Source organism: Dermacentor silvarum, chromosome 6 (assembly GCF_013339745.2).
Source record: "Dermacentor silvarum isolate Dsil-2018 chromosome 6, BIME_Dsil_1.4, whole genome shotgun sequence".
Lineage (NCBI taxonomy): Eukaryota > Metazoa > Arthropoda > Arachnida > Ixodida > Ixodidae > Dermacentor > Dermacentor silvarum.
The window spans coordinates 172315714-172458017 of record NC_051159.1 but is presented as its reverse complement, the minus strand read 5'-3'; the positions used below and the strand labels follow the sequence as shown (position 1 = coordinate 172458017).

The window sequence follows — 142304 nt, the reverse complement described above, 5'->3', positions numbered from 1 at the left end:
GAAGCCGTAGGTGCTGAGCAAAGGGGCGGCACAACGCAATGAAATCCTCCGGTGGTGGGCTGCCATTTGAGACGCTTCAGCTGAGAGTCGTACGCTAATAAAGGCTCGCGCAGGCACGCGAATAAGTTTCAAATAGCACACCGCTGATCGTTTTTTTTTACTTGCCTCAGAACACTGAAAGATCGCTCTCCTGAAGCAGCTGACGCAGGCACAGAAAACACGAGTTGCAGGTACCGGACAACCTGGTCCATCATCTTACGCATATTTGCAGACTTCCCTTGCAGAATTTGTAAAATGCGGTCACTTGCGGCCGGACCCTCGTCACACAGGGGCGTTGGTAGAAGCACGAGTTGCGCTGAAAGCCTGCTGATGTCAAAATCTGCAGCGTGTGCTCCTAAAAGCAGGTCGTTTGCCGCGAAGTTTCGACCTTCAGCAGCGTTAGTCAAAATGCGCTCGAGGCTAATCAGCAGCTCCATGCCAGGCTTTCAAATCGCCGTCGGATCTCGCTGGTAATACGATCGATAGCGGCAGGTAGTTTGGAAATATACAGTGTCATGTGAATGCCTGGCTTGTGTATTATTTTGTAGGGAAGTGCGGTGGCATGAGGGAAATGTTTCTTATCCATTGATGTGTTGTCGCCTCTCCATGTGTAAGTCGATATTCCGCCAATTTTTTGCGCATCTGTTTGCGTGGTTGTGATTTAATGAGAAGTTTGGTTACTGGTATGTTGAGTGGCGTGCCTTAATTTGTGGCTTCTTAACTTGTCATCGTGCCACCGTTGCACGTCCAGTTGATCATCGGCCTTCTGGAAAGCATTGGACCGCACAACCACCAGTTTGAAAATTTAACTGTAGATCATGCCAAATTTTGATTTCAGCGTAAACGGTCAGAAATTGGGGGGGCCCTGCCCCCTCTGGAAATTTCTTGGGCGCCCCCCCCCCCCCCCCCCCCCCCAGCCCCCCGGTTCCGGAGTCCCTGCGCAAGTTGAAAGAAACCCTCCACCCTTCTGACGCACCCCAATTGAATCCTTAATTCTCGATCCCCTACTCCGCAGTGAGAGCGCGCGCGCCGACCGAATTTTTTTTATGGTCTCCAGTGCTTCCGAGAGAGAGAGAGAGAGAGAAGAAGCGAAGAGAGGAAAGGCAGAGAGGTCAACCAGACGAGCGTCCGATTTGCTGCCCTGCAATGGGGGTAAGGGAAAGGAGGAATAGAAAGAGGAAAAGAGTGCTTCCGAATCCTCCATATTAGCCTATAGAGCATAGTGTGGAAATGAGAGTTCTAAAACGTGTGCGTTACTTTATATCGGAGTATCTGATGCAAAGCGCTCTGGTGATGGTGGGAGCCGGGCTTAAAAAATAAACTTAATTCAGAGGATGAAGTGAGAATGCAAACAAAACATTTTATATAAACAAGAGCTCGCATAATCCATTGCTCAAAACACGAGATTACCTAACTTACAGAGAAACTGCAAATGTAAATGGTAAATAAACATATGAGCCATATAACCAACAAAAAACGCCGGCAGTATAATCGCTCAGTGAAGTTTGCGGATTCCCAGCAGCGACTTGTTCATGCAGGGAAGCCGCATCCGGTACATTATAAATTCGCTGCAGATTGCAGAAATATTCTCTGATTGTAACTGATGGCTGAACTCAGTGGTTCCATTAGGCACGCTCACGCGAACTTCTAATTAAATACACTTGCCGATGCAGGGCGCGAATTAATACGCTTCATGAACGGGTGAATGCAGACTAGCCAGCGTGGGTGCATGCTGAGTAATCGCGCTTCCTTTTCTGCATGCTGCTGCAACACTTCACTTTAGGCAGCTGCACCTTCTTATTATAGGACGGATAGTTAGGAAACATAATTGGTACTGCACCGTGCTTGAGCATGTGCCTCTTCGCCGTATCTTGACGAAAGTCGGTTTGAAGAAAATGGAGGCTGCACACAGCCGAGTTAAATCAAGTTCGGCTCTCAGTTCTTTCTTGCAATAGCTCTAGCCATCGTGCCCGTAGATCTGTGTCGGTGCGTACGTCGTCGAAGGACACTCCCGGTTCTTTCTTTCGCTGGCTAGAGGAACAAGACGGCACCACACGAGTAACGCATACATACTGGTGCATACAGTCCTGTAAAACAGCAGAACGTCGCCGTTGCAGCAAACAGACGAACATTCAACTGCCACTGCGAGCGATATCCGGGTTAAACTTGGCGTCTGCAGGACCGCGGGCTCAGTAAGAGTCGTAGTTACGATTTATTTCACCATTATTTTTGATTGCGCATGAAGGCTACTTCTTTTATTATCATTACGAAAACATCCAACAACTTCTGTGGTTCTTCTTTGCAGACGAAAGAAAAAACGTGAAAATTGGATTGGCAAACAGCTGCTGCGCGCGTGGCGGAGAGCATCGTCTGCAAGAGGGCAAGAGGATAATGGTCATTATCACTTATTGGCATCCCTTTGACAAATAGTCGCCTAGCTTGCTTGATTTAATCAGGTCAGCCTTTATACTATAAATGTTTTTCATTCTAGTATTTTCGTATAAATCTTATTTTTTTCCCCTTAAAACTTCTCTATCTAGCTTTTACCACTACCTATGCCTGTAACGGCATAGGTATTGGTAAAACATACCGGAGCAAATATTCTACCGAATGGTAGAATATTTGGTATGTTTGCTCCGGTATGTTTTTGTCCTTAGGCAACCAGCTCGAGCCTCAAATATCAAGGCACTGCCCCTAGTGTTATCGTGCATATTTTTCCTTATAATTTATTTCTTAATAAGGCAGAACCTCACACAACAGTAGAAATAAGTTAGAGACGTGGAAAAAAGGAGGGAAGAGATTCATAGAACAGGAGTCATTGGAAGCGTAGGTAGTGACTAGAGGAACGTTCTTGAATACGGGCGTAACGCTCCGCTCCAACGCAGCAACCACTGCGCTGGTTGTTTACGATATGCGAATCACCGCGTATGAAGACTCACGACGCCACCTACAAGAATAACGATGTGGCGTAGTAGCCGAGAGCTCGAGCCAGCGTCTTCATGCTTTGTTTCCCACGCGCTGTCATCCTTTTACACAAGTTGCGCATCTGCTCCCATTTCTCTAACCACGCGACGCCATCCTAGGCCCGCGCGCTGGCGTTGGCCGCTGACGTCCCGCTCCCCCACTTCGCAGCCGCGGCTCGAGGCTTCGCCCCGCTCCGCGAGAACGCCCACTCAGATAAACGGATCCGGTGGGCTTGAGCCTCCTGTGCTTAATATACGACAATAAAACTGCGAAGTTACAATGAAAAACTTGTAGCGTACGAACGGTACTGTGCTCGTGCTGGATATTGTCAACGTGTAACTGTGATCACAATGAGGGCTACAGTTAACAAAAAGTTGCCTATGCGTAGTTCTTAGTTTAGCTGTTAGTTGTTGTTATTTATATATGAACAATTCAGCAAGAGATCTCTTTCATTAAGCAGGTTGGTCGCGGAACCGATGACAGCCAATGAGGCAACCGTTGACTCCCCAAGGGGAAACTTAAGTTAATCAGGCGCGAAGGCGCTCGAGCGGACCTCGGCGTGTTTGGCAAAAGGGACGTCCCCTCGTTCATTCGACGCCACCGACGGGACGAGTAAGGCACGGCAGGCGCCAGGAGGTCCAAGGTGTTCATGAGAAAAAAATAACTACGGCAACCTCGCGACACCACATTCCTACGGAATACAACTAAGCTTGTGAGCGAGCTAGCTTTACTTCTACATGGCTGATACCTTTGGTACTCGCGAAAAATACTTTTGAAGAATGCTGGTGGCCATATTTTTTTTTTGCGACAGGGCCATCCCCCTGTCAGCGAGGGGGCGATGCAGAAATCTGAGGGGGGGGGGGGGGGGGGGGGGGTCAGGACATCCGGACATCCCCCCTGGATCCGCGCCTGGCTCCGGTATGTTTTTGTCCTTAGGCAACCAGCTCGAGCCTCAAATATCAAGGCACTAGTGTTACCGTGCATATTTTTCCTTATAATTTATTTCTTAATAAGGCAGAACCTCACACAACAGTAGAAATAAGTTAGAGACGTGGAAAAAAGGAGGGGAGAGATTCATAGAACAGGAGTCATTGGAAGCGTAGGTTACTATACGATAGTATAGTGATAGAAGCTTTAAATACGAAAGTTATGATCGAGATCGCATAGGCAAAAGGCTAGACGGCGATAGATGTAGAAAAACATGACTAAATCAAGCAGGCTAGGTGACTATTTGTCTCCACCATGTTTCAAAGGAGATGTCAATAAATATCATCATCAGAAAAACGCGACTCAATGTGGCATCACGCTGCAGACCGCAGCGCCAAACGTCTAGTCCAACACAATCCGATCCAAACCATTCTACGAAATCCAAATCCAAAACACAGAACTGTGCCACTGTGGTTTAGTTTTGCTGGCACGTTACCGGGCGTCCTACCGCTAGTTTTATTGAAATGACTTTATTGTGCCGGAAAATTTTGTGACAGGATTCCTAAACCTGGTTCAGTATGTTTGTTGTTTGATCGGTTGATTGGCAAGCCGTTTCTGCTTGTGTGCGTTTTGATCGTCGCTCTTCATCCTTTCACTCCGGAAAGACTCGCCCGTAAGTTGTCACGCATGATAAATTTTATATGTCGCGATGCTAAGTTATGTCTTTTTTCGCATGTGAACTATGCCTCTGTTCTGTCTTTCAGGAACTCCGCGTGTAATTCTGATGAGGAGGAACTGGGCGAGTTCGGTTGATTGTAGCTAGTAGGAGAGAAGCAACATCTTTAAACGACTTGCACCCGACCTTATTCGACGTTTTAAGTCGCAAAATGCGTAATGTTCTACGACATGGGCGCTTTATGTTCCTTAAGTGCGGGAACGTGTTATTTTTATTATTATTTTTTTTTAGCAATACTTGCTTTCTCTGCTCATGAGGCATACCTTCAGATGTGGAACGCCTGCTTGGTATATGTATTATTGTTTAGCCGGCGTGATTGCCAAGCCAAACGTTACCTGCTGTTTTGTTTCTTTATGCACAGTGAAGCACACAGAGATCAGCAGTGCCAGAGATCAGATCATTACTCACTGCTCAAAACGCTATGATTAGCGAACACCTTGAATGCGTACAAGTGCGGCGCATTGAAATCGACGTGCAGACATCGACGAACTCTTCAAGTCCCATGCATTTTGATCCGAAAACAAGAAGCTTTCAAAGCCATGTCATGAACTCCAGTATTGTAACTCGCTGGCAACGATGTCAGTCCGCCGTAAACAAAAAAAAAAAAAAAAGATAAGATTGGTGGAGACAACACATACCTTCATAGTCACGGCGTACACATTTGTCTACGCAACTTGTTCTTACCCATTCTGTACAGTGGTAGCAAGGAAAAAAAAAAAAAACACGGACAGCTTCTGGTGAATTGAACCCCTGCATACTCAGTGGGGGTTCATTTCACTTCAATGTGCTGCGTATTTCTACAGACGACCACTTTGCTGAAGGCATTACCATATATGATGGGATGTTTGACGTGTTGCGTTCCGTCAGAATTGACGCAAGAATAATCTTTCTTTTCTCGTAATACTTCCATAATTAACCTGTACATGTGCTTCGCGTCGGTATGCAATTACTTTTGTGATAAAACACTGCATGACTGACTGCACAATAGATATTTTATTACTGTGTATTTATGAGGACTCGCTATAACATGCACAAAGAATTACCCGGCCACCTTCATTTTGTTGCAATGGAGTCTCCAGTGCCTCGGAATAAAATTATGAAATGGGACAGATGCACCAACAGCCCATATCATAATTCTTGACTGAAGGGGATACGTAGAAAGAGAATATATTTGTTAGAGATTGCTGCATCTTGCTGCTTCTGCAGGTTCTACAAGGGCTGCCTGCAGCCATGACGCAGCGGCGGCTTCCGAGCACGACCGCGACTGCCCGCGATGTAAAAAGTGTTCCAGCCACGGTTGCAGACAAGCAGCTGATGGGGGAAGAACACTGCAGCCTGCAAGTGGCCTTCGAGGAACTGCAGTGTCACCTAAGACAGTCGCGGGACGAGATCGCCCGCCTTGAACGTGTCAAGGCAAAGCTTCGCGCTGAAGTCGAGGCAAAAAACATTAGCCTGGGCTACCTCCAGCAGCAGCTAGACAAACGTGACCAAGAGGCAGAAGACTTGAAATCAAAGGTTGGTGCAGGGCTTACTAGACTGGGACTTTGAGGTGACTGAGTCGGTACTAGCTGACGTTCGAGCTCATCATCAAGTGAGTTCTGTGGAAATCTGCAAGTTAGAGAAAGTATTGTGAATGGGAATAATTGTCTTCCGCCTCACGGCTACGTGAAGCTCCAAAGGAAACCCATGCAGGTTTCTTACCTTGTGGAAAGCGCAAGGTCAAAACTTTGTTGTCCTTGTCGATATCCGCAGAACTGTTTTGCCACGTTCACTGCCTCTGCGCTTTGGGTTGTTCTTTAATTCGGCCTTTCTCAGTGATCAGCTAGCCTCCTGGTTAGGTCAGATGATAGAGTGACTACGCCAGAAATTTGTTGGTCCTGGGCTTAATCCCAAGGCCAAAGTTAATTTTTCTTAAAATGCGAAGCTCATAGGCTTTGTTTGTAACTTTGTGCTTCTGTCGGAAGGATGACAGTTATCCACTTTCATCAAGTCACTCCACAAAGAAAGAACATATTACACTGAGCCCTGACACAACTGATTGATACTTGTTAAAGAAAAGAAAGAAACAGATACACCTCAAGCTTAACTGCTGAGCATGTTTGACAGGTGTAGCACTTGTGTAGGTTCTTCACTATAAAATACTTGTCAGTTATAAGAATCATTCAATATGTCTCCATGATCATCTTATGTATATGTATTTGCTTTGCTCAGAGCTGAACCAATTTGAAGGACTGGCAATTTAAAAGTTTCAAGAACCTATGCCAGTATTTTTTTCCCTCTTGCTGTGCTAAGTGCCTATCTACAGAGCAGCAGGAAATATAAGAACAAGAAGCAGGGAGTTTTGAGGCAAGCAACCTTTATCCAAGAGTGTAGTAAATAGCAAGCCAGTAGCGCTGAAGGGCACGTCCCTTCACGTATTCATAGGTCAAAAAGTGCAGTTTTCTTTCATTTCATTGTCTGGATACTTGTCACTGCACTTCCCGTGTTGCTTGCAGCATAACAGGGACATAAGCACAGAAAAGGACACTGCTTGTTCTGTATCCTTATTCTGTGCGCTTACATCCCTCTTGTGCTACAAGCAAAATAACTGCCAGTTAACTCGCCCAACTGTCCACCTTGACATTTTCGCATACTTTCTAACTATGCCACTGTGTGTTGCTCTTGCATCACATGCCAAGCACCATAACATAATCAGGTTTAATGTAATTCAGCAATAAGAAATCAAACTGCTAGCCATGCTTGTGTAGAAGGTCAAGTGGAAATAAATTTCATGCTCTTGTCTGAGTGAAAGCTCCGCAAAATGGGAAGCATTCCTAATGTGTCGTACCATAGCCTTCTGTATTTTTACAATTCCTGCCAAGTCACTCTGCAATACATGGGAGCCATTGGTCCACTGCAGTGGCATGACATTCTCCAGACATTTTATACCTATTTTATACCTGCACAGCATGTACAACTTTTGCCACATGATTGTGCTGCTGCTCCTTTACTTGCACATGACATCTGGTGAGGGAAAGTTGACATGGCTCTAACTGTGTTGCATAGACTGTGACCAACTACTGAGGAAGTGGCACCCTCTAAGTGACCCTTGATTTAATGTCACTGGACAAACATTAAAAAAGTTTGGGAGGCTATGCTTGTACATACGCTGTTGTAATGCTAATGAAATAAAAACAACCCCGCTTGCAGGGAAAAATGAAATTGTGCTTGATATTTTGGGAGCATAAACATAAAACAATTTGTACTCCAGATCACACAAGAAGTTTAAGGTGTCATTAAAGTAGTGCAGCTGTAGGAGTTGAAAATCTGGCAACCCAGCGTAATTTGTTGAATATAAACTGCTTCCGTTTAAAAATTATGCAGCCAAGTTGGTTTGCATTGTTCAATCTGGGAAGTCCAACATGCACCAACCTCTAAATTCAGTGATACCTCCTGCTCGTCGAAGCTTTTTTATACTTTCCTGTGTGTCCAAGATGTCCACAAATCTGGCCAAATGTAAATGTGCAGTCTTCAAGCTGTGTAGTGAGTGGCATTGCTTGTAGAAGAATTACAGTTATTGTTTGGCAGTGTGTTGTAAAGCTGTCGATTAAACTGACCCATTTGCTGTGGCCTGGTAAGGAAAGAGTTTATGGAAGCCAACTGTATTATGTGGCAAGTGGCCATGTTCTGATCGAGTTATCATAGCTACAGGCGAGAACTGATGCTCACCAAACAGTCTTACAAACAGCATGCAGCGATTTCTTCTGGATTTTCAGATTAGTAAGCAAATTGAAGCATTTTCAGTGGAAATGTCGCTGACAAAGCTTTAGACATAGCAATAAATGGCTCACGCATATAACATCACACATGCCATATTAGGGCATCATTCACAGCTTGTACAGCACAACTGGAGATAAGCAGATTGGACCGACATACAGCTTCTAGTTGCATATTACTGGTGATCTCTACTGAATCATTTGGCTTCTATGAAAAATACTATTACTGACTTTTGGTAGCATGCAGATAAATTGTGGTTATTACTTTCACTATAAAATATTCCTTATTGAAATGTTCCTAAATGCTTTGATCTTGGATCATCTCAGTTGAACGTTTTCAATGGTGCTTTTATGTGATGCAAGTCATGCAACACACAGTGTAGTGCCACACTGTCGCAGCATGTGCTCATAAGCATCATGTCCCACTCTGTCCCTACACCCAGCAATGATGCAGCATGAACATAGCTCTAAATACAAGTGTTTTCTCCTGCAAGTGTTATTAACAGCCAAACTTTGTTATGAGAAAGTTGCATCTGGCATGAAAATACCTTCATTATATTCTGTAGTCGTTACACATTGATATTGGCAGAAACATTTTTTTAAGTGCGAAGCACTTTAGGGGTTCGGGCTGTCGGCGTCTGTCGCGTGATCACGCTCACGAACAAGTGCTCAAAACAGGGTCAAAACAAGTGCAGAATTGATCAAACCCAGTTCAAAATAAACTAACAGGAATCAGAATAATTTAAAAGGCAGGAATAATGAAGCATTAAGTGCATTAATTAACAGAAAATTGTTAAAATCGCTCCTAACTACCATCAGCAAAGGCTTTGGCTCCATGTGCGTGGTGGTTTGGCTCCATGTGTATGGCGGTTTCCCACCAGTTGTGCCTTAGCACAGGTGTCAAAACGGATGATTGATTGTTAAACACAAGATAAACACAAGAGAAACACCGGCGAATCAATGCTCCGCACTTACACAGCGTTCATGTTGAGCGGAACTGCATTAGCGCCGAGTTTACCATTGCATTAGCGCCGAGTTTTATTTTCTCATTATATCCAGTAGTTTGTTATACCGGTGTTCACTATATTGAAGTTCGACTGTTCACTTTTATTTGTCCAGTCAGCTTGTCATCGTTCTTTTGTTGAGCCAGTAAGTGTGTATATTGAAACATAGTCACTAACGTGATCAGCCTAGAACACAGTGCCTGACACCTCTGCTCTTTGATGCAGCTCGAGGAGGAGAGCCAACGGAACGCTGACCTTGCACAGCAGCTTGCAGACGCCCAGAAATCTGGAGGCTTTAGCCCATATCCTCTGCCACAGTCCACAAAGAAGCAGCCGTTTCGCTACCCTGTGGATGTGGGCCTACAGGATTTGGACCAAGAAGACCCTGCTGTGTGGTGAGCTTTGCTGCCCTACACCTGTGATCTTATACATAGGCCATTTAGTTTCCACACTCGTTTGGGAACCGTTAGTGCCAAGCAGTAATGTCGTTAGAAATAACTGTGCATTATAAGCAAAATTAAATGTGTTTGTTTCATTACTTGACATTGTCCGCTACCCGCCGTGGTTGCTCAGTGGCTATGGTGTTGGGCTGCTGAGCACGAGGTCGCGGGATCGAATCCCGGCCACGGCGGCTGCATTTCGATGGGGGCGAAATGCGAAAACACCCATGTACTTAGATTTAGGTGCACGTTAAAGAACCCCAGGTGGTCCAAATTTCCGGAGTCCCCCACTACGGCGTGCCTCATAATCAGAACTGGTTTTGGCACTTAAAACTCCATAATTTAATTTTTTAATTTGACATTGTCCGCTCTGTGTGTGTGCATTTGTGTGTGTATATATATATTTTTTTTTTTTTTTTTTTATAAAACATGCTTAAATGTGTACTATTACACACTGTTAAAATGTAAAACAATCTGTTAAATCTGAACACAGAATATGCTAAAATTCCATTGATGGAACTTGTACAGCTCGTTTTCGTCCAAATAATGGTGTACTATTGGGATTCTGGCCAAGAACACTAATCTGCCACGTATTTCGTAATCTTTCAGTGCTGCTGTTCTGATATGAAATTTAATGTGATTAATGTGATTAGCTTTCTGCTGTCTCTCAAATTGTATTACGTGCACGACGGCATGCTTTGGTTAGAGGGAGGCCGCTCCACAGCCCCAGTGTAATATGATCTGCCACCTGTGCAGTGCGAGCGGTCCTGCTCTCACGCACAGTGGGGCCATCCTTTACATTCACAGTTTAATGTAAACTGGGCAATTTGATTGTATCTGAACTCTCAACTCTCTTTAGCTGAGTATATGTCAGGAGATGCATGACATGCCATGCCTGCATATCATGACATGAATGAAATGAATGTGATGACATGAATAGCGTGTCATAACATTAATGACATGTTATGCATGTGTGGCATGAATTGGGAATGCAGTTTGACATGCAGAACTTGCATGCATGAAATGCAGTATGTACATGCATGTGTAATTTGACATGCGCACAATGAGAATGTGCAATTTGACATGCAGCAGAAAGCTTTTAGAGTTGAAGTTTCTGCAACAATTTGGAATTCCACGTGACTGCGCTCGGCCAATGGCAATGGGGCGGTATGTGGAGTGCTTCAATGCTGATTGCATTAACGTCAACAGTCATCATGAGATGGTTTCTGCCATAATTTTCTGTTTAGCTTTTATTTGTCCGTGATGGCACATCCTTCGTGATAACTACACAACCACATTGCGCATGAGTAATGCTGTTACCAAGTGTCTGATGGGGCTACTGTGGAATCCTGGGCCAGTATAATGTAAGAATTCCTTTTTACAGATTCTATTTCTTACTTATCATCCACCGCGCACAACTGGATAATCCTTTTGATAATGTAGGCAGAGCGCCACTCGGACCTACTGACAAGGTGTGAATAGGAAAATTAATTAATGGAATCATTATATTACTGTGGTTTGGATGCTCCACAGTCTAGAGGCTTTGAATATCAGCTTTCTTCTCTGTCTAGGAATTTGTACCAATCAATGTGCAATGGTGCTCCCAACACACAGCACACATTTCCTGCAGTCTCCACGAATCTGAAAGTCATGTAGCACTTAGCTCCCCTTCTGTCATGTTAAGGGGTGTATGAAGCATAAAATAGTCTATTACTTAAGGCGTACGCTACCGTATTTTCCAGTCTATAAGTCGCACCTTTGTATAAGACGCACCCCCCTCAAAACGGCAATTTTACCGTTAAAAAAAAAATGTATATAAGTCGCAGCGGTGTATAAGACGCAGCTATTCGTTCGGTAAGCAATAAAAAAAAATGCAGTGACGTTTCACTCCGTGAACGCGGGTCACGCGCAAGCATGTGAGTGCCGTACAGGGTGTTTCAGCGAACACTTTCAAAATCTATTTGAGGTTGCCTGTGGCATATAGCCCAATTCTAGTTAATGAGCTGGTCTACTTGAAGAGGCAGACATTACTTGCACAAAAAAATAAAATGCAAAATCGACTAATTAAAAAAACTTCATTAATTAAGTTTCTAACTAATTAGCTGATGGCCTATATTGCAATTTACAAATTGTAGCCGTGGAGTTCGCAAGGCGGATCCACTTGGAATTAATTTTTGGGATGACACCAGTTTCGAGATATTAATTCCCGAACTTTGCGGAGAAATGCGTTGGCATTCTAGTTAATTTTGTGCTTGAACGCATAAAGCGACGTTTTGTTAAAAAACTAACTGGAATGCCAATGCATTTCTCCGCCAAATTCGGGAATTATTATCTCGAAACTGGTGTCATCCCGAGAATTCGTTCCAATTGGATCCGCCTTGTGAACTCCACGGCTACATTTTGTAAATTGCAATATGGGCCATCGGGTAATTATATAAAAACTTAAGTGGTGAATTTTTGTTAATTATTGTATTATGCATTTCAATTTCTGGTGCAAGTAATGTCCGCCTTTTATTGCGATAGCAATTATATGGACACTCCAAAGCAGATTTCTGCCGTCGGCGTCGCCGTTGCCGTCGCCGTGAGGTTCCGTATGACGTCAATGGAGATGAAATCGTCGCCGCGCGCCGCCGAACGCTGTATGTGTGAGTGAAAGGGCGCGAGGGACGCGCGCTTTCACGGGGAGTGAACCCACGGCGGAGAACAAACGCGCGTTCTGCGCCGTGCGTTAAGGGCTGCAGAAGTAGGCGTCTCTTTCCTCCTTTACAATCACCATATATGTAGAGCAAACGCGCCTTCTTCGGACGCACGAAAAGCCTTGGGGGGGGGGGGGAGGGGGAGGGAAGAGAAGCGACGTTTAGCTGCAGCACCAAGTGCCTATATATATCAGAAGCTCCGGCAACAGTCACCAACGCCGCACGCATTTTGTGCGAACGCGGGCAAAACGCCGACGGCGTCGACAACAGTTGTGCGTGTTGCCGGTGCTGCTGCATGTCCAAGTTTATACAGCTGATAAAGCTACTATCATTACTCCGTATAGCTCTCTACAAATTTGCTATCGCAATTGATGCTTCGCCTTTCAGGTGAAACTGCGACAACTTTTTGAGTAGACCAGCTCATGAACTAGAATTGTGCTATGTGCCACAGGCAACCTTTAAGAATTTTTGGAAGTGATCGCTGGAACACCCTGTATATTTGCACTCCAGGCGCATTTCTGCCGTCGTGGCTGCCGCAATGTTCCGTATAAAGTCCAAGGGCGATAACATTGTCCCCGTGCGTCGTACGCTGTATGTGCGAGTGAAAGCGTGCGACGGTGAGCCGAATCGCACACAAGGGAGGAAAGCGGGAAGGCAGCGCAGAAGGTGGGGGGGCTTGTACTTAGGTAGCAACTGCGTAGTTTGCACAGCAGCGCGGGCCGTATCTTGACAGCGATCTGCAGATGTGACGACTTCGGTGTCATCGACTCGCGGTCAGCCTGCCACCGCCTGCGTTGCTGCTCCGTCCTCGCACGGCGCTCGGGAACTCAATCACGAGAAGAACCCGGCACCTTGATAGTGCGCACAGAACCCGTAGCAGTTAAGTCAACCAGCACACTTCGCGTGGCCTTAACATCGAATCCGATTTTGATGGCAGTTTTTTCTGAAATGAAAGGGACATAAGTCAGACCAACGAAAAGTTGAAAAAAAAAAACCTGAAAATATGGTACTTTGAGAGGTCTGGCATCTGGCATTAGGTGCGAAGCTCAACACCATGCATCTGGGCTGATGCTGTGCTATGACATCACAGGCGCATTGTGGACTCATAAGTGACTAGCAGGAACTTATGAGTCCTAAGCTGCAGGAACAACAGGAACACCTAAGCTGTGTAAAACCATATGTGCTTCAGTATTGTCGAAATATGTAATATCACATTGGTGTTGGGGCAAAATATTATGGTAGTTATGATGGTTATGGCATTTAAAAAAGGCGTAGCACATTTCCAATAATTAATTGTGCGTAAACTGACATTTTTATGCCTTGCTCACCCACTCATTTGAGGTAGATTAAGCAGATCTTTTGCTAGGTTTCTTCTTGTTTTTAAATTGTTGGACAGTCCTTTTAAATTTTTGCCATTGAACACACTCAAAAGGGCCACATAGGCCTCACACCACAGCTCCATGGGCTGTGTGCTTCAGGAGCCACTTCAAAGGGCTGCACATAGCCGCTCGAGCAACTGACGTATCATTCACTGTAACAGGCTGATTGTGAATGTGTGGTTTCATTTGCAGGACATTGGACGGCATGTCACAGTTGTTGATGGTCCGAATGCAGCAGGAGATGAAAAGCTTGGAAGAGCTGGGTGGAGAAGTCATCGAAGATCTACCGTCAGGCGATGTGTCGAGGACACCCCTGCTCGGCCACGACCAACCGCGTAAAGAAGCAGCAAAGGGTGGAGATGAAGACACGAGACAGCATGACAGCAGTCTGCAAGCTGCAATGCGGCTTATTGCCACGCTGACTGCACAGCTTAACACTGCCAGGGAGAAGGTGCTGGGCCAGAGGGCAGCACTGCTCTCTACTCTGGCAAGGCTTAGAGGTAAGCCACAGGACAGTGCGACAGCTGTTATAACCACAGCCAGAAAGCAGTGACCATGTTTCGGAGCCAATGAGCAAGAACGTCCGGGAGTAAGAATTCTTCCCCAGCAAAACTAGCGAATGTCACGAATGTGTAGGGCCAGGCACATGTGGTCATTAAAATAGATGTGACTTTGCCTTTTGAAACAGGCAGTCTCACACGTGGAATCCTGGCGGTTAATGCAACATTGAATGAAGAAAAAAAGTGACATGAAACAACCACAACAAGCAAAACAACAGAAAAGATAACGAAGAGGAAATAACATTGTCAGCGAGTGGCCAGGGGCTGTTTTTGTAGGGATAGAAAAATGAATACAGCTCCAGTTTCCATGCAAGATTGCAGCTGTGCTGCTGTTTTCATCTTCTGCTACAGTGGCATATTACAAGCCTAAAGACATTTTTCTAAACCTGCTAGGTATTTGCTGAAAGGCATATTTGTGGCTATAAAGGTGAACATAAAGACAGAATATGAACAACTATACTCAGGTGGCAACTTTTAACTAGTTTATTCAAGGTGAAATCTCGCAATTATGTGCACAAAAGGAAGTTAACCTTGCATGTTTTTCATGATTATTACTTGTCGCTCAGCCTTTTAGCAATAAATATGTCTTCGATTCAAACCACTCCATGATATTAACACATCACAGCAAAAGCACCATCCTGGTGTCCCTTATGGCAGTGTGCATATGAATGACAGTGCTTGGGCTGGTAGACATCCATAGTTTCTGTGGCTATGGGAGTGGTTTCAGAGTTAATGATGACATCTTATCGTTGAGGTAGGTGATTTGGCGCAAAACAGTGTAGAAGCCAACGTAAAGGAGTGACGCATCTTCGCAGAGACCCACACAAGTGGGGAGCCAGGACGAGAGAGCTGGGTGCTAAGTAAGCATGTTAGCCGTAATAGTCATAGCTGTCATAGGGGCTCTTCCTGGAAGCATGGTATGATGCATACCCTGTTAGTGTGCACAATGCCATCGGAGGCATAGAATGCATTTGAATTCAAGGCTAGGAGCAGGTTCTGATTAAACGGTAAATCGAAGTCTTGCAGTACACTGTTTTACAAGCATTTGTGCACACCATTTTGTCTAAGTCCTTGGCCATGGTTGTTCTGCAGATACTTATGTCACATTATTATTGTTAATAAAATTGAGGGACTGACGGAATCCCGTCTGATAGGGCAAAATCATCGTCAGTAAAACAACACGGTGCCGACCGAGGTAAAGTATGTTAGTGAAGCAGTATTATAGTACAGTGTTAGTAAATTAAAGCATCTGAATATACCTTACCATAATCGGTGCCGCGTGTCTTATTGACTATAATTGTTAACGTTTACTTGTTACATCATAAAAAGCCAGTGTCACACTATATTCATCGCCTTATTATATTAATTCAAATTCAGTAGCCTGCAGACTGTTCTTTCCGTTTGTGTGCCAGATAACCAGCCCAAGAGGCAAGGTGAACTTACCAGCCGGCCGGCGTTTAGCGGATCAAGACCTTCGGATGAAAGTTTTCGTGTCTACTTCACGCAACAGCTTTCTGCAAGCAGCCCCAATACTGAAGTGTCCCAAGGCACACTGCCAGAAGAGGAGCTCGAGAGGGTTTGTCCTATCTGCGAGGTCCTCTTCCCGCGGCGATTCTCGCAGGACGACTTTGAAGGTCACGTCCTGGAGCACCTTTCAGGGCATCCACTAGTGCTTGATCCAGCACAGTAGACCTCGAAAGGAGAGATTTTCTTGTTATCAGTGCATAGAAATTGTTGGCCATGTATGTTGTCTGCTGTGTGTGTGGCGGTTGAGCACGCAGCTAAGCTCATGTCACACAGGTTCAGCCAGTCAGAAAACATGTTTAATTTAACTGTCTGGCACTCAACACTGTGCATATAGCCTGCATGGTTTGATTTAACGAGGAACACGAAATATATAAGCGTTACAACAATACCTTGATTTGTGCAGATTGGTTGATCGTGACAGCGTTCATATATATAATAGCACTAAGGACGAAGACGAAAAAAAACACATACGGCAGGACTGGCACCGATTTTAGCACCAGTCCTGCCGTATGGGTTCTTTTCATCCTCATTCTTAGTGCTGTTAGGTGACCGCTACAAGTGTTGATTGGAGACATTGCATCATGTGGTGCATATAAACTCAATATGCACCGTCAGTATCAAAAGTTTATCGAACACATTATCTGAGAAAACGTAGCGCTGCTGAGCTTGAGTTGACGGGTGCGGCCCCGACCACAGTGGCCGCATTTCGATAGGAGCAAAATGCAAAAACGCTAGTTCTTAGATTTAGGTGCACGTTAAGAACCCCTCAGGTGGTCAAAATTAATCCGGAGTCCCCTGCTACGGCGTGCCTCATAAACAGATTATGGTTTTGGTACGTAAAACCCCAGAATTTCATTAATTTGAATGTAAGAAAACATTCAATTTCAGAGCAGTTTACGACCGTTGCCAGTAAAACTATACAGCACTATGTTGTTCACACACTAGTGCAGGTTCAAAATCCGAATACCTGTGTACCAAGCCTTGTGCCCAGGCTGCAAAAATATTTGCAATTTTCTCAGATTGCACAGGCCACAAACTTTTGATACTGACTTTACATTAAATGAACCATATAAAGTGGAAGCGTCATCCCAGATTTCCATCTAGTGTTCCCATTCAAAGAACAGACAAAGCAGAACTGCTGTCATTGGGCAACAGCTCAACTGAGCTTAATGAATTTTACATTTTACAGCATTTAAACGAAAAATACAAATCTAGTGACTACATGAAGAGATGTCATTATTTAATCCTCCTGTTACGTTTTTAAAAATTGCAAAACCTGTAAATCGTGTATAATTCCTTGGCTGAACAATGATAAATATCAACTGTTAAGAAACTACAGTTGTCAGAGCATTTATATTTTAAAGCACATTAAGCAACATATGCAGTCCGGTGTTTTACTTCAGTATCTTCTGCCCACAGTTCATGTGCTGAGCTTCTCAGATGGAACTCTGTTCGTTTCACAGTTTCAAAGCGCTTATTGCAGACATGAGCCGCAAGCACACTATTAGACTCCAAGAAAAGAAAGAAGCTGAGTGGATGCATCATCACAGTCAGCTCGGTAGCAGAGCAAAGGTTACATCCTGCATGTTGCAGCCAACACAAGTAGTGTATGCGCGTGCAGTTGCATTTACATTTAACGGCTACATATTGCCTGTGAGAATCGTGCATTGGTACAGAGAAGACTGTAAACGCTGAGCTGAGGCAGTCTGTTTCTGAAAACTATGACTGCTTGACGTGGCCATTGCCTTTCGTCTCGCTTCGCTTGCTGTTTGAAAAAGAAAGTGACAATTTTTTATTATTGGCAGTGTTTAATAAATTTACTCAAGGGCGTTAATCAAAATTATGCTCCGCCTACTGCAGCGGCTACATTTCAAGAACGCCGAAATGCAAAAACACTTGTCTGCAACACTTTGGATGCGCGTTAAGGAACCAGAGTTGGCCAAAATTAATTGGGAGCCCCTCACTACAACAGCTCTCGTAGCCTCTTGTGTTGCTTTGGATGGTTAACCTCATCAATCATTCAATCAATCAATTGAAATTATGCTTCCTATGACTTTTTCTTTCATAGTAAGTTTTATCAGAATCAGTTTTGTGGTTGCCCAGTGAAAGCATTTTTGTGTTCCCCTTGTGCTGTTACATACAAATTGGTAAACTTTTTTACTAACAAGTCAATGTTGGTACCATGAAAAGTATGTGAGGTTTATCTGGCTAATTCCCTCAGTTCCACCCATTTTTGGAGATACGAAATTTTTGCGAATTTAACGCTAATGATTTGTTTGATCCTTTCAGCATGCAAACTTCTGAGAAGGGCTCTTTTACAGCACTTGAGTGCGAAAATTAAATTTGAGCTTAAGGTGAAGCCTTCTTTCAAAGGACGCGGATATAGAAAAAACACATGCTTGCAGGTCCCAATAGCAGCTTGTACAGTACAAGCTGTATACTTAGCGAGTTGCTTCACATGTCTTCTGGACGTTCTTTTGTATTTAGGACATTTACTAGCCATGACAGAGTGGCATTAGCCACAGTGTGAATTTGACAGGGTAAAGGGCTGTGCAATGGTTGCTGGATAGCAATTGCAAGTGAGTGCAGTTGTTAATTTGTTAGTACAGGCACAGGCGAACGAAATTCAATAATGTAAATGGCATGCATTTGGAATTTGAGTATCGTATGATGGTGTGATGTGAATAATTTTCGCTAATCTTTAAATTACATGTCCTACTTATATCTATAGTTTGTTACATCCTGTAGCATTTACTCTTCACTGGTGCCCAATATATAAGTACTTCCTGCATAATCATGTTTTGTTTCTTGCTGACTGTGCACATTGACCAAATAGGCTATTATTTAAATTGGTCCATCTTTGCCCTGTTCACATGGTGTAGGCAGATGCAGAGAGCTGCTCTCTGCAATGTTGTTCATGATGGAAATACCATGTGTGTCTAGTACTTTTCTGGCAAACCCAGAACTCTGCCCGGTGCTCATTGAATGCTTCGGGAGAGAGTCAGCTTTATTGCACGGGGCAAATCTGCATTAACGTGTTGGTGCTTTCAATGTCATTGCAGTGTTTTCACAACAAAGATGTTCCGCTGTCGAGCATGTTTGATGGCTTATTGCAGTGGCCACATATCATTGGGCACAAGATGTAAGGAAAAACAAATCCCTGTATACTAAGCTTTCAGTGTTGATTTACGAGCCCCCGGTTGGTGAGGAATATTGTGGAGCCTACCACTCTGGTGCCCCTCACAGCTCTCTTTGCAGCTTTGGGACATAACTACACAAGGTTATAGCAGGACAATTTAATGGCATTCTGCCAACACATACATTGAACATGGTAAATTAACTTGGCTTTGGGATGTAAAACTTCATCAGTTAAAAAATTTATTTTAGTTTTGTGGTAATGCACACCTGATAATGTAAAGAAATGAAGCCATTTCCAGCTGTTTTTTTTTTTTTACCTCTGTTTACCACTGAATCTCCATACCGTCATTGAGTTAAGTGTGTTGTCAACAAACGCGTGTACTAGCAAATTTGCTTTGCAGTAAGTGTTGCTGAATTTTTCTTCTAACAATCAACAAATGACACTAAGTGTCACTTGCTTGAGGTGACACTAAAGGTGCCTGTCTGGAAGGAGTATTACTCCATTGCCTCGGTAAAGCTGCCAAAGAGTTGAAAGAAAAAGTGAAAATGAAACTCATGATTGCTAAAATGTGATGTCAGGTGCTCTGACAAAGAAGAAAAAGCAACATTGTGCACATGCTGACACTTAGTTATTGACTGGGTCAGGAACTAAGTGCATCAGGGACTCTAAATTCATTACTGAATAGAGAGAATGTAAAATTACTGTGCGTACAACCAGAATTGCATCATTAGACCAACTTGTGCTGTTGACTGGCTGTAAAGTTTCTGGAAATTTGTTGCTACATTTACCAGCAGTTTTCCAACAAAAAATGCTTAAAAAATGTGCTAGTTACTACCAGCATGGTGGTTTGACGATCATGAGAATGAGGTATGCACAATGGAGTTAACGGGCAATATAGTTCCTTCTGGCGTTGCACGTCAACCTTCTTGAGGCTAATTTGCCATTACAAATTTAACTTTATCTCTGAATGGTAGCAGTAGGCTGTTTTCATTTTCCGATGTTTTCAATTCTGATGTTGCCGTATTCGGCACTGTAAATATTCTTGGATAAGTTGAACTAGCTCTCGCATTAAAGCAGATGAAATAACACATTACTATGTTATCAGCCAAGCCATATATAGTCAATGTGGTACCCAACATTCACATGATTGTTGAACGCTTGCATTGTGAGGGTGTCCTTCAGTTATGTCTATACAAAACTACAAGGAAGGTTAAGGAGTGCGTATAGCATGTTATGCAAAGTTCTAACATGTCTGGAAGCTCTGGCACAAGCATGTGCAAGCATTAAATATTAAATTGCTAGCCCAGAACAATATGCCTGGGCAATGCCAAATGGTGATGGTTCCTTTTTTTTTTTTCTTTCTTTTTTTTTTTCCTCTTGTGGTTCTGGAGTGACTGAAGAGTGCAGGCACTCTTGCATCTTCCAAAGCCATTGTAAATTGCTGTACTTTCAGCCTGCAAGCTGCCTTCACAATCATCATTCACAATCACTTTTTTGCTTTCACAGTGGATATTTTAATTTTTCATCCTTCAGCCCCAAACTGTACTTGTAGTGGCAGCTTCTCTGACCCACTTCTCCAGGCAACACTTGACCTGCTTACAGAAGACGAGTAGTGCTTGTCAGATTTTAGTGAATGCACTTCAGAAACCGTGCATTATTTTGTCGTTTATTCTTTTCATTATCATGCATTCTAACGATTAAATTTATTAGTTGGTAAAGGGAAGGTGCCTTATTCTCTGAGCAAGATTCCTTGCATAACATTGTGGATAGTATTGAATGGCAAACAGTGTATGCAATGTGGCTTTCGGATCTTGCAAAATTTAGGGAATTTTCACAGGCCCAAGTGTTAAAAGCTAACCTACATTACTCACCTTTCCTATGGGGCATTGTATTGCACCACCCATCTGAAAACAGCGCCTCAAATGAAAAGGGGAGGGGATTTGCCTGCAGACTGTTTTATGAATTTTCATTAGGTGCATTTCTTGTATGCATGTCTACCGGGTGCGCAAGGTATTTGAGGACATGGCATTGAATCACCGTAGACATTAACATTCTCATTCTGTCTAGATACTTTATATTGTCTGCACCAACCCTTCTGTGACCTATCTAGCACATTTATTCCAGGGTATCAGCTTTCAGTCTGACACTGGAGATAAAGCAGTACATTGCCCTAGTCACCTTGCATGCCAACTTGGAGATTGTCACCTTCTTGAATGTCTTGAAATGGTTTGTTTTCTGGGTGAGACAGTTTGTGGCCAATTATCATATGATACAAAGACAATTAAGCGCTGCCAGTGGTCATTCTAATTTCTCCAGCATGTGGAGGTCATGACGAGTGAGAACTTTGAAAAGTCTATTATGGCCACCGACGATCAGCTTCAGGTGACAGAATGAGAAACAAGCTTCCTGTGCATGATTTTATTAGGCACCACTTCTAAGTTATGGATTTGCACGAGCCCACAGTGCCTGCACCACCCAAGAACGTCTGGTTGTGAACTTCAGCGACCATGTCACCCTCAATATGGCGTCCTAGTTCCGAATATCTAAACCTGTACGCCGCTATGTATGGCAGGCGTCACTGAGAGAAAGACTAACAAAACAGCCACGCAATGATAAGTACTTGCTAAAGACTGTTAGTGTGGAGGCACTGCCTTAACATCAACGTGCACTATCTGATCCGAATGTATAGATATTATCGAAGCTGAATTCATTCAGTAACTGTGGCTGAAGATGGTTTTATTTAAGTCTTAATAGAAAAGCAGCAAAAGAAATGCTGAAAAATATTTGGAACGAGTATACCCAATCTCATATGAAATTTATCGATGCCATTCCTGAAGTCGTCATTGTACTCAAATACCTTGCACACTCGGTATATTGTAACACTAAATATTTGCAGCAGTGTACAGTATCTTTTTGTGACCACATGAATAAAGGGTCTGTCTGCTGTGTTGAGACCAACATAAAGACTTGAGAGATAACTGCAAGTTTTGTGTTTGGATATATTGATGTAACATGCCTGAAAGCTGAACATTACAAAAATGCTAACTCACCACTTATCTCGGCATATCTGCCTAATTTTCATTCAAACACCAACAGTTTACATTATAGAACTGCTTGTGCATTTTGCTCATTAACATCTTCGAATTGTGAGTCGGCAAAATACTGTCTGAACAGGTTCTTTTTCAGATGTTTCTCATTTAAACTTCAATCTCTTTTTTGTTTTCTTGGAATGGTAGCAACTGCTGTCATAAGGGAACAGAAGTGATTGCTGTTAATATCTGCAATAAAGCATGTATAAACAAGCTTCTCAGTGCCCAATTTTGAGTCGGTTAGGTATTTCACATGTGTACAATTGACCTTTAAAGGGGGGGGAGGGCATGGTTTTTAAAGCAATCTACCCCTATTTTTGAAACAAATTTGATAATATTTGACATGTGTTTTCTGTAGGTTCATTATTTCGTTAGTTAAATGGAACTGTCTTTTCTGTTTAGTGCAATGGATGAATAAGCGCTGCACAAAACATGACACATGGATCAATACTCGAAAGCATAAAACACAATGATGGAAGCACTTTTATGATTGTCATTACAGTGAAATCTTGATATAACGAACTTCAGGGGACCGTGGTTCGTTATTAACGAAATGGTTCGTTATTCTTTAAAAGCATTAAGTGAAAGCCCCAAAATTAACCATTCCGCCAATAACCCATCCGTTCATAAGTTCTCACCTAATGAGCTATCCGAGAAGATGTCGCTCTTGGCTCTCGGCCCGCACTGTTGCTATTGCGCGTGTGTTATGCTCCTGGTCTGGTAACTCTGTGTCCCTCCGAAACGGCGTGAATGCGGTCGCTATTGACCCTTTTCGCAGAGCAGTTTGGTTTAGAGAAACGAGATGGCGCTCACGGCGGCGCGCCATACCTCTCCTCAGCGACCGCGCACGAATACGAAACCACTAGCGCTTCTACCTTGCTTCTGTGCGATCAGCTGTTGGAAATGCAACTGAGTTCTCGCTAACACACTGTGCTCCAATCGTGCTAGATTGAATCATGTGGATTGAAGACGTGTGCTGTAGTTGGCTGCAAAGAGAGTGACTGGCATGTTAAGGAAAAGAATGAATCTGTGTGGCGAAGTTTGCGAACTGCTGCTGAAACTGTCCGAATGTGTTACCGGCACTTCGTGATGTACGGCGTTCCTCGAAGATACAGAAATTTTCTCATCCGCCAGCCTTGTATCGCTAACCTTCACACAAAGGGTTTCATTCCCAGAACGTCGGCAAGAGTGAGTACCACTCGTTAAACAATGACAAAGGGAGTAGCGCCGCTTCCTGTCATAGTAAGTTTCGCGCACGTTATCTATACACATCTGTCCCAAATGGCAGGAAAACGTACGCCCACTCTATCGCCGACGTATTAAGAATAAGTGAATGGGCGCACACTTGAATATATGCGCACTGTATACACACAATAAATGATGGACTACAGCTATGGCGCACAAATGGTCGAAGCTGAATGTTTCGTGACGGTCCACAAGAGTAAGCGAGTTACTAGCTGTAATATATATTTGCTACAGGGTATTACAATGTACAAAACAGCTACATTTCAAGCCTTGTGCGCAGCAAGAACGAATTTATCGGAACTGAGCTCACGCACGAGCGATTAGGTAGAAAATAATCAGATAGTGGTCGCACCGAGGAACTTCACTGAGTCAGAAATTGACAAGCCACTGCTTCAAAACATTTGCCGAATAAAGAACAAAGAGAAAAACACACTAATCCTGACTGAATCCATGAGCGGAATGTTTGGATAGCTTGGAATACATATTTAGCCCCGCTTTTAGAACAAGCACCATATACGCTGCTTGCGCCATTTGGACATAGCTTAATCAGCTCCGAAAACGTTTCTGCGTGTTCTCTGAAGCTGTGATCAAAGCTTCGTGCCCTCCACCTAGTCACCGTCTACGATATCTCAGAAAACAGAGGTTTTCTAAGCCGCGCCGGTGTCATACACTTCCATTGTAAACAAGGAGGCAACGGAGGCAGTTGAGGCAAGCAATGGATTCGTCACCACGTGATCAAACATGGCAGCGCCCACGGGATCGCCGCGAAAAGGGTCAATATTTGACAGTGTTTTTCCCCGTCAAATTTGGCAGGCAGTCTGGCAACAGACTTCTGCCACACCAGTCAGAACTTTACCGTTGCTATTTGCCATAGATTCCGGCCCCACGCACCACCGAAGCACCGTGTAATAAGAGTACCGCGCTCAAACCAGACGCTTACGCCGAGAAAACTACCGACAAAAAGGAAGCTATGTCGCCTGCAAAGCGCAATATTTCTTGTTGTTTGTTTGTTTTTCACATTACTTGCCGTGGACACCGCAACTGTCTCGCTCGAGGCGGACACCTGATCTATTTTAAAGTGCAAGCGCGCGTAATAGACACCTCCCGGAAAGTACAAAGTGTATCCGTGTGGCAACTCCGCGGGTACGGAGGTTACATTTCTCCGCGTGCGTTGAGAGTACGGCCGCAGAGAACGCAAAAGAGGCGCGCGGAAAGAAGAGCGAAAGCAGTCATCGCGCGTAACACCAAGCTTGTTTTAGTTATACGGCCGATAAAATTACTACCATTACTTCGTATAGCAGTCTACTAATTTGCTATCGCAATCGATGCTTCGCCGTTCGGGCGAAACTGCATCCCCCCCCCCCCCCCCGAACCCATGCACCGCGGCGTCCGCTTTCTGCGCCTTGTCTGCTAGCCGCTTGTTGCAGCTGCCGTGACTGGATAAACGGAAATCTAAGAATCCGCAGAATTTGTAATATTAGTTAGCAGTACTGAGGCGTTACCATGACACGGAACCTTAATGACGATCGTTATTCTGAAATTCGTAGTACTGAAATATCTGAAATATTTTTACATTGAAATTATACGAAGTCAGTGGGGGATTTCTGAACAGTTCGTTAATCGGAAAAGTTCGTTAATGTGGGGCTCGTAGTAACAAGATTTTACTGTATTTCTTTTATAACAGACTAAACTCTAGTGTTTTGAACATGGCCACGCAGTGGTCACACAAAAGAAAAATTTTTAAAAAATCTGCTCCCTATGTTGTGTGCTCCAAAATGTAGTTTCGTGCTTAAAAAATTATTATTCTATATGTGATAGGTACTGCTGTATCAAAGTAAAAGGCTTGCTGGGTGTGGAAAATTAGTATTTCGAGAAAATGAAAACAAATAACCCCCAAAAAATTAAATTATGTGGTCTTACGTGCCAAAACCACGATTTGATTATGAGGCACGCCGTAGTGGGAGACTCCGGAAATTTGGGCCACCGGGGTTCTTCAACGTGCACCTAAGTCTAAGTACACGGGTGTTTTCGCATTTCGCCCCCATCGAAATGCGGCTGCCGTGGCCGGGATTCGATCCCGCGACCTCGTGCTCAGCAGCCCAACACCATAGCCACTGAGCAACCACGGCGGGTAATAAATAACCCACCATACAGTAGTAAAATTAATATATTATAGTTTAAATATCGACATACGAGATAAGAAACTTGGCAGATCAAGAGAATAGATGCAGAATCCAAAAATGCAATTTTACAAATCTCATTTTGGTAACTCTTAGGCCTAAAGACCCATGTACCCCCTTAACACCAGCAAGGCATGGCTTATTAAGGTTTGAAAAGTATCGCTCAATGATACTACAGTAAAAGCTCGATGATACGATCACGGCTAATACGAATTTCCGGATGATACGAATTTTTCTGTGGTCCCGGCCGAGCCCCATTACTTTGCAACGTGCTAGAGAACGGTTGTTACGAATCGATTTTCAGCCTGCGTCGGTTGATACGAATAAACGCCGCCCCACCGACGGCCGCGAAAGAGAACAGCGCGCAGTCACGCGCTTTCTCTTTCTTCTCTTTTGGTGCGGCGCCGAACAGCGCGGACTCCGCGACTGGGCGCGAAGAGTTTGAAGCGGTGGCGCTTCAAGAAATAAATACTTTTTACGTACACGTGCCTGAGTGAGTTCACCTCTGACTCTTTAATTTAGCTACAGTCGAATCTCGTTAATTCGAACACGCTTATTTCGAACGTACCGCGCACCGACAATGCTCTTAGCAGTGCGCCAAATAACGCGGCGGCGCCTCCGACCGGCATTGCTCCAACACCGCCATAGAGCAAAAGCTCAGGAGAGACCCCTCAATGCCGCGCGCGAAGGAACGGGGAAAAAAAAAAGAAACCGCGGCGGAAATTTCCCCCTCTCTCAAATTGCAAGGTCGCCGTTTCTGCATCGCGCCGGAACAAGCGTGTACGTGCCGACTAGAGTGTTCTAGACAACCGTATTCGAGCACACACTAGTGCCGACGTATCAGCCACGCGGATAAAATGGCAGTGAACCCTTCTCCTCTATTTTCTAGTCACATGTTGACCTTGCACGCTGCGGCAGCAGCGCAGAGGGAAGCAGCGGCGGAGGCACAGTCGGGCCAACGAAACTGCCACGCCCGCAAACGCTCGCTTCCCGATAACGGCAGAAAACGAAACTTCAGGGGGTGGCTAAAATAAGCTGGCGCCAGCACGCCGGCGGGCGCGCACGGAGTCGAAGGTGAGAGAGCTACGAGGGAGTTGAGAGGGAGGGAGGGCGAGGGGACCCACAGAAGCGGCGGAGTTGACGCGGCCAAATCCGCTTCCCTGGCGCGCCCTCCTCCCTCACCTTCGACGGTCTCCGCGCGCACCCAAGTGCCGGGCGCCGCCCGCTCGCACCCTGAAGCTTCGTTTTCTGTCGTTATCGGGAAGCGACCGTTAAGCCGGCGTGGGCAGTTTCGTGGCCCGCGCTTGCTATGCGCTTGCGCGCCGCGATATTTCACGACTCGCACCGTTCGTGCATCGTGCTATGGTGCACGAATACTTCAAAAATACGTCCTTTTAATTCGAACAAATTTCGGGCCCCTTCGAGTTCGAATTATCGAGATTCGACAGTAGTTTTAATTGTGTTCCGATGATACGAATTTCGGCTAATACGAATATTTTTCGTGACCCCGTGAGATTCGTATCATCGAGCTTTTACTGTATTCTAATTGTAACACAAACAGCCATGGTGTTGCTAAAACCAATGTTAACTAATGCTTGCAAAACTACCTGTAGGGTGTTTATTGCTTAACTTTCCCTTACACCTATAGCTTAAATAGGCCATGATACAAAATTTTCAAGCTTGAATTATGCATTGCTTTTGTTCATGCCAACTTGTGGCCGACCCTCTATTTTTAGGCTACATATAAGTAAACTTTGATAGAAACCTGCACTATATTTGTGCAAACATCAGGATGTGCACACCACATAGTTGCTGATAGGTGCAGCAGTATGGGCGGTGTAATAGCTAAGTAATCTCTCGTATGCAATACATTCAGCCACCACACTTTTGAAAGTTCTCTGTATCACAGTTTTATTGCGATCTGCAGATTCGGCAGTACAACTGTCACTTTTTTTTTATGTCATTTACACATCCCAGTCATCGCTAACTGGCTAAGCCCCCTTATAGTAATGATAATAAAAGCTCACGGTCATGCAGTTTTGTGTATACAAATCTCGAGAGAAGAATGGAGTAAGTACAATTTTTACATATTTCTCACAACGAGAAATGGTAATTGCGAGAACGAAAGTGGGAGTGCGTCTTGACGCAGCTTGAGGCATTAAAACAACACTGCCCCTCACAAGGCATGTCACAGAGCAACGAAGCTCCATTAAGGACATCCAAATAAACAAGTCATTCAAAAAAAAAAGAAAGACAGGACAGGACATGTCAAGACAGCACTGCATATTGTACAAAGAGAACCCAAGAGCAGATTTTGTGCGTATAACAGACTTCAATCAAAATGCTTTCCTACTACCACAGCACTTGATGCCTACTAAGCAAATTTATAGACAGAAAAGCCTCAGCATTCCTGGCAAGTGCACACCTGCAGCCCTACAAACACTCGCCAAGTTTGATGCACGGCTGGCAAAAGATAGAGAGAAAAAAAAAAAAAGGAAGCAAGTGTAAATCGAGCACTGTAGGTTGCACACATTACTCACAAACACCGTGTAGCCGCTCTTTCTTCTACAGCCGCGACAACAGACAAACGTTCTCGGCAGCAGCAGCACACCCTCTCGATAGGCACAGCACAAAGCTATCCCACAGCAGCTTTAAAAGCAAAAGCAGTGGGCTTCTTTATTCTGTCCACTGCCCAAACACTTCCAAGCAGTCCCTGAATGGAGACAGACGGAGAACAGCTCCGCCAAGGTAAGCCATTAGGAGACAACACAGGATTGCTTCTCGGGCACATTGCCATCGGCCCTGTCGATCTGTTGTATCATGGTGCTGAAGATCTCAAACACACTCTGCAAAAGAAATTCCCAATAATACTGATGCTTTACAAGAGCTTGAAACATTTGCAATCATGACTACTCTGGTTGTACAGACGACATCTGTTGAATCATATGCGCATTGATCGCATTGCAGAGTCAAACTTTGATGTAATGAAGTCGCATCCAACATGGTAATACAATCGTTATATGTGACAGTCGTTTTAAGCATAAACACTTAAACTATAATATAACGAACTTCAATTAACAAGATTATTGATGTAACACGATACTTTACTTTTTATAACCTTTTGTCCATAGAAGAGAATGTATTTTGAACCTCAATATAACAAAATTTCACTGCCACCATAAAGGAATATCGAGGAAATAAATGGAAACTGCCACAGACACAAATGGTCAAATTGACAGATGTGTTCAGAGAGCGGCCGCCGAAGCAGAGCAGCGTCTTAGCCAGTAGCGGTGAATTCAGCTAGCCACGACTTCCAGTATATAGCAGCGCGCGGCGCTTTTAGAGGACATACTGGCGAGTGCAGTGTTGGAATAGCATATCGTGCATTCATATTGACGCATTCTATGCTGCGTATAGCTCTATATTCCGAGCGTACGTTGCGTCAGTGCCCGATTTGGTGCGTTTTGTTGTGGCCAATTATCCAACAGGCCAACAGTGGCAAACATGAGCAGCGGTAAGGTATGTACATTCGGTAAAGGTTTTACATGCCAAAACCACGATGTGATAATGAGGCACGCCGTAGTGGAAGACTCTGGATTAATTTTGACCACCAGGGGTTCTTTAGCACGCACCTAAATCTAAGTAAATGAGTGAGTGCTCTTGCCCCCACAGTAATGTGGCTGCCGTAGCCACGATCAAGCCCGTGACCTTGAGCAGTACAATGCCATACTGGGCTACCGCCACGCTCTACCAACTGAGCTACAGCAGCAGCTGTTTACCTATCCACTTTCGTGAGCATTTGTGTGTGTACTAAACCTAGGTATCACCATTGCATTTAGAACCATGGTGCTGCCTATGATGATGCTTTTTATCACATATACTGTATACACTCGTGTAAGGGCCGCACTTTTTTTTTCGCGATTTTGATGGGGTGCGGCCCTTCCACGGAAGTTTGAAAGTTTTGAAAGTTTATTTAACATAAGTAAACCATACAATTAGAACGTACACACTTTTGGGACCCAACAAATTTGTTAAAGTGTGAAATTTTTGTTCAATTTTCGATCCACGTATGGAAAAAAGCTATTTAATCGTGCCATATATACCTAACGATGCTCTTAACAAGGCCAGGAATGCTTTCCTAGTCTTGTTTGTTGCGGCCAGCTCTTCCTTTTGGTCGCACCACCGACGCATGCACTTGTCGATGTGGAAATTCCAGCTGGCTGCACGTTTTCCATTCTGTTCGGCGTGTGCGACAAGTTGAAATTTGAACGCAGCATCGTACGCAGTTAAGCGTTCTTTCTTTTCCATCGCAAGCGGTTGTGCTCTAGGCATTTGTCAAAATGAACAGCGGCACAAATGAACAGCGGCACAAATGATCAATGGCGCCGGCGAGAAAAGCGACAAGATCTCCCAGATAGTGCCGCGCGCCCGAAGCTCACAGATAGTGCCCCGTGATGAAGCCGCAGGACAGCCATTGCCATCTGGTGGCTACCGCGAAATGCGCCGTACGCGAGACGCAACGACGCTGCCGTTTGTTGGCGAGATTTTTTTTTTTTTTCAAAATTTGGACTGCCAAGTTGGGAGGAGCGGCCCTTACACAATCGCGGCCCTTAGTCGAGTGTATACGGTAGTAAATGAGTCAAAGGTGCATGCACTCACCTGATTCTGCTTTGCTGAGGCCTCTAAAAATGCTGCTTTCATGTATTCAGCAGCTTGCCTCCCCTCTTCATAGCTGACAACCCTGTCACACGTTTACACACACACAAAAGAAAAAGGGGGAGGGGGAAAGCACATTAGGTGGTGATAATGTGGCCTACTAAATGAAGCTTCACAGAAAGCTTGGAACAAGACTATTATAGCTGGCAGTTTTAAATTACAATATACGGGCCGTGCATTGCATGCGAGTGTTGGTCAGTAACCAGCACCCACAGCAAGTAAACAATATACAATGAATATACAGCGCAATCCACTGTAAAAGGGAACACACTAATATGTGGCTTTCACTTTGCTGATGGTCTAGCAGCCAGTACTAGCTAAGGCTATGGCAATTCACTGCTCAGATGTGTAGAAAGGAGCCAGTGCTACCAACATGAAGTCAGCTTCTGCAAACCCGAGAGATTGTACACTTGCCAGAGGGAAATATATCTGCACATGTTTACAGTCATGTGATCCCTGTAACAGTGGAATGCACTACACAGCAACACTCTCCAAAGCAGGCAATAGTGGTTCTAAGGCACCATGTACCAGGCATAACAATGGCAATCACATTAAATCCACAGCACATGACAAACGCTGACTGTGAAGCTGTACAAGTTGCACCCGAGTCCTTAGACAGATTTTCTTCCAATCAAGAATTTGTAGGGGATAGGTTAGTATGCCTTCCAAACTAGCCACATCGTAGCGCAGCGCCTTTTGGAGAGCAATAATCATCAGCTATAGGAGGCCAACTTGCTCACATATCCATGCAGGCTGTGCAATAACAAGGTTTCTAACAGGAGTATTCTCTAGAAGTCAGCGAGAAAAGCATTTTATTTAACCAATGAGCATATACGGCACACTTCTGTAAATTCAATACTACTACAAGCACAATAAGTGCGGAGCTTTTAGTTCAATTATTAATAATGGCCATTGCATCACTTATGGATAACATGCATTTCCTGCCACTTTTGTAAACTGTGTGTGTTTTAAAGATAAGCAACAATATGCATATGCTTGGGCACTACTATACCATATTTTCCAGTGTATAAGTGGTGCCTGTTTTCCAAAATTTCTGCCTGTGCGTCTTATACTACAGTGCAATTGATATATGCATAAAACCATGCACGCTGGCACAACCAATATGAGGGTTCTTTTGTCACGAGTACAAGAAACCGTGCGCAGCAGGTTTCTGAAAAAAAATAGAATCTTGTATTAGCAGTGGAGTTACACTGCTAATAAGTGGAGTTACACCACTGTTACAGATATTAGATCATAGGGCTCGCCATGTAGACAGCACAGCAGCAGCAGTAGGACAGCAGCAGTGAAGGCTGCCAACGTGGCCTCAGTTTCACAATGAGTACACATGCATGCATCATTTCATATGCTCACAGAGTTGATATAGGTGTATCTTATATACTATTGCGACTTATGTACAACTTTCTTCTTCAAAAAATCTCGTGAAAAGTGGGGACTGCGACATACAATCTGAAAAATTTGCGGTTGGGTAGCGTCAGCTGGCATGGTCGAGTGCAACATGCGGGATCGGAGTTCCAGGGTGCCAGCGATGTGCGTACCCAGCGCCTCCACCAAATGTAAAGAGGTTTATTGGGCGAGTCCAACAAACAGGCGGTAGCTCGGAACAGTACGCCGGGAGAACAAGATGGTGGTGTTCGAATGCCGATCTCGTGCCTTCTCGTGATGATGATCGCTCAGCCCGGGATGTCATTCTCTTCATTTGTTCATTATAACGGTAGTAACTAAATTGAAATTTCTGCACTTACTGTGCCTTAAAGGGCCCCTCACCAGGTCTGGCCATTTTGAGCTGACAAGTGCAGTGCATACGATGTGTACTAACGATCATGTCTGCTAAGTATTACATCGCTACACACCTTGGAAAGAGCTGAAATTTCAAACCAATCGCCGTTCGCCTCTCTCCTTGCAGGCGCTGCACTCCCAGCCGGAGAGCCGACGTATTTGCACAAGTGCGCCTACGTACAGCTGCAACGGAAAAAGATTAGCACTAGTGGCCGATGACCAGAGCGGGCAAACTGAGGTACGTCTCTTGTTCCCGTGCACACTGGTATCTAAAGTGCCACATGATTCAGGTTTCAAAGAGGGGTGCCTGGCACTCGTTTTCGGCGTACTAGGGAACAATGTCGCGTGCCGCAATTTATCTGATCGGGTGATTGGTCACTTGTGCTAATCTTTTTTCCACTTCAACTCTACATCTATGTGCTGTGACACGTAACTTCGAGAATTATTCAAGGCAACAGCAGTTGTTTGTTTGATCTGTTGCTTTAATAAAGGAATTAAAGTTTAGAGAAATAATAAGACCTACAAACCGAATGTCAGCGTGTCTGTTTTACTTTGTACCGTAGCAAGAAAGATGTACTCCCATTTCATCTGCTTGTTCCCATGTCGTGCAGTCACATGTGCTGAGAGTAACACTATGTCATTTTCTACAGTGTTCCAGTGCGCGATCATGCTCTGTGATCCGCTAGCTAGCATCTGCCTAAGTGTTCCTGTAGCACTGACTTCTACTGCTAGTCACGTGTTCTCGTGCACTGCACGAAACGACATGCAACAGCTCGCGCGCGCAACAGTGAGCGGAAGTCCGCTGCACAGCAAGAAAGCGAGAGAGAGAGAGAAAAAAAGAAGCGAAAGCTTGCACTAGGCCTGCGCAAAGCTCAAGACACAGCGAAGCTGGCCGAAATGCCGACACCGCGTTGCAATGCCGACAACGCGTTCCAGCAGACCCGCTCCGTGAATGCGTCTCCCTCTCTCTCGCTCTCATTTTCTTTATCTCTCTCCCGAGCATAGCGCGCAAAACCTCTTCTTCACCTCGCAGAGCATTGGCACGAGTGCGTGCGAATGCGCCAGCTGTGGACGAAGACGACAGCGCTCGGACGCAATCATATGGTTAGCATAAATGCATGTTCTGCAAGCGTGGCTGTATAGCCTAGTGGTTACGACGCTCGCCTTGGGACCATAGGTACGCGGGTTCGAATTCCACCCCGGCAAGAAAGTTTATTTCTCTTTTATTCTTTTTTTTTCATTGCTGATGATGATAGTTTCTTGATACAAACCACAAATTATGACTGGCTTAAACAGCTTCACTGAAGAACGCAGGACCCGTGACGTATGCGTCACGTGATCCTCTAGCTCTGGTATCGGAGAGCTTGGGGAAGGAATTTTGCTTGCGGAGGCTAGACGGGGCAAGTGGAGAGTGTGTCCTTGTTGGCGATGACGCTCGCCTCCTGAAATCATAGGTTTGGGGCACTGAACTATATCTTGGCTATTAAAGAACCAATTTTAAAAAGTCTTGCAGTAGAACGCTCCCGAGAGGGCACGTAACCACTTCGTGTTTAACCAAAATTTGCTATGTGGCCTGGTGAGGGGCCCCTCAAGAGTGTTTTTAGACTTGTAGTGTGCTGTTGGTAGTTTTCGCTTGTACGCAATGCTTCTTGTGCTGACTTATATAGCACTGCAGTATAGGATCGTGACTGTAAAAAAAAAGTTATCAAGGAATTTGCTTGCATGCAGGTTAGACCTACGATTAGTGCCCTCTCTATGGCTCTAAAGCACCGTACAAGAGACTGTGAGGAGCCATGAATGAACTCAATGGAAAACAGACAAAGGAAATAATGTATGGACACAAAGGCTAAAAAGAATGGCAGAGCACCAGGGAAAGAAAAAAAATTAACAGTCGCATTCATTAGGTGGAATGTTTAACACAGTAATGTGTCAGCTGTAAGCGTGTACAATATAATGTTTCCAAATTTCATAGGCATTGCTGCTTACATTGTTAAATCACATGGACAGAGGTGCAACGGGTGAAAGAACCATCTAAGTTCTACGCTTAAGTAACAAAGGCACGTAATGTTACATGCTGTGCTCTATGTTACACATAGAGCACAGCTTCTGCAATATAGTGGGGCAGCAAAGAAACATTATTTTGACGCTTTGGAACCTTTACGCATCATGTCTCTTGTGGCCTATGCAGCTTGCACAATGCAAAGTTTTTGGTGGTGATGGAAGATCCCTGCGTTATACAAACTTCAAACTACTTTTATTGGTTTTGGTAACCACAGGTGGACAATAATCATCGAGCTTTTATCACTTTTTTCCCTCAATCTGGGCAAGTTTAGCACCAAATAAAATAGATTAATTGTGAGGGGTCCATTATTGTCAACTTAGGGATACCACTTACTGACGCTAAATAATGTTTCTTAATAAGCTGTTAACACACTTCTCTTCTAAGAAAAACTGCCTTATATGATGCCTCCCATAATACGATGGCCTGGGTACAGTAAAATTTGCAAATATAATGTTTACCAGGGAACATACTAATGCAAGATTTAAAAAAAGAAGAAATTTATTACTACAAGTGTTGGTAGTCAGACTACCACTACTGTTCGTGCAATCTCGCAGGCAAATTGTTGCTTAAACAAAACGAAGTTTCTTGGCTCACCTTTCAACCCTCAGGTCTACCTTGTTGCCAACAAGAACAATGGGGACACTGAAATTGCACAGATTTTAAATTACCATCACAAAGTACAATTTAAAACAGACCCGAAGTTTTAACAAAGATTAACAACACAGGAACGAGAGACCACTTGGGTAAAACATGGACTGACTGCCACACTCAAATAACTATGTCAGCCTTAATTCTGCAGCACTCGGACCACTCAAACTCCAATACATAACATTCTCTGTCTAGCCGAAGGGATCTAGTTGAAGGGAGCATGCACATAGAGCACAGCTTCTGCAATATAGTGGGGCAGCAAAGAAACATTATTTTTTTACTTTGTTTTTGCATGCTGGAAATTGCCGCCTTAGCATCTAACTGTTTACCAATAGTGCCAACCTGCCGACAACTCTAGCCAACAGTACATTTCTTGAATGCTGAATACTGCACAAGTCGTACTCCATATTGGTCTCAAGCCCAGTGTGGCAACTCAATAAGCTTGAGCAACATATGTTAATGGGCAGGTTCAACAACTCCTCTCACACAAGACGATACATTAACAGCATGGTACATAGCACAGAGCTCCAATTAGCAGCATAGAAGCACAACATAATGCTGTGAATGGCAGGAAGATTTAATATACAACACGAGTCGAACACTTAGGCCCTCAAAGGTGGAAGACGCTTCAGGAAGCTAAGCATAAGCAGCTTTGCCCAAGAAACGCAGGTTGAGACACCCTTCCAAGTGCTAAAAAGTCTCCACACCCTCATTAAAGGCCAACTGAAACAAAATTTATCACTGCATAAAAGCCAAGTTTCGTATAGTGATATAGAGAAGCCTTCATTCAAAAATTTTACGTTTTAATTACCAGAGGAAAAGTCACACAAAGCTAGCAAGAATAGATGTTTTTGACACTGAAAATGAATAAAATCGCTGCCATTACTGCTTGCCAGAAATAATGCAAAACTCTGAGCATTGAGAACCAGCACGGCTTCTCGGCACGACCTCGGACATTTACAGCACTCTGCCGAATCTCTGAGGCCATATTTTGGGATTTGCATCGTACCGGCTAACCACCAGCTACACGTGTTGTCTACTTAGGTGCTATTAAAAGACTGCTAATAATAATAATACCAGCCCTGTAGCTTTGCCACGATTGACTGAATGGCATACACTACTCAAATGAAGCCACCTATGGCTTCATTTGTAATTTGTACAGACAACACTCATCGTATGTGAACCATTGGTACACATTTAATTTTTTTTACATCACGTGTGTTACACCACTGCAGCCGGAGATCTTGAATCGGTCTGTCTCCTGTGGCCATGCTTAAAAAAAAAGTCAGTCGTGTTCCAAACCTCTGCTTCTACGTCCTGTATTCCTGCTCTAAACCAACCAATGACACCTTCTCCCTCTGATTCAGTGTTGGCCGAAGATATTTAGCCAGAAACTTCGTACTCAAAACCGAAATTCGGCAAAAAATAAAAAAATTTCTGGTACATTGCCTTTAGGCAACATTCGTCCATAAAGGGTTAACCTGGCATATTGGAGCATTATTTCAACTAAGCATGAGGCAGTTTGTATAAACGTCGTGGCAACTGCCTGTTTACATCTCTAAGTGAGTCTCCCCTCACTGTTATCAATCTTGTGACAAATACAGCTCAGAAGGAAGAACGAGTTCTAGAAGAAGTAGGACACCTGCACACATCACCAGCATGCCGGCTAATGGTGACTGCCAAAACAATAGAGTTAAACAGGAGAGAGCGCATTCAGACATTTCCCCATGAGCCAATGTGTGCAATCCCCTACTTCACCTTCTGACAACAGAATTACAGTGTTTGCACCTTCCCCAGTTCATTATCTTTGTGAAAGCCTTGCTAACCAGAATGCAATTTCAATAGTGTTGTTCGTTCACAAGCTTTACGTCAAAAAAGAAAAAAAAAAACAGTGCAGCCTGCACTGCTTCCTAACAAAATTAGGACATGCAAGCATGCAACTAGAAAAAGGATTGTCATGCTGTACCCACGAACTTCAATTAGAAAGCAAACAGCGAAGCTGCAGGTAGAATTCGTGCTTATCAATCAGCAAGTATTACAACTAAGACTTTACGGGGCCATATCGCCTGAGCATGCTATCAGCTGGAGACTAGAAGTGACACAAGTGTGAAACTAATTTATCCTAAAATAACAGTAACTTGTAACAGAGAATCGGTTCTGAAGCTTCCCTGGAAACAAAGCCACAACTTTCAACCAGCTTTGAAACAATTTCACAAATCTTTTATGAACGAAAAATGTTTGCAAGACTCGTGCAAGGCAATTCACCATGCATACAGTATGTTACTATTCGCGGACTACAATGTAACTTGTCCTCAGAGAAGGAAGGGGAAAGAAGAGGCAGTTGTCCAAGGCATGTGCTACTTGCACGTAACCCAAGGACATCATAATTTATGCACATACATTAACTGGTTAACGAGCTTTATGATCCCAAAGCAACATCAGTGCCATAGTGGAACGTTGCAGAGTAATTTCAACCACATGAGGTTATTTAATATGCACTCAAGGCACAGCACACATTTTTTGCATTCAGCTCCTATCAAAATGATGCCACCATGACTGGCAATCGAACTGAAAATTTATCTACAATTTTAACACAAATCTATGACAAGCAATCAAACAGCCTGCTGAATCACCTAGGAGCTGTAATATACCCGCACAAAGCCCCACATGCTGCCATCAATTTAGGACACGGTTTAGGACACCATATCATAGCAAGACAAGTGGCACTTATATAGCAGAATGTGAAATTATATCCATCTTGTATTTGATTTCGTCATCAAATAAATATATGTATCTGTTGCAAACTACATAATTCTAATTGAGATAAGCTAACTTTTATTTTCATTAGATAAAAAGGAGCTATATTTTGAGCCAATCCTTTCCAATCATGTCATCTCATCTACACACCAATTTGCCATGAAGCAGTTGACAACTTGAGCATGTGCTTCCACTGATTAGGTTGGTTTTCCAATCATTTCATCTCATCTATGCACCAATCTGCCATGAAGCAGTTTTGACAACTTGAGCATGTGCTTCGACTGATTAGGTTAGTTAAGCTACTGCTTTACTGTTTCTTAGTAAAAGTGCTGTGTAGAAAGGATCCTCTAAACCCACAAGGCACACAAAAAGAAAGGCTTACTCTGTGAATTAACATATAAATAATGTACATAACCACACTATACTTTCCTTAAAGTTTAACAGAAGGAATGCCTGTCCTTTACCCTTTTGAACTGTAATGGCTCCGTTTGCAGGTATGGCTGTCTACTACCTGCTTAGATTTGTCCCACTACATTGCCCCTCTGGATCAGTAATGACTAACAACATTTCAAGATTGTGCACTTACTGGACTTTTCCGGTCATGTCCAGGAGCTTCTCGTATAGTGCCCTGACCACCTCAAAACTACACGAGAGAAAAAGGGTGAATGTCAAAACACAGAAGAAAAGAAAGACTGCCAAGTTTACTCTATAACAGCAATCATTCATTTCTACCTTTTTGCAGAATTGATCGAGTAGACCAACACGTAGCCATGGATGTCCATGGAGTAAGACTGAGGAAATATGGAGTACTCATCCTGTGAATTAAAGAAATCAGACATAAGAAATTGCAACCAGCATTCTTTAAAAACTAAATTGAGTTAATTTGCTGTGTACTGGAGAGAAATGCTCGGGAAAAACAGCAAACATCACAGGTTATACAGTCCAAGTGCAAGGCAACGAAAAAAGATGCCACCAACCAACAAGCCCATCTTACCACTCTTGCCACCAATGTTTGTTTGCACTAGTGAACCCAACATGAAAGCAGTCAATAAATTCTATGTTTTGTCACTGAGAGTCCAAAGACTGTAATCTACACAATCTAGGAGTTGTCTTGACCGAGTTGGGCATGACTTTTTTTTCTTTTTTTTTTTTTTTTTGAACTGCTGGAAATAGTAATGCTAATTGATAAAAAATTCGGAGATCAAGCATTTCCAGGAGCTCTCACTAGAGTAGCAGTTTAGCAATTTTCCACAATTTACTTCAGGAAACCCCTCGCAGGGCTCAAAAGAAAACCCGACTAGTAGGAGCATTTGTACATAGGCATAAGTATAATCCACATTAGACCGCGGCACGTGTGACAATATTAAGACATCGTTTAGTGGACGATATTCCGGCAGCGTACCTGTCCCGCAGTGTCTACGAGCTTGAGGTTGTACTCTTGGCCCTTGAGTTTGACGGTCTTGTGAAATGCTGCAGACAACAATAAATTTACCGTGAGGAGGAGTCCCTTCACGATCTCCAATGCGCCTACAGCAAGGGGCACCTACTGTTTTCAATCGTGGGGTCGTACGAGTCCACGAACTGGTTCTCCACGAACTGTATCGTCAGCGACGACTTTCCTGCACGAGTCAAGGACGCACGTGATCATGCAACGCTCGCCTCTCTGACGCACCCCTCCCACACTATTACCGCGATTCAATCTGGCGTCTGCTAGCAAGCGACACACGTCCCCGCGTACGCAGCCGTTTACGTGACCAGCTTGTCCTATAAGTTTGGATTGTAAAGTTGGCTTCCTTGTCATATTAGGTTTACTAGTCACAAATTATGTTCCTTAGCACTTTCCTGACGGCGCACATTCACCCGTGTACCACGTCCACGGTGTAGAAATTTCTTACACCGTGACCACGTCCGAAGAGGCCAGCTCCAAACTCTCTAGAGCGACGCTAATTATAATCGAGAAAACAACACGAAACTAAACAGTTCACGTTTAAAAGATAGAAAGTGACTACACGCGCAAAGCGAGAAGGCCACGATAGACGAAGCAAGCGGTATCAGTGCGCGAGGAACGGCAGATACTGTGCTGTTTACCACTGCAGCGAGAGGAGCGGAGCGTCCTACAATATACAGCGGGAAAACGCCAATTCACCCGCGAAGACAACTAGGCAATAAAACCACCGAATGTACGAGCACGGCGCGCGACGGTGACACACCAAGTAAATGTTTAAAAAACTACCATCTGTGCCAAGCGTGAAGGAGACGGCGCGACGGCCTCGGGGATTGCGATAAGGCGGAGTGGCTTAGGCTTAAAAAAAGATCACTCACCGACGGATCGGAAGCCCATAATGGCAATTTTCCGAGATTTGGGAGCCATATCGGCAGGCAGCGTCAGCCGTGGACCCACATTGACCGCAACCTCCTTGCGACGAGCAGCCCGTAGATGGTGCGGAGAAATGAATGATTAGGCGACGCAAAATGTAAACACCACGCTTGCGACGGCACAAGTTGAAGTCTTCCCAGGCAACATTTTCGCCGACTGGAATTAGTCAACCGATGCGCGGCTTACCTCGGAGCCTGACCGCAGAGAGAAAACGCGCAGCGCCGACACGAACAAGTGAACTGACGGAAACTGTGGTCCGCGAAAGTTTCAATGATTAGGGCAGCACGACAGAGATATCCCCCACAATCGCAGCTCGTTTGAGCGCTAGTTTTGGTCTTGTTGCCAGACGAATCGGTAGTGACGGACAGAAAACTTGCGCCATGGTTAGATTGCGGGGATCACGGCGACGCTTGTTTCATTAGAATCATTAGTTTCAGTCACGGTTTCAGTTTCCATGTTAGCATCTATATATATATATATATATATATATATATATATATATATATAAGAAGAAGAAGAAGAAGAAATAGTAACATATGCTAGTAGCATTACCCGTGACCTAGTACATTAATCGAGATTATAATGAGTGTAACAACCCTGCCAATTTTTCAAATTTATTATGCGTTTTGCTTTCGTCTACAGTTTTTCTTCTACTTTCTATGCGTTGTTATGGCACTGTGTACGTTCACCTGGTCCATAGTAAATAATTACACGTCAAAAAAATTATAAACAGAAAAACCGTACGCCAGTCGCGGACGCCAAGCGCACGCATGTGGAACGCGATAGCATTCAAAGATCCCTGACCGCTTCTCACGCTTCCCGGCCACGCCATAGAGAAAGAAATTCCGTTCTCTATGGCCACGCTATGGCGAACGCTATGTGCGAAGGTGAGCTTTCTGGTAGAAACGCGGCATCTTGCGTGGGCCGATCCCGGAGGAAATGCACAGCCGCGCCAAGACATTCACATTTGAGCGAAATGCCATCTTGAGGAAATTGTTCTTTCTGCATTTCGGTCTTGCATACGAGTTTTCCGTAGGCTATGCAGGTCAATCAGTAAATCAATATCGAATTGCACGTGATCACATGGAACAACCAGAGGTCGGATTCTGTGACAATTTAGATCAAAATATTTCTGCAAATTTTCATGGAAGACATCCCCGAAAGAATGGCATCCTAGTTTACAGTCAAATTAATAAAACTGTGTTCAATAGTTTCAGGCACGTTACAAAAGCAAAAGTTAATTAAGGAAACGAAATTATTGTTTTTCCAAAGCCATGTTGTAACCAGAAAGTTTCAGTGTGTACTTAGTAAAAAAAAAAAAAAAAGAGTCATTCTACTCTGTGAAGGTTGGGCACCTGCGAAGCTGTTTAGAGCACGACACATAATTTTAAACAAAGATACGAACATATTTATTGTCCTGATCGGTGGTCATCGTGACGATAAGTACGCACGCACATTCGCGTATCACCTTTGTTATTAAATCTGTCCTTCATGTAAGACGGGCATACCCCCTTAAGCATTGGCTCATACTGTTAACGCGGCCTCCCCAATACGATGACAGAAGTGAAATTCTATGCTGGAACACGGCCGGACTCGACTCCGCGCGGAGGAGAGGAGAGTCGAGTCCGGCCGTGGCTGGAATGATGAGCGGCAACGGAGTCAGCGGTGGAAGACGACGACGAACGCGTGAGCAGTGGCACGAGCGCGCGGTTGCGCCGAGGGGCACCAACCCTTTCCCCTTATTGGTCGACTTATCCAGCGCCTCCTCTATGAGGAGGCCTGGAGGCGCTGCCTTATCAGGCGCACACTACGTCACGCACTACGTCATACATTCACAGACGCACACAACAGGTGGCGGCTAAACCAGCCGCCTCTAAAGGTAAAATAGACTTTAAGCGGGTAGAAATAACCAAACAGAGGTTATCTGATTGGTGGATAAAATCAAGGCAGGGGTGAAATTTCACCCACCACAAAGTACAAATTATGTTAATAGTCATGGCTAGGTGGCGTATGCCACCGCCCGATTTAAGGGGTTCAGCCTCATCCATCCATCCATCCATCCATCCATCCATCCATCCATCCATCCATCCATCCATCCATCCATCCATCCATCCATCTAAAGCCCCTTGATGTTAGAAAGTAGCGACACTCTCCCCCCCCCCCCCCCGCGCGCGCTTTGCTTTCCTCCTCAATTCTCCTCGGATTTCTCCCCCTCACCGGGGGATTGGCGCTGAGCCGTGCTCCCCTCAAGGGCTGCAGAAGATAGCGCCAACCTTTCCCTTTCCCTCAAGAACCACTTATCATCATCATCCCCCTCACCGGGCCGGCGCGGCGCTGAACCCTCCAGTAGCTCGCTGCAGCCGCATTAGAATCAATGCGCGCGCTTGTTCATTCGGCCCTTTGAAGCGCTGTATGGGAATTTATCCCTTGTGAAACTGTCATGACGAAAGTACGTTTCCGATAGAACGTCGTGCCATTTTTTTAGGACGCTTCGATAAATACAAGCGGAAGCGCTCCGAAAAAATGAGTACCAAGCAGTGGCTGAGCTGTTTACCTCTACGTCGCCACTTGGGTTGTCCGTAACGCGGAGGTGTATTGGGTGCATACAATATAAGCAGCGCAGAGTATAAACGAGAATTCGGTTCACAATCTTCGCTCTTAAAAGGCTCAGAGAAGGTAACCAAGAAGAAATGTGATAGTTTACTTAAAGTGAATTCGCCAAAATGAGTGGGCCAAAAGCCTTTGTACCAATGCCACTGTGCGAAATACGTGCTGTGTTTGCGAAACAGCCAACATAGAACTTTACGCACGCGCCTGTATTCCGTCACTATGAAACGACGAGAAATTACATTCCATCACCTCGGGAGTAACCTAAGTCTCTCTCTCAAAAAAAAAAAAAAAAAGGGGGGGGGGGGCTGATTGCTTACACGGAAACTGCTAAGACTGGCACTTGATAATTAACTTACAGACTTCAAGATGTCAAGTTTATCAGAACTGAGGGAGATTATCAGAAGCGCGTGGCTTGTACTTAATGAGCATGCGCGAATAATACATAATACCACTTATCTACCTATATATTGCGGTTCACGCATTCGCAACATAAAGTACATAAAGAAAAAAATGCTCGCAGTATTGAAACTTTGCAAAGATACAATAAGCACGCAATAAAAGTAAAATAGTTCCTTGACTTCACAAGTATCAGGCGCAAGGATCACACGCACCAGTGGCGCACCGACGGGGGGGGATTCGGGGGTTGTAACCCCCCCCCCCCCCCCCTGAGGACGACTGAACCCCCCCTTTTGTTTAACCCCTTTTCTTTCCTTACGCATTTGAGTACTGCAACTAAGATGTAAGACGTGCAATCGTCTGCACATTCGCAAAAAAGCGCATTTTTTGACAATTTCCCGTGAATAAATCGAAATTAGTTCTGTTTAGATGGTACTGGCAAACTGTCAACCCCCCCCCCCCTGGCTGAGATCCTGGGTGCGCTACTGACACGCACACACACACGCGCGCACACACATACACGCACGCACATACACAAACACGCGCACACACACACAAACACAACTACAAAATATGAGTTACAGGCATTAACTCACAAATTACATACATTTGAAAACTAACGCACGCGCGAAAACACCAAAGGCTTTGTCACGGCTCGAAGAGTCAACGAAAATTTCAGCCGACTCACGTTTAAAAAAAAAAAAAAAGTATATGCACAGTTATCGGTGCTCTGTATTAAACTGAACGAAGAGTCTGGCTATGCGAAGGGCATTAAAATCTCCATGCAACTTCATCCACAAATATGAGGAAAGCTGCAACATTCAACTCGCAAAGAACGGCGTGCTTAGAAGTATTCGTGACTTCCTTTAGCGCAACTCAGTTTGAGTATGAAGGGAAAAAAAGGGACAGGTGACAGGTGACAGGTAGCGCTCACCCTGTCACCTGTCCCTTTTTTTCCCTTCATACTCAAACTGAGTTGCGCTAAAGGAAGTCACGAATACGATGCACCAACTTGCCCAATCCGCAGTACTTCTGTGCTTAGAAGGGGCGAAATCCCTTCTCCCGATGTTATGGAGCCACTGCTTCCGACGCACGACATTCCGTTCACCTCGGGGGATATAAAATAAGGCTTGTCCTTTCTCTTTCCTGCTGCTGCATTGAAACGCGCAGCAGCAAGGCATTTTCACGGAGAACGAATCTCAGATTCCTACGAAAGGATGGAAAAACTTGGGAAACACACGTTCGGAGCGGCAGGGCGACCACCACTTGGACTGACTGCTCATGGCGAGCGGGAGAAACTAAAGGCGCGCGAAACCAAGTTTCGCGCCGTTTTCGTTTCGCGCCGCCGCTTTCTCGCTGCGACGCCATCTTGAGTCACAGCGAGCGGTTGCGAGTGTTTGTGCCGGTGCTTATAGTTCGAGACACAGTGCGCGCGGATGCTTCGCTGACGCTTCTACTTGCTGGACAGTGTTCAGCTGCATGAATGACAAGCTTGTCAAGTGCATCGAGTCGACATGACGGGCTGTTGTGTTCCCAAGTGCACCGGATCGACGCGTAAAGGGCTTCGTTGTTTATACGCTTCCCCCGGGACCCAGAGCGAAGGAAGAGATGGGAAGCCCAAGTAAAGCGGTATCACTGGAAGGCAACGAATAGCTCCTACATTTGCGAGGTAAGTGTCAAGAAAGTTTAGACTATCGCATCGTGTTTTTCATAAATAAGAAAGTATTCTCTGATCCTCGCTCACGTACCTACGTTCGCTCGCGAACTAAGCACTGCACCGACGCTGAGTAGCCTATGGTTTGCGAGCACGCGTCGCATAGGCTTTTGCCGTTTTGATCAGCGAAGTCTATGCGATCCCTTATTTTAAGAACTGACGAAAATGCTTCGCCGCGAAATAGCCTTACATTAGCTACAAATCGTCATGTAAACCACCTATTTTACTTTTTCACGGGAAGCACACATCGTGTGTCTCTTGTTTCTTTTTTTTTTTTTTTTCCCTCAGTTTCTTTTTTCGCTACTGGTTATTTGGGACTAAAGAACGCAGTGCTTCTTCTGGGGAGAGCGGCTGTTGTGTACGTGGCAAGCGAAGCATTGTGATTTTCTCTATTCTCAGCAGATATCTTGCGGATCTCAGGTTGTTACGTTATATAGCTGATTTTTTAGACGAATATATTTGTAGCGTGGTGCTCGTAAGCCGATGGTCATTCGTGCTCATTCCCGATCGTAGTGGGTACTGTGACGGTCTTTAAATGCCTGTGCACGGTATGCCCAGGTGTAGTAGAGTTAAGGGGCATCATGGGACCAAAATGTTTCGGCGCTTTCTGGCATGGTGTCTGTTGTAGCCTGTGCATTTCTTCGAAACGTGTGAAGCGAGGTAATACAGCATTACGTCTGCGAAAATTTAATTTTAAGCACTGTAATGGGTTCTCTGTATTTACAAGGCAACTTTTCATATCAATAATCACTTTTGTTGTTTTACTTGTACTTAGAAACACTTTGAAGAGGACCAGTACGAGGGAAACCGACAGGATGGGCGTCGTCTGTTAAAGTCAACAGCGCTACATCATCATTTCGAAGTGAAAAACATTGCTAATCTGTATTTGACTGTCTTAGTTTCATTTACGGTTTTTGTACGCGATATGCATGAAGTGTTGTTTATTTTTTCAATGTAGTTATCAGTGTTCTAATGGTTATTTATAAAATGTTCTGTACTCGCCATCGATGTGTTTGGCTGATGCGACGTATTCGATAGTAGCTGATGTATTCTTGCTGGATATCTTGATTAATATTACCCGCGGTTGCGTTTTCTTGCTTGCATTCTTGTTTTCGATTTATATTGTGTGTAATAAGGTTGATGTACTCACTTGAACCCTCCCCCATGTAATGAATAAAAAAAAAAAAAAAAAAAAAACTCTCACTATCCCGAATTGTGTGTCGAGCCTACCTTGCGAATTTTTTTTTTTATCTCGTCTTTCAACATAACCTTCAGGCGCCACACAGTACATATAATTTTTCATGTACATATCTCTTTCATGATTGATTGTACTAGACATTATAAGTAAATGTATTTTGTGCATCGTTTGGTTTCTTGTGTGTACAACGCAAGATTGACACAGACAAGTTACGTTACATGTTTCTCTACAGCACTAACTAAACATTATTTTCACATCGCAGTTATTTTTACACCAGCTTAATCCTGTCAGCACACAGTTTTGTGGGCAAAAAAAGAAAGCAAAATTGCGCGTAGATATCGTCAAATAATTGCAACGAACGCGAAGAGCACGCGCAACGCAAGGGAAACTAACCGCCGTGCGCGAGTGGCTGGCTACGGTAAAGGAGGCGTGACATGTAAACCAAAATACAACAGCGAAAAAGAAAAACTTCCACACACAGGGGGTCGCAAACCTTATATACCAAGCATCGAAGTGCAAAAAAAAAAAAAAAAATAGTGCGTATTTGAAACATACACACGGCATGTTAAATGTAAATTGAATTAGGCAACTTGGGGCATGTTCCCGGCGCCATACATTTACGCCTTGGACCTTCGACGAGTTAACGGCTATTGGTTATAAAGATGTGCCGATGCGATACCGATAAAAAAATCCTCATCAAGGCAAAGCACTTGGAAGTGCGCCGCGAGTAACACTATTTATGGACGCAAGCGTAGCCGAGTCCCAGCGCGTGTGACTCAATATGGCGGCGCCAGCGGGGTTGTCTCCACACTGGACGGCGGCGCTGGGCATCGAGGCACCCTAAGGCACCCAAGAAACTGTGCCTATAGAATTACCCAAGGCGTCACTACGCGTACCTAGAGTTCTCTACGGGAGCATATGACTCCCTGTGGTAGCCATATATAGTAACTCTAGGCCAATGGGGTGTCTAGGCGTACCTAAAACCCCTTGATAATCTGAAAGTAGCGACACTCTCCTCCCCGCCGAGCTTTCCTCCCATGGAGGAAGGAAAGTATTTTTTACCTCCATGTTTCCTCCTAGTTTCTCCTAGAGAAACACTTGCACATCATAACTGGAATTCTCCGCTCTTTCTGCGCATGCGCAATCCTCCGGGTGTGCGCGCTGCGCACTTTAATCTATTGCGCCTGGGCTCCCGCGGACGGGCCGCAGAATTCGATGGAGGCGCATGATTTTGGGCCAGTTTCGCGCCCCGGTGGCGTAGAAATTTTTGAAAAATGCTGATAACAGCATGGAGAATGCTGAAGGCAATGTTTATGAGGAGGTTGGTTTCATCTTGAAGCCGTATGAATGACACACACTGATGTAAAAGGAGCTTTAAAGCAAGTTATTTTTTCTGCCACATGATACGCTGCTTTACTTTGTGCATCTGATCTAGTATTGCTTGCGGCAAATCGCTCTGTGTTTGGCAGCTTTTATTGCATGTGCGCGCATGTGCACCACAGGTGTTATATTCAGCGTGCCTTCTTATAATGAATTACTGGCAAGTGCATCGTTCGTCCATGTGTTTGTTTCAATGTCAAAGTAGCTTTTGCGCTGTGGTTTCTGCATTGAATAGGACGGTTGCGCAATCTCTGTGCGATGAAGCGGTGCCGGCAACCACTCATCGCCCACAATAATAGAAGCTGAGGAAAGGTATTTACAGATTGTTCTTTAGGCGTCGGTGTCAATGAAGCTTTAAAAATACTCGGTCTACCTATGGGAGAAGGCATTGTATATTTTTAGGCAGAAGAAACGCCTCTGGATAAGGTATTTTGATAGTTCACACCGACGTACCGCTAAATTATGTAGTAGGATAGTCAAAAATTGTTATTTTGATTAGGGGGGGGGGGGGGGGGGCGGCTATTGCCGACGTATTGTAGATTGCGGGCAAGCATGCGGTGGCGACAGGCTCTACATAAAAGATCTTAGTGTCGCTGGCTAAAATGGTTAAGCGACCGAGATCATTATTGCTGAAATTATTAGAGGCGGGACAAGGAGCAAGCAGCAGCAATCAGTTACTACTGTCAGTTCGAGGTTCATGCCGCTGTCGAGGGGGCTTCCTGTGCTTCACGACAGGTCGGTGGGAGAAAATTGTTGGAACTGCGTTGGGCTTCAGCCTTCTTTTTCCCAAGTTCTTGTAGTATGCGCGGCTCAAATTGCTCTTCAGTGAAATGTAGCTAGAACATTCATCGAAGAGTTAATCGCTCAGGCAGGATGAATAAAACGTCCTTTATACAAGTACGAGTGGCTAATACGCTGCAGTGCTAAACATTATTGCCTACAAATATTCCCTGCATTGCTACATCATAACCATAATCATTATTTATTGCTCAACCTTCGTAATCAAAGTGCATTGATACAATGACATCAGCTCGTGTTACATGTATGGAAAAGGTTTACCCACAGAATAAAACCGAAGAAAGGTGATTGTAACACATTTGCTATTAAAGCGAAGATTCCCGGCCTCTGCCTAGAATTCAAGAGCAAGGGTGTGCGATCGCCTCATGCACATTTCCTGTATCCTTGAGAAAACCAAATAATAATCGTCACCCACTCAGGCATGCATGGCAGCCCAATTCAAAGCAAATTCAAGAGCTGAAAAAGATTACCAGGTGTCCTTAGCTATCGCCTAAGAGATGCGAATGCAAGTCTTGTAAAATCTACTGTAATTCACCTGAATCCACACTAATCCTCCTTAATACACTTTAATCTACCTTAATCCATCTTAATCTTCCTTCAGGCATGTTAATCCACCCTAATCCTCCTTATTACATCTTGATCCACCCTAAACCATCCTAATCCTCCTTATTTAACCTTAATCCACCTTAATCAACCTTAAACACCTTTATCGAATCATTAATCAGTCATGAATTTACTTTGCTAATCATTAATATATTATACACGAATGGACATGATTTGGCTCGCTTCTGGCCTTCATTAGGTTACGTTACTTTCTGTACCTCAAACGCCCACCTTGAAACATATCCAACTAAGGGTCTCGCCTTGAAATGTGGACTAGCTGGCGCTCATCACCTGCAATACCACGGGAATACTTCCTACTAATTTTTTTCAGGCCCTGCATTCATTGTATTTAAGTGACTGAAACACACATAGACGCTGTAAATAGCTCCTCTACAAGCTGCTATTCCGATTTTCAGTAAAACAGGCAACGGATCCTGACAATCACGAAAAGTGCGATCGACAGGCTGTATCTTCGGGTATATTTGTTCTGTGGAAAGCAGAATCTAAAATGCTGCATTTCCGATTGAATAACAGTTGACGACGTGCGAGGTGATGGAGTCCCAGCAGAATATTCAGCATTCTGAGGAGAACCCCATTTTTATGCAACGTACAAATTGCCGCAACAAAAACGCTAATTAGAAGGCCAGAAGAATTGAGAAAATGCAGCATTAGGGGATACTTTGACATAAACAATAAGAAAGGCGCCTTACCACGCAAACAATACTGTTCCTTGTCGGAACAAAGTTCCTTCGGACAATGTTGTGCAGCCACTGCTTCTTGCGCTAGCCATCATGCTTTCCTTGTGGTATCGCAAAACTGCATAACCATCATCACGCTTCTTGCTGCAGTTATATGCGCAGCAGCACGGCATAGCGCTAGCAGACAGTGCACTAAAGAGCGTGCAATGTTAGCGTGCGACGTTCTCTATACGCCGAGCCAACCAAGCTCAGGCGCAAAATGGCGCGAACGAAAAAGCAAAACACAAGCAGAATGCACGCTCCGCTCGTTTCCAAGGGCAACGGCAAAGAGACCAATCATCGTGCAGGAAAACAGGCGCAAGACCGTCTGCCGCGGAGGGGACTCGCGAGGGGCGAGGAGGTCGCGCGCCAGCGGCAGAGTACAAAGAGTGGCGGTACCTTAGAATTATCAAGGTGCTTTAAGCGTACCCTCTGGGTAGCGTCACATCGTGGCAACTCACTGAACAAAGGAGGACCAACGATTCCCATTGTGGAGCGAGCGGTTGCACTGGCATTGAAAAAATGGGTAAACCGAGCTCCGACGCGAGCGGCGATATGCGTTTGATTTTGTTGTTGGCTCTTTCAATCACTTTTTAGGGGAGAGTTCTTCCGCGCGGACGCCATAAAATCCCGCATTCTAGCCATAGACAGCTTCGCTGTAAAAAGCAGCAAGGACATTGGTACGACCACATCTGTTACAGGCATAGGTTGCGGTCGAGGTAGAGAAGTTTTGAGGAATAAATTTCACCGAAGATTACGATACTCCCTAATGCGAAATTTGAGTGGAGCTTTATACATGTTTTCATTTTGCGATATATGGGCTGGTGCGGACAATCTGTCTCGTGTGGCACGCTGCAAAGGAAGCGAAGTGTGGCACGACTGCCTCGCTAATCGGTAGATCGCAAGAGGCAGCGCGTGGACGCGATTCACAGCAGCCGCAGCAGACAGACCTACCAAACGACCCGGGCAACTCTGGCGCCATCTCGTAGCCATCGTCGCCCCAGAGACCATCTTGCGCAGCACTACGCTTTTATTCTCACACTTTCACCATACTCTTCTCCACCGCTTTCTGCTACACCCTCCACTCCGCTTTCCTCCTTGCGTTCTCTTCGCTATTGCAGTCTTTCATCCCCCTACGCGTTCGCTCCATCCTTCGCTGTGCTCGTTCACTCGGTTACACTGACGCTCGCCACAGGAATGGGCACCTAGGAGCTGCGCTCTAAAACGTTTCTGTAGAAGAGGGAACTGGCATTTTGCACACTCTTGCAAGTACTACATCATGTCCTGGTAATCCGATGTACAGGTTACTTTTAAGTTTTACGGAATTTTTAGAAGTCGCCTGTGGCAGGTAGCATAATTCTTATCATTGACCTGGGTTATTCGATGAGGCGGGCATTACCTGCTTTATATTGAGTATAGAACCTTTCGTGAAGCAGTTTGCTCTAGAGGTATCAGATGGCGCTAGCGGCAGCGCGCCGCATGGTGCCTTAGCGAAAACGCACGAATGCGAAACCATTACCGCTTCTGCGCCCCTGCTACTGCATGATCAGCTGTCAGAAATCCAACTGGTTGTTCACTAACGCGTTGAGCTCCATTCATGCTGCAAAATGTGGAGGAGATGTGCAATAGTTGGCTGCAAAAATCCATAAATCCGCAAAAATCCGTAACTGGCATATTAAGGAATGAAATGAATCTGTGTGACGAACTCCACTGACCGCTGTTACGTAAGGACTGCCTGTGTGCTGGGCCTTCTTGATGCACGGCTTTCCTCAAGCATAAAAAAATTCGCTCATCCACCAGCGGTGTATCACTAACCTCCACAGAAAGGACTTCCACCCTGAAATGCTGCCAAGAGTGAGTACCCTTCATTACACAATGACAAAGGGACTAGCGCTCCTTCCTGGCATAGTAAGTTTCTCGCATGTCGTCTACACATATCCATCCCAACTGACACGCAGATTTAGGGCCACTCTATCGCTAATGTTTCAAGAATAAGTGATTGGGTGCACATTTGAATCAATACACCAAAGCAAGGGTGACGGCGACTACACTGCAACAACACACAAATGTTCAAAGCTGAACATTTCCTGACAGTCCACAGAGTAAGCGAGTGACTAGCAATAATACATCTTTGCTACAAGCTATAACAATTTACAGAACATCTATGTTCCAAGCCTCGTGCGCAGCAAGATCAAGTCTATTGCGACTGAGCACACCCACGAGCGATTAAGCAGAAAATAAACAATACTGTAGTGACTGCACCGAGGAACTTTACCGAGTCAGAAACATGACAAGCCGCTGCTTCTAAGTGTTTGCCAGATAAAGAACGAACAGCAAAACACACTGACCCTGATTTAATTTTTAAGTGGAAAGTTTGGACAGCTTGGAATACATTTCTAGCCCCACTTTTAGAACAAGCACCATATATGCTGCTTGCGCCGTTTGGATAAGCCATAATGAGCCCCAAAAGCGCTTACATGTCCTCTGAAGCGGTGGCCAAAGCTTCGTGAGGTCCGCCCAATCACCGCCTATATCTGCCGAAACAGAAGTTTGCTGAACCGCACCGGCGCATCATATTGTAAACATGAAGGCCACGGAGGCAGCTGAGGCAAGCAATGGTCACGTGACCTTGGGATCGAACATGGCGGCGCCCACGGGATCGCCGTGAAAAGGGTCTATTGGTTGGGAACCAAAGTATCCGTATTATTGAGGTGCAACTAACATTTAGAAAGACTTATGACACTGAAATAACTACAAAAAAAAGCTTTTGCGCTTGCTCATTACCTGATCATCTAGTGTGCATGCTTTCAAAGGAGGCCATGACATTGGTTGTACTGGTGAAAGTAGCAATGACACCCCACAAAACGATTCATCTATGCCAAACCACAACAGCACTCTTCTACAATGTTAGAACCCAGTCACAGGTGAAGCATGCTACCACACTAACTATATATGGGCAAAACAAACCACAGCAAAGCAGCACTCCCGGCCCTGATTAGTAAGCAGTTGGCATTGAGCTCCGTTCTGCGACATTACGACATGCACCTGAAAATCGGTGACATCTGTGGCATAGTTTGTTTGAATAGCTCGGATGATTGCGGAACACGTGACACAATCTGTCGCAAGTTTTGTCACTTCAATGTCACACTACCCGAGTGTTAATACATTTGCCCTGCCTATTAAAAAGCAAACGTTAATTTGGAAAGCCATGTGTCATCAGTGCCATGTGACTGGCTTATTCGTGACTGTTTAGCACCCATGCAACATATTTGGAGCTACCTACGTCACAGCAACCAACCTGCTTGTGTGAATGAGTGAACCGAACAGCCAGCCTTATCATGCAAACACACCACAGCATCAAATCTGGGGGTCTTCGTGGCTACCTTGTAAAAGACAGTGTCATTGGTTGTGGTTTATGTACAGTAAAATGCAAGCACACAATCTTTCTTTTTGACGCCGTTAGGTGGAGGGAAACAGAAAACAGAGTCGCAAAATGTTGCCACAGACCATAAGCCATTAAATATACATATTGCACTTTATGATGAACCACGCTTGCAAAAATGTTCATTTTTGGCCATCACGTCATAACAGACACAAGTGAAATCATCATTCTTATATTAGCAAACAAATGTACAGTATCTACAGGCAGCTATGGGGAACCTTCTAAGGCACTTGATCCTCCCATTGAATCATCCACTTGTCGATGCTCCTGTATACAGAGATAATAAAAATCATGTTACAAATTCCAGCAGAAAAATACTAATTGACTAGAGCTATTGTACAGCAGCTGGCATAATTTACCTCCGAGGTCCTTGCATATTTTGAGCTTGACTGGTGATCATCATCTAGCCCATCTTGCATTTTGCGTTTGTACCTAAAAACAAATGTTTTGCAAAAGATTGTCACAGAATCTGCCTTATCGTCCAATGAACTTAGAACAACCACAGTCATACACTTACACTTGGCTGTCTGGGTTGTTCTCCTGGTTCCTGCATTTCTCAAGCTTCTGTTCACAGGCGCGTACCTTCTCTTTTGGAGGCACCTCGATGGCTCTTACCATAAGCCACAGCTCTGCAACAGGCACAATGGCACAAAATTAAATAATGAGCAGCCATTTGCGGGCATCAAGTGAGGACCAAACAGCAGAAGAGGAGAAAACTGTTTGGGTGGCTCAACAAAATCAGTGTGGCAAGAGACGCCTAAAGGCTCATTCACTCGGGTCGCGTGACCCTTTGCGATGGGCCAGTCGCCATCTGCTCCCAATTGCATCGCCACGTAAAATAAGTATCAGTGCAAACAGATGTGCTGTTCCTGCACATCTGACTGGTTCAGCAATTTTGAGACCGCAAAATCTAGCAGCGAGCAACTAGCTCAAAATGGTCGCGCGACTGCTGTCAGTCGCCGGTGTGAATGCAAAATGCTTACTTGAGTCAGCTTATTACATGAGACACCAATGCCACACACAATTTAACAAGCGCTACACTGTGCTTCTTTTTAAAGTGCGGCTGATTGCAGAAACAGTGTAACCAAGGCTGGGTTGGTCATGGAGATGGTGTAATCAAAGGTGGTGGCTTGGTGCACTGATCCTGATACCAGTGCATGACACGTCCTCGCAAGGTTCTTAATGCGATTTGTAATGTGGGCTCATGCTGGAAGCAGTGCAATGTCACAGTACCTACATGCCTCATAACATTAACCAACAGAGTTCCACAAAAAGTGTCCAAAGCAGCATATCTGAGCAGGTATACAGGGCTATCGTTTGACTTTGACAATCATCTTCCAATGGTTTCTACAGAATTGCATATTTGGCAAATCAGATCTGCGGAGGAAAGCTGATGAAAGGAAAAGTTGTTTTCCACCCAACAGCAGCACCAAGCTACAAAGAAAACTTATATGGGTTTCCAAGAAAGAAATCTTACCAGTTGAAGAAAAATACGTCATGATTCAAGGAATGAACTCGGGACCAACCCTTTCCAGGGTGGTCGCATTACTATTTGAGCTAACCAGGAGGCCAGCAGATCGCCAGAGCAAGGCCAAATTAATTAACAACTCGAATCACAAGGAAACGAATATGGCAAATCCGCTTCTAACCTTTGGAAGTTATAATCAGCCTTCGTAGCTTTGTGCTACAGTCAGGCAGATTACAATTTTCTCTTTCACGAATTTCTAATTGCAAAAGATGTTTTTAATCACCCTGTGGCATACATGGTGACTTGCATGGCAAACTGTAATGCTCAGATAAGTCTATTAAATGATTTCAACTTCTAACTTCTTAATGATTTACTTAAAAGTTGTACCATTTGTCTAAATTGAAAAGCAAACAATAAAGGTTGGTTAGAATGTCTTCTACACATAATTACATGGAAGGTCGATGTGCAATCACTCTGTAGTGATTGCACAATCCCTTAACTGTCAATGACGAGTTAACTCATCATGACAAAGGTTGCACTACCTTGTAATTTTGACACATAAATAAATATTCCACAATGTCCTTTGCTATTTTTTAAACAAGAGCAGTAAACAGAACTGCTATGGGCATTCTTGGTCTCATATTTTTTTTAGAGATAATATGGTAAAGCCAATGCAGATAAAAATAAATCCGCACTTTCCATAATTAAAAAAAATTATTCATGGCAGTTAAGGTGTTAAACCGTTGCAGTCCCGAGTTTACGTTTTGAAGCCTGAATTTGGTCTCTACTACACATCCAGGCAAAAATAACCTCGAAAGAAATTGCATCTCAGTCATTCTAGGCTTGTTTGTGGTTGAGTTTGTGCTGATAGTACGTGTTGCAATTGAAAAAATAAAGCCTTTGAATAATGAAGCCAAATCATCTTAGCAAAAATGCTGTGAGTAGCCCCAGCTTTGAGATATCCAAAACCAGAATGTGATATAATATAAATTAGCATTCCAGTTACTAGAGCTTCTCAAAAGCTCCTATAGTGCACGTCACGACAAAACTAACTGGAACGCCAATGTATGTATTCGCTAGCACAATTTGGAAATAGATCTCTCAAAACTGGCGCTGGTCCCATGACCTGCGCTCAGTGGATGCAACTTAAAAGCTGTCCTGTGTAATTGTTTTTTTCTTTCTTTCTTTTTTCTTTGCACTTCAGTTAGGGGAGCTAAATATAGGCATGCAGGTTTGTTTCATGAAGTAACTGCAACAATGACTAATAAAATGTGTTGTCCATAGTCCATATTTCATAGTCTTCAGGTTAATCACTGTTAAATTTGCACCTTTAGGCACACTTTCACTAATTGTCTTTGTCCCAGGGCACGTCCAAGTAGAAGCTCGGGCCCGAAGTCTTCGGAGAGAGACTTCCTCCACCCGAGAAATACTGTGGGTGTTACGATTCCCCCAGGGCAACCACGCTTGGACCATGTGCAAACGCATGGTGATCGGCGTGCCCAATGATCTCGCTCGTCAACATGAATAGACGCGTCACTCGCGAGGGTCAGAGACGAAACCTGTTGTCCAGCTCTCAACCTTGCTCCCCCGCTGAGGACGTTCACCCGGCTCCGGTCGCCTACCATTTCTGCTAACCTTTGCATTGCCCTAGCCTGCAGTAGGGGAGAAGAGAGGGAGAAAGCGCCCGCAGAGGACGTTCACCCGGCTCCGTTCGCCTACCATTTCTGCTAACCTTTGGATTGCCCTAGCCTGCAGTAGGGGAGAAGAGAGGGAGAAAGTGCCCGGATGGTGGAGGTTATAAGAAGGCCAACCAGCAGCCACATGGAGAACACTTGCTTTGCCCTAGCGTGTAGGTGCTTAAATGCTGAACGTTTCTTGTATGCTTTCTTTGGAGCACACTGCTCACCCGTAACCATGTATTAAACTGTTACTTGTTTTTACGTTGCCTCGTCTTCCCTGCCGGACCCTCTCCGATAGTCAACCTGGTTCTACCTCCAAGCAGATGCTGTTGAAGGTACCCCCGAACCTCGGCCCGTAACATGGGGAAGGGAGCAGACACGTGGTGGATGAGGGCACGTGTGTCACGCTGTAGGACGGATTTCGGGCAATGAAAACAGAGCGTGGGTCAGAGTGTAGGGAAAGAGGAGTTACAGGTATCGAGAAAGAGTTAGCAATGAGGTCGACAAAGTCACTGTTGTGGTCATGACCATGTGCCTGCACCCAGTGGACAGCAATGTTCACATGTGTAGAATTGTGAATGTTGTGTATCTGTTCACAAATACGCATTTTCATTACTTGTTTGAGATGCTTATAGGGACACTAAAGGCAAATACTAAGTCAGGCTAAAGTGATGGATTAGTGCTCGAGTATCTCTAAGGCATCAATACTATCGCAAACAGAGCCTTAGTAAATGAGAAACTGAGATAAATGCAGGAAACGATTAGAGACCCCCCGGGACATTCAAGTACTTGCCCGATGACGAAGGCACTCCTCATTTAAATTCTGTCACCTGTATTCAACCACTCATCATAAAAACATAATTGTATTGTATTATAAGACAAAAGAAAATACTAGGTACTTCACTAGTTCTATTTCATTTTTAGAAAAAACTCATTGACATTACACTGTTGAAAACGACGAGGGTGGTCAAAAGGTTTTGTTTTCGCTCGACACTGTGCCACCCAGGCTTTCGCATTTCAGTAGTTCCGTTACCGCGTAGTGCTGCGCTGGTTTTGCTGGCTCGTGAACCTCACACAAACTGCAAGTAGCAGAGAATTCCACTTCCATGTGACGTCGCAGGATGTCCGAACGGTCTATGCTGCTTGACCAAAAGCAGCTGCAGCACTCACTGACGGCAGCAAAGGGCAGTGATGGTGTATGCAATGCCACCACTCCCCGGCTGGTGTGGCGGGAGATTTGAATTGCCATAAAGGTATTTGGACCCTTCGGATGCAATTTTCTCATAAACTAAGCATTTTCTTTGCACGAAACAAGCGTTGCGAGGTTTCTGGAATGGTATTTAAACAGTCCACATCGACTCAGTATTTGCCTTTGGTGTCCCTTTAACTGCACCGAGGCTGTCAGCTTTATTGATGTTAGGCAAGTTGACAAGGCTTTCAATCACATTGTGTATAGCCTGCAGCTCAAATAATAAGGGGTCTGAAAAGTCTATTTGTCCTCCTCTTGAGTTGGCTGCCGTGTCTGTGTATACCACACAGTGTCCCGTAGGTACCGTCATTTCAGTTGCTGCTATCGATTGAACCCACCGACGGAGCTTTGTCGCCTTGTTATTGGTTAGTGATGTATACTTCCAGGGCGGAAGGTTGTCCAAGTTCGTAGTCGTGATACAATCTCCATAAAAATAGGAATGGAGCGCTGTGACTGTTTGTATGTGGCGTCTTTTAAGCTTTCTTGCTTGCTGTCGCTGCTCAACAAGCTCAGAAATGGTGTTAGGCTGTGCGTGCTCTAGCAGCGTTGTCATGAGCCGATAAAGAAAAAAAGGAAGAAAAAGCAGAAGATAAGAAGAGGACAAGAAATCAGGTGGAGTTGGTGGAAGAAATAAAAAAAAAAAAGGAAGTGAGAAATAGGAGTGTCCGAATAAAAAAAATGCTATATATGAAAGAAGAAGTAGTGTAAAAGTGCATGCAGAGCTACGTGGCCAATGGGCAAAACAGACACGTAGCCGAAGAGAGCAGTCCAGCTACTCTCTGGGACGACGACGGGCAGAAGGAGCTGGAGGCCGGACAGGACGGGTGGATTGCGACGATGGTGGCAGCCCAGTGGAAGCTGTTCTTCAGCTGCCACGGCCACAACCCGCGAGCCGAGCGGGCGCTCCACTAGAGACCGCGCAGCTACAGGCTGATGGCACCGTTTCCCGGACTCCCTGCGGCTACGATCCGCAGGCTAAGCGGAGTCTACCGGGCGATCCAGGCGCCTCGATCACCCCACTGCCCTGACCCCCTGACCCGGACAATCGTGGGCTGAACGTCAGACACAGCGACATCAAGTCCACGACGCATCGACGGGCCCAACGACATGTCGTCGGAAACAGCGACGACTAGGCTACGTGACCACGTCGATGGACTTGCTGTAAATATTTGAACTTTATAACACGTCGTGTGTAAGGACTTTGGAGAACATTTTCAATTAACTGGCTCTGTGTATAGTTTGCCGTGTGTTAGGTTTTTTTCTTTGGGTTTGTAAAACGTGCATTATTGATACAGTCAAACCTCGTTAATTCGGATCTCAAGGGAGTAAAAAAAATGTCCGAATTATCCGAATGCCGAATTATCGAATGGACAACAAAATATGCATATGAACAAGGCTTTTATTCCATACCTTCACTTCGTAAAGAAGTCCGTGATGGTTGTTTGTTTTTTCGTCGAAAGCTGGGCGGCAAGGTCGACTTTTCGCACATGCGCCAACCCGTCCAGTGCAAGCGTGCCGCGACGTGCGCCGAGGCGCGCGCCGCGTCTCTTTCGGCTCACGTCGCGGCGTGCCAAGACGCGCGCGCCGTGAAAGCAGCCGCGAAACGGGTTTTTCTAGCCGCAGAAGGGATCGCTCCAGGACCGATTTCTTGCGGTTTGCCGCGTGCCGCGCATGAAGGAGACCAATGAGAGCAGTCCGCTTCCCTGACGTGCGCGCGGGAAACTGGTGTCATGCGGACCCGCCCGACCGCTCGTTTCTAGTCCGACGTTATCGGCGCGCAGGTCAGCATCGTTCGCGGCCAGCCACGCTGCGCCAGCCGAAACGCCATCTCTTCCGACGCGCGCGCGTCGGCTGTTATCTTCGGAGCATGCGCAATATGATCACAAGCCCGCGCGCCGCTTTGAAGGGCTGTCTGCGACCATCGGCGAAGTGGAGTGGGCGCCTTTATTTCTTCGCGCTAAATGCATTGTGGGTTGGCGCATTCTGCGCGACCAACGCGCGAATGGGTCAGGAGCCGTGCCCATCGGGCCGCGTCGGAAGCCGCCGGTTACGTTGAGAGGTTCGTTTCCGCCAACGTGACGTAGCGTGCACGCTCGCGTTACGTCGGACTATAAACGGCCCTGAACAAACGCTACAGCGCGGCCGGCGTGGCCCAGACACCGCCAGATATTCAACGCGCCCTAAACGATTCGCTCCCTACGCACGTAGGAGCTGCGCTTGGCAAGGTCACTGCGCCCGGTCCCGGAGATAAGAGAGCCACGCTCAGCGGAGACCAGTGCCTCAAAAGTCCCTAAGCGATTATGTCCCTAGGCACCTAAGAGCTCCACGATTGCCATGACAACGCGGTTAGTTCGAGAAGGGGGGCAACGTTGAGGGGGGGAAGAGTCTAGTCTGTCACGTGATTGCCGCAGCGGCGCGCCGCCGGTTGGTGTGGCCGCCCTGCCGCAGCTGCGTTTTGGCCGCCGGCGGCGCGCCGCGCGCGTTTTGCGGCTAGTGTGTACGTGCCAGTACTGATTTCTGCGCTCCAAAACTCCAAAAACTCACTTCAGCGCCGGTATTGGCCTGTCTCCAGTCCGAATTAAGCGGTGCACGCGTAATTTCGTGCCGATTTAACGAGAGTTCGCTGCCATAGACATATGTACATTTTTGAAGGGAGGGAATTAGCAGGCCGAATTATCCGAATTTCCGAATTAACGGGGGCCGAATTAACGAGCTTTCACTGTATATGTATTTTTCTTATGCTCACGCCCCATAAAGGTTTTCCTAACTCAAACGTTCCTTGTGTCGTGTTTACCACCATGAGACCTTGACAAGCGTTGGTATAGGTGTTAGACGAGGGTGGGTGGGCCGTAATTGCTCTCATGGCACTTGCGTTGATAACCTCAAGTTTGTCATACTGTTGAGCAGTAAGTCATAGGAACTGCGCTTGACATATAATACGAGGCTGCAGGGCGAAGTGCACGAGGCAACGGGCCACATCAGTGCGATCCCCACTTTTGCAACTGCAACATGTATGTGCTCTAAAGTCGATAACTTAAAGCGTTAGCAAAACATCGTTAATCAGCTACATAAACATTGCAAATTATCACGGTCTGTTGCTTCAAGTATGTAATCCACCTGAACAGGTGGGACAATGCTATCCATGACAGGCAATACAGTCGACGTCCGATTTCCCGGACCCTCAAGGGACCGTGAAAACTGTCCGGAAAATCGGGCAGTCCGGAAAAACGAATGCACGTGAAAACGCACCTTTTTGGTAGGTATTTTTCGCTGACGGAGAGGGTCACGGCCGGAGTATAAGATTCCCATTGCTATTCAGCCAATGCATCGTTTAGTTGGCTCTGAAAAGAGCCGTTTATATATATAAAAAAAAAATACGACGTGGCCGGCGCTATCTCATAGGTCAGCACTTGGGCGCAAAGAAGTCGCTTATTTTCTTTTGCACGGTCCGCTTGCCCGCGATCATGTCTGCCTTAATTTCAGTCAACGTCATGTTGCCGCTGTACACCGATGACAGTGTCATCAGTGCTCGCGTCAACTCCGAGCTCGGCGAATCCGCTCGACGAAAAGCGCAGCACGAAACAGCTAGAAACTCGGTGGATGCTGAAGGTCGGGAAACGTGATCACTGAAGATAGCGCGCAGCAGCAAACGATCAACCGCAGACACGACCGCAGAGCTGACAAAACAACACGTGAACGAACACAGTGAGGTTTGGCTTGGCTAGAGTGACCTAGAATATGGGAGAGTGTCCAAAGCGCCGCGCGAATGCATGGGAGGAGCGAGGACCTTTTTGTGTGAACTCCCGCGCCACGGCGCTGCTGTACCGGACCCGTGGGCTTTCTCCGCTGCGGAAGCCGCGCCAAGGCGGCGGGCGTCTGCTACGAGCCTGATATTTTGGTTGCTATTAGCCAACATCGCGATAATTTTGGATATATTGAGTACCACGTCACCGCAAGGTAATACCGCAGTGACTGACCACACAGCGAACGCGTTTGCCGGCTGAGAATACGGGTATTTTGTCTATTTCCTTCTAGTTCGCATGGTCCGCGCTTACGCGGCTGTTTGAGTAACGCATTCCGCGCGCTTACTTCATTTAGTTATGTGTGGAATGAGCAACGTGAACGTGCTGCAGAAGAAAATAAGCTGGAGATCGCTATGACAACCAGGAGAACGTGGAAGATATGGCTAGATCATGCTAACGCTTTTACACCCTATCATTTCCTTTCTTTTATTTCATGCATTCGACTTGCTTTACAAGACTGCCTACCACGCTCTGCTGTTTCTGTATTAAGGCGAAATCCTTAACTGGCTCTTGGGAAGCGGAATGTGTCCATCGGCGGAGCCGCGGTACCAAAAATAAATACAAACCGCGTCACTCTCGCGTCTCGTTCACTTGGTTCCAAAGTATAGCGTGGAAAGGCACAAATGTGCGACTGAGATGGGTCATGACATTAGTAACTCGACATACTTGCATTCACTTCGCGATTAACGACAGCGATATCACGTGTGGTGCAAACCCGCATTTTTCGGCCAGAAATCCCTCTAATGCTGTGGGTGTGACGATCAGAACGTGTTGAATGCCAATGTCGATCTCAGCGTGTCGAACTTGCTCATATATCATCAAGAACTGAGAGCACAGGTAAAGGGTAATAATAGTAATGGGGTTTTACATCCAAAAATCACAATATGGCCATGAGAAACGCCGTATTGGAGGGCTCCGGTAATTTCGAACGCATGGCGTTCTTTAACGTGTACCTATATCTATGTACACGGATGTTTTATGCATTTCGCCTCCATCGAAATGTAAGCCGCCGTGGCCGGGAATCGAACCCGCGTCCTCGAGTTTAGCAGTCCAACCTACCAAAGCCACTAAGCTACCACGGCATGTAGGTAAGCGGTTCGCGAGAAATATACGGCGGCAAAAAACAAGGCAAACCAAAATAAATGAGACGCTAACAGTGCAACATTGTGTACGTACGTCTCATTTCATAATTACGAGCAAACGTCAGAAAACGAACGTGATGGATTACGTATGTGCAACTCGTCTTTCGCCTTCTTGTATTGCAAGAGCGCAAACACTAAGCGAATTATAACATGAAAGTAACTTTAGGAATATTTATTGAGTATGCTAGCTGGGTCGTACACAGAAAATATATACTTACTGATAAATAATTACCTACTTGTAGTTACGTAATGAAAGAGGCAACTAATCACCAGAACATAAACTTCTCCTGTTTTACTGATTGAAGGTAACTATTTTAGGTATATGTAGAATCAACAACGATATTTGTAGTGCATCAAAGATTGTAATTTTCAAGACGATTTTCCACTCAATATAATGCAAGCACAAGCATCACCACACGCCATGAATACTTGTTAGTTTATGTAAAAAATCACACGCTAAGCAATACCTATTATATCATGAGAAGTTATATGTTGGTAATTTCAGAGAGGATTCACGGATTAATAAAACAAGGCTATTGCTGCAATAACTTTTGCATAAAAAAATTAGTAAAAAGCTAGGCTAGTAGCAGCTATCTGTTCATTTCAATGAAGAAAAATGTATATTTGTTCACCTTTTTTATGTTTGTTTACCTATTGGCTGGAATGGCTTTTCTTTCGAATATCTGAATTTGAAACTAGCTTCGCTCACGGTGAACCTTAAGGTACATCGTGCGCGAAGTGTGTATTGAAGAGATAGCGTACAGCAAGAATTGTTCGCGTACGCTATCTCTGAAGCGAAATAGGCCAACAATATTGCGGCGTTACGGCCGTCCCTGCGCTCCTTCTCTTAATTGTGTCCCTTACACCTTCTCACGGCGCTCTGTTCATAATAAAGTATTGTCGCGGCTAAAAAAAATTATGAATAAATACATATGCATATGGCTCTAAACCACTACTGACCGTGAGCGAAATGCGCGTAGTGGTGAGCGAAGCGGTCACTGCACGCACGTAAGTATTTCACTTGACTGCGCGAGTAATTTACTTTTTTTCGTTACTCTTATTCTTGCAAGCATGGTGCCATTGCCCGCGTACCCATCTTTTTTTTTTACTTTCTTTCCTTGCGCGGGCTCATTTAGCGCGTTTCTACGCACGCACAGTTACCGTAATACCGTTCCCGAACTCTAGCACCGGAGCTAGGCCGCGCTGATGAGTTTGGTACGTTTGTTTTTGCATTATCTTGCTGCCCAAGCACAAAGAAACGCTCAAAGATGGGTAAGCTCCATGCAGCACCACACTGTTGAAGTTAAATAGAGTGGAAGTGCTTTGCGTGGAAAATGAACGCAAAAAACTACAGCGCGTAGCAGACGACCCTCGCTTCCCGCGCGCTTCGCGAGCGCGAAAAGCCCACGGGTCCGGAGCAGCAGCGGCGCGGCGCGGCAGTTCACAGAAAAAGGCCCTCGCCGGAGCCGGCGCTTTGGACACTCTCCCATATTCTAGGTCACTCTAGCTTGGCTAAGCTACGGCTGGCAACGGATTGACACAGTGCGGTTTCGAGGTTACGGCAGCCGCGGCGCGGTGCGGCGGTGTTGCTCGCCACACCTGCGATGCGAGTATGGTGGGTTCGAGGATATGAAAACAACCAAAATGGCGGAGTCGGTGGTGACTTTGGGTCGGCGGTTAACAGTAAAAAGTCCGGGAAATCGGATGGCGAAGGCTATAGGCGTCCGGAATTTCGGACTTTTTAATACATTGACTCTATGGGGAACTTGACGGTGCCACAGATGAGTCCGGGAAATCAGGCATGTCCGGAATTTCGGGCGTCTGGGAAATCGGACGTCGACTGTATATTAAAATAATGGCTCGCAACATAAAAAGAGAGGTGGTATAGCGGTACGTATTAGGTGTTATGACTGCTGCTCTAAACTATCCTTGTGAACAGCTCACTGAGCAAAGGAACATTGACAAAGACCAAAGAAAGAGGAGACTAACTTTTGACAGTGTCCTTGATGTGGTGAAGCGTCTCACGTGGGCTACCAGCAAACAGGAAGTCTGTTATGTACCTGTTTCACAGAGCAGAGAGACAGAGAGATAAATATGCAGACAGATGCCTGATCAGTAAAAACAGCATGTGCAACAGAATTGGGAAAACTCACGTTTCAAAGTTGGCCTGGGCTTTGTTAGCAGCATACAGAACAGCAGTGAGGGCAATCTAGAGGCAGCAAGAAAGGGGTGAAGAAGCACTGTCATGCTATGACACAGCGAGTTGTGCAAATCATAGTAACATTACACAGCCTTAATGAAAGAATTTCTACAGCATACTACATTTAAGATGAATATGGAGAGAGCTTGAAAATATGACAATCTTACTACAATTATGTCAGCTAAAGGAGTACTGACAGAACAGTTTCAACATAAATTTTTTTTTCTTGCATTATGTCCAAACTGCAAATCCCGGGATGTAACACAGGCAAGTGTCAGAGCACCCTAAACAATTTACTATATATAGTACTTGTTTTTACAAACCAGTCTTGGTTTCAATACCAAGGAGGTGGATGTGTCATGACACATATGTTTAATCTGTTCCTGTTACCACAGTGGCTGCCACACACGAGCACAGACAGAAGAAACACACGCAGTACTCCTGAGGTGATATCCTGGACAGTGTCAAATTCCGCCATAGTGACATCTCTGATTGGCCCAAAGGGCTGCCGCAGCTTCTCTGTTTGGCTCAAAATTCAGACAATGCAAAATCTGACAATGTTGGATTTTGACAGTGTCCAGAATAGCACACCTGTTTACTTTTTCGTGATCAATGTCTACATACCAAGACTAATAGCTACACAACGTGAGCAAATATTGCGCTGTGCTATGACTTCAACATAATGTAGATGGCACTGTGTCTGGCATTCTGAGATCAACTTTAGTATTAGATTAAAATATCTTATAAGTGTTTCGAAAGTTTTATACTCTTCAGTTTCATCATTTTATGTCTGAGAAGCATGAGGTAGAGTTTCTACTAGTTTGAAGATATGCTTCAGTACTCCTTTAAAAACCAGACCAACAATATGTGTAGACACTGGAAATGCATAAAATATAGAACTACTGCACTACCCGAAGGCTCAATACTGCACACTAAATATGTAAGCACAAAAGTGCGGCATTTTTCAAGAGGAAGAGAGGCCCCCCCCCACCCAGTCCCCCCCTCCCCCTTTTCTTCCAGTCTGCCAGTGCATTTAGGCATGTTAAAGAGTAACCAAATCGTCAAAGCCTGTGTGGCTGTTGCTAAAGACCCTCCATACTGCTCTCGTCTGCCGATGACAGTAGGCACGATAAAGAGGCTTTAGCTGCTACCATTATCTAATATAAATAGTGCTTCTTACTTTTAAATTGCGAAAATGTGCACCTTCATGAAAGCGGACATGCAGAAGTGGTAGCATTGACAACAACAACAACAAAAAAAAAGAGAGATTAAGTTCATTTAAAAGACAATTTACAGATGTTCATACCTGGGATGGTGCCATGAGGAGCATTGCATCTGTGAAGAGAGTTCGCTCAAGGAAGTCGTCCATGTACAGCCTAAGCTTCTCTGGGTCTGGAAACTGAGGACACCTTGTCTGTGGTAGCAAGAGGAGGATGGTTTCTTGTATGCTTGGCAGCTCATTTCGTGCACATCTGGTCACTTGGCAAAAGGCGCATAACTAAGTGCTGTTCACATGGGCCCTTTGACTAAGGGTACATTCGACTGGTCATCTTGGAGCGCTCTGACAATGCTACAAAGTTCGTACAAGACAGCTTTACAGCTGTATTACAAGAATGCATCTATCTTCCAGATATAATCGGGCTTCACTATCGCCACTGGAGCCTGTTTAATTAGCAGTAAAGCTTAGTTGTTGTTTTGTACAACGCTCTCAATTGACTATAGTCCAAATATGCAGCAAGCTTAAAAAACCAAGTGCATTACAGTGACCTGCAGAAATCTGTGTATTCATGTTACAAGCAAACGTACTACTTCGGCTTTCTTCAGTTGAATGCAATGCCATGTGTCCATAGGCATACATAGACTACAGGGGGGGGTCTACCTTACGATTTGGGAATCTGCCTATGGGTGGCTTTACTACAATATACAGACTGGTAAAGTGTATTGTGCCACTCGCGTAACCGCTAGTGACAAACAGTTTCCTCTCTCATGTATATCACGAGAGAAAGATTTGCACATAGCTTTTGTTAAAACTGACCCGAACTGGAAAAAAGCGTTGCAATGCTTCATCGCACAGCTTCCATGGTGTTGCGTGTTGAAAACGACAAGTGCAGGACATGATGTAGCCTTGGTACTCTCCAAGTCAAAGCTCTGCCAAATGAAAGCAAGTCGCCGAGCTCTGTTGGCAGTATTGTCAACTGTTCGTGTTTTGGTATGCAAAGTTATCACACTGCGCAGTCATGACAAGAAGGAAACGACCTGAGGCAACTTTTATTGCTGCTAAAACACAATGTACCAGGGCTAGCCACATAGCTAAACAGGACAGACTATAAGTGTATTTCGCCAGACATCCAGAATGAAATGGTGAAGCTGCTTGCCCATAGCGTGCTTCGCTCCTTAATGAACTAAGTGCAGAATACTGTATTCTGTGCCGTGATTACTGACGAGACCTCAGACAATACCACGAATGAGCAGGTATTCTTCTGTCTTAGATACGTTACAGAAAGCCTGGAAGTGGAGGAGGTGTTTGTCGGCTTTTATATGACCGTGGACACCAAAGCGCATACTCTCTTCTCCACTTTGAGAGATGTGCTGTGTAGATTCAACCTGCGAAACGAAAACTGTTATGGGCAATGCTACGATGGAGCTGCGAATGTATCCAGTAAAAGTGGTGGGCTTCAGGCTCTAGTACAGGGTGTTGAACCTAGAGCGTTTTACGTGCACACTCTATGAACCTGGCATTGCAAGACTTGTGCATGAAAATTGATCTGCACTGGGATTTTATCAGCTTGTTTACAGACTTCATATATGATTTTGTGAATTGCTCTCCAAAACGTCTCAGCTGGTTCGAGCAGTTTCAGAAGGGTGAAAATCGTGCACTGAGACAATTATGCAAAACCAGATGGACGCTACAGGCATCCTCACTTCGGTCTGCTTCAAGCAACTACTCAGAACTACTCCAATTTCTAACCAAGGTTTCATAAGACGAAAAGAATGAGACAGGAGGCAACGCGAGTGGCTATGGAAAAGCGCTCTGAAATTTTGATGCCAACTTTATGCTTGGGCTGATGCTACTTGTTTTTGAAAGGCTGGAAACTTAACACTGCTCTGCAAAAAAGGAACCTGCAGTTTAGCCATACAGAGCTCTAAATGAAGGCCGTTCAAGAGAGTGTTGGCCAACTCCATGACAACTTTTCTAGTATTTGGAGCGACGTGTTAGACATTAAGCTTTTAAATCCAAGCGTTCCCAAGAAGAAAAGGCAAGCACTCCGTCGTTTCTATGAAGGGTTGCAAACACACAAGTTCAGTTCTCAGGAAGATTTCTACAGGCAATGGTTCTTCCTAGCTGCCGACACTGTGCGTGCATCTATGCGAACGCGTTTTCCGCCAGAAATATGGGATCAGATGAGTGGAAAAGTCCCCCCCCCCCCCCCCCCCCCCCACCAGGAAAAGTTAGTTAGTTAAATTGGATTTATTGGCGCAAAAGCAGCTACGGCTATGCTGCGCCAGACACAGGGTGATAAAATTTCCTTCGTAAATAGAGCATACACTGTAGTAATTATAGCTTACTTAAAAACCTTGTTTCGTCAAGGAAACTTATCACGTCAGTCAGAGACACCAGTGCATCATCTCCTAACAGCAACATCGGGTGAAGTGGAGTGTTTGACTTATACAATACTCGGAAGTATTTTTTCCTAAGCATTTCGAGATGTGGACATGTTATTAAAATGTGGATTACTGTTAATGGTTCATGGCATTTATCACATGTTGGTTGTTCCTCCTCTTTCAAAAGGTAATTATGTGTCATGTGCGCGTGGCCTATCCGAAGTCGACAGAGTATTACTTTGATGAAACGTTCTTGATGATAGCATGTCTTCCACTCTCCAAGGACAGGTTTAATGAGTTGAAGTTTGTTGTTATCTTTCAATTTCCATTCGCGTTGGTTGCCAGTTTGAAAGGAGTGCTTTGCGAACTGCTTGGATCCCGTCCCTAGCAGGTATATTAACTTTTGAAGTATTCATATATTTTGCCGTTGCTGCACATCATCCGCCTTTTCATTTCCTGGGATCCCAGCATGGCTTGGCACCCAGCAGAAACGAATAGTCTGGCCTTCACTTAGATGTGTTAGTGTGTTTAGGATATTGCCAATGATGGGTTCGTATTGTGATTGCATATTCAGGGCTTTAAGTGCACTTAAAGAGTCTGTATAAATTACAGATTTTCCGTGTTTGGTGCTTATAATCTTTTGTACTGCCATCCATAAGGCATAACACTCAGCAGTGAAAACTGATACAAACTGTGGTAGTCTAACTGTGTGTTCCCACGTATCTTCAACCACGCTGCTTCCAACATAAATGTGCGTCTTCGAACCATCGGTGTGAAATTCCGTGTAAGTGTCGTACGTGTCCTGCACTGTGCGAAATTCCCGTAGTATAAATTCCCGAGGCATATCTTGTTTTTTTAGATGCGTTAATGAAAAATCTAGAAATTTTGTGAAATCGTTCCAAAGTGCTAATCTGGTTGGTCTTTGCATGACAGAAAGCGTTTCAGTAGGGACATTGTAGTTAAGGACTTTTTCTTCAAATCTAAGTATGAGTGGTTTTATAGCATTTGGCTTGTTCGTGTAGTGAAGTCGTTTCTCGCAGTGTGTGATGATGTTATGGCAAATGTGGTCTGGCGATGAGCGAACTCTTAGAACGTATGTCAACATGAGTTGCGTTCTTCTGTGGTCTAAAGACGGCTCGTTGCTCTCGGAATACAAACTGGGAATGGGTGAGGTCCTATAGGCACCGGTTGCTAAGCGTAGTCCTTTATTATGAACGGGATCTAACCGCTTAAGGTATGATTGTCTGGCTGAACCATATGTTATGCACCTGTAGTCCAATTTGCTGCGTACCAGCGAACGATAAATATGAAGGAGGCATTTGCGGTCAGAGCCCCAGCGCTTCTGGGACAGGACTTTCAGGACATTAAGTGCTTTATTTGTTTTAACCTTTAGGTTGTTAATGTGTGAGATAAAATTTAGCTTTTTATCGAATATGACCCCCAAGAACTTCTGTTCTTGTTTAACTGGCAGTACTATTCCATTTAGTGTTAAGATGGGGTCAGGTTGCAAGCCCCTCTTCTGAGAAAACACCACAGCAACAGTTTTTCGGACGAGAAACGGAAGCCGTTTTTGTTAGCCCATATTGTCAATTTGTTTAAGGTGATTTGAATCTGCCATTCACACATTGTCATGTTAGATGCGCGGAAAGCAATCTGGAGGTCATCAACGTAAAGAGAGTGCATAAGGGTGGATGGTATGACTTTGTTAACCGAGTTCATTTTGACAACAAACAGTGTTGTACTTAAAACACAGCCCTGAGGCACACCGTTTTCTTGGGTGAATACGCGTGACAGAACCCTACCAAGACGCACCTGAAATGTTCGATCGGACATAAAATCAGACAGGCACTTCAGCATTCTGCCCCGAATCCCTAAGTCTGCCAAGTCCCTCAAAATACCACATCTCCATGTGGTATCGTATGCCTTCTCCAAGTCGAAAAAGACAGCTAGGCAGTGTTGTTTGTGTAGAAAAGCATTGCGTATTTCATGTTCAAGCCGGACTAGGTGATCAGTTGTAGAGCAACCCTTTTTGTAACCACATTGATGTATGTTTAAGGACTTTTCTATTTCGAGGATGAAAGTTAGCCTGGTGTTTACAACACATTCATATGATTTTGCCAAGCAGCTGGTGAGAGCAATGGGGCGGTAACTGCTGGGGGATGTTGGTGGTTTTCCAGATTTTAGAAAAGGTATGATTACGGCATTTTTCCATGTTTTCGGCATTTCTCCTGTTTACCAAATCTTGTTAAAGAATTTTAGTAGTGCTTTGATAGACGTTTGTGACAAGTGGGCAAGCATGGTGTAATGAATACGGTCCATACCAACTGCGGTTATCTTTCCAGCAGAAAGTACACTATTTAATTCTGGGAGTGTGAGGGGAGCATTGTATGGCTCATCAGATGCACATGTTGTTGGTAATCTTTGTTTTTCAGCAGAGTTTTTGTATGTTAAAAATGTGTCCGTGTAGTTGGCTGAACTTGATACCTTGTAGAAGTGTTCCCCCAGAATGTTTGCTTGTTCGTTGAGTGTTGTTTGTGTACCAGGATTTGAGAGTAAAGGAATTGTGTAGGACGAGTAATCCCCTTTGAATGTTTTTACCTGTTCCCACATGCGTTTGGAGGAGACTGAACTGTTAATTGAGGAGACGTATATCTGCCAAGACTCTTTTTCGGCTTGTCTACGGATGTATCATGCATGGGCTTTTTTCTGTTTGAAGTTAATAAGGTTTTTACATGTTGGGTACCTACGAAGATTGCCCCAGGCCTTATTCTGTTCTTTTTTTGCTTGGGTACATTCCTCTGTCCACCACGGGTTTAGTTTCTTACGATGATGTCCAGTAGATTGGGGTATGGCTCTTTCAGCTGCCGTGATTATGCAACGCGTAAATCTATCATTAATTTCATCGACACCTAGATCGGCTAAAAAGTGTTCTTCTAGTTTGGCAGTTTGTGTGAAAAGCGTCCAGTCTGCCACTTGTAGTTTCCAACGACATGGCCTGCAGGTGATGATGGGTAAAGTCGATGACAGTTTAATTATAACAGGTAGGTGGTCACTGCCGTATGGATTGTCCAACACTTCCCAGTTAAAATCAATAAAAAGAGAAGGTGAACATAAAGCTAAATCGAGACAGCTAAAATTACGTGATGTAGGTGAAAAGTAAGTAGGTGCTCCTGAGTTTAAAAGACAGATGTTGTTAGATAGAATAAAATCTTCTATGAGTTGTCCCCACCAGGAAAAAGGAAAGTCTATGCTGCTGCACGTGTCAGTCATAATAAGACTGCTAATGGAATTATTACTGACAGAGGTGTTATGAGCAGCGGCTAGGGTCTTCAGTAAAGCTTCTGGAAAACAACCCTTTAAAATAGAACTGACGAGAATAAATGCTTACCTTGAGATCTATTAGGAGCCCTTCAAGTGGCCTGTAAGGGTTGTGAATGGTGAGGTGGTACTTCAATTGTTGCATGAGCAGAAGTTCATTGTTGAGGATGATGTCTGTGGCCTTTTCTCTGTCTCCCCGCACATTGCTGACAAATTGTGCAATGGAAACATTGAACTCCTCCACTTTGCAGGCCAGGTAAACACAGGTTACCCTGCAAATTTTTAGAGCAAGAGGATCAGCAGAGGTTCTTGCTGGCAGTGTTACTATGCATACTTTTAAATGATTTGACGTCACGGTTCCTCTTAACCCTTTCTGTGCCACGCTATTATTCCAAATTCTGACAAAAAATGAACAAATGTTTTATTGCAAAATTTTTTAATGTTTTAGACAATGGTTTAAGTGTCTATTTATTCAGAATCTCAATCATTATTGCAAAACTAAAGCCTAACAGAACTGTACCATATACCATGCGATAGATATGAAAAGAGAACATGAAATTCTACGCTCGCCTGCAGAGTACACTTCAAAATACTCCATTGGGCCACCTGTGTCCTCAACATCAAATGTCTGACCTAGAGGCAACGAAAATAAGCAAAGTGGGTATGCAGTGGCCTTCCTTACGTCAAGTTTGCACCATTGTCTTGTGGCGTCTAAGTAACCAGAAGCGACGCTCTCAGAAGACGAGCTGAGTGTATCAAGAATCTCGGTGTCTCTTTCATTCAAAGAGCAGTACACTTCATCATCGGAATCACTCGACTAGTTGCTGAAGTGAGCTTTTCATTTTTGCAAAGGAGCCAACAAAGCCCAAGCTGCTGGTGGCATTTTTAAAGCCCCCCCCAGTTGTAAACTTGTTTTACTTCCTCCACAAGAATAAGGTCGCTACTGATTGTGCTGCCCCACAGATTGCGCTGTTGCCATCTGCAAGCTCGACAATCACCGAGATGAAGCCACCTCGTCCACGGCATTCCTAGGAAATGAAAAGTACCGCCAACGAGCATAGCTCATACTTGAGAATTTTCGCCAAGGCCGCGTGGACTAATCCAGCTTGTCCTAAGCACGGAAGCAGTTATAAAAAAATGATAAATTCCAGAGGCGGCTACTGGGAAAGGCAATCAAAAGCTTACACAGCATGAGATGACAACCAGCAACTGCAGTCCTACATTTGTATACAAACCCTACGAGGGATAGGCCCATGCTTTGAGTAGAGACGGTGAAAGAGGTGCTTTGTCTACCAAGGATACTTACAGCATGTGCTTAGGGTGGTAATCCATCACAGAGTGATTGAGGTAGAAGCGCTTGAAGTAATGGAACGACGTGCCCTGTGTGAAATGTAAGATTGAAGCAATATGAACTAGCAGCTCGTAAAGCACTCCGAAAATTCACTCCGATAGCAGGTTTATCGGCCACCTCAACAACATCGATAATGCTGCTACGACTGCCATAAGTTCAAGAACAAGAGAAGAACATGAAAAATACGCTCTCCGTGCCAGTTTTCTCATTACACAGCACATTGTACACAATGGCGTTCTACTTACGATTACGCTCCTGGGTACAGGAGGTTGAAATTTTTTGCAGAAATCTCGGAGGGTGAACTCGTAGTGCTTGTAGATTGTCCTCTCTTCTTCCGGTGAAAGAAAGTCATCCTGAAATGATTCAGGGCCGGTCATTACGAAACCGAACAAGCGACACGTTGTCGTTCGACAATGTTAATTTCTTAAAACTAATTTTCATTGCACTCATTAATGAAGTAGCTTCATTTCCGCGTTAGTGATATGTTCCCTTACCGGAGATCGGTTTGCATTCTGTTGTCGGTTGATGAATCTGTCGTTCGCTGCTTTTCTGAGCCTTGAGATTTGAGCCTCGTCTTTAAAAATCCAGCATTTGCTTTGAGTGCTGGTGGAAAACATGGCTTTTTGTCACTATAATGTTCTGCTTACCGATGACGAAATTTCAGGAACAAACTTTCCAATTAACGCCTCTACTATCGATCATTTCGCATTTCTACTCATTCATCAGACATGTTGAGCGACTTCCATCCATGCTACATTCGCCGCGAGTTTGCGCGTCGCATTTCGCATGCATCAACGTGAGCGAAAACACAGGAACAAGCACACAAAACAAAACAAGAGCTGGCTCGTCTCGATGGCGATGGAAATCTAACAAACACAGAGTTTCTTGTTCAAACTAGGAGTTTTAATGTAACTTATCGTTCTTGCATTTATACAGTTGAAAGCACAATAAAATTGTTTGTGTGAAACTTCCATGGCGCATGGAAGCAGGAAAAAAAGAGGTGCCAGATGGTTGTGGTAGCGGTGGCAGCCGAGGCAGCTAGCTAGCGGTAGCAGAAAAACAGCACTGGCTGTCGCACACAAAAACAAATTTTCCAAAAGTTTGATACTGGGATGATACTTGTGTGTTCAAAAAAGTGTAAAGATAGGTGTATTAGACAAAATAAGAACAAAGGTTTGGTGACGCAACCCACCTTCCAGTTTCAAGAAAACACTATACACATTGTTTACTTCCTCCACACATTTACTATACACATTTACTTATAATAGCACATTTACAATAACACACACACATTTACACATTTATAATAGCATCTATCCACTTATTTATCAATCTACTAGCCATGGTAATTCACTAGCCAAGCCCTGCCGAAGCCAACGCCAACGAGAAGTAGCGTCGCTGTAGTCGAAGTGTTTGTTGATCGTTTCAAGCGAAAAAGCGTCGAAGCCCGCATTTTAACTGGCCAGATATGCCCCAGCGACTTTCTCGTGCTTTGTGAAAGGTCGTGTTCTTCAACGCATTGTCTGCGCATCTTCTTGAGGCTACGACATGAGCGGACTTGATGAGAAGGCGCAGTGTTCAAATGCATCTGCCAGTGAAATAGAGGACCAGCAGTGTTCGAATAAATTACTAGACAAGCTCCTGCAGGAGTATGAAGAGAAGTTCAAGTACAGATACACTGACCAAGATTCCAAATACATGGATGTTGTCAACAAGCCATTGCCACCGCCTCCCGTTGTCTATCCTTGGTTCGTGCAGAATAGGAGATCGTACGACAGAAGGTATGCAATCGCAGTTCTCAAGTCGCAGTGGGTCAGCAGGCCATATCATTATCACTCAGCATTTCCCAAGCTTTGTTTTACAATATTTCTATGTGGAATTACAGCTTACAAACTCATTTTATTTACCTACTGTGACACCGAAAAAATAAAACTCACTGGAATTTCTCCTGCTATTTGTCAAATGTGAGGTTTAAAGACGATCTTTAAAAAAAATGTGAAGAAGGCAATTGCGCCAGCAGCTGTGAAAGCTCATGTTTAGCAGAAATGTAGTTTTACAGCTTGACGCACACTTGTCCAGCACAGTCCGCCGTGAATCGTTGCCTGCGTGAAACACACACACACACAAGCCAGCTAAAAGCTGTGTTGGGGCCTTAACCTGTGATTCAGCCACAGGGATATTTGAACCGCCATCCATAATTTCGTTGATTCTAAACAACTTCCCTGTTGCATCCATATGTTAAATAGTTATCAATGCTCGCGATTCGTTTTCCTTTTTGTTCCTCACATGTAACTTAGTCTTACTCATTATTGAAACTTTGGGAAGAAGATGATGACGCACGCACCATTGCTAGAACTATGCACGCTGCATATTATGTAGCGCAAAAAAAATAATGAGTTCCAGTTATCACAGTGCGTGAATGCACACTGACTTCGTTCTCACCATTATAGTGCCAAAACCTAGGAAGGACTCTGCAGCTCTCACAACCCATAATGGGCCGACTGCGTTATCAGCACGGTGTCATTCAAGGTGCTGCTAGCTGTATCATTGTTGCAGCTACTGAGTCCTTGCAAGCAACCAAACCAATGCCTGCAAACTTGCAAGTCTTCTTGAAAGACCTTGAAAACAAAGACCATTCCCTCACTGAAATCCACACCGAGATTGAAGAACTCTTGGGCAGTGATGATGACTATGAAGGAAAAGTAACTGGAGCCGTGGAGTACCATGAGAAAATCTTACACACAATCAACCAGTTTCGCGATGCTCTGAATTCTCAACAACTACATTACAACACTGCACTCACTGTGTACAAGTTGCGTGCTGCATCATAAACTGTAAACTCAGGTGCCCATCCGACATCTTTGTTAAGCGGAGACGCAGTACAGGCACAGCAGTGTGTAGGATTAAGGGAAGTGGAGGACAACAAAAGCATGCATTAGTGCAGCACTGGTTGCTTGCGCTTTTGTACAGGGGCAAAAATAAAGGAGTTCCAGAGAGCCATCATATTGTTACGATGGGGTGCGTTTATTTTACAGATGAATTGATGATAAGGGGCCGCGCCGACACCGAGCCGCTACCAAGACAAGCGCACTTCGTTCTCCTCTTCCTCCGTCCTTGCCGTAGCTTTTGCGTAACACTCCTCCCTTCACAGACGAAGCCCGCTGGGCGAGTAACTGTTACGTCCACTCGGAGTCACGTGGATGACAGCGTTTCAGGCGAGCGACATGAACAAGCTGCGTCTTCTTAGACCGGTAGCCATTGGACACGAGCCGAGCAATCGAGTAGGTTACATCACTTAGGCGATCGGTGATGACGAAAGGCCCGGTGTAACGAGCCAGAAACTTCTGGCACAGTCCGCGCTTGCGAAGTGGTGTCCAAAGCCATACAATGTCCCCTTTGTCGTATGACACATTCTTATGTCTTGAATCGTAGCGGATCTTGGAGTGGTCCTGGGATGCCAACGTACGGAGTTGAGCTATGCGGCGTGCTTCCTCAGCGCGGCAGAGAGTCTGGGCAATAGAAGAGTCCCCATGAGGAGTAAAAGGTAGAATGGTGTCAAGGAAGTTGCGGGGTGGTCTAACATAAAGAAGATAGAAAGGGCTGTAGCCTGTAGTTTCATGCTTTGCGGTGTTGTAGGCGTATGTGATAAAAGGCAAGATGTCATCCCAATTTTTGTGCCTGGAATCCACGTACATCGAAAGCATGTTGGTCAAAGTTCTGTTAGTGCGCTCGACGAGACCATTTGTCTGTGGGTGATACGGGGTCGCGTGGCGAAACTGGCAAGCACAGAGACGCAACAGCTCTTCGACTACGTCGGCCACGAACTGGCGACCGCGATCACTCACAATAACACGAGGGGGTCCATGACGGAGTATAACGGAGGATAGGAGGAAGCTCGAAACATCAAGAGCCGTGGCCGTTGGCATCGCTGCGGTTTCAGCATAGCGCGTCAGATGGTCGACGCAGACTATAATCCAACGGTTGTCGTTTGTTGAGCGCGGGAATGGGCCGAGAAGATCCACTCCAACCATTTCGAAAGGAGATGATGGTGGCGCTACAGGGTGAAGGAGTCCGACCGGAGCAGTATTAGGGCGCTTGAATTGCTGGCACTTGTTACAACTGGCCACATACTTCTCTATATCCCGTCGCATACTGGTCCAGTAGAATCGGCCCTGAATCCGGTGGTATGTTCTGGTGAAACCCAGGTGCCCAGCGGTCGAGTCGTCGTGCATAGCACGGAGCACGTGGGTTCTTAAATTTTTAGGGACCACTAAGAGGAGGCGGGCACCATCAGCCGCATAATTCTTCTTGTAGAGCAGGCCACTTTGGATGACAAAGCCATTGTTGCCTGTTGGCTGAGCAGCTGAGGCGAAGAGGGCATCCAGGCTGCGGTCGTCACGCTGCTCTTCCCGGAAGGTGGCCAGATCAGGAAAAAGAATGTCGTCGATGGCGGCCAGAAACTCATCGAAATTGTCGGCGTCACATTCACTTGTTGGTAGAGGGAGCCTCGAAAGACAATCAGCGTCCGCATGATGTCTGCCACTCTTGTAACGGACTGCAAAGTCAAATTCCTGTAAACGTAGCGCCCATCGAGCAAGGCGGCCAGACGGGTCGCGGAGACCAACCAACCAACATAGTGAATGGTGGTCCGTAACGATTGTGAAGCGACGCCCGTAGAGATATGGCCGGAACTTCTGGACTGCAAAGACGACGGCAAGACACTCTTGCTCAGTGACGGTGTAATTTTGTTCGGCCCTGCTCAACGAACGGCTGGCGTAGGCAATGGCATGCTCGGCGTCACCAAAGCGCTGCACGAGGACGGCGCCGAGGCCGATTCCACTCGCGTCGGTGTGCAATTCTGTAGTGGCAGATGGGTCAAAATGACGAAGTATGGGTCCAGAAGAGAGCAGGAACTTCAGTTGACGAAACGAGGAATCGCAATCTGCTGTCCAGGTGAAAGGGTTATCCTTGCGCAGCAATGAAGTCAGGGGGTAGGCAGTATCGGCAAAGTTGGGCACAAAACGTCGGAAGTACGAGCAAAGACCCAAGAAGCTCCTCAGCTCGCGTTGTGACTGCGGTTGTTTAAAGCCGCTAACTGCAGCGACCTTCTGTGGGTCTGGTCGTACCCCGTGCTTGTCCACCAGATGTCCTAGTACTAGCGCCTCTCGTTGGCCAAAGTGACATTTTTTTGAATTGAGTGTAAGGGCAGCTTGTTCAAGGCACGTCAGAACAACGTCCAGTCGATGGTTGTGTTCTGCAAAGGTGCGGCCAAAAATGACGACGTCGTCAAGATAACACAAACAAATCTCCCATTTCAGGCCGCGCAGTACCGTGTCCATAAACCTTTCGAATGTTGCAGGCGCGTTGCACAAACCGAAAGGCATGACGTTGAATTCAAACAAGCCGTCTGGGGTCACAAAAGCGGTTTCTCTTTGTCAGCTGAATGCATGGGTATCTGCCAATAGCCTGATCGGAGGTCCACAGATGAAAAGTAGGATGCGGAATGAAGGCAGTCATTTCAGGTCCACAGCAAGTGGACCTGAAATGACTTCGTTCTCAACACTCATAGTGCTTACTTTAATGCCCGTGCTAGAGTTTTAATTTCTGTCACCATGCATCCCAATTATTGACCAATCCCCCATAGTGGGTATCGGCCATAGGTTTTAGAGCTGTCAAGAACCTGTGTCCTGTGAGACATCAATGCAACAGATTGCATGAGTCATTCATTCTTTAATGAAAGGCTTGCTTTGAAAAGAGTGTATTTAGGATACACGCCAGTGGTCCCAAACATGCGGCTCGTGTTACTCTCAGGTGTGGCCTAGGGGAAAGGGTGCCGCATGCCTACCGGTGTGGCGCTTCAGGAGCTCTATGGACTGGATGCGGCCCGGTGTTGGAGATGTGTTTGAGACCACTGATATACAGGGTGTCCCAGCTACCCAAGGTTTAGAATATGCTGAAGTATTCTAGAGGATGTGACTAAATGCATGTTGTTGGCTATTGTATGGAACAGGTTGCACTATTTTTTTAGTTTGCTTAATTGCATAATTAGTCAAGATTAATAAAGCAACTATGCAAGTATTCATTCTAGTGCAAAATTTTCAGTATGAATGTTGTAGAGCATTCTAGGAAACATCTAATTCAGCAGTTTCAAACTTCCTGCTCGTTACGCAAAAATCTTTTCTAGATCCTAACGAGAGCTTGCAAAATATGAGAGAAGAAGCTCTTTATTAGAAAGCGGAGATTTTTGCCAGCCTGTATACAACTGCTCACATGCTACTCTGCATAGGGAGGGTTAAGGAGATTAAAATATTCCAGAGGAGAGTGGGAAAAAAAGGAGAATGAAAATGAATATGAAATGCGCGATTGAACCTGATAATATTTACAGGTGAAATGATGGGTGAATTCAGGCTTTTCTACATCATGAAGTGAACCTTCTTTAAAGCTTTCCAAGGAGTCCAATTTCTGATAGGTATCGAAACAAGAAATCCAAAACCCACCACTGTTTTGAAGGGCTTGAATAGGAGCTTAGATGCTAACGTTAACGGAGCGTGACCAATCCTGTCCATTTGGCGCTCACAACAATATCTCTTATTGTAATATGCAAGGTATTCCAAGTAGTATGTGACATGCTGCTTTAGCATTGTGATTGTTGTGCTCTCAAATGTGCCGCACATGAATTAATAGCGCAGCTAGCCTGTTCTGCTGTCACATAAAAATTTAAAGGGCAGTAACAGAGGCTTCAGTTGTACGATTTATGCCAGTGATGTGCCTCTCTCGCAGAGGTTCATGATAGTGATAAGCAGACCAGGCTGCAGATGAGGCCAAATGCACTCTTTATTCATACGCAGCATGTTTCAGAGCACTTTAATTGCAACCCACAAACATTAATGTCATGTGCTTTATTATGACGTTTTATGCACTGAAGCACAAAAATAACTAGAACACGAGTAAATTTCCTCACACACTACGGGAATGAATTTCGTGAAATTGGCATCGTCCTGAGAATTTTTTCTCAGTGCATATGCCTTGCGAACCCACCGGCTACAATTTGTCAATTGCTATATGTGCCTTAATTTCTTAAAATGCTTAATTAGTAAAAATTTGTTAATTAGTTAATTATGCATTTTGATTTCTCATGCAAGCATTGTCTACACCTTAAAGTAATCTAGCTCAAGGACTGTAATTGTACTGTCTGCCACAGGTTACCTTTGAAAGTTCTGTATGGTGTAAAAAATAATTACGGGGCAGAACTCATCTCATGATGACTATCGATGGTAATGCGAATAGTAATCGAGCAATGTAGCAACAGATCACATTCCTAAATTCACGTTTATTTAGCACGTGTAGCAGTAATTATCGACTTTTATTGTTTCGACAATATGCCACATACTCCGATGTTGTCCCACTTTGCTATGGCACTCGCTTACCAAGGTCGCCCATGAGCATGGAGCCATGACGACGACTGCATGACACCGACGCAGTGATGATGGAATGACAAAGAATAAATCATATCAATCGAACGATAACAGCATATAACGATGACGACAGGAGGGTAATGAGATGATGATGGTATGACAAGAACCAGATGAAGAAGAGGGAATGACGACAATGGCACAACCAAGACGGAATGACGTTGACGGTATGACAACGAACGCATGATAGCATGTATGTGAGAACGACACAATGACGACAGCGTGAATCTGATAGAATGACGAACAAGGAATGGTGTTGATGGATTGACGAAGGTGGTATGACGATGACAACATGAGTAGAGACGGATGTGAACCTGCAATTATGATGGTGAAATGGCTGCGACGGCATCCCAATGCCGGTATGGCAACAAATGCATGGCGGTGACTGTATGATGATGATGGCATGACAATGGAATGACAATGGGTGTATGATGGCAATGACATGACGATGACTGTATCACGAAACCTGAATGACGGCTATGGTGTGATGACGATGGCATGACGAGAATCAGACAACGCAGCTGGAGTGAGAATTATGGCACGACCACGTAAGCATGTGGCAATGGTCTGACAATGAAGGCATGATAGGGACTGTCTGACAAGGGCGGCATAATCACGATTGAATGACAACAGTATGATTACAGTACAGTGAAAAAAGAAAGATTTATGTCAATTGAACGAGGAAGGTGTTATGACGACTACATGACAGTGGGATTACATTAGTGGAGTGATGACAATGATAAAATGACACCCGGTTCAGTCAGCTAAGGCATTGCGCTGCTGAGCACGAGGTTGCATGATCGAATCCCGGCAGCGACGGCAGCCGCATTTCGATGGAGGCGAAATGCAAAAACGCCCATGTGCTTGCGTTGTAGTGCATGTTAAGGAACTTCAGGTGGTCAAAATTAATCCTGAGCCCTCCACTACGGTGTGCCTCATAATGAGAACTGGTTTTGGCACGTAAAACCCCGGAAAGAAGATAAAACGACGGCATTATGACTGTGTGGCGATGATGGCATGACGAAAGGCAGATGAGAAAGCTGGATTGACAACGATGCTATGACCATGACAGCATCACCATCCCAAACACCTAACTGGTGGCCCAAGCTATTAGAAAACTTGGGCATCTCGGTCAGAGTAGAAGGAGTGATGACAGCAGCATGACGAGACTCGTATCACGAAGCTGGAATGATGATGATTGAACGACCACGGGCATCACTGTGGCGGTGTGAATATATGACGAATACATGGCTACTGTGTGACGATGGCAAGACAACGACGAAATGACAAGTGTCGGATGACAAAGCTGGAATGATGGTGATGCAACTACCATGATGGCATCACGAGCACAAGCCCATGCCTAGTGGCTACGGTGTAAGAAATATACTTCAGGTGTTGACACTCCGCCCAACGGCGCGACCAGATCTTGTTCGGCGCTAAACCAGCGGATGCGCTGGTGGGACGAGCGTCAGCATGCAATACCTAGGCCAGCATGCAATGCCCTAGGTTGCCTAGGTTACGGCTTGGCCTATGAGCTGCATGGGGGGCGCTGCGGCTCAGTGGCCAATGGGGTGTGGCTATAGCGAACATGACCTATGCGTGCTCTCTGCCGCGGCTGGCGGCGAGTGTCAACACCTATATTTCTTACACTGTGCTAGTGGCCCAAGCCACTAGCATAGACAACTTGGGGCACTGGGTCGGTATAGATCGCGCTGACGACGCCAACATTGTGAGAGCAAGATATCATGACGACAATGGAGCAACCACCATGCATCACAACCAGCAGCACATCCGTAGTGGCCCAAGCAGGTGAAGTAGGGGAAAAACGGCTGAAGTAGGCAAAGAATGTTATTCGCATTAAAAAAACAGACGGTATACTACCCATTAATAGCCCCTTTAGCCAAAGTGAAATTTTGCTGCAGTTGGCCTTTAATCAGGTGAAATCGAAGGTTTATAATAAGCACATGGAGACCTAGTAACTCAAGCTGCTATGTAAAGCTTTTGACATATGCTTGCTTCACGCTTTTGTCGTTCTCTTTCAGAGACAACCGCCAGGAGGGTTACGGTCGTGGCAGAGGTGACAGGAATAACAGCTGGCACAGAGGAGGGAGGCAATGGGAGGATCGACGCAGAGGCTACCAAGACTATGGTGGTGGTAACCGTGGATACAGAGACCGTGAAGACCACAGGCAGGATTCACGTGATAACTACTCATACCAGCAAAGGCCAAGAAGAGACTACTAATCTTGAAGTGCGACTGTGAAATGAATGTTATTGTGTTTGAAAGTCTCACGCAATAAACATTTTCCTCAGTTTTTCACTGTACCGAAACTGGGTGCTTGCAAGACTGTGATGGGATCATTCATTGGCCATTGCAAACTCGCAGTCATGAACCATGAACCTCGCAGTCATCTGCAGGTCATGATTCATGCTCAAAAAGCAGTGGTACAGTCAAACTAAAGTATAACGAATATAGATGTAATGAATTATCAAATATAACAAAGTGAATCTAAAATGTATTTTTCCAGTATTACTGTGTAACAAATGTATGCTTATGACAGATAAAATGAAGGTGTTGTAAAGACAAAGTGAACTTGGCCGCGGGAGCTGGAAGAGAAGACGAGGAAAGGAATACTAGAACAGCCAGCCCAAGGAACAGGTGCTGTCTTTGCGTCTCCTTTATTTCGTTAGTGTTCTTGTGTAGGATGCAACTGTATAAATCACAGTTTATATTTCTAGTTGTGGAAAACGAGAAGAAAGGGAACCTTCTTTTTTCTGGGGTTTTATGTGCCAAAACCAGTTCTGATTATGAGGCACGCCGTAGTGGAGGGCTCCGGAATAATTTTGACCACCCGGGGTTCTTTAACGTGCACTACAACGCAAGCACACGGGCGTTTTTGCATTTCGCCTCCATCGAAATGCGGCCGCCGCGGCCGGGATTCGATCCCGCGATCTCGTGCTCAGCAGCGCAACGCCTTAGCTGACTGAGCCACCCCGGCGGGTGAGAAGAAAGGGAACCGAGGGACCCGATTTTTATTATCATATTATAAGAATCCAACAAACAATGACACCAAGGACAACATAGGAAAAATTACTTGTACTTACTAATTGAATTAAAGAAATGATAAAATAATGGAAATGAAAACGGACAAAAAAACAACTGTCCGCAGTTGGGGAACAAACCCACGTCTTCGCATTATGCGTGCGATGCTCTCACCATTGAGCTACCGCGGAGGAGTTTTCCCATCCACTTTCTGAGGTATTTATGTTTTACAACTAGAATTAACCCTGGGAGTGTTAGCCAGCGCCACCACTCACAAACCTAGGGGCGGATGTGGAACATCCTTTCTGCCGGAAGCGTCACGAGCACGTGATCTTTTTCGGTGATGGCAACTGGTCAATAAACCCACATATGCTACCTGAAGGCAGCAATGTTGCCTGATTCGAGCCCTTGTTATGTAATCAATGAGAAGAAAGGGAACCAAGGGGCCCAATTTTTATTATCATAAGAATCCAACAATGACACCAAGGACAACATAGGGGAAATTACTTGTACTTACTAATTGAATTAAAGAAATTATAAATTAAAACAGATGAAAAAACAACTGCCGCAGGTGGGTAACGAACCCACGTCTTCGCATTACGCGTGCGATGCTCTCACCATTGAACTAACAATGGCTAACACTCCCAGGGTTAATTCTAGTTGTAAAATATAAATACCCCAGAAAGTGGATGGGAAAACGGCTCCGTGGTATCTCAATGGTGAGAGCATCGCTCGCGTAATGCGAAGATGTGGGTTTGTTCCCCACCTGCGGACAGTTGTTTTTTCATCTGTTTTCATTTCCATTAATTTATCATTTCTTTAATTCAATTAGTAAGTACAAGTAATTTCCCCTATGTTGTCCTTGGTGTCATTGCTTGTTGGATTCTTAGAGTTGTGGAAAAGTATTTCCACAACTAGTAATGTAGTAAGGTTCACATTTTGCATGCTTGGTTAGTAGCAAAGCACATTAATTTGATGCACTCTGAGAAGAATGTGTTGACAAGGAAAACTAGTTGAAAACATACATAGGGGAAATTAAGTGTAGAGCCAATTAGCATGTGCAAAATACAAGGCACTAAGCATTACGCAATATTGATGCTTTGTGTAACTGTGCCTCAGTGTAAGCTACTTGTGGCCAGTCTCTAGTCTGGAAAAGAAGGAGCAATGGCATTTGCTGTGGCATCTAACTGTAAATAATGTAGAACGTTTTGTGATCAGTCTTTCTTTACCTTTAAACCAAATGAGAGCATTACCGAAGTGATCTGTGGATCTGCAATCGCCCACCAGCTGCAATGTGGTTATATGTAAGTGTCAAGAATAGATGTGACTAAAGTAAGCTCGCCTTTCTTTTAAGCTTTGGATTGCTTCTGTCAATGTTGAAATCATGACAAGGCAGCAAGAGCCAACATGGAAATGAGGAGTGTCAATGTTAGAGCACTGCATGGGCCCAGGCTTACCAAAAGACCCAGGCCGGGTAGTTCACGGGCCAGGCCAGTCTGAGTAAAAGGTTTTTTTGGAGGGCCTGGACTGGGCCTATTCACTGATGGGCCTAGGTCAGGCTTTCAAGTACACACGGACATTCTGCAGAGATCCAAGGCATTCCGTGCAAAGCTAAAGTGACGTGTTGGAAAAAGTGACGCTTGATTACACCCTAGCAAACAAAATAAAAAATGGTCGAAGTTCTATTTTTTATTTTCTTAACCAAAAACAAACTTGGGTAAAAAAACCAAAGATACTAAATGCTTCTCATTTAGTATCTTCTCATTTATAAATGCTTCGCAACTTATCATTTATTGCTCTGCATTGACAATTGCTTTATGGTGCCTGCAGTATATATCAATGGCTTCCATCTTTACCACATACATACATGGCCTAAGCGAAGACATGTAGTACACACACAGTTCCTCCAGCAGGCACAGGCTGGGTCTGGTCATGCAGGCGTGGGTTATGTCGGCACTGAAGTGCCGGTATTTCTTGGGGGGTGGAGGGGGAGCCGGGCACCCAGGGCCTCCCGTGTGAATGGTGCTTGTCCTCTTGTCGAACGATTGGCTTTAGAGACATCTCTTCTCCAAGAACTGTTGATCACGTCAAGTCTCCATCTTCCTGTGCACTACCCTACGTCTTGTTTGGATCTCGATGCACACGTTTTTGTATATTATATTTGAAACACATGCTGGGTTTAGTAATGTTTGATTCAAGGTGTTTATGATTACCATAGAGTCAGCAAGTGCAAGCAGGCTCTCAGTTTTATGTGATATGTTAATATTTTTAGCCAACAAGTCTGCACAGTGCTAGTTACTTTCAAACATCATCTCTTCTGCGTGGCAGTCAAACTTTCTGCACCCTAAGCCACGCTACACAAGGACTTTGGAGTGAAGTACAATTTATCGCTCAGCATCCTAAACGATTACTGATGAGACATTTCAGGCTTTTCATTTTTTTTTTGCTGTAAATGATGGACTTTGACTTCAAAAAATACTGACAAGCCTCGGAATGCCCTAAATAACTTGCATAATAGCTTTTCTAGAAACCGTTTTTTGTTTCGTTTTGCAGGAGGTGTGTATGTGTCAAGACATCATGATGCAGAAAGTGGTCACTTGGGAGCAGCACATGACAGTGTTTTTGCACTTTCTCTGGCTCACTCGGTTGTCTGCTATGCTGCTACTCATTGCATGGCTCAATGAGGCAGCGTAGCAGACAATTGAGTGAGCCAGAGTGAAAGCTGGAACGTCGCAATATTCTGCTCTCAAGTGACCACCTTCTGTGTCACGGCACATAGACTGGAAAACAAAACCAAAAGCAAAACTGATTCATAGATAAGCTATTTTAGTAAATTATTTAGGGTGTTTTGAGGCTTGCCAGTATGAAAAATGTCATATTGGTACTCCCTTAAAAATGTTTTCGGTTCTGTCAGGGTATTGAAGCGATAAAATAAGGAAAAAAATTTAACATGGAAACCACTAAAGACTGTGAACTCTACTTCAGAACTTTCACATTCAGCTTTTTCTCTAACTTGGAGAGCTCTTGTATAGCACCCACGTCTCCTTCTTGTTCAAGGTATGTAATCAAGGTGTGAAGGCCTCTCCAAGCATCAGTGTGGTTTGGTTCCAGAATTGAGGCAACACACTCTGGCTGCTCATGAAAAGTTGTGGACAGACCCTCATCCACACCATCACAGTCATCAACTCTTATATATGCTTCAGCACTAGCCCTACGAGGGTAGACATTGTCCAAAAGATTCTGGAGCTCCCGAACTAAGCCCTCGTATGTGTCACTAGCTGTTCTCTCTAGTGGCTGGAATGGCAGAAGGCCTGTTTGCCCCCAAGAGTCCAAGATAACTTGAGATGGAAGAGCCATCCAAGCCTGTGAGAGTGTCCGAAGTGCCCAGCGAACACTGATTTCAGTCTGCAGCTCAGCATCTTTACACATAGCACTGTGCAGCACAAGATCTCTCCGGTACAGTGCTTTTACACCATGAATTACAGAGGAACTCCCTGTTGCAATATCAGAGATGCAATGGGAAGGCAAGAAGTGCATCTGCAGGTTGCAGAAGTACACGTCACTGAAGGCATCAGTCCTTGCCTCGTCAATTAGCATGATGGCGCGTCGTTTTTCCTTGCATAGGTTCTCATCCAAACTCTTCAACTGACATGTGAGGATGCTTGCAGTCAGGCACATTCTTGGTTCGTAGTTGTAGTTACAGTATATATCCGGATCGAAAAGGGTTCCGAAACTGTGGGGCCGTTTGGAACCGCCAACAACAATAGGCCTCCAGCGATGTGAACCCGATAAGTTGTAAACTAGTCCAACTACTAGCCTCTGTTTATTGTATCTCTGCTTCTCCCTAGCGCTTCCTTTCATTGGCAATGCAGCATATGAAAGAACCATCTCTTGGGCATAGTAGATATTGTTCAGGGTGTAATCTGCAAGAACTGTCTGTAATTGCGCATGGCTGATGCTACTGGGCAACTCTTCAGATGTATCCTTGCAGCCTGCAGACGTAGGTGAGCTGCTTCCATGTCTGCTATTACAAATCCCATGTCTTGACTTGAAACGATGCAGCCAACCTCTTGAATAGCGAAAATTGTCGGGCATTTCTGCAACAGGAATAGATCGTCCTGTTTTCAGTACATGACGTGCATAACACAAAGTTCTCATTATGCTAAATAGTTAACTCTGCTTCACAACCAGTAACTTATCACGGGGATCACACAAACACAAAAAAAACATCTTCCCGATTTAACAAAATGCACATCAGTCACTTAAGAGTCACTTAAGTCAAGTGTTGGCAAAAGAAAAATAAACTGACTTTAAGTACAACATGACAATGGTGAACAGCATAGCATCTAAGACACAAGCAGACGGGGCAGGTGATCAGACCATGCAACCTACCTATAAAAAGTAGTTGCATAGTTGGTAGCTTATAGGTAGGTAGATAGTTGGTAGCTTTTCAAACTTTATCACAATACACATCTCTTGACTTTCAAGAACAATGTTTTTTTTTTTTTTTTTTTTTTTTTTTTTTTAAAGTGCGTTGACGCAATGTTCGTCTTTCTGGCCTCAGCCTTTCTTTTTTCTCAGTGAATTTTAAAGATGATATTATAAGGCAAATAACAGCATTCTGATGTTAACCTAACATATAACATGACGTTTACATAAAAGAAACATAAAAGTAAAAATACCATACATTTTTTATAGAAAAATGTCCAATACCCATATCAAAGAGCTATGCTGCAGGCAATTTAGGTTGGAGTGTATGCCCATGAACTATCCTATCTTGCGCATCAAGCCTAGCTGTTCCGATACAGTGACGGTGTAACATCGTGTTCCACAAAGGTCATAACAGAAAGTTGAAAATACAGCAATGCATATCCAAAAACAAGATAGTGACAACTATATACATCAATGATCGCTGTGGTCAGCAGCTCTGCACTCGGGGAAGAAACAGGGTGAAGGTAAACAGAGCTTACTGAGCAGCTTCCCGAAAGAGCGGGCCTTTTCGGCGATCATCGCATCGCTTACATAGACCCCTCGGGAGCGCGCATCTTGGAGCCATGTGAAAAGGGACTTTTCCATATCGACACCAAGGGAATTTCTCGAGTTGGTCGAGTTGACGGCCTCTGGCAGCGTGTTGATCCACTTGTCACTCTCCTGCAAGATGCGGGATACGGAGCTCTTGCCGATGTCCAGTCCGAGGTTGATGCGACACCAAAGCATGACATCGTGTAGAGTAGACCGCGGGTGCTCGCGCTTCCACAGACAAACTTCGCGCTTTTCTCCTGCCGTAAGCGTCGTACGCTTACGCTTCAGTTCCGGGCTGCGCTCGCTTGCGCACGGTTCGTCGTCTTCCGCACGGACTTCAAAGGTATCATCGCATGTTCTATTCATTGTAAAGCTGACTTTGACGGAAGCTCCTGATCTCCACAATATCGAACAAAAACAAAGTTAAAAGTGGCTAAAACAGAAAGTGTCGACGACGCCATAGATAAAATAAAGCCGGCGCCGCAAGTTCTATTGGTCTATTAACTAAAAAACCTATTTAGCAAATATTTTATTGTTAGAGTATGTTATTTTTAGTTTGTAGCCTGTTAAATTAGCATTTATGGTTAGAAATTTAGTTTTATTTTTGTTTATACCTAATTGATACAAAACACAGCGCTTTCTAAACAACTAGCGGTGATTGTTGTGAAAGTATTGGTACAGGCAAGCCATCCTTAGGAGGAGGATGCAGACTCTGTAGATTTTTGTAATTTCTGTTTTCGGCTGTTACCACTCGCGCATGTTTCTAGTCATTTGAACTTTCGGCATTTATATTTTGTACATATACAAACTTCAACCATGTGTGGAGGATTCACATGTTCCAAGAATGCTCTTACAGCGCTCAACATTATGTATATCGTAAGTAGAGACTTCTCAATCCGTGACTCGTCACACATGTTACGAACTCCAGTGACGAGGTGCGGCTTCCATTTGCGAGCTGCTTGAATGGTCGCTATGCGTCCAGTTGGTTAGCTGAGCTCTTGCGATTTGCTTACATCTGTAGTTATAAATAGTAGTGATGTTGGATGGTGGCTTAAACGTCTTCATTCATTCTTCTAGCTTTCTGCGTTGATGAAAATACCAAGCAAAATAACGGCGTCTCCTAGGCGCTATCAGTTGTTTTGACGTTTATGGGTTTCCGAAGTTGCGGGGGTCCCTATCTTTCTTTTTGTGGACGCTCTTTGCCTCTTGAGAAAAATACCCCCCACCCCTCCCCTTCTTCCACTTGCGTCTTCGGGTTTCTCTCCGCCAAACTCCACTAGCTGTCAGAAATTGCTGTAGGCGTATGGTACCTTAGGTGATTACGTTGTATGTTGAGAAGTGAATGGAAGACGTAAGCCCCAGGTTATCCCTCGCGATCAGTGCAGATGTTCATAGTTTCTAGCAGTGAGCAATATACCAATGACCACTTCTCACTCAAGCGAGAACACCCAGCGCTCCGGTGTTCTAAGCCGCACTGATGTACTTTTTTCTCAGGCAGTAATCGGAAGTGGCAGCAAACAACGGCATGCGACTCGTACGCATTGTGTTGGATGTTTGTTTCTGTTACAGCGAACAAGTGTGTTAGAATATACCGAAAAGCCGTTTGGTAAATAGTTGCTAAATGTGCTGGGCTTACGGAACAGAATTTTTACTGTAATTTAATTTTTATTGAATCAGCACTGTTTTAATGGTGGGAGTGGCAGATAGTAGAATGTGATAGATCCTTTGTAGAAGTTACAAAGCACGCTTCAGAGGTCGAAATTAGAATGCCTTTCCTAGAATTACAGTCCAAGTATTCGTGCACAGAATTTTACACAGACTCTTCTAAATCGCATGCCGGTGTGTATCTTATGCAGCCGTCGGTCCATCCTTCACGGAATCCGGCGTACTCCACCCAGAAACAAGTATCTTTACGGCTGAGACCTATGCATTATTGTCAGCTGTAAAGCATATGAAGAAATCAAAACTTCAAAAAACTATTATATTTATGGACTCCCAAAGCTTCATAAAAGCCTTGAAGTCACCCTGTAAACAGAAAAATCCTGTACTCATTGAGCTCTATTCTGTTCTGTGTAGAGCGTATGCATCTAACCAGCATGTCATTATATTCTGGGTGCCTGGGCATAGAGGCATCGAGGGCAATGTTCTTGCCGACCAAATATCCACAGCAATAACATCATACGCTATTAACCCTACAGCTGCTGTTCCTGCAACAGATTATAAACCTTCCTTGCGAAAGAGACTGCGAAGCCACTGGCAACGCCTGTGGGATGCTGAAAGAAATAAGCTTCATTTGATTAAGCCATAGTTAGGTTTCTGGCCCCCTGCAACGAAAACATGATGAACTGATGTCCTATTCTGTCAGCACAGAATAGGACACACTTATGGCACCCACAGTTTTCTGCTGACTGGCGATGAACCACCAACCTGCGGTAGATGTGGTGAGAGGCTCACCGTCCTCCATGTCTTCCTGGAGTGTCGGGAAGCCGAAAGAGAGAGAAACATTTCCCCCTAGCATACCGCTATCATGTTTCTCTCCATCCCAGTATGTTTCTTGGCAAAGAACCGCTTTTTAATACGAAAGCAGTCCTAGGTTTCTTGAATGACGTGGTACTGCATGTAATTAGCCCGAGATATTCGTAGCACATCCTCCCACCAGAGGATGCTGCTGCGATAGTGTTTAGTATAGCACATGCCTCCAGGCCTTTGTTTCAAGGGCTCTGTGTAGGCAATTGTGCTTCATGCCAATTTTCGCATCCGTCATATTTTGTATATAGTAACATTTATTCGCAATGCATATTTCATGCTCATAGCACACACCATTAGTCATTTCCATAATCTTATTACATATAGATTTTATGCACGTTACAGCGACTATTTTTAGGCCCCCTTACAGCCACGTCATATCCACCACTTGGAATTCATTGCTTCAATTTGAACTCATTAACACTGGCCTGGCGCTCTTTGGCCATTATTGGCCTTTGCGCCATTAAACCCCATATGTCATCACTGTTTTAATGGCTAAGTGAAAGTCAAGCATAATTCTGAAAGTAGAGACAAAAGAAAGAAAATTTGATGCAGAACTACGAGAGCTGATAGCACACAGAAGCCAAATGAACAAAAGAAACTGGTTTCTAGTCACTGCAGGACGTCAGGTCAAAAATCTTTTCGAACTTTATTCATCAACTGGTCTATAGTACACTCTGCCACTTGTGTTGCTTCTCTCTACTGTCCTTTTTGAAATTGTAGGAATAATTATGTAGTATTGCTTTGTTAGCACGTATTACAAAAATGTTCTGGAGGAAATATATAAATTCTTAATGTCCATGACAAAAAAGAAGAAAAAAAAAGAAACTTTCCAGTGCACGAATTATAATATTCTCCAAGTTAAAGCATGCTGTGGGATAAAGAAGAAATTTGCACTTTTCTCGCACAAGAACAGCACTGAACAAGTGGTAAAAATTATCTCTGTCTAGCAACAATTCAAATGTGAGTCAGAATCAAACCATACCTTGCTGTATGCTTGTATGGAATGACAACTGATAAGGGAAAAATTAAGTAAGGTTTTTTTTTTTTTTTGCCTGATCAGTGTCATTTCGTACTGAGAGGTGACTGGCAAACATTGGGGAAAAGCTCAGAAATTCTCTGAAACTCTTATTGTCCTTTGCACTGCAGCATATTGCTTACCAAAGAATTCGTTCCTTCTACTTTTGCAGATTGTCTCCTTCATTCTCATTGGTGTGGCCGCATATGGCCGCGTGTCGAGCATCGTGACAAACATCACCATATTTGGTGCGGTGATAGCGTGTGGCGTATTCCTGCTGCTCCTCTCCCTTGTCGGTCTCATTGGAGCAGTCAAGCACCACCAAGTGCTGCTCTTCTTCGTATCCTTTTATGTGGCTGTTCACAAGAGCCATCCCTTTGTGATGGCATGCCTACAGCCTTTTCAAAAAATTGTGATGGCATTATTCAAGGCTTCTGCATAACATATGTTTTGCTGTAAATTTTGTGCAATGGTGAATCATGCCTTGCAGCAATTGGCATTGGGATGTATCAGTGGAGATTGCAGAACGTTGCTAAGTAGCACCATACTTGTAGATAAGAACAGCAGACATTTCAATTTAAGAATTTTGATGACGGTACACTTTTGAAATAGCTAGGCTAGTTTTTGGCTGAAAGGGGACATTTACGTTAATTTTCCCTATACAGGGTGTCTCAGCAAACACTTTCAAAAGTTTTTTATGGTTGCCTGTGGCAGATAGCACAATTCTAGTTCATGAGCTATTTTACTCGAAGAGGCAGACATCACTTGCACAAGAAATTAAAATGCGTAATTGACTAATTAACAGAAAATTAACAAAGTATTTTTCAATTAATTACCTTATGGCCCATATTGCAATTTACAAATTCCAGTTCACAAGACGATCTGGATCCACTTGGAACGAATTCTCAGAATGACACCAGTTTTGTGATATTAATTCCTGATCTTTGCGGAGAAATGCATTGACGTTCCATTTACTTTCTTAACAAAACATCATTTTATGCATTGAAGCACAAAAGTAACTGGAACGCAAATGCATTTCTCCGCTAAGTTCGGGATTTCATATCTCGAAACTGGTGCCATTCTGAGAATTCGTTCTAAGTGGGTCCGGACCACCTTGCGAACTCCACGGATGGAATTTGTAAATTGCAATATGGGCCATAAGGTAATCAGGTAAAAAATAATTTGTTCATTTTTTGTTAATTAGTCGATTATGCATGTTAATTTTTTGTGAAAGTGATGTCAGCCTCTTCTAGCAGACCAGCTCATGAAGTAGAATTGTGCTATCTGCCACAGGAAACCTTTACAAATTTTTCAAGTGTTCACTGAAACAGCTGGTATATTTCACACTGACAAACAAGGGGACTGTTGGAACAGTCTCCTTGTGATGGTTGAACACAGAATAAGCTAAACATGGAAGATCACAATCACTTTAAAACAAAAAAGAACAGGTAAATGTTAACAAAAGAGTGAAAACAATATAGCACAACACCACTTACAACTTGTTTAACTTCAATTTTCATTTCAAACACTACCATATTCTTTGCTAACTCAGTGAGCCAGATAGAAGGCAGCACAATTTTTTAATTTTGAGGGGATACTCGAGGCCTCTTGCAATTTCTGTTTTTTTTTTTTTTTTTTGAACAGAACAACTTTCCATTGTGTTTACTGCACAACCACTTCACAGGCAGATCACAAGCAGCACACTAAGAAGACAAGTCTGACTGCTGTTTCTGCACTATTGCAGTCAATATACTCCCTGGTGTAAACAGTGGCCAGCTAATTGCTGATGTATGCCAAACACAGCTGAAGAACGTGCTCTGCCTACTCATCATGTCTGTCAAGTGCGGAGGCTACTCTGATTCACCTTCACACACCAGCAGTCTCCTTTAATGCACATGTGTTGATAAAAACAGATCCATGCCAAGAAATACGGGACATGAGGTGCGCTAACGCCTAGCGCCCTCTCTTGGTGGGCGTCCACTCGGTGCTGTATAACTGAGGGGGCACCACAGCTAAAAAATCAAATCTCTCGAAAAAGCACAGTTATCAATTTGATTGATATATAAAAAAGTCCCATTTGGGGACATTTTCAAAAAGTTTGAGCACTGTTCTAATAATATTCTGGGTTCGTCAGCATTCTATTTCAATGAAGTCTCTAAAGTATTTATACTCGGGAACCTTGACTTATTACAACAGTGCTCAAACTTTTTGAAGATGTCCCCAAATGGGACTTTTTAAAATATGAATCAAATTCTGATTTATAACTGCGCTTCTTTGAGAGATATGATTTTTTAACTTCGGTGCTCATTTAGTTATGCAGCACCGAGTGGACGCCCACCGAGAGAGGGCGCTAGACTTGTCATGCGCCTCGTGTCCTGCATTTCTGGGCATTCGAATAGAACATCCAACTGCTCCCTGCAAGGGCTTGTCTGCGTTCCTTAATGACCCGTGCCAGTACATGGTGATCCTGTTCCTGCTCTTCGTGGTACAGTTCAGTGTCGCCTGTGCCTGTCTGGCCATGACGGAGGACCAGGAGCGGGAGCTGGCCAGCCAGGGCTGGAAGAAGGCCTCACCTGCCGTCAGGGCCCAGGCAGAGCGCCTATTCCGATGCTGTGGCTTTGAACGCAATGCCTCGGACCCCACAGCGGAGCTACAGTGTGAGCATGTGCCAACGTGCTGCCCACCACAGGAGGTGAGTCGCCTTCTGCCATCTCTTCTTTCTTATAAGCTCATGCACTTGTGGTCTTAAAGAAACTGGACACAGTTCTTGTTGTTTGCTGAAGGGTGTTCATATAATAGACAAACATATCAGCAAACAAACATTCCTTTTTGCGCCTCCTTTTCTTTTTTTCAGTTGCACAAGTCCGAAAAGCTTTAAAAAAAGTTAATGGCATCATTTATTCTCATACATATTTGTTGAAGGTGTCACTCTTCTGCTAACTCTTAATGGCTGCAGCATTGCAGCTCTTTTTTTTTTTTTTTTGGCAGGGATTGGGGAGCTGAAAAGGAAATTACGTCAATGAGCACATCCTTGCCCTATGAATTAGTGGCCATGTTTGGTTCCTCTAGTATAATGTTACTGCTGTAATGGAGAACATAGCAAAATGATATCTCGGGTTTCATTGTTCAGACCAGAGACTGAAATTTTTACTCTATAAAGTCAGTTTAGAGTTCAGTAACATTTTCTTACTTGAAAGCCTTCTCATTTCCATGAACATCAGCAAAATGTCAGGTAATTGTGACTGCCTGATTAAGCATGATGGCAGAAGTGCTCTCAACTTGGCTCTTTTTGTGGTTGTCTATAGATTCCCCCTAATGGAACATGTGAATGCGAAGGATGCTGGTCGGCTCTGCATCAAGCTATTCGCAATGGGCTCAAGATCACAGGTGGCATAGGAATGTTCTTCAGCTTCACGGAGGTGAGCCACACATTGCTGCGCAGTTCATGTGCTTTGCTGGCAAAAATGCTTGCAGTGATTCTAGATAACGCTGTTGATTTCTATCATGCCCATACCACATAAGCACTTTTGATGCTCATTGAAAAGTTATCTTGCAAGTGACATGAAAAAAAAAGCTTGTTAACATTTTGCTACATGCACATAGTCTTGCATGCGACCTCTTCAGTATATATTTCAACTATTGTTCAACCAGCCCTTGGAACAGATAGATGAAAGTACAGTCAATGCATTCACTAAATTTCCATCTCTGACAACAATAGCTGACTGCACTGTGATATCCAAATTATTTATTTATTTATATTGTGGGCTTATTCGGTACTGTGTTTGACTGGCGCTTCCTTTGCTTCAATGCTGCCCTTGTTGGCGCAGACATAAATGATAAAATTGGCACCGTTTGATGCTGCTTGATGATTCTAAGCAACAAAAATTCATAACAGCAACCAAAGAAGTCACCTGAGACTGTCGCTTTTTATAGGGGTATGCGAACACCACATGATAGATTTTGAATCGAATCAAGAATAAAAAGCCAAAAATCAAATAGAATATCGAATACCAGAAACTGTTTCTCGAATATTAATGCTTACAAATTTTGTTGCCAGAAACTATGGTGCTGGACATTCTCGGGAGTCTGCTAGCATTGCATAACTAGAATGTCGCAAGCTATCAGTAACATAAGGACATAGAAATAAACACATACAGTACGGTCTAATCTTATTAAAAGGGAAACCAAATTAGTTTGCCAGCACTGATTACAGCTCAGTTCTAGTATATGAAGGTCTGGAAAATATTTTTTTTTATCAGTTTAATTTCTCTTGAATAGAATCAAGTGCCTTCTTTCCTCTGAAACTAATGGATTAAAGATGTTTCGTTGTACAAAATACCAATAAGTTTCTTGGTTTAATAGTAGACTATGTTTTGCAGTGATGTTTTATTTATTGCATAGTAAGTTTTACTTTCCAGTTTTTCTCCAAAATGCAGAAGGGCTATCCCAACTTATGGTAGGTAGGTTATCGTAAGGCCAATCTTAGCGACAGACGAAAGGACTGCGCATCACATGACTCGCGTAGCGTTTCGTTGTCAGGTTCGGCGTGATTTGCCACCTGTCAGAGACCCGCCGTGGTTGCTCAGTGGCTATGGTGTTGGGCTGCTGAGCACGAGGTCGCGGGATCGAATCCCGGCCACGGCGGCCGCATTTCGATGGGGGCGAAATGGGAAAACACCTGTGTACTTAGATTTAGGTGCACGTTAAAGAACCCCAGGTAGTCTAAATTTCCAGGAGTCCCCCACTATGGCGTGCCTCATAATCAGATCGTGGTTTTGGCTCGTAAAACCCCATAATTAAAAGAAAAATTATTAACCTGTCAAAGATGCTAAAATCTGCAGGGTCACGCAAGTTCGCGCTTCTGCGACCCCCACATTGGGCCGACATCGGGGAGTGCTTACAGTGACAGTCCTCTACCATGTCGGACACGGTGCCCTCAGCGCTCCTTTTGCACCCAAACGAAGGGATACGCTCGCTTGGGCAGCATCGAGCACGAGGCATCGCACGACCTTGTCGTGACCCTCTAGATTTCAGAATCTGATGAGTGCGAATAATGCTGAATCTAACAATGAAACGGTGCGGACAGTGCCTACTCTTTACCGTCAACGCCGGCTACGCCTGGAATGGTGATCAAGTCATGTGATGTGTGCTCCTTTCATGTGTCGCTCAGATTGGCTTTGCGATAACCTGCCTGCCATAAAGTGGGGATAGCTGATCTGTGTTTTGGATAAAAACTGGAAAGCAAAACTTTCTGCGCAATAAATAAAAGATTGCCATAAAACACAGGTATGTAAACTTATAAGCTCATTAGTATTCAGTACAATGGAATGTCACTAATTCATTGGTTTCAGAAGTGGTTTCAAAGGTAGGTACCTGTTGCATTGTGCAACAGAAATTCTACTGATAAAAAATTTTTTTCTACAACTTTATATATTAGAACTGAGCTGTAATCAGCGCTGGCATACTAATTTGGCATTTCCTTTAATAAAATTAGAACGCACTGTATATCTTGACTTCTATGTACTTAAGTTACTTATTTGCAACTCAAATGAACTGCAGGGTGCGAAATCTGGCCACGTCTGGCTACACTGTGCAACATGGCGAATGCACAGAGGTCCCCGCTTCGCCCCAACCGCTCTGTTCGACGATTTTCGTGCAGTGTGATGCTGGTTTGCGCTGCTTTGTGGAAGGAAAGCGAGTAACTGACGCCGAGCACATCATTTTAGCCGATCTAAGAGAGTTACAGTGGGTAATGAGGCTGAAGTGGTCACACGGTGTGTGCAAACCGCGTGACACCCAGAAACCCGCACGAGATTTTGATGAAAATGCCAATGTGTTCTTGAACCCATTGGTCGCGGAACAAGTACCCGTGCAATGCTGGATTGTCGGAAAAGTACAAGTACGTTTCTGCTGCTTTGATTCACTGTTAAGGCACGGATAGATAGTCTGGCGTTTCGAGCGTACGAAACGGCAGCCGGCGAAGCTGGATACGTCACGCTGGCCTCGGCAGGATTGCCGAAAATTTACAACCTGCTCAGTTTGGCACGTTTAGCATGGCCCGCAGCAGTGCACCGACTTGCTCGATCAGCTGTTGCCGCTGTGCATGCCCATAAAATGCATAGCCGGCACGCGCTTTTTCGTTGTTGTTGCCTCAACACATTCTCGTTCGGCAAAGGCGTAAACTCTGCATGCTCTTATCAGTCCAGAGAGCAAGGGAACCTAAAATCAAGCTTTTCACTTTATCGAGAGTCTACACTACGAAACTGTGGTGAACCTTTCCGCTACTTTTGCGTTCCTGTTATCTATTTTACATTCAAGATTTGTGCACCGTGACTGCTGCTTCACTTAGCCGTGGTTAGTGCAATAGTTGGCCCAGTGTTTCTCTCGTACAGAACTAAACGATAGATAAGAAACCAAAGGACCTGCTTACTACAATACAAGCACATTTGCGCACCATGTGCAGGTATGGCTTGTGCTGTATGGCCTGACCATGACTGATTACTCCCCACTGGCTACGAACGTATCGCTTATGGCTGCTGTGTAAACTCATGAAAGAAAACAAATGTTTCTGTGTAAATTAATGTTAACTCACCTACTGCAGGAATTAAACTAATTTTCCATGTTATTCTATAATTGACGTATCCTGAATTTTAATTGGCCAAAACTGTGTTCATCTCTGAACTGCCAATTTCCTTCAGACACTGAAATGAGATACAATGGTTGTGATAATTATGCATTTTCAAATGAGCGCCTACTAATTTGCACTAATTATACGGGTAGCGTGTCCAGGCTGCAAGGAAGACATACCGCTATGCCACCCCATAGTTATTTTACACGCTGGTGCGTACTGTTCTCTTTCTTCTCGTTCATTACATAACGAAGGTTCGAATCCAGCAACATTGATGCCTTCAGGTAGCATATGTGGGTTTATTGACCACTTGCTATCACCCAAAAAGATCACGTGCTCGTGACGCCTGCGGCAGAAAGGATGTTCCACATCCGTCGCCTAGGTTTGTGAGTGGTGGCGCTGGCTAGCACTCCCATAGTTAGTGCTAGTTGTAAAACATGAATACCCCAGAAAGTGGATAGGAAAACGGCTCCAGCAGTAGCTAAGAGCATCGCACGCGTAATGCGAAGACGTGGGATCGTTCCCGACCCGCGGACAGTTGTTTTTGCATCCATTTTCATTTCCATTAATTTATAATTTCTTTAATTCAATTAGTTGTCCTTGGTGTCATTGTTTGTTGGCTCCTTATGATATGATTAATAAAATCGGGCCCCTCAGTTCTCTTTCTTCTTGTTCATTACCATGCTGGCTATCACATGAAACTGCATGTTGCAACACGTATACGCTGAACGTTATCACAATGGCAGAAACAACCTCAACGCAAGCTTCCTGAAGTTCGCTGCAGCGCTTTACTGCAAATGTAGTACAGGATCGCGTTCTCTTCACACAGACAACAAACTGATCCTCGCCTGGGAAAAAAAAAAACTTTCTCTAGCAAGATGTTGAGAGCACAACTATTACCGTCGTCGCAGCTTTGCTATCCATGTGTCTCTTCAGCACCGCAAAACTGCAAGACGCAGCAAAATTCCATAGCCGTGAGGAGTTCCGTAGATGGTGGCTCCATCGTTCTAGAAGCGCACCCGATCGCAGTACGCAGTACAGGTGGAGTGTCTGCTCCGACCTCCGTGCAAGGTTTCTAGCGCTCGCCACTAGGTGTCGCATGAATTGCTGGAGTCGCGAATAGCTTGCTACATTCTTGTTATGCAGTACTAGGAGACTCCTGAGCATGTGCAGCACCATGTTTTCTGGGCCAAAATTTGTAAGCATTAAATTTTAGAAAAATTTTTCTGATATTCAATTTGATATTTGGCGTTTTTCTTGATTCGATTCAATATTTCATTCGAAGTCTACTATTCAGTATTAGCACACCCCTACAAATGACACTTTTTTGATTTTGCGCACCTTAATATGCATGGTGCTAATCCTGAGATTAGCACCTGTTTCGAAACATCTACAAATCTGCCACAAAATGCATTAGCTTTCCAAATAATTATTTTCCTAAAATGCCCCCCTCATTTACTGGATGGAAGTCAAGTGTATTTCATTGCACATTTTCCAGAGTGAGGTCATGAGATCATGTATGTGGTGCTAGTCTGGAGGCTTCTTGTAAATTGATGACTTTATTACTGCTATGCTCTAATTCTGCTGTGCAACGTGTGCTTAAAAGCAATAAATTGAAAGTTACATAATGCAACTCTGTCGGATAACTGAAATTTGCATTTCATCATGCAAGCAATGTCTGCATGTTCATCAGATAATGGCTTAATTTACTTGCTCAACTGGACTCAAAGATCATATTTTCATACTATCTTGAATTTTATGCGGGAGACGGAGAATGTCGGGTATAAAGATTACGATGCCAAAGGGCAAGCTAACATTATAAAGAAAGGATCACCAGGATACAGTCCTTAACCTTATCACTAATTTCTTAGTAATTTCTGACACCAAGCTGCGGAGCGACAGAGAAGTCAAACATGGTCAGAATAAAATTATTTGTACTGCAAGATGTCTAAAGCACCAATTTTACAAAGAACAGATAGTGTGTGTTTCTTCTCCTGGTGTGTCGTCGTTCCTGCAATGTTTTCACCCTTCTTATAGATCATGCTTAACCAATCAGCCGAGCATTGCACACTTCTGGAGAGAGCAATGACAAAAATTTTTTTAATTCAAATTCTTAGGACGAGGTGAGGCTGCGGCTGCTTTTTTTTTTCGTTAGTGTGATTATAGCGAGACCAATTTGTTTTATTTAGTTAGAGAAGGCAAGCAACCTACCTATCATCTATGCATGTTTCTTGTGCAAATTCCTTTAAACTAATTAAATATTTAAATAATTTCATGCCATCATTGGCATTTGTCATTAGCATATAATGGAAGAAGCTGCTATGCCACACGCTTTCCAAGTCTAGTTGAGCAGAAAAATGATGGCTTGGTAAATTTGGTTTGAAATTTTGGAGTTGTAGCTGCCCTAAAATACTGCATGCGTGGGGGATGCCAGCTATTTGCAGGAAGGTGGCACCCCCTTCTTTGAGTCAAAGCGAGTTGTAGTGCTTGGCAGTGCATTGAATGTGATGTGAATTTGTTCTGTTGATGTGAATTTCTGGATAATTAAAAAAAAATTGTCACTGGTGATTATACTCAGTTTTTTTGACACAGGTATCTTTTGGCAAGACTTTTGAGACATTAAACAGTTTCAGAATAGCATTTGTCACCTTTCGTACGTTAAACACAAGCACCTTTGTGGGATGTTATGATGTGCGTCCCTTCAAGACCTTCCCTCCAGCCGTTTAATGTACTGGAACACAAACATAAGGAAGACATTAAAAGACAGGGGGCTGTCTGGTGCCTTGTGACGAACGTATGCAAGCCAAAACAATCAATTAGTAACCATTCTGTTGTTGCTATGCGGACGGGTCTCGTCAGGCCTATGGATGCCAGAATCGCTTAACAATCTCAGAAATTGTATGCGCTATACGCTCATAACTAGCGTTTCAAGCAAGTTTACAGGAAGCGAAAGCTCATTTCAATAGTTACTGGAGATGAACGAGTAGCCATCATGAGAATTCACGGTGAAGCGGGAGCCATGGCTCCTGTCATGTTCAACAACGCTATTTCTTAGTCTGTAAACATTACAAACTTTAAACTTGTGAAATAAAATAATGTACATTATCATAGCGCACGTAAACCACAGAAACCCAATAACGTTCGGAGCATGCGCTGTGAGGACAGCGCTATTTCTTTATGTACGTAATGCATTTACGTTTCGTTGCAAATGCTATTCTAAAACTGTATTTGTATTGTTGAGTCTTATCTACTGCCTATGAAGCATATTGACATATGAGTTGTTGCCTTTCTTGAAAGAAACCATATGCCCCACAAGCTCCATATCCATAACAAGCAATGTGCACAGAAACGACACTGACTACTCGAATGAAGAAAGAAGCGTAGACACAGTGCTGTCTTCCAACTAGTGTTTATTTAGACAAATGTACACATATATGAATTCATGGAATGTTAACATAAAGCCAACAAGAACTCAACAAAATGTGTAGCTAAACCTATCGAAATATAGTATCATCTCGCGTCCCCTCATGATGGTGACAGGATATTGCGAGCTGTTTGTCTGGTAGGTGGCACCAATGCCATTCTTCTGCACCAGTTAATCAACTGCGCTATCTCTGTAGCTCCTGTTATTTCTCAAATAACTTTCCATGAATCCACTTTTTCGACTTGCCCTTATCAGTACCACCAAGCTCCGTATCTAGTAGTAATCCTATATGGTTAAAAGGTTTTTTGTGCCTGGAGGTTGTGGGCCATACGGTTCTTTACAATAGGCCAGGGATGTACTATCGTGGATCAGTTAAATGCAAATGGGAAATTTTAAAGTTGGAAACTTCTTACAAGGAATGAATTGAGAGTATAATCTTGCACTGCAAGTTATCTGGTCACCAAGAATAGCATAAGCCCCCAAACTGAATGTGAAAGATTAAATATTGCTGACTGCACACGAAATGGTGAAAGATGGAAGAATTCAGTCTAGTTAGCCTTAACTTGTTCACGTTACATTTGTCCACGATGGTACATCACATTGTGCTGCCGATACCACACCTGCCTAAACTAACCCTTCTCTCTTCCTTGGTCTTGCCCTTTCCTGCCTGGCCTGCCTGCAGTTCATCGGGGTGTGGTTGACGGTGCGGTACCGCAACCAGAAGGATCCTCGTGCTAACCCTAGCGCCTTTCTGTAACCACTAACCCCACTCTCCAGTGGCTTCTTGAAATGGCTCTTTTGCAAGGGGGCTCTCTCTGGTGCCACAAGGTACGCAAGCTTTGGGCTGCGACTCCTGCGTGCCACACCCCTCCTGCCTCTGCGCCACCGATTCGTGCCCCACAGAGTGTTGTACTAATGATACTAGAGAGAAAAGTGGCATTGCATTTTTTTAGTCACTGTGATTATCAAGGATTGTATACATGGACTCTTCTACAGTTTGGCATGGTTTTGTTAGTACCAAAGCTTCTGCTTTTGCTCTTTGGTTCACACGTGCTGTGTGCTAGCCTCATGTTCGCTTAGAGCAGTTAAGGCTGGGCTGCATGGAGCGAAAAAGCAGCATCAAAGCGGTGAACTGTACCTAGCAGTGCACGCTTGACCCCCAGCATCCAGAAATTTGAGGCCCGCTGCTGACCTGGCTCAATCAGAGAAACTTCGCTGTGCTTCGCTGCCAGAAATGGCGAGCGTGCCTCGCATGCCTGCCAGGCTTCGCGATGAGCAATCCTCCTCCGACTTCCGGCGGCTGGTTGGGAGCCGCTGCAAGTTTTTTTTCTTTTTCCCGTAGTGGGGCCGCCTGCAGAGGGTCTGTCACGTGGCCGAGTGCCTTGAGTGCTTAAGTGCCTTGAAGGAAAAAAGGGGACGAGCGATTATAGTTAGAAGCCAATTGTGTCTGGTTTCTAGGCTGTTCGCACCTGTGTGGCCCAGACGGCACATGGAATGCCTGGTGGCATCGAAAACGAGAGCTGCGGACAGGCCCGTTTTAGGCCACTTTTCAGTAACGCCATCCTCTCTGGCTGCAGTACTAGACTCCTTTTGCTGGAGGAGGTTTTAAAACAGGAAATGAAGCCGAAGTAAACATGAATCATCACAATGTGTTTCTACAGAAAGAAGTGAAGGACTGACGTTACTGTTAGGCCGGAGTGCCACTCAATCTCCGCGACCGCTGCCGCCCAGTTGCTTGCAGGCTTTCATGTGAAACAGGAGACACACACGTGTCGAGCTCGCCAAGCTCATGCCAAAACAACGTAGTCGGACAACGCAATGCCGGCCGGATAAAATGCTTACAGCTCAATAATATGTGTAGAAATTGTTCGTAAATGCATGTAGGGAACTTTTTTTTCCCCCGATTGCTTAGCCATTAACAAGAGATAATAGAATTGAAACTCTTTTGATCATTATCTTGTTTAGAAAAAAAAAACAATTTTATCGAGTCTGGCAATATTAACAGCGAGGCGGCGAATGCGTGGTGGCGTACGCCACTTTTTTTGTTCCATGTAGCTAAAGCCAGTGAACAGTCTGTGTTGTGCCGCCGCATCTATTTCTGCCGCGTGAAGTTCGCCGCGACAGTTCACTCCATGTAGCCCGTCCTTAAGTTCTACTTTAAGTTTTAAGTTCACAGCTAGTTCAATTCATTATAATTTTTAGCGTGTAAGTAAATCATGACAGTTACCCCTGTGTTCTCGAACTATCCTCGACTCCCTCTTCCTCCATTCCACCTAGTTTAGCACAGTGCTGCCCTTGACTGATGAAGACACTATAAGTGCCAAGAATTGTCGTTGATGATCATGAAGTGCATTGACCACTTATGTCGCGGGGTGGTCCTGCTATCTACTTTCTTGAGTCAAGGTGGAGTGTTGAGTGGAGGAACATTCCAAAAACACAAGGGTTAGACTAAGCATGTTGCTAAATCTAGGTGATGTTTAGGAAATAACACTTGCCACAAGTAATTATTTGTTGTATTCTGAACAATTGTTCTTGATTATGATGTAATGAAAACCATGCAATGGCAGAAAATTTTGCGAGCCAAATGAAACTGATCAATAATTGTTGTACATTGGAATTGTGATGAAAAATGAGCTTCAATATTAGCACTGTATTAATTAAAAATTTTTGTTTGAAGCCAGAAGGGTGAAGTTTAGGCAAATCCATGCACTGGGGGGGGGGGGGGGGGCATCATTTCCATGCAGCCTAGACGGCCATACTGGCAGTGCACGCTATCACTAAATGCTGCATTTCCCTCTTGCATTATTGGTGTGAAACTGGTGCGCATCCCTTCTAGGACATATTGTAATGCCTCTCAGACTTGACCAGCTTGTGATGGACAAGTTCCCAAATACAAGGGCTTTGATGGTCATTGTTTATAGTATTCACTCTGCTCTCTTTCCTCTGTGTTTTTAAAACTTTTTTTTTTTCTCCTTTTATTGTGTAGAGCTTGGATATTAGGCCAGGGTTGCTGTAGCTATCTGGTAATTTATAGTAAATGTGAATTTGTTTCTGTTGTGACATTTTCAAGATGTTGCTGGTTGCATTTGTCATTTACAAGTGTTTACACCAGGAGTTGTATCATATGTGCCTGCTTACAGCATTCACTGGCAGTATGTATAGTAGGTTACAAAAAAAAATTTTTTTTTTGTACTTGACAGCACTCAAGTGCTGTAAAAGCTTAACCTCACGAAAGGGTTAATTGCACAGGCAATTAAAGGCAGTGGCACTTATCTGTCTGTAATGTACAAAATTAATTGCACGTATTCTTTTGAAAAGCAGGCAAGTGTGGTGTTTTCATCAAAGCATGCAGACTAGCACAAAATGCGTTCTTGCACAGATGGTATCGATGTGCACATCTATGCTTTGGTGTTGCGCTGCTAAGCTCAAGGTCATGGGATCAAATCCTGGCTGCGGCGGCCACATTTCAGTGGGACAAGATGCAAAAACACGTATGCCGTGCATTGAGTGCACTTCAAAATTAATCTGGAGTCCCACACTATATAATTGTATCTTGGTTTTGGCATGTAAAGCCTCAGAATTTTTAAAATAAAAAGGAATAGTAAGTGCATAGGTAGCATTCACTGTCATGTTGCAAGACCAACCAACAGGTTGGTTGTTCAAAGGGGCCCTGAATAACCTTTTATTGAAGTTGAAAAATGCAGTTGTAGTTAAATAGACTACCATATTTTCTGGTCTATAAGTCGCACCTTTGTATAAGGCGTGCACCCCCCTCAAAACGGCAGAATTTCCGGAAAAAAAGTATATAAGTCGCGCCGGTGTATAAGACGCGCCTGTTCGTTCTATAAGCAATTTAAAAAAAAATAGTGACATTTGACTTCGTGAACGCGGGTCACGCGCAAGCGTATGGGTGCCATATATTTCAACTCCAGGCGCATTTCTGCCGTTGCGGTTGCCGTGATGTACCGTATAAAGTCCAAGGGCGATAACATTGTCCCCGCGCGCCGTATGCTGTATGTGCGAGTGAAAGCGTGCGACGGTGAGGCAAATCGCGCGCAAGGGAGGAAAGCGGGAAGGCAGTGCGGGAGGGAGGGGGGCGGCTTGTACTCTGGCAGCAACTTGTAGTTTGTGCAGCTGCGCGCGCCGTATGGACAGCGATCTGCAGATGTGACAACTTCGAGGTCGGTCGACTCGTGGTCGGCTTGCCGCCACCTGCGTTGCTGCTCCGTCCTCGCACGGCGCTCGGGAACTTGATCATGAGAAGAACCCGGCACCTCGATAGCACGCACTGAACCCGTAGCAATTAAGTCACATTAAGCCGTAGCAACCAGTGCGCTTCACGTGGCCATAACATCGATTCCGATTTTGATGGCAGTTTTCCCGGGTGAAAAAAAATGTACATGAGTGCACTGTTCTGCAAGATGCACCGACGAAATTTTCAGAAAAAAAAACACATCTTATACACTGGAAAATACGGTATTTCAGCACTTTTTTGTCTCAAGCAATACTTCTATGCATTCAGCAGAAGTGGAGTTATTGGCAATCAAATATCTCCCTACGCGGTTCTTCCGCTCCTTCTTCAATTACTTGCACTGCGGAGGCTACGGCAGAGTGGGGCGTGCTCACAACGCTCCACCTACTGAATGCGACCGTGGCGCACAGTTCAGATTTGAATTTGGATGTTCACATAGACGTCACTACTTCCAATTTTGGTGCCTACGACTTGCCAAACGTGGTTGTTCTCGGCAAGCCACAGTGCGCTCTGCCAGCGGACTTGTGGCAGCTGCGGTATTTATGCCATGTAGCAGACCGCAGCTACATGCAACTGTAGTACAGCGTTTGCTTTGTGCACAGCAGGGCTGGGCTTGAGTGCACGCTTGCGCTCATAGACTCCAGTCTGGCCGTGATGTGTGTTGCGGACCGGTTTTGTCCTGCAACAGCTTGACCGATAGATAGCAGCCACATCCAACTTGCGCACTTTGAAGCTCTATAAATAGCTCAGAACGAAGCGAGTTCCGTGAAGGCACCTAACTAGAAGCGGCCAGGAATGAGCATGCGCTGGCAATCATGCGTCTGGTCTAAGTTTTGTGTGGTTCGTGGGTAGTTCAGTGTCTAAACTAGCCAAATTAGCGAAACCCGATGGCTATGGCACCGATAAGCATCATGGCCAAAGTCTTAATTCCTATGTGAGCAGCCGAGCATGAGCAAACGATAGTCAGCTTCTTCCAGAAGTACGTAGTCATTATTGAAATTCGAAAGCAGATTTTCTCTTACTTCAGCCTGTTTATTAAGCTGCATCAATAAATATACACAGTAACAGTAGGAAGAAGCGCACTCATCCAAACACCTTCTTGGTTGATGTCAGCTATTGGCCAATAGCAGCCGCATATGGGAATCTGCTATATTACGAAATAAAGCATCGAGAAAAGAGTGAGGAGCAGGCTTCTGTTGAAAAGAGAGCGTTTGAGAAAAAGGTGACTTCGTGCTCTGCTTGCGAGCTCCACTTGCCGTGCACAACTACAAAATTTGTCTCACGTGTTCACAGCAGCTTATGCCATCCGCGGACCATGTTTTTTCACCAAACCCGAGGAGTGGTTCAGGACCCCTTTAAACTCGTGTCTCCTCCGAAGTAAAGCAGATGTGTGCATGTGCCTCATGTCTTTTTGTTCCTTATAGTAAAATGTTTTTTTAGGCTTTTCAAAATTTAGCGATATTGCAAGTAGTGTGGGGACAGTAATCTGGGCACACAAGCTTTTGACTTGTTGAAGCTCTTGTGTATTAATATGCTTCCTGCCCTACTCATTGACCTAACCTGAAATGGCAATGACTTGTCATCATTTCAAAAGCTAATTTTTTTTTTTTTATGCTATGTTTTATTCTTGAAGTGAATTTGCAGTTTGTCCTTTTGCATTATGCATGCACATTTCGTATTTGTATTGGGCTGCTGAGACAAAATGAGATTAGCCTTGATTTGCTGTCAAAAGCATTCGGGGGATGCCTGCTTGGAATTTCATACAGTAGAAGTTCCAGTCGAGTTGCTTGTGCCAAATATTCTGTTCACTAGACTTAAAATTAATGTGCATAACTATATTAGTGCATGGCTCATGTCCCCACATAGCGACTTGACTTGGGCGAATTGGTTCATGTTGAGCGTAAATTGAAGCAGCGCAATTAGATGAGAACAGAAAATATACATAAGGCTCCTGCTGACTGTCAACTGTATTGTCCTGTTATATCTTTTCTGTCCTATCTAATCACACTGCTTCTGTTTGTCCTGTATGTTTATGAACTTAGAGAGGAAGCTTTTGCTAAATAATACGATGTTGAAATCTAAATGAGCCTTTATGGACACCTGAAGATATACCAGCTGTATCAGCGATCGCTGTCTCGAGTTGTTAAGCATAGTCGATATGAAATAAAAGTGATAAATTTTGCTGCCCTAAATTTATTGTCGACACCAGAATGTGTGCTGCAATCGTACATGTGCTTAACAGAACTTACCTAATTATCGTTTTAATTGCAAAAGGAAGTGTTTGCTCTGTAATTGTAGGATGGAAGCCATATAGTGTTCAATGCATGTCCCCTTAGCAGGATTTCTAGTAGGCGTACGAGTTTAAGGAATGGGTTTGTGAATACTCGGATATCTGATTTCGAATTAAATATTGAACATTTGAATAATTTGATTTGCAAATCAAATATCTAATATTAGGTTTCTCGATTATTTGTCTTTGGCTTTTTATTCTTGATTCAATTCAATATTCGATTTTAAATCTACCATTCGGTATTTGCACACCCCTAGTTTAAAGATATTTTTCCCTAAAATCAACGACCAAATACATTGGTGTAACACATAGCTTATGTCTCAGATTGCCCAAAGGCTTTTCAGTTCCTGGCAGCCTCATTCATATCAGGCAATAAATAAGCACATTAAAGAACCCCCATTCGTCAAAATTAATTTGTGGCCTTCCGCTACAATGCCTTACATAGCCTGTGTGTTGCTGTAGGACTTTACGAACTAATCAGTCAATCAATCAACCAAAGCGTTATGTGAAAGCTACTAGTGAAAATGTCATCTGCCATGGTGGCTCGATGGCCATGGCATTCTGCTGCTGAACTTGAGGTCACAGGTTCAATTCCTTGTTGTGGCGGCTGCATTTCGGGGGGCGCAGAATGCAAGAACATTCATGTGCATTGATTTAGGTGCACATTATAGAACACCTCAGTACAGCAACTCTCATAACCAACCCACTGCAGTTTCGGGACGTTAAATCCCACAATTTAACGCACAGAATGTCGGTGCATTGCACCGCAAGTTTGGGGACAATCATCACAACACCATTAAAAGTCTTGGGGATTCCCTACTTAGTGGATATGGCTTGAGCACTGACAGGCTCCTAGTTTGTAATTGGTGTACTGAAGCGATTCATTAATTAGTTGATCAGTATAAATAAGTTCTAATTTTTGCCAGTTATTTCATATTTTTTATACTGCTGCTGCGAATCTTGGCAAGCAAGTGATTTTATCTTAAGATGAAGCTGTAGCTTGGGGGCTCCTAACTAAATACATGGGAAAGGATAACTCATTATTCTCGGCAACCACTGCACTGAATTTGATGAGGTTTGTTTCATTTAAAAGAAAAAGTTACAATCTAGTCACTGTTGGGAGTGTATTTTTGATTTAGGCTGTCAATGTTCTAATGAAAAAATTACTGAAAATAGCAAATTTTGAGAAAACGAAACTATCATGTTTACAACTCTAACAAGGCAATGAAAAGCGATATCACAATTCTGTTAATTGCATCTAATAATACATCTAGAATGGACAAAATTGATTTATTACACATGGCTCTCAAGTACACCACTAATATGCGAGTAGGATTTTGCAAAACCTTCGTAAGCATCGTAACAAATTCATGTGAGATATAAATTAATATATCAAATTTGGCCACTTTGTACGTTCTGATGGATGTGATTTACAGAATTGCAATATCTGCTCTAGGTGCTTATGGACTTTCAAACTTCGTTTGTATATTTTATCCAAGCTTACCAATTTTTGGCAATCTTTAAAAAATGTTCCGGCCCTAAATCAAAATTCTGCTTCCAGAGAGAGAGAGAAATAGAAGAGAGGAAAGGCAGGGAGGTTAACCAGACGCACGTCCGCTTTGCTACCCGTGCTTCCAACAGTCACTAGAATTTTACTTTCTCTCTCAAATGCAGCAGATTTCATTAAAATCGGTCCAGGGTTTACCTGAGAAAAGCATTTCTGTGCTTTACATGTATTTGAATAGGCAGCGTCGGAGTTGGGCACGAGCTAAAGCTACTTCTTAAGTATCCTTCTCTTAATATGTGGTTGGAGACAGTATCTACTGAAACAACCAATGTGTTGCACAGGCAGCAGCAAGCAAGGTGTGTTGGCTCGGGTTAGTAGTATGGGTGCAAGGCCGTCCCCGTTTGTTGGGCAGAACATCCTTGCCTCGTTGTCATTGTCTTGGTGTGTTCAACAAAACTGCTACGACAATTTTCTTCCTTTTCCCTTCTTGAGTTAACTTTTGTGGCCTGTCCATGTGCGCTGGTGCTGTCATCGTGTCATTGTTCCTCTTTTTTTTTTTTCCCTGTCAGTTGGTGGCTGTGTTTGTGGCTTACCGTTACCGGCTTCAAAAAGACCCCGAGGTGGATCCTTACCTTCTGCTGGGTGGAGGAGCCCGTGTCACGTGACAAGCCACCCATCTCTCTCCCTCTCCTCTGCATATTTTCTCTGACATTCCCCGCACTCCACCACACACACATGCACATTGACACCAAAGCCTTTTCACATTCTTGCTCTTGTATGTTCTGTGTCTTGTCCTTTTGTTCCCTGTTGATCTCTGTTCATTCAGAGTGCTATTTCCTTTTATTTTCTCCCCTCTCTCTGGACATTATGATGGTTGCTTTATGGTATTATACGACTGGTCATTTCAGAGCACCCTGGCAGAGCTGCAAAGGTCTTGTGAGGCAGCAACTAAGTTTTTTTATGAGTAAAAGTGGGTTTTCTAATGGAACAATAATACCAGATTATTGCTGCCAGACGTGCTCATTCTCATAGTTCACCTTCAACCTCTTCTAGCTTGTTGTCACAATTTTGCTGCATGCTGAATCTGAGCTCATAAATCCAAACGCATTTCTTAAGTGAGAGAAATCTTGATTTCAACGTCATGCGTGGCCATCCAGCAAAAATGCGAGCAAATCTGTGGCTCAGAATGCAATGCTTTGCACATGGTGTTTCCAATGAGGGTGAACAATTAAAGAAGCTCCTGCAGCTGCATCCATGCAGGTGCATAAGTTGATCTCTGCAAAACAACCTGTCTTACAGACTGCCATAAGATGGTTTACTTGGCAAGTTGGCGGTTGTTTAGTGGGAAAACATGCAAATACTATAAGGGCATTGTTTTGTTCTAGATGTGCATTTCAATTTTCTTCAGTGAGCCTACAAATTTCACACTGGGATAGCAAATGGTGTGAGGCTAATTTGGCATGTTTTAACCTCGCATTTGAGTACTTGTAACTGCAATTTGAATGTTTTTCTTCAAGCAAAAAAGTTCAGGCTATAAGAGGTTAAAGCGCTCCTTCACGACTTTCATAGCAGTGCCAAAGTGCTTTGAGATGACCATTCAAATGTGCCATTAGAATGGACTTTCCTAGAGGAGTGAAGTAGATCTGTGGAGGAACAGAGAAAAACAGAAATTGATTGAATTTCCTTGCACTGTTGCAAGATCAGTGGTGACGTCGGGCCACATTTTGTAATGACTCTTGACAGTTTATTGCTCTCGTTGTTTGTCACTGGCTCGTGCGTGCCACTGCTTGTCGTGTCTCACTGCTCTCAGCCAGTCGGCACGATCGTCATTGGCACAAGCACATAGTTGCATGCCGTCTTTGTCGAGATCGGCTGCTGAGTGTGAGGGATGAAAAGAACAAAATACATAGTTACAAAATACGGCCTTTGCTGACGTGGACAGACATTCTGATGCCTTTGTTACACGGATGGCTCTAACCACGCCCGAGGTAACCACAATTTTAGCCAGCCATGATAACTTAGTGGTACTGTGCTTAGCCTCAGTCGTGCTCTTGATCAGCAGAATAGAATAGCAGCCTTCACATTGGAGCCGTACAGTGAAATTTCATTTCCAGTACCCTTGAAAAGTGTATATTACTGCAGTTTTAAATGTTTTGAATAGAATTGACAGTGGAACTATGACAAACTGTAAGAAGAGGAACTGAGGGGCTCGATTTTTCGTTAGACTCGACCACATAGTCTATTATCTTTTCATGTGGTTGTGCTTATACTGAATGCATGCAGATTTTGTGAGTGCAACAACAGCAAACTAGTTAAGCCGAGTTACTTGTGGCTAAAGTGAACTTCACTTGCAGTATCCGTGTAACAGGGGTGTCAAAAAGCAGTTTTGGAAATTTTATGGGTGAGAGAGCATAGCCAAGTGTGCGATAAGCAGTCTCAAAATGTGTGGTGTTCTTGCTCAATTTCATAACACTCGGCACACACCTGTACATTCAGCTGCTGATGCATGGCTTACGTGTTTGGATTTCACCATCAATGTTAGTTGTGGGATTGCAATACGTATCAAGTGCAAAAAGGCTTGAATGGTGGTGTTTCAGAATGGCATTGGTGATGATACAATAGTACTGGTGTCAAGCCTCATTTACATTGAATGGGACAATATTAAGGAAATTTCTAAATTTCTTGAGCTGCAGATTGTCACATGCTTTTTGTCATCTGCTTGCTGCTGCAGGTTTATAGGTGCAGATTAAACATGAAGAGGAAATAAATTTTGCCATCTGAAGCATGAGTTTTGTCAGAGTTTTGTTGATATTAAGTAGGCAACGTGATTGGCATTGTGTCCCCACCTCTCACCTGATAGAAGTCCCATGTACCTAGCCAAGTCTCTTTCTCATCCAGCACACATTCCATGAAACAGCAACTGCTCATAGCCGAGCATGGTTGGCTCTGATCTCGGCTATCTGTTTGACATTTTTGACAGAGGCTGCATGGTGCACATATTCTTGAGTTACACGCATGTAGAAACGAGTACTTGCAGTTTTTGTAGTAATGCTACACCTTGTGGCAACATACAACCGAAAATATATTTGTTGAGTGTGAAAGAACACACAGATAAGTGTCAAGTGCATACCTTATAAAAGACCTCGCTCGTTGTTTCTTTTTTTTTTTTACATGCAATTTATGTTGCTCTATTGTGTTGTCTCGCTACATTATTGCATTTTGAGGCTGCTGCTCAAGAAGCTTTAAGCGAGTCTTCTAGACCATTTTTTATTGTTATTTCTTTTAGTAGTATATAGGGTCTATGACTGGCAACTTTTTTGCCTTTGTCTGCGCAAAACTTGCCCTTTTGGAATTTTGATGCTGCACGGGGCTAAAGCCCTCATCACATGCACTTTTTCAAAGATTGTTCAAATAGAAGACAATTAAAATCTGTGAGCCTCATTGGCTCCCTTCCGTGACCTTGCACAAAGATAAGGTTAGCTGATTTCATTTGTCTTTGAAAGCGCATGTGACAGGACTATAAAAACAAGTGAGGTATCCTGATGTGTGGGAAAAAAAAATTAACAATGTTGCTTAAATTTTGTATCAAGCAATGCAAATGCAAGCACATAGTAATTGGCATCCCAATGTTAAGTTTCAGAAAAACGCCTTGTTACTGAATGCTTGTACCGTGGAAAGGAGTACACTCAACAAATTAACTGTGTCTAGGTCTGGCGTTTTCAGCTGGGCATTGAAGAGTCATAGTTGGGTTGTGTCCAAATATATAATAGCATGCAGTCTGGCATAGTGTAAACACTGTAGTGTTTATTGATTAGTGGTGTGTAATTTCGCACATGACCATATTAGTGCGTTGCCTCGTAGCATGCAATCATTTGCCAGTTGTACATGCTTGTCTCACTCCTCTGTGAGTTGACTGTAATGTGCTAGAATGGCTTACAAACACTGCATAAGATTTTAATGGCATTGAATGTCAGTAGCCAGTTTGCTCAATAAGCAGACTTAATTTCCTGCGGTCAAATTCAAGAAATCTTTGTGTATCACTAGGGCAGACTCAATGCAAGGGATGAGAATGGCGGCAATGCTTTCTTGTGGCATTAAATATTTCAACTAGAATATGCTGCAAGCATTATGGTTGCAGAAGCCTTAGAAAAACATTTTAGTGACTGGAGACTCTCTAGCAACGCATGGCCGCCATGTACAGAAGGCCCACTTGTTTTGTCAGGCGCTGTGGTTGTTGCAAAGTATTTTCCAAAAATGGGGGATTTAAGACATGTACCATTAATGAGCCCTGCTGCTGTTTTATCTTTGTGTAAGCTCACTGCAGATAATGCATGTTTCGACTTGTAGTGCTTCGTTTTAGGGACCTTCTCTCCCCGCTGAGCATGCATTTCTGTTTTTATTCTCTGACTGCTTTGTGTTCTCGTTTCCTTTATTATCTTGCTTTCAAGTGCTTGCCCAGGTAATATGTAGCCTCTCGTTTTTGGCAATGCCTTGAGCATACCTTGTAAAGTGAAGTTTTTTACCCTGAATTTTCAACAACAAAGGAGATTTAAGTGTAATTCATGTTTACCCCCCTATGTCATTCTTATGTTGCTGCTGTATTAAAGTCTGCTTTAACTTGTATTGTGTACACGTCAGCCAAACTTGGTGGTTTATTTTTTCTTTTGCATTTACTTGCCAGCAATTTTTATAGTTGAGTTTGGGAAAGTGTATGTACATTGTAAAGGTAAAAGTGGAAATATGATATTTAGTAGGAAAAAACATTTTTTTGAAGATTTGTTTTCTTCAGTTTTATAATAAAATATTTGTTTCAGTGCATTTGTAGTAGTGAATTGTCGTTTAAATCTGTTCTCGTCTCATTGATCAAGCCACTCAATGATTGGCTGTGGCATTTCTTCACTCTAGAGGTGGTTCACATAATTGCAACCAGGAACAAAAAACAAAAATTATACCTACATTTATTTTTCACGCAGGTATAGCTTTCACATTAGGTGAAAATGTGTGAATATGTATATTGCCACACACCCGAAATATGACAAACTGGTAGGTCGCGGCAGGGACCTTTTTACAAAGCACTGTTGTGTTGTGCTCACTGGCAAATTATGAGTGCACCTAAACCACTAGCTCTGTGCTGGTTTTGCAAATAACGTGCTCATTATAGATATAACTATGTAAAAGTGCACATTACAATATTCTTTTTGTAGGCAAAACAATGCCAGTTAAGTACAGGAGTTGTTGGAAAAGCACACCTCATCTTTGACCTGTGCTGTTAGTATTTACGCATCATAATTACTCTTATATTGGAAGGTCGATTCTGGTTCACTCTAAATTTATTCAGATGGAATTGGTATAGCTCACACTCCTGTAAGCATTTTTCTGGGTTTTTACAACTTCTCTCACCGTATATTTAAAATATGGATGCTAGATTTCAAGGGCCTAAAAGTAAACCTGTGACACAAGTTTCTGCATAGTTTTCCAACGACAAACAACCATGGGTGTTCAGTTGTGCACAGGTTTGCTACAAAAGAAAAAAGGCCGATTCTGTTGAAACTTTTGCTCTGGAGTTTTGATCTTAATTCCTTGAAGTAAAGAGCTGTCTAGAATTCATACAGGTATGCAGTCTGGGAATGGGTCAAATAAACAAGCCTTTCACAGTTGGGCCAGCTCTTAACATGAACACACTATGATGGCATCAATTTCAACATGTGCAGCCTGTTCAGCCAGGTTGCCCTTATGTCATCATTGGTAGAACCACAGTTGCCCCTGCCCAGGAGGTGCAGGCTAACTCCTTCAACATGGTAAATTTGCGTAACTAATAAAAAGATAAAGCTGGCTTGTTTGCACTGTTGCCTTTGGAGGTTTGTTTTGGCACCTTGCTTGATTAAAACAGGCGCACACAGTTTATGAAACGACTGGTGTGGCACAGTCATATGGAGGCTGTAGCCAGTTACAGCATAAATACAAGCATGGTGGTTGTTGGTTTGAAAATTGTGTAGTCAACATGAATTGTCACCTGTGGGATTTGGTCATGTTTAACTTGTAGCAATCAGCAGCCCTGATGAACTATAAGTGCACAGACAAGATTGGAAGAAATACTATTTTAACAATATTAACCGAGGTCAATGGCTGTTCCTGCAGTGGTTCAGTAGCTGCACTCGGAACTTGCATCATTTTCCCGATTTTAGATGCAAGAACAACTGTCAGAAAATGAGGTAAACAAGTAACATTTTAATTCAAGCAGTAATATTAAAAAGCAACAAAAACATTTGGAAATGTTCTGCAGAATCTGAGGTTAGGTCGCCTAGTTGGAATTCAATTGTAAACCACAGAATTCATCTGTCTGGAACCCAGGAAGCTATGCTACTCTCGGGATCTGCAAGGTCTATGCACTTCCAATCGGGAAATATTGCAGGAACAGGACCAACAGCCTGGTCTAGAAAAGGCACCAGACATTTTGCAAGCTTCTGTGAGCCAGGCTTTGACAGGTGCAGGCCATCTAGCAGCAACCTCTGCCAGTTCTGAAAGCAAGAAGAACACATTAATCTTTGTTAGTAGTAATGGTAGAGAGCAAGGATTGACTGATATATAAACAGGCCAAGTTCGTTTACTTCAAAAATGTTTGATCTGCAACCAGTTTGCCTGGCATCCTTCCTACATGCAGCTGACATAATATCGCATAATTCTAGAAAACTGCGTTTTCCAAACGTACCATTGTATGAAGGTACCATTGTATCAATAAAACACCAACTAAGCTGTGAAGAAATTCTTTTAAATCTTGGTATAAAATGTACTTGGTTAAAAACTTCTAGAAAAATTAATAACTTGTAGACTGATAAGGCAAGTGGAACATTGTATTCTCAAGTTACTCAAAATATTTTTGCTGTGTTCTTATTTTGCTAATTAAGAAGAATTTGTAAAATTTCGAGTAGTCGGGGACAAAGTTAGTTTATACAGTATGGTTAGAAACATTTGGGGCAGTTGTTTCCATGAAGTGCATGCTTCTTTCTTCTGAACTTTGGTGCAAAAACTAAGTCCAGATTGTGTTCACTCCTCCAATTGCTTGGCTACATAAACTAGGCTGGATTCCCTTGGAAAAAGTATTAGACCGCTTTCCAAGTCCCCGAGGGCTACAGCCAGGTCCAGTGACCGACGTCTGTACACACATTAAACAGCGGAGCATTTGCAAGAATGATGCTGCACTGCATGAGAAGGGCTGTTTTAACAAGACTAGTAGAACAAAGCATTGTTTCTATTCAACAGCTTCATTTATACCTCCACTGAACTCCAGCAACTCTGCAACTGTTCGGCCATGGTAAAAGGTATCGAATGAAAAAAAATACACTCACTCTCGGTGGGGAGAATAGGTGTGAGGAGACTATCATGACACAAAAAGTTTCTGTATTATTCTTGGAAAGCATTCATGTTTGCATTTCCTACCAGGGATATACGTAGTCAGACAAAAGTTTTTGGTTGAAAAACAGCCTTGCAGGGCAGCCAACTTATCAGGTTTGAAATGGAACTACAACAGCACGAATACACAGGACACAGTAAGGAGACAAGCACGTAGCATTGTGTGTATGTTCCCTTACAGTACCTTGCGTTTTCATGCTGTTGTAGTTCCATCTCTGAAAATGCCATACCAACGAGCCAATGTTGCAACTCTCCTGAAGACTTACACAATTTTGCAAATGGTTCATTTGAACTAAAACCTTACTCGTGTGGGCTCAATTATTTTTCCATTTGAACATTTCACATGAGATCGTCTTGTCCCTTCTCGTGGAATGTGCATTTTAGGCAAGTTAAGGTGAGAGATTAATATAATAGACAGGAAAGGGAGGAAATGCTTCTGAGAAGTTGTGGCAGCAGATGAACTGCACATTGTAAACTAAGGTACAAGCAACTAAGTGCGCAACCAAGTCGTAGCAAGTTAAGGGAGGAAGTTTAGCACTGCTGGTTAGCTTTCCTGCCTTGTGGAAATTACCCTTTTTTTCCTTTGTACTATTTACATGACACAGCCGTACTTTCTGTATTATGGCTTTCAAGAATTGCTTACCTGTTCTTGTTGGAATGCAACAAAGATGTTGACGACAGCAACGTGCTGCTCCTCACCGAGTTTGGAAACTGCGTCCACATATCTGGAGATGGTCTCTAGATTGCGCCTTGCGAGATCCCTGCCTGGGAAAAGAGAATTCACTTTACACTGCTGGCATCAAATGTTCACTGTTTATGTATGTTATCATTGAGAGCTCGCGCACTGCTTTGGACATAACGTTCCCGAAGCCATGTTTGAGTTTACTTTCTTTAAACCTTAAGTGATCAGCTGTGGCCCGTGGCTGCTCTCTACCAAATAAAAATGCAAATTACTTTACCATAACTATGGTTTACATGTGTGTTTGCTTCCAAGCAGATGACTAAACACGTCAAAAAGGGAACCTTGAGGCCTACAGAATCCAGAGCCCTCCACTACGGCGTGCCTCATAATCAGAACTGGTTTTAGCACGGAAAACCCCAGAAAGAAAGAAGACGTGTTAGATGATGAAACCTGTGGCAAAACCACTGCAAGAAATTTTTGGCACTTTATCTGATATGTTTTTTTTCCTGAATGCCATGCCATTTCACCACTCTATTTGGTGCATATCATGGAGTAAAACATTTTCATAACAGTGGCAAAATAGCTTTTACTCAGTTGTCACTTCAGCTTTCCACTAGTTTTTTGCAGCTTGGTGATGACAAGGTGATCTAAGTGTGGCAGCAGGAATGTGGCAATGTAAAATGGTGCCTGAACCTTTAAAATCACTGGTAAATTCATGGCATTCATGGCAAATTCACTGATTCACAAGTTTGAGTGCTTTCATTGTGTTGCGGTATCAGTCAGTGACTACTCACATTATCAAGATAGCAGCACTTGAAGTATGCATAGAAATTTTCTAACTTTGAACAGAACTAGCTTGAGGCACAAATATTTGGAGATTAAATTAGAATATTTACTAGTGCTTCCTGAAATTTGGAGAGCTTGAAGACTACAAACTATGAAAGATAGCTGGTGGCTGCCGGCTTCCTTACCGGTTTCCTTGCACCAAGCCACCCACTTTTCGTCACAGTATGGAGGAGGTGTCACGAGGATGACTTTGTTCATGGGTACACCACAAACCTGAATGCAAGTTCCAGTTTCATTTTCACATGCTATTCACTTTCGCTCAACATATTTTCTTATTTTTGCTCACAACATGGTACAAAATCTCCCATTTGCTAAGTGTGCTTGCAAGTGAAAGCAATGTCAAGGCTTTATTCACAGTTGATCACTTTTAGGGATACTAGCTTCTTTTGTATGGCATGGTGCCCAGCACATCATCATATTGGAACAATGGGCATTACAGTTGCCAGCTTAGCCAATCAGTGCGCACAGAACTGTCTCCCAGAAGTATCAGTCCAGAATACAGTCTCCGGTTGACATCGGACACTGACATCTATTCGACCTTCACAGGATGCTTGATATTGGTTTGAATTATGCAAAGTTTATTTAGTACTAGTGAGCTACCCTGAGTGCTTTTGGTACTTTTGGATATTGTTGTCAAGTTAAATAAATGTAAAATTAACTCATATCAGTTGAACAGAACTTGACTGTACCACAATATTCTGGTGAGAAATTATAGGCAAACATTTCAGTCTAATTAAGGTCCAACTAGCCAGCAAGTCAACACACCCAAGAACAGTTTTCTTTTTCTAAAGAAGATGGCACACATGAATTCCTTTGAATTTTCATACTGGTCTGAATGCACTATGTTTTAACTCGCTCCTACAAACATCACCTCACGCACATCATATCACCACCTAAGATGCAATATTGCCTGCTCAAATGAGAACAGGCATGAAGCCTCAGATGAATAAGTGTTTTGTCAAAAGAACCATTCTATCACAAGGCCTTCACGGAGTAAGACCAGCCTTGCATATAAACATTAACACCTGGCTGAAGCTTATCTTATCAACATCTTTTCTAGAGCTAGTGCATGGTGAATTAATAAAATTATAGCATAAAGGAGACAAAGACTAAAAACACCCACAGACAAGACGAGCCCTAGCTTTCAGTTGGTTCATGAGGAAAAAAAAAAAAAAAGATATGCCAAGCTTCACTGCAAGCACATCATCCAACCAAGAATTAAAATCAAATCACAGGTGCAAAAAAGGTTGCTACAAGAGCTGCAGAAGCCACCTTGTTTCAAACTGATCATTCTGTACTGAAATTGAAACACAAAGACATAACGAGGGGCAGCCACAAGGCATCAAATATCTCTTTAAAGTAATAGATACGGCAATTCAAGTGCTGAATTTACAAACACAAGGAACTATGGGATTAAAATCCAAGGGAGCAGCGAGACAAAAACATGCCTTATATGTGATGTTTCTGGTTAAAAGCAAAGCACTATAAAGTTACACAAACACTTAACTGCACAAACTTGATGGCTATTATCTAATAAACAACCTGGTAGTACACTCAGTGACATGCATGGCATGATTATTTTCAAGCTGCTTACATTTTTCTTCCATGTTGAGGGAACAGCTCTCTGGCAGTTTACACGAGGCAAAAAGCACCAAGCTTATACTGGACTCTAAAGCAATATAACTTTAAAAAAAGTCTGAATTTCTTTTGGATTTCTGGTTCTTGTAGACTTTATTGTCTCGCTGACAAAAGGTGTTGCGGTGGTTGTTGTGTTTTCTATGGCAATACTTTTACACCCGTGATTTTGTTGCATGTTTTAAACTGATATTGAATTTTCTTGAGATGTTCTCGCACGAAGCTTTTCAGAGTCAGCACTCTCTTGTCAACTCTGTTCCCAGTCCTTGAAACTTTTGCACAACTAATTTGTTATAAGCAAAGCTGCACTCTTGTTCACCTCCAATTCTTACAAGTCTCAGCTCAACGCTTCAACTCCTTCTCAGCTGAGTTAACGCAGCACCGCCCCTTGACTGTGCTTCAATAATATTTTTCACCTATTGCAAAGATAAAACCTTGCAGTCCCACACATGCATATCATTTGGTAACACTTTAATTGGCATGCATTTCTCAAGCAACACTGCAACACAGGAATAGCTGAGGAGCATTAATGAAGGATATAGGCTGCTCCAGTAAAGTGGTGGTGCGGTCCTTTACTGAGGTGAAGGGCACTTGTAACCAAAGTTAGTTTCTGAATAATGCATCGTTAAGCGTCCCTTCTGTCTACCTCGGATTTCTGCTGGTGAGTTCTTCAATAAGGCTACCTTGAGATGGTGCAGCATTTCTTCCAGATTGGAGACGTACTCCTGCAAAGTCACGTTCTGCTTCCCAGGGTCTGAAGGTTCGCTACAGTCATTTGCGCCAAGGAATATGACAAATGCGGCTACACTTCCTGCATCCTCTGGACCAAAAATCCTGGGCAGGACATACTTGCACATGCGTGTGTTGTAGCCAGAGAAACCTCGCACCACAACATCGCACCGTCTGTGGGGGGAAGTATATTTCCATTGTTTAAGATATGCAGAACCGGCAACAGCGACAACAATCACTACGTATAAATGATCATGATATTACATATATCAGCTGTGAAATAACATAATATAAACCAGTAGCTATAAAAAGAGAGAGAGTTTGGCTTGTGCGACAGGCATGCGCCTAACTTTACACAAACGGACTTCAGAAATGTATACAATGAACGAGGTGGTACCTTTCAAATGCTTCGGCTACGAGAGACCCCCAGCAACCTTCTTCAGAGAAGGACCGCTGCAAAACATTGAGCAAAAACAAGGCGAAATTAACCTACACAAAGGCGTACAGCCGAATAACGTGCACCATGAACAGTGCTCACCTGCGTCAGTGAGTCCCCGAATAAAAATATTCGTGGGTAGACAACTTTACGAACGTGGCAGCTGGGAGTCATCTTTCCACAGTAGGCAAAATTTTACGTGGCTCCGAAGAGAAAACGTAGCGCTTCTTTAGCGCCAGCTGCGTGCTCTGGTTTCCACAGAATAATGAACCCTCAACTATTGTGATTACCGCGCGAACATTCCTGCAGTTGGTTTCGTTTCTATCAAGTGAACGCTCCTTCAAATGTAAATGGGAAATAAATTTAGTTGTGACTATGCGCTGCGCAATGGCCTTTTCATGATAGTTAGACAAGTTAAACCCGTTAAACCATAGAATAAAGAACCAGTTAAACAGCACAAACGGGTCTAACAAATCACAAAGCTACGTGCAAAAAAAAAAAAAAAAAAAAGAAAAGAAAAAGAAAAACAACGCTGCATGTGCCACAGTTTCGCACGGCCTCCGACATTGGGGTTTATCACTCGCGAGACCACGAGACGCATTATAAGCTCGGAGGCCATACTTTTGGCGTATTGCGATGTCTGCTTGTACAATCTAAACACGTTGGCTTGTACATAGACAGGCAAGAATCGCTGTGCACGAGCTCAAATACGCAAACAAAAAAAAAAAAAAAAAAAGAAAAAACGCCGTTTGTTCTATTAATGGTACCGGTGGTCAAGAGCATGGAGGAATGGTCAAGAGCATGGTCAAGAAGTCAAGGAATCTATGGTCAAGAGCATGGGCCCCTCTTTTAGCCCATAGAATAAAGAACCAACTGTTTTAACCACCGTAGCACGGGTATGCATGGGCATAGAATAAAGCAGAATAAAGAACCAACTGGAACCAAACGGGTCCATTTACGAACGGCTGTCTGGCTTTGACTCTGGCTGTACTCAGCTACGGCTATGACTTTGGCAGCCCAGCAGCCTTGGCGAGGCTCTTTCGTTGGCTTTCTACGCGGCTTTCCGCAGTTGCAGCAGGTACTACTACACCGCAGGTGGTAGCGCAGTGCCTTGTGTTTCGCTTTTTCGCGTTCGCCGACTCACTTTAGAGGGCAAAAAGGTCTTTGTTACTTATCGTTCATCATGAAGAGTTTTTCGATTCAGGGAATGAAGAGGCACCCGTCTGTAAGTAGAGAAATTTATTTATGCCATACAATCGTTTGTGAAGCAGCAGTTTGTCCTGGGTGTCCTTAGTGGAATTAACCCTAAAGCTCCGTCGAAACCACTCATCGAACGTATGCGTTCAAACACACGAAGGTGCAGTTAACTTGGCGGTTGCGGGTTGAACTACTGAGCATCCGTTCAGTTAACCAAACTTAATGAACATGCACTACGCACCAAACTCGTTGCAGCACCTTGCACAGCGTGTGCGACATAACCGCTACAAGGATGCCTCCTGAAATAGCAAATCGCAAATGCGCAATAACTTAACGCAGCTTAAATTTCGCTTTTGTACTGGTGTTCAGGTAACTGCGCGCATGCTTCATTCTGCATATTCCGCGCAACCTAAAAGTATCGCTCATGCCCCACAGGAGCCCATGCTGCCATGTTCATTTTGAAGGGCGAGCAGTTGAAGATTCGTTTGCTGTTTCATGTATTATAGCTGTGTCCGTGTTTTGTGAGTAACTGTCAGTGATAGTGATGAAATTTCTGCATTGTCTGCAGCTCATTCCACTGGTCGTAATCGTTGGCGTCGGGATGGTGGGAGCAGTTTTCTACACAGCCCGTCTCGCTCTGAGGAACCCAGACGTCAGGTACCAGTATACGACCTTAAATGAGAATGGGCCAGCTTGATTACATTCATGCCCGTGTGCTTGCGTAGTAGTGCACGTTAAAGAACCCCAGGTGGTCAAAATTAATCCGGAGCCCTCCACTACGGCGTGCCTCATAATCAGAACTGGTTCTGGCACGTCAAACCCGAGAAAGAAGAAGAATTGATTACATTCGTACTTGTGGAACAGACTGCACGCTTAATGAAGGGGGAGGATGATGGGCATCATACATCTAGAATGATGCTCAAGATGGAACAGTGTGCTAGCGGAAAAAGACAAATGCATAAAGAAAGGCTGGCAGGACATACGTTGAAACTTTCAGTTTATTTTGTACGGAGCATATGCACAACGTAGGATAGAATGAACATGTAAGCAAAGAACCTGCTGAAGGAGGCATCTAGGGAGGGGGCAGTGGATGTGCGGCGGCAGCTTGACATTGCTTGCCTCACTTCATGAAAAAAATAAATCTGCCTAATGTCGTGGCATTCTCTCGGATACTTGCAGATGTGTGCAGTAAAGTCTCGGTACATGCAGATTGTTTAAGTGAAAGCATTAAAATACCTTCGGAGTCAGTTTCTGTTCTGCCCAAGTGACTCGAAAAAAGAAACAGCTTATTTTGGAGCACTGATAAGCTTACACTTTAGGGGCAACGAAGATGAGAATAGAACTAGTACCATTACAGTGTGCCATGATTGTTTGCAGGTTTCTGCTTTCAGAATTTTAAAAGTACCGTTATGCAAAGCCTGATGGAAATTTTCTGCTAGCATGAACATGACTGTAGAGTGTTATGCCATCCTTTTCAGGAGGCATTGTAGTGTCTTGAAAATTTCGCTTAAATATGTTAAGCATCATTATAGACATCTAGCCACAGAACGAACTATAAATTGGCAAGGACTTGGACTTGGCAGACTTGGTAATGCGTCTAGCCAGGAGTGAGCATGCGCTGGCAGCATGCGTGTGGTCTGACCGTAAGTTTCGCGTGGTTCGAGGCTAGTTGAATGTCCAAAATTAATTGAAATTAGCATAACACGATGGGTACGATGCCAACAAGCAATCTGGCCAAAGTTTAGTTCCTACGCGGGCCGCCGCGGCTGAGCATACAATAGTCGGCTTCTTCTGGAAGTATGAGGGGCGTTCCGAAAGTAAGTTTCGTCATTTATTTTCACACATAAAATTGCCAAAAACAAATACACCATGGCTTCATGAACTATACACCTTGCACTATTTTTCCACATAGTCGCCGTCAACATTGGGACGTTGGTCGTAGCGTGCTAGCCTGCTTGTGGCTAAGCGGAGGGCGCATTCGTGCTTCCGCTCCGCTTAGCTGCTGAGTGGAGCGTAACAACGCCACACTAAAATGCTCTATTAAGATACTTTAACCTGATACTACAGTTGGTATCAGAATGCCAGGACTGGCTGTCAACACTATTTTGATGCGACATGGAGCAGGATTTGCTGCTATTTTTAAATAAACCATAGCACGATACCTTTTGTGAAAGTTTAGTACATAAATATGTGCCCGTACAGATAGCTATAATTTGTCATTGAGTATAATATAACTCGAACTATATCAGCTACACAAAAACTAATTATACATTTGGAATCTACATGAAAAACTCTCTAATTAGCTGAATTTCCAAGTCTCTAGCACAAATAATAAAAAAAAAAAGTTGTTTCGAGGAGTGTCTCCCCTTAAGAGGCGACATTACTAAAAAAAAAAAAATATTGCAGATCCAACGCACATTTTGGAATCTGTGTGAAGAGGTTAATGAAGTGCTATAAATGTACCCATTTCATTCCTGTGTCTTTAGTGCAAAGGAAACTACGGTTCCTGCATGTGCTCTCGCGTACCTGTGCTATACAATGTGACAACTTTTACATTGCTATTTGTCTCCATTTCTTCTTATCTATTTCAATTTTGTGTCGCCAGCTTCTTTGTCAATGCCCCATCGTAGGTTTGTAAATCAACACACAGCGATCATCTCGGAGGTAGCTGACATTTGCACGAGAGGAGTATATGCTGCGATTGTGGGCCTAATGGTTAGAAAAGTAAGCATAGAAAGGTTTTATTTAATAAAGGAATTGTGCTCTTGATGACTCATATTTATTGCAATGAGGATACTTAGGTATCATTTGTTTTTCGCTGAATAATTGTATAGAAAACAAGGCCAGCAGCCTGGATATCCATGAGGGTAGTAAAGATGGTAGTTCTATTCTTCATGCGAGCCATTTGGCCACACAGCAGCAGCACCCAGCTAGCAGCCACGGTCAGAAGAGTCCGAGTAGATTTGCAAAAGAAAAAAAAAAAAGCTTTGCTTTAAAATGTAATAAACAAAAGTGCTGCACAACTTTAGGCTGTTTCATATGCAATGACTAGAGTGAAGAAAACCACTGCTGCTGCTTGCGTTGCACAGTGTTTTCCGTTGAACGCTTTCACGTGCATCGGCGATGGCATGATTTCTGTTGTGATGAATGTTGCCTCTATGATATCAAAGTATTCACTCCTGTATTATTACAATGAAATAGTGTGGAAGCCAGTGAAATGTTTGCATTTTGTTACTAAATTAAAAAGTAGAATATGTAGCATGCTTTCTCATCTTTGAAAGCATTGTTGATCTAGGATTTCTCAGTCAACTGCGGAAACGCCAGCACAGCACATTGTTAAATAAACATAAAGAGAAAAGCCCCTTATTTGATGGTGCGACCAACTTGGTGGAACCCAGTTGGAAAGCATTGGAAATCAGTCTCAATGAGTGAAAATCATGCCATGTGAAACAGCTGTTTCTACTGGCTGCACCTGTGTTGCAGCCTTAGCGATTGCAGGAACAAGTATGGATATCATCATTTTCAACATGCGGACATGCTTCGAGGCCGATACCTCGTTTTGGTATATTAAGAGTGAACCAGTGCATACTGACGTCGTGACTCATTTACCCCCTGGGTACCAAAGCCGGTTTGTGGAAACAAGTATTATATGCTCTGTTTCATACTTAGCAGGCAATGCTATTGAAGACAATAGGTAGTTTTTGTTAGTTTTACAGTACAGAATTGTTGCTGTTTGGGCTTGTTGGTTCAAGCATGACAAGTCGTAGCGCAGAAACGTGCAGACAAACAGAGAGAGATGATAGACGAACCAACTACCAACAGGGGTTGATCAATGTTATACTGAAAACTCGTCGCCTTTCTGCATGCGCAGTTCACTTTCTTCGGAAGGTTAACTTCTTGTCTGAAAGGTACACAGATGGGGTACTCACACGCCCAAAACCAAGCCGTGATATCTTTTCTGCCTCAATAATTTCACGTGTAAGCTTATCGCTGCTTTTGCTGACATAAGTAAACTGAGTAAAGGGGCGTTCACATCCACATGAATTGCAATGAAAAGGAAGCTAACCATTGCGTTCATCTTTCTTGACATTGTTAGTACAGTGTTCTCTTAGCTAGTCATTTATGCAGCATCAATTTATGTAGTCATATATGCAGAAGTCATGAGCTCGCATAATCTGACAGACATAAAAAAGTGGCTGTAATTTCATACATCCATAAGCTCTCTCATAACATAAGGAACGTTACAGTCTGCTTGAAAGCCAGTTGTGTTCTCTGCGTCCCCAGAAGCTTGTCAAGCTGTGCAGTCAAAAGACGAGTCGTCACACACGGAATCTGGGTAACAAAAAGCTTCCTTCACGGCCTGCGTTAGTAACTTACTTGGTCTATTGCATTCCCCTTTCTTGTAAACAATTCTTAGGACAGATGGGACGAGATGCAGCATAAATTACTGGCTTGCACGTGAGATTATTGAGGGAGAAAGGATTTTGTGGCAGCATATCTTGAAGAGCTTTAGCTGCACTGTTGCACCAAAAAGCCACCAAGTGTCACTGATCTCTTAATCTCATATATTTTTAATGTTGCAGCTGGAACAAGAAGACCAACACTGAACCCTGGCAGGAGTTCAAGGACAAGCAATACAAGGTATGCCAGAAGACCACTAGCATAGACAGTTTCAACTGTAGCTTAACTAAAATCTAACCAGTAGGAATGGTTATGGTACATAATTTAGGGTACATTGCAGTGGAACGCCATACAGAATAAACAGTTAATGGTTTAGTGTAAATGATAGTAATGGGACTGTCAAACAGAACTGGCAGCATTTTTGAGCAGTAATTTGTGATGGCAATCAAGATACTATCACAAGGCTATGCTGAGCATGTTATCTTCGATGGTAGGCTGTTGCCGGTACCAAAAAGCAGTTCTTGTTTTGTATCCAATTGTAAAGCACATAAAATTGTTGGAAACATTCTCAATAGAGAGAAAAAAAGCATTCATTCATTGGTTCTTTCACAGTAGACATAACATCAGTGTAGAAATTGGGAGGAAAGCCTTGACTTTTAAGTTTCCATCTCGCATCTTGAAGGACATGAATTGTGAATAATGCAACATTAGTTGTTTCTAAGTGTCGGTGTTGCTTTCTTATTTTTTTCATGTTTCTGGGCTATTGTATGTAATTACATGTCCTTTTATTTGCTTTTCCAGTTCTGGACCTCTCGAGACTACAGCACCTTGCCAAAGAGCGAGCGCCCCGAGTTCTAAGCTGGTCCCTTCAATATTCGCCCATGTATAGGTTGGTTTTGCAAATAGGCTGACATAAGGCACCAATAAAGAGTGCTTTTGTGGCAAACCATTTTAGCAGTGTCAGTATCCATATTGACCGCTTCCTTCTCTTCCCCTGCATGTCCCTCGTCTCTTCAGCTCTTTTCTTCTGTGCCAGAACATCAAATTTGTGACAGGCAAATTTTTACATACTGTGAGTACTTCTTCCTTCTGAGCATTTGTAATTAAGGAATAAATTCCCTGTTGATTTTATATGGTCATTGATCTGCCTGACAAGCATCTTTCAAAGTGATGAGGAGGCAACATGTCCCTCCTACCAAAGTTTGAGCCTGAAATGTGCAATAGCTTGAATGAGCAATACGTATAATAGTTTCAGCTGCTTGCATCCGTGTCTTGCACTGTCACACACTGCATATTCCAACAATGCAGGTTGCACTGAAGGGTACAGAAGCATGACTCATCCTGTGGAAGTATGCAAACGCACATACTAATGCATTGCATTATGGGGGCATACTGCAGCTGATGGTTCCCCCCTTGCCAAGCTGACTTAAGCCTGGTGCTGCGTGGGGTACTTCCGGAAGTGAGACAGCAGAACCAGGCCCAGGAAAGATCCATCACAATAGGGACATCTGGTCATGTTATCTCAACTGTTCAATGATAAAGGGGCAGATTACAAAAGCAATTGTGTACTTAGCACTGGGTGCTCAGTAGAACACTGTGTGTTTGAAATTGATCTCAAGCAATCTACCACAGTGCCTCTGGTAACCCCTGTGTTGATTTTGGGATATTAAGTGCATCTAATCAAATTGGGCATTTACTCAACAAAGGTGGAGAGTGGAGTGGTGGCTATGGTGCCCAGCATGAACGATCATGTGTGGCTGCCACACTGTTGCAGTGCAACATGTTGCCCGAATCTGAATGGGGAGGGGTGGTGGTGGATTGTAGCAACAGGCGGGTTTAGCCTGGCGATCAAGGCCGGCAATTGCTCCGCCTGAGCGTCTCTTACAATATGGGGAGGGGAGTCGATATGGCTGTAAAGTCTTCTGTGCAACTGATGCATATGAAAAGAACATTAACCTTGTGGAGTCCCTGAACAGATGCCGTCTTTTCCAGTCCCATTTGGAATTTCACCTGACTTCCAAAGTGTAGTGCACTTCAGTATTTTGCAGTTAAAAAAGAAAAAACTGTCATGTTTGCCTTCTATACTGCAAGCCCGTGACTTGATGTCACGCGGTCATTCATTTACATCCACTGCAGCTTGCTGCTGATGCATCAAAATGGAATCTCTACAATTACATAGACGTGCTTGCACAATCAAGTGCTGCCAAGTTACATAAACACTGTTGTATGCTGTACAAATGCACTTGAGCTATGATAGGTGACCAAATAATGCGCAGCACTTTTTAGATGCGAAGCAGCTTATGGTCGGGGCTATGTCACTCCCTCCCTCCGCCGTGCGGCGTCCACACCCCTACTGAGCATGTACGCCAAGCTCCGGCTTCCGGAAGCCGGAAGAACGCTTCCGGCGTTTTGCCCGAATGATCCCCCGGTGCTTCGCCCACTCATCATCATTCACTCCCTTCATCATCATTCACAAACCACAAACTACTAAACCACTGCTCTTGCAATTTGAAGAGATCTGTCAGAATCTTGGCATAGCCGACACATTACCTGGCATTGCCCACAGACATGATTCACTACCCCCGTGGTTCAACTTCCCCACAGCTTGCGATCTCACCCTAACACAATTCCGTAAAGCACAGGCTCCACCCCAACACATTATTCAGGAATTCCTTGCAATAGAGGAAAAATACAGCAGTTTCACAAGCTTTTATACTGATGGTTCGGAAACGATTGGCCATGTTGGAAGTGCAGTCGTCCAAAGGAACTGGGAAGAAACCGTTAGACTTCCGCAGTGTACATCTATCTTCACTGCTGAATGTTACGCCATTTCCATAGCCGCAGAAAAAATAGTAAAGGAGAACCTCACAAATATTATATATACAGACTCCCTAAGTGTACTCACAGCTCTTCACTCCAGAAATGCAGTCACACCGCTATTGGGGGACATTATACACAATGTAATAAAAGCCACCACACAAGGACAGAACCTTAAGTTATGCTGGGTTCCGAGCCACGTTGGAATTAACGGCAATGAGAGAGCAGATGTATGCACAGCACAAGCTCAATACAATCAAATCAAGAAAATAAACATACCTCCTAAAGACTGCATGAAGTTCATACATTATAAACTAAGGGAAAAGTGGCAGTCTGCTTGGAACAATGAACTAAATAACAAACTACACTTGGTAAAGCCCTTGTTATGCGAATGGCTATCTTGCACACACCAGGAACGGTTCAAAGAAGTGATTCTATGCCGCCTTCGCATAGAACATACACACCTCACACACAACTTCATACTAACAAAGCAAGACAAGCGCCAATGTGAAACGTGGTGATGAACTAACAGTGAATCATGTCTTATTTTCATGCAGAAAACTTGAAACACTGAGAAAAAAATATTTTACTCCATTTTACAAGGAACACATCCCTTTTCACACGCTTTTTTTTTAGGCGAACATGCGCTTGTTGATATATCATATTTTTTCAACTTTTTAAAGGAAGCAGGTATTCTCGAAAAACTCTGAATTCTCACCGCGTGCTTTGCTACATATTATGCTACACCTTACCCACCTTGTCATTCCCGAGAAGAAGGCCGAGGTCTTTCTTTAAATTGTTGGAACCCTAATGGTCCTTGCCCGGACAAGGACTCGCTGAGGTGATGCAACTTTTTGGAACAATTATGTCTTGTGTTTGGCGCATGATAGCCTTAGCTGCTTATGTGCCATTAAACACAACAACAATCATCATCATTCACTTCATGGATATGCGGTGTTGAGAAGATGGCTGGAGCCGCTGCCACGAAACGGCAGCGGCGACAGGCCGATCCCGAACTTCCGGCTCGCGAAGCCGAAAGGAAACGTGAACGCCGCCAAGAAGCTGCTACTGATGCAACGAGGGCTCGCGTAATGGGAACTTGAGTCGAACCCATGGCTGCTTCGCATACTACTAAGGGTTCCCCTACGGGAAGATGGTGTAATCTTTTTTCTTTTGCGGGCTTTCTTTCAGGCTTGGAACAAACTTGTGTAGCACATATTGAGCCACAGAAAGCTGGAATTGTAATCTTTCAAGATGGTCTAAAATTTTTTCGTTTACACTTTTGCTCTGAATATCCACACTGTGGATATTCCACACTGTGACGAACCAGTGAGCCCTAAAGAAACCGAAAACAAGCTGTATAATATCATAATTTTCAAAAATGCAGTGAAGCTGATCGTAGCCTCGGCTGCAGCCAAGCCCGCGGAGGCATTTTTGACAGCGGGTCTCCACGGTGCCTATGGCGCTTTGAAATGTGAGTGTGACGTTGGTTCTGTCCAGCTTGCATATTTTTAAATATTGGCACAAGTTGACGGTAGAGTAATCCGTCCACATACCATAACGTGGTTCCTGGCACATCTCGACACCCAGCTAGATTCCCTCCCCTACCTCAACCACATTGCACACGTCCAAGTGCACGCACTAACCCACCGCGCGGACTTGAATGCGAGTCGAGGTCTTGTTGAACCTAGGCTTGTCGAGTTCAGAGACATTCTTTCCACCTTTAATGAGGTAACTTAAGCACTACTACCATGGCAGGAGAGTCTACTCTCCCCCTCACGGTGAACTAAACAAACCAGTCTATCACACTGTGCATGCTTTAGACAGGATCGTACCAAAATTTGGCTTTATTTCACTCCATCAATCCAGACGCCTTTAGTTCGGGCTGCCCAAGCTGTGGACAGAGAAGTAATTTATAACACATGCTCTGGGGACGCCCTTCATTACAGAAAGGCCCGCATAGCTGCACTGAAGAAGAGTGGAGCTCTGCGCTACGGAGCTCCGAGCTTTCATGTCAAGTATGAGCTGTCTAGAGAGCCCACGATGCGGCGGAGAGGCTTGGCCTTCCCGTCCCAACGTGGCAGCGGCCCGTGGCTCCATGAAAAGGGGGCATCGGAGCCTCTCAAGATCAATAAAGTTCCTTGTCTGTCTGTCTGACAAGTTATGTGGGACACAGGGTATATTGCAAAAGCCTCTACAGCACAGACAATAACGAATTTGCCTGTACAACAACAGATGATTTGTTGCTTTACAAGAAATGTACATTGTTAAGCCGCTCATCTCTTAAGTGTGCAGAATAAGTGGCGTCGCACACTAAAACATAAAAGCACTTTCTCGGCGCTCTCTCTGCACGGTAATTGACTGCATGCTGCACTAGATTGCAGGAGTAATTACCTACTGACCCTTACCCATGAAAGTGGGAGAGGGAACACCATCGCCAAAGGTGGGGGGCGACGTCTTTGCGAGCACCCTTCCTTTTTTCAGGTGTAACTACCTACAGCGAAGGGCCCACAATGGCAAGAATGAATCCCGTGATCTCCGACCTACGCAGAGACGGTGCCAAGAAATCCCACGAAAGGCGAACAGTCCAGTTGTTGAACGCTTGTAGAGGCCTCGTGAAGTGACAGCGTTGAATGCGTCAATGACAAAGTGCGTGTAAATTGCCGGTGCGCATGTTGCTTCTGGTATTCTATGAGAATGGGCCCGCAGACGATTTCTGCACAATTCTGAAACAGAAATTAGAGGCATCCATGCAGCAAGGAATCTCAACGAGCATGGGAATAGGAGAGAGCCATGATGGGAGAGTGCCGAATGCTTGCTTAAAGTCCAAGAAATTTGCTTACGAGATTAGGCACATCTCAATAGGTGGTGGCTTAAATTTAATGGTGACCTCATTGGCTAGTGCAATGTCGGGGAAGGCTAGCAGTTGCCACCTCCCCCTTTTATTTGTTTACTGAAATGTATTGAAAGGTTGTATAAAACCAATTCCATTCAGTCTGGGCTGTAACCACTTGGTAATCGAACAGAGAGACTCAGTTTGTTGTATGCAGGGCAGTTGTCCTAGTTTCCAACTCGGGACCAGTAGAAGAGTAAGGCGCTGTCTACTTGTTTATCATGTTTTGTTTTGCAAGCTCTGCATTTGACTTAGTAAATATTTTTGCTTCAATATATATCCAAGTTTCTCACCTCCGACCTGCTTCTTGATTCTTATACGCCGATTAACACCTTCAAGAGACTTTGTCTTCGTCAAAGAACAAACTTTACTCGTGTTTAGCATTTGTATGTGAACAGCAAACACATGTGACAAGTGTTCAAGTCCTGCTGGTTAGCTCCAGGAATCGTTCAACTCTTACACAGCTTGTTTCAATGCAGCAGTGGGTGTGTCAACACGGCTGCTGATGACCTGCTCTGAAATGACAGATGACATCGTTGAAGCCATGGAGGAGGAAAGGGGGAGCATGATTGATGTAACAAACGAAGCCAGAAGAGTCAGCGCAACACGTGATCATGTTGTGGTTTTAGGCTGCCAATGCTGGGCTAGCTGAGCAGGTTCCTCTAAAAAGAATTTGTGCGACTGCCATACTCGCACGTAGCAAAGACGACGATAAATGTATATGTTGCAATATAAACGACTGAAGTGACATGAATATATTGGGAGAGAAATGTGCACGGAGTAATTGGTAATGCACCTAAACAAGTGCGTGTAGATTAAAACGTACCAAAACCAAGTACACTGATTGGCAGAGTGCCAAGCGCAGGGTCATGTGTTGGGCCGTCTTTTTGAGGAAAAAAAGCCGAAGATGACAGCTTCACAGAGTTGGCTTAGGAAGGCTGGCTGCATGACGTAATGCTCTCTCTACGTTTATTTCCTTCCTGCATGGTTGAAGCCAGAAAGGAGGTGAAAGATGAAGAAGGCAGCATTGATGAGAGCCTGCAGATGAACCAAGAATCTTGACAAGATAGGCAATAGTGACATTCAATGCTGCGCAGCAGTAGTTTGCATAGATCATGGGCTTGCTGAGCATGCCGTAAACCTTGGTGTCATAATGACAGCTGCAGCTGCACATTCCATTGGACTACGTAAACAGACGAAAATTGCCGACTTGTCTAAAAAGACCTTGAATTCATGATAAATAACGGTTTCCTTTTGCTAACCGTGCTTAGTGTGCTCTAGCCTTATTGTTTCACAATGTTGGAAAATTAGGCTGTGTCATCATGTCGCAATAATGTTGATGTGACATCTGTCATTTTGAGACGAACTTAAGTATCAAATTAAAATATGCCACGCATTTTCCTAACTTCATACTTGCTAAGTGTGACCCTTTTATGCACAAGAAGCACATGGTATAGTTTCTACAACTTTGGAAATGTGTGTCACAACTCCTTTAAAGCAGAACTGTTGACTGTGCAAGGTATTGCACAACATGGTCAAGCAGGCAACCAAAGAAGCATGTTCCTGTTCAGAATTGGTACCTGTGTAACATCAGCAGTTTTTTCCAATTGCTCCAAGTGTGTGTGTCAACCATAATTGCCATTTCTTATGGATTGGAAGAATGCTTGCATGATGCCCTTGTGCAAGGCACGTGCTAACATTGCATAGGGAAAATGCCTCTTGAAACATGGTGCAAGTGCTCAAACAGTCAAAACATATTGTGCGACTGATTTGTTGTGGTGCCTTGTACCCTTATTTTCTTAACACTTAGCTGCACCAATACTTACTATCTCACTCGGCAGAGGTGATGTCGCCTCGCTTGATGCTGTGAGTGCAGGAGAAGAGAGCACAACTTTCCACAACAGAAGATGTCTGTGCTGGAGGCACCTCGTTGCATGAAGTGACTACAAGAAGACCTGGAGGCAGACAATGGCACTTTAATCGGCATCGCTGCCACCATCTGCTGTGAATGACTGGCAGTAGCGTTTCTGCAGTGCATCCTGGTAGAAGGCAAAGATGTCGCCTGCTGCTGCTTGGCACAGAGCCAGGCACCTCTGGAACTCCTCCTTGGAAAACTGGCCACTGGTGTAGGTCGAGACCAGTTTGGACTCTTTGCTCTCGAAGGAGAATGTGCACACTGCCCTTGCTTCCTGTGCAGAGAAGAATGAAACAGCGACAAAAATAAACCTTGCTGACATTTTACAGCTTTACAGAATCACAACCAAATTTCTAGCAAATCCTGTTGCTGCTCCGTTTCTCCAAATCCACTTGGACACCAAGCTCAGGCAAACAACGAAATTGGTAATTTCCCACTATGAAATTTCTAGACTTGTGTAACTATATGTCCTTGCACCACCCTGGCGACTTCCTCGTATTCCCTTCAATTTTCAGCATGCTACGATGTTTGGTTCCACGGATAGGTGCAGACACATTGAAATGTAGCACTTCTGAAATTCATGTTGACAATAACAAGAGAGATGCTTTTTTCTATACTAAAATACTAAGTCACATACTAAGAACATAGTTTTTGTATGCACCATCCTTTTATAATTGAATGGCATGTGGCTGTCTTTATCACTGTTCACCTAACTGGTGCATTGAAGAGGATGAAGTCATGATTATGCACTGAAGATCATGTTCCCAAAAGTGAGAATTTTGTAGGACATGTGGAACTACTATAATTGCTCTCTTAATCAGAGAAAGAAGTGTATCTTCTTATATATACATAAAGATGCATTAAGTTCCGCTGCTTCATATTGCGTGAGCAAACAACTATGTGATTTGTGGCGTAACTGACAAAAAGAAACAAAGTCTTGTGCAAATGCCTTTCTAAAAAACAAAGCATGGTGTATCAAACAGCAACAAAGTTATGTATACATTGATCTGTGATTACTTGCACATGACAACATTCAATGTCAATTTGTCTAGTTTTACCTAACTTTCTGTGCTGGCTATCCAGTCTTTTCAAGCTGCAGTCATGAAACTATACGACTACTTTGTTTTAAGAGAATTCAGAAATTTAGGCAAACTCCCATAAAAACAACTTAAAATTACGAGGATTCTATGTGCTGCGGGAATATGTTTAAGCAGAGCTTTCCCTAGTGTTTACGAGCAATGCTGTCCCTGCGTAGAGGCAATTTGCAATTAGAGCATAGAACAAGGTTGGGCATTTTTAAAAGCAGTGAGATGGGCTAGTTTTCCAGCTATTTTTCAATAGTCTAAAATATTTACAGCACTAGGAAATGAACAGAAGCAAAAAGGAAATGGGATGAGTGCTGTAGGTCGGACATTTTTTCACACAGAAATGACTTGTTCAATGTAAACGCATGGCACTACGGCATTACTGACACAGACAACTCAAACTGGAGTCCCCCCCCCCCCCTATCACACATACTACACACCAAACCGAACTTGTTTTGTATGAAGAGTTTCTCAAAGTACTTGTTTGTGACTGTAAACAACCTGATTCGATTGGTCACTGCTGCCACGCTTTGCAAGTGTGCACTTGCTTTCCAAGTCATCCTTCGCTGCCTATCGATGTAGCTCTGCTTTGCATTTTTGGGGCAAAATGTTGAAATGTTCACAACATTCCTTGGTGTTCATCACTCCCTGATGCAAATACACAATGCATGCACCATGCTGGTAAAAAGCAAAAGCCACAATTGGCTCCATCTATGGGGCCCTAGTATTGTGTCGAGGCAAGATCAGTAGGTATCGGGCTTGTGAATGATCAGCAAGACTGCCACAAAGTGGGGAAAATGGTAAAGGAAGACGAGTGGTAAGCCACAACAGCATTGTGGTACCATACACGGGGCCCTAGCATTGCACAGAGGCAAGACTATATATATAGTGAGTAGTGTGATAACTGGCTTCTGACTGCTCAGAAAGATGGCAGCTAGCTTCAGCATGCAAAGTGGGGAAAAAGGCAAAGACCATCGCTTTAAAAAGCCACGCGTTTAAAAATGCCATGTGTTGGTAACGCTAGAAGATGAGGACGAAGAAGTTGTTTTTGGTGGCTGCTGCAGCTAACAACAGTAACCAGCCGTTTGCTCGGAACTGACTGCTTGTCTTTTCCTCTCACGACAAACTGGTGGACGTGCTGGGTAATAATAAGCCCTATGCCTGCTGGTCCTGAACCAGAAGCTACCGACGCCAGTACCTCAGGGACTGCAAAAATCCATCGAAGCAGCCGTTGCCTCCACGGTCTTCCATCCATAACAGAATTGCCGAGTATGTCGAGACCAACGACCTTTTCCCTCACAACATGATAGGTTTCAGGCCAGGCCTCTCCACCCAGGATGCCATGAAGCTTATCAAGATCCAAATCCTGGAACGCTGCACTCGGGACACGAGAGCCATCCTTGGTTTGGACCTGGAGAAGGCCTTTGATAACATCCGTCACGAGTTCGTTCACGACGCCATCTCCAAACTCGACCTGGGCTCGTCCTTCCATGCCTTCGTCAGGTCTTTCTTGAGCGAACGATGCGCCATCCTCAAGGCTGGAGATTTGGAATCAGAGAAAATGGAGCTGAGCGGAAGAGGCACCCCCCAGGGGTCAGTCATCTCACCGCTACTCTTCAACATCGCAATGGTCGACCTCTCGAGATACCTAGGCAAGATACAGGGCATCGGTCACACGATCTACGCGGACGACATCACTGTCTGGTGCGCGGGAGGCAGTGACGGAGAAGTCGAAGCCGCGCTCCAGGAAGCTGTCGACACTACAGAGCGCTTTCTAACGGACACGGGACTCCGATGCTCCCCAAAGAAATCGGATCTCCTTCTCTACAGCCCAACTAGAAAGGGCCGCAAGCCACAGAACTGGAAACCCCCCACCGAAATCGACATTAATCTCTACATCAAGTGCGGAGATCCGATTCCCAAAGTCGCGTCCATTAGAATCTTTGGAATGACACTCGAAGGGGCGGGCACAAATAGCATCACCATTCACAAACTAGCAAAGAAGACGGATAGCGTCATCGGTCTAATCAAGCGGGTAGCTAACAGAAGGAGAGGCCTGAGTGAAGAGAATCTGATAAGGCTAGTCCACGCTTTCTTGCTATGCCATTTCACGTACGTAGCGGCCATGCACGTCTGGAAGAGGGCCGAGCGAGACAAGCTAAATGCCATGATAAGGAGGGGGATCAAGAGCGCGCTCGGACTACCAAACTACACACGCACCGACTGACTTCTGCAGTTGGGTATTCATAATACACTGGAAGAAATTGCAGAAGCACAAGAAAAGGCACAGATTCTCAGACTCTCCGGCACCACGGCGGGCAGACGAATCCTAACAGAGATGGGCGTCCCCCCGGCTAAGGTCGAAGACTCCTACCAGGGCCTTCCGAAAGAGCAGAAAGACCACATCATCATATCCCCCGCCCCGCGCAATATGCATCCCCAGTGCAACGTGGAAAGAAGGAAGGCCAGGGCCGTGGCGCTCCTACGCTGGGTGACAGAACTCCCTGGCGGCAGCTGCTTCGTCGACGCGGCCCAATATGGCAACAGCAAAAATTTCACAGTAGTGTCCATCAACCACAGGGGTTCGACTGTTAACGCAGCTTCGGTACGAAGCACGTCGTCATGTGCGGCCGAGCAAGTGGCTATTGCCTTCGCCCTCCTGGACGAGAAACATGCGAACATCTTCAGCGACTCCAGGGCAGCCATCCGTGCCTTCAGCGTTGGCGCCGTGTGTAAGGAAGCCTGTCGCATCCTCAACGGCAAAAGCATCGCCACCCACACGCTCACGTGGTTCCCCGCTCACATGGGATCCATCATGGGAGGCCCCACAAACCTCAACGAGCTGGCCCACTCCAAGGCGCGAGGTATCGCTTTCCGCGACCATGGAGAACTACCCGGCCGGCCCGCAGTGGTGGAGAACAGAGATGAACCGACAACATATAACGAAATTACGCAGCACTTTTATCTCGGCAGGAGAGACTATTCCCTTCCTCACAAGAAGTTAAACAGAGCGCAGGCATTGACCCTCAGATTATTGGAAACAGGCTCGTATCCCAGCCCGGCTTTATTACACAAGCTTTATCCCGACACTTATGCCAGTAGTTCTTGCAGGCACTGCAATGACTTCGCTAGCCTAGACCACATGCTCTGGTGTTGCCCCTCGTTGCGAGGCACGGAACAAATGAATGAGGACAAGTGGTTCTCCGCTATCAGGAGCCCCGATGCCGGGGCGCAACTATGGGCTGTCCAGAGAGCCCACGATGCGGCGGTCGGGCATGGCCTGACTGTCCCAACGTGGGAGCGGCCCGCTGCGCGCTGAGTCGCGTACCTCAGGACTTTTATTAAAGTTTTACATCCATCCATCCATCCACGGTCTTCCACCGCAGTACAGTCCCCTGGCAAGCTCTGCGAGGACAATGTCAACAACTTCTTCGTCCTCGTCCTCCAGCGTTACTAACGTGTGGCAATATCATGTGACAGCTGTCACTGGAAATCACAAGGACATGCTTACCTGCTCCTGCTGGCTGTCAGGGTCCAGCACAATAATCCCCGTGTTGGTGATCGCTGCTGTGACTGCTGCTATGTGACACTTCATGCTGACTGCAGCATCAATGGATGCCAGGCAGGCAGCATTTATTGCACAGGCCAGCACCTGTTGAGTTTAGTTAAGGGAAAGCCACAGAGTGAGCAAAGCAGATTTGCGACACCCTGCTGTACCACAAAGGCATTGCAACAGGCGTGGGAGGAATCCAGGAGCGTTGGGCAGTCAAGAGTTCATAGCGGTTGTGGAAAACAATTAAATCATTCTTGAAGACTTACTTGCAAGGCTCCTACTTCACATAAATTAAGGGGAGAAAGAATTCCACAGAACAAAAGGATACACCACCGTTGTTGTGAAACTCTTGACATGTTAATGATATGCAAGAGCGCGGATGTAGGGCTGTCAACATAGCAGTCTCCAGCGTGCTTCGAATAACCTTTTCAGACATTCGATCTGAGCAGCCTGGAATGATCAGCAAAACAGCTAATATAAGTGGCCGCATAGCAGAACACCAAGGACTGACTTAGCGGCAAGTTGATTCATTTAATTATTAAAGGTCAACAAAAATAAAAATAGACACCATAAACTGGGCTACAAGACGGGACGATACGTGAAGGAGGACACCGACACCGATAGTACAAAAAAAAAAAAAAAAAAAAAAAACAGCAGCAATCATAGGCGATTATTCCTTCATTCATATGTTTTGAATACAGTGCTGCGAATTATTTCCCTTATCAAAAGAAAAAAGTCACTGCTTTATCGTCATGATTGAAAGCATGACCATGAATATGAAATCAGAACAGTAGACAGCTACATTACAACCCTGAAACAGTCAAAGCCAACAACACGTTACTCACTTTGCTGCCCCGCTTTAGATCGAAAAAATACTTCTACTGTGGCCTTCTCAGGGTGCTCGCGCATTTGTTTTACTTCAACTGGCCCGTAGACGCCTGCTTGAACGACAGTCTCTCCTGCCGAAGTCAAAGGGGGGGGGGGGGGGGGGGAGAGAAGAAATTTCACAAATACGGCATTCCGCTCAGGCACCAGTATATACCTTGTGCCAATATTGCTGAACCATCAGGACGTGAGAGGTTCGAAAACTTCGCGGCCAATTTGCGTAGGCGTCCCGTGCTAGTTGTTTCCATTTCTGACGAATTCGTTCTGCGAGCACGAGAATGAGAACTTGAAGTAATGTAATGGTCATCATAGCACATGATCTCACCTTGTGTGCAGCACAGTGATGTTAAACAACTGACAAATGCGAGAATCAGAGAATGTGTTAAAACCGTGCTTCTTGCCGGCTGGTGATTACGGAAGCCGCCATCTTGTTTGCATAAACTTTGATAGATGCATGGATAGATGCATGGATCCTCCATGGATAGATGTGTGAAGCCTCCTGGCGGAGAAAAGTAAAATCGAAATTAGTGCTTGCTAGAACAAGTCGTGGTTAGAACGTGGTTGGACCATTAGAACATGCCAACTTGTCTTTCAAGATTAGGCGAAAAGGCCGTCGCGAAGGTACTTATAACGTTGAGGAAGCCTATGTACAAGCGCTACTTGCATGACGGCTCAAATCTCGGAGGCCATGTCTTTGTTAAGAGTGCAATCCATCGCGCCCTTTCTACCTCGGCTACTCGATGAAAACGCTACCTCTACTTTGTAATTTGCTTCATAGAAAACTTTCTTCATCTATACCGAAAATCCTCGTGCGGACGCGGTAAATATTTTTACGTTTGAGAAGTAGCAAATCATTCAAGTCCCAGTAACGTCTCTCTCTCTCGGTAACAAAAGTGAATCTTGAAGGTCATGCTTTTGTTGACTGCATGCGCCAGAAGCGATATTGGAGACAAAATCACGTCATAGATGCCATATTTTGAGCATAACCTATTCCAGCACACATTAAATGTACATAAAAGACCTATAAACGTATAGATAACAGTATCTATAAACGTTACACATGATGGCATGCACCGAGATTTGCAATAAGAGTTTGCGCATAAACGTCACTGGTTATTTTGTGAGGGGCGGCGAGGGCCGCCTGCTGGCCGAAACGTAATTAAGGCTCGAGAATAATTAATAACGAACTTTATTGCAAGGCATGGCGCCTCCAAGAACGCGACTAGACGGGACAAAATAACCAAACAGAGGTTATCTGATTGGTGGATAAAATCAAGGCAGGGGTGAAATTTCACCCACCACAAAGCACAAAATAGGTTAATAGTCATCGCTAGGTGGCGTATGCCACCGCCCGGTTTAAAGGGTTCAGCCTCATCCATCCATCCATCCATCCATCCATCCATCCATCCATCCATCCATCCATCCATCCTTACAATTTAAAGTAGACTTCTTCTTTCTGGGGTTTTACGTGCCAAATCCAGTTCTGATTACGAGGCACGCCGTAGTGGAGGGCTCCGGATTAATTTGGCCACCTGCGGTTCTTTAACGTGCACTGCAACGCAAGCACACGGGCGTTTTTGAATTTCGCCTCCATCGAAATGCGGCCGTCGCGGCCGGGATTCGATCCCGCGACCTCGTGCTCAGCAGCGCAGCGCCTTACTGAGCCACCCCGGCGGGTAATTTAAAGTACACTAAACTACTACACGTTGAAAAGAAAGGTGTACAATCATTGCATTCTACCGGTGCTAACGTATGGGGTAGAAACTTGGAGGTTAACGAAGCTCGAGAACAAGTTAAGGATCGCACAAAGAGCGATGGACCAAAAAATGTTTGGCCTGACGTTAAGAGATAGGAAGAGAGCGGCTGTGGATCAGAGAGCAAACAGGGATAGCCGATATTCTAATTGACAT

At 44.2% G+C, this 142304-nt stretch overlaps 9 protein-coding genes across 14 annotated transcripts; 4 read left to right on the top strand and 5 right to left on the bottom strand.

The window, feature by feature from the left end:
- Window positions 1–4378: 4378 nt before the first annotated feature.
- LOC119456410 (uncharacterized) lies at window positions 4379–22472 on the top strand. Its single transcript, XM_037718140.2, has 5 exons — window positions 4379–4603; window positions 5873–6181; window positions 9651–9820; window positions 14133–14440; window positions 15913–22472. The coding sequence occupies exons 2-5, from the start codon at window positions 5897–5899 to the stop codon at window positions 16188–16190; spliced, it is 1041 nt and encodes a 346-aa protein (XP_037574068.1). The 5' UTR covers window positions 4379–4603; window positions 5873–5896; the 3' UTR covers window positions 16191–22472.
- A 5102-nt stretch (window positions 22473–27574) lies between these two features.
- Window positions 27575–40381, bottom strand: LOC119456412 (GTP-binding protein Rheb). 2 transcript variants are annotated; one of them, XM_037718143.2, is made up of 9 exons: window positions 40224–40379; window positions 39983–40076; window positions 39208–39279; window positions 39063–39130; window positions 38393–38475; window positions 38247–38303; window positions 34850–34897; window positions 30340–30421; window positions 27575–28526 (listed from the first exon to the last, which is right to left on the bottom strand). In XM_037718143.2, exons 2-9 carry the CDS (start codon window positions 40029–40031, stop codon window positions 28437–28439), a joined length of 549 nt encoding a protein of 182 aa, XP_037574071.1. In that variant the 5' UTR covers window positions 40032–40076; window positions 40224–40379; the 3' UTR covers window positions 27575–28436. The 2 variants fall into 2 exon arrangements, with proteins under 2 accessions (XP_037574071.1, XP_049525777.1); XM_049669820.1 differs by having other exon boundaries at window positions 39983–40381.
- A 12690-nt stretch (window positions 40382–53071) lies between these two features.
- Window positions 53072–73580, bottom strand: LOC119456409 (cyclin-H). Its single transcript, XM_037718138.2, has 10 exons — window positions 73223–73580; window positions 72974–73081; window positions 72684–72757; window positions 71448–71649; window positions 65763–65870; window positions 64410–64465; window positions 64246–64316; window positions 53433–53544; window positions 53275–53347; window positions 53072–53182 (listed from the first exon to the last, which is right to left on the bottom strand). Exons 1-10 carry the CDS (start codon window positions 73343–73345, stop codon window positions 53123–53125), a joined length of 987 nt encoding a protein of 328 aa, XP_037574066.1. The 5' UTR covers window positions 73346–73580; the 3' UTR covers window positions 53072–53122.
- Window positions 73581–74100: 520 nt separating this feature from the next.
- On the top strand, window positions 74101–82545 carry LOC119456408 (uncharacterized). The gene is made up of 2 exons (XM_037718137.2): window positions 74101–74509; window positions 82243–82545. Exons 1-2 carry the CDS (start codon window positions 74277–74279, stop codon window positions 82442–82444), a joined length of 435 nt encoding a protein of 144 aa, XP_037574065.1. The 5' UTR covers window positions 74101–74276; the 3' UTR covers window positions 82445–82545.
- Window positions 82546–84821: 2276 nt separating this feature from the next.
- LOC119456407 (tigger transposable element-derived protein 6) lies at window positions 84822–88715 on the bottom strand. The gene is made up of 2 exons (XM_037718136.2): window positions 88214–88715; window positions 84822–87340 (listed from the first exon to the last, which is right to left on the bottom strand). The coding sequence occupies exons 1-2, from the start codon at window positions 88629–88631 to the stop codon at window positions 86220–86222; spliced, it is 1539 nt and encodes a 512-aa protein (XP_037574064.1). The 5' UTR covers window positions 88632–88715; the 3' UTR covers window positions 84822–86219.
- Window positions 88716–88959: 244 nt separating this feature from the next.
- Window positions 88960–114728, top strand: LOC119456404 (tetraspanin-13). Of its 3 annotated transcripts, XR_005193121.2 has the most exons (6): window positions 88962–89141; window positions 91982–92149; window positions 94265–94501; window positions 95115–95228; window positions 102544–102689; window positions 110480–114728. XR_005193121.2 is itself a non-coding variant. In XM_037718134.2 (5 exons), the coding sequence occupies exons 1-5, from the start codon at window positions 89082–89084 to the stop codon at window positions 110573–110575; spliced, it is 675 nt and encodes a 224-aa protein (XP_037574062.1). In that variant the 5' UTR covers window positions 88960–89081; the 3' UTR covers window positions 110576–114728. The 3 variants fall into 3 exon arrangements, 2 of the variants coding, with proteins under 2 accessions (XP_037574062.1, XP_049525775.1); XM_037718134.2 differs by lacking the exon at window positions 102544–102689 and having other exon boundaries at window positions 88960–89141; XM_049669818.1 differs by lacking the exon at window positions 110480–114728 and having other exon boundaries at window positions 88961–89141; window positions 102544–103247.
- A 1390-nt stretch (window positions 114729–116118) lies between these two features.
- On the bottom strand, window positions 116119–122108 carry LOC119456402 (isoamyl acetate-hydrolyzing esterase 1 homolog). The gene is made up of 6 exons (XM_037718130.2): window positions 121751–122108; window positions 121610–121665; window positions 121167–121386; window positions 118974–119061; window positions 117964–118085; window positions 116119–116428 (listed from the first exon to the last, which is right to left on the bottom strand). The coding sequence occupies exons 1-6, from the start codon at window positions 121820–121822 to the stop codon at window positions 116243–116245; spliced, it is 744 nt and encodes a 247-aa protein (XP_037574058.1). The 5' UTR covers window positions 121823–122108; the 3' UTR covers window positions 116119–116242.
- A 615-nt stretch (window positions 122109–122723) lies between these two features.
- On the top strand, window positions 122724–128195 carry LOC119456405 (cytochrome c oxidase subunit NDUFA4). Its single transcript, XM_037718135.2, has 4 exons — window positions 122724–122873; window positions 123414–123502; window positions 127429–127486; window positions 128048–128195. Exons 1-4 carry the CDS (start codon window positions 122832–122834, stop codon window positions 128102–128104), a joined length of 246 nt encoding a protein of 81 aa, XP_037574063.1. The 5' UTR covers window positions 122724–122831; the 3' UTR covers window positions 128105–128195.
- Window positions 128196–134912: 6717 nt separating this feature from the next.
- LOC119456403 (exosome complex component RRP46) lies at window positions 134913–140862 on the bottom strand. Of its 3 annotated transcripts, none has more exons than XM_037718131.2 (6): window positions 140754–140862; window positions 140552–140658; window positions 140355–140468; window positions 139838–139959; window positions 139468–139608; window positions 134913–135145 (listed from the first exon to the last, which is right to left on the bottom strand). In XM_037718131.2, the coding sequence occupies exons 2-6, from the start codon at window positions 140640–140642 to the stop codon at window positions 134933–134935; spliced, it is 681 nt and encodes a 226-aa protein (XP_037574059.1). In that variant the 5' UTR covers window positions 140643–140658; window positions 140754–140862; the 3' UTR covers window positions 134913–134932. The 3 variants fall into 3 exon arrangements, with proteins under 3 accessions (XP_037574059.1, XP_037574060.1, XP_049525774.1); XM_037718132.2 differs by having other exon boundaries at window positions 140720–140838; XM_049669817.1 differs by having other exon boundaries at window positions 140552–140679; window positions 140754–140788.
- Window positions 140863–142304: the final 1442 nt, after the last annotated feature.

Coding starts and splice junctions, on each gene's coding strand:
- LOC119456403 (XM_037718131.2), bottom strand. CDS start 140,642: ATGGAAACAACTAGCACGGGACGCCTACGCAAATTGGCCGCGAAGTTT. Junction 139,609..139,837: donor AGTTTCACAACAACGGTGGT/GTATCCTTTTGT, acceptor TAAACTCAACAG/GTGCTGGCCTGTGCAATAAA. Junction 135,146..139,467: donor CTGACAGCCAGCAGGAGCAG/GTAAGCATGTCC, acceptor TTCTCTGCACAG/GAAGCAAGGGCAGTGTGCAC.
- LOC119456410 (XM_037718140.2), top strand. CDS start 5,897: ATGACGCAGCGGCGGCTTCCGAGCACGACCGCGACTGCCCGCGATGTA. Junction 6,182..9,650: donor CAGAAGACTTGAAATCAAAG/GTTGGTGCAGGG, acceptor TCTTTGATGCAG/CTCGAGGAGGAGAGCCAACG. Junction 9,821..14,132: donor CAAGAAGACCCTGCTGTGTG/GTGAGCTTTGCT, acceptor TTTCATTTGCAG/GACATTGGACGGCATGTCAC.
- LOC119456402 (XM_037718130.2), bottom strand. CDS start 121,822: ATGACTCCCAGCTGCCACGTTCGTAAAGTTGTCTACCCACGAATATTT. Junction 121,387..121,609: donor GTAGCCGAAGCATTTGAAAG/GTACCACCTCGT, acceptor TTCCCCCCACAG/ACGGTGCGATGTTGTGGTGC. Junction 116,429..117,963: donor TTGCATTCCAACAAGAACAG/GTAAGCAATTCT, acceptor TCTTGCTTTCAG/AACTGGCAGAGGTTGCTGCT.
- LOC119456407 (XM_037718136.2), bottom strand. CDS start 88,631: ATGAATAGAACATGCGATGATACCTTTGAAGTCCGTGCGGAAGACGAC. Junction 87,341..88,213: donor CTCTTTCGGGAAGCTGCTCA/GTAAGCTCTGTT, acceptor TTCCTGTTGCAG/AAATGCCCGACAATTTTCGC.
- LOC119456405 (XM_037718135.2), top strand. CDS start 122,832: ATGAAGAGTTTTTCGATTCAGGGAATGAAGAGGCACCCGTCT. Junction 122,874..123,413: donor GAATGAAGAGGCACCCGTCT/GTAAGTAGAGAA, acceptor CATTGTCTGCAG/CTCATTCCACTGGTCGTAAT. Junction 123,503..127,428: donor CTGAGGAACCCAGACGTCAG/GTACCAGTATAC, acceptor TTAATGTTGCAG/CTGGAACAAGAAGACCAACA.
- LOC119456404 (XM_037718134.2), top strand. CDS start 89,082: ATGTGTGGAGGATTCACATGTTCCAAGAATGCTCTTACAGCGCTCAAC. Junction 89,142..91,981: donor CGCTCAACATTATGTATATC/GTAAGTAGAGAC, acceptor CTACTTTTGCAG/ATTGTCTCCTTCATTCTCAT. Junction 94,502..95,114: donor CGTGCTGCCCACCACAGGAG/GTGAGTCGCCTT, acceptor GGTTGTCTATAG/ATTCCCCCTAATGGAACATG.
- LOC119456409 (XM_037718138.2), bottom strand. CDS start 73,345: ATGTTTTCCACCAGCACTCAAAGCAAATGCTGGATTTTTAAAGACGAG. Junction 73,082..73,222: donor AGAATGCAAACCGATCTCCG/GTAAGGGAACAT, acceptor GAATCATTTCAG/GATGACTTTCTTTCACCGGA. Junction 65,871..71,447: donor GGCTCCTAATAGATCTCAAG/GTAAGCATTTAT, acceptor TTGCTACCACAG/ACAAGGTGTCCTCAGTTTCC.
- LOC119456412 (XM_049669820.1), bottom strand. CDS start 40,031: ATGGCTCCCAAATCTCGGAAAATTGCCATTATGGGCTTCCGATCCGTC. Junction 30,422..34,849: donor GTAGACCTGAGGGTTGAAAG/GTGAGCCAAGAA, acceptor AACGTGTGACAG/GGTTGTCAGCTATGAAGAGG. Junction 28,527..30,339: donor CCTCAGCAAAGCAGAATCAG/GTGAGTGCATGC, acceptor TTTCTTTTGCAG/AGTGTGTTTGAGATCTTCAG.
- LOC119456408 (XM_037718137.2), top strand. CDS start 74,277: ATGAGCGGACTTGATGAGAAGGCGCAGTGTTCAAATGCATCTGCCAGT. Junction 74,510..82,242: donor AGGAGATCGTACGACAGAAG/GTATGCAATCGC, acceptor GTTCTCTTTCAG/AGACAACCGCCAGGAGGGTT.